We start from the raw sequence: 142,944 nt of genomic DNA on the forward strand, positions 1-142,944 counted from the left end.
TAAAGATTTCTGGCCTTTGCTCTTTAAATCCGGGTCTCCTGACTCAGGTTTTAGTGCTCTCACCCCCATCGCTCGGGAGGCGTCCAGTGGTGCTCACTGGTGTGTGTCCTTGTGGCCAGCATGAGTTATCCCCGCACCCAGTGGCTGTCAGACCCCCCCCCCCCAACCTGCACAGGAGGCAGGAGAGCCCTCAGGAGAGGTCACCAGGAAGCAGAGCCTTTAACCCCAATTCTGGCTGCAATGATGCACTAATCAATTGGCAAAAACCAAATTTAAAATGTTATCCCATCTGAACCCACTCAGAACTGGGCCAGGCATCGTCACAGTTCAGGAGAGCTGACCTTGATTTATAAATCCCGGAACGGGAAACCTTTCCATTCCCCGTTCCCCTAGAAGCTGGGTTTCCATGACCCCACCCACCGCTGGGACAGGCAACTGTTCCAGAATCTGCCCTCCTTCTGAGTCCGCAGCCCAGGCCAGGATGATTTCTAACACCCTTTCGCCAAGCAATAAAAAGTTTAGAGTAAGACTTAAATTTAATAAGTTCCCCGGTGGCCTCGTCCAGTTTGCATGTTGCCTCTCTAACCTGGCCCAGATTTCTCTTCCAAGGCAATTCTTGGAAAACCGGACGCCAGCGATAATTGAACTGGTCCTAAATGACGAGCAAGCCGACGGCAAGGGGAGAGGAGCCACACCTCGGGGCAGCAAACACGGCTGAAGTTTACACACTGCTTGGATGATAAAGGATCGTCAAGGGATCTTCAGAGCCATGGCATATCCTGTTCTTGTCAGCCTCATCACGATCGAGGCCAGCTCTGAGAGCAAGGAGGGACAAGAGCTGCAGTGGAGGGACAAGAGGCCCCGGGGGTTGAAGGCATAAATTCCATCTTAAGGATGCTGACCAGAAGGAAGGCCTCACAATGATGTCATGCATTCTACGGGTTCCTGTCTCAGACAGACGGATGCCCTTTCCCAGATAAATCACACAAGCTACCATCCACTGCCACAGTCTGTCCGCGCATAAGTCTGGGGAGGGCTTTTCCAGCGAATTCGTTCCCCGCTACTGAAAGGGACCACAGGGCCGCATGCTTCTCACCCCTCGGTGGCCATACAAGGCCTGTGGCTGTTGCTGGTTTTTGGATTGCCAGTGAGCTCCGCGGGCGGGGGGGGGGGGGGGGGGAGAGTTAGTATTAGCTACACAGGCATCATGAGAGCAGATGTCTGAGCAGAAACACGTTGTGATGAGGAATGTAAGCATGAAGACCTTCCATGGTGTTCATCAGAACATCACATCCGGGACAGAAGTGGCTCCTGCAGGGACGTGAGCCGGCAGGCCAGCCCCAGGCTCACCGAGATCAACCTCACGTAACCTCCGCCTGTCTGGGCCACAGGTAACCCTGTCTAAAACCCTGAATAGGGAATGCATAAATGCCCTAAGAGCCAAGTCTCTCGAACATCTGAGGCTCCTTCTTCCGTCCTGTCCTGTGTGTCAATTTCCTGTCACCCCCATCCTTCTCCCGCCTCCAACAGGCAACCCTTACAATGCACATCTGTACGTTCTGCAGATGCTGTATTGTGTCTTTTGCACATTATTTTTAGCGTCTGTAAATGATACTGTCGTGTCTATTTCTTACTTTTCTCACTCAGCTTTTCTTGAGGCACGTGTTGTATGCTGTCTGTGCCTTGAGACTGCCCTGTAGTACTCTGTAGTCGGTGTCATCCAGACTTTTCCCTCAACATCCTCCTGCCGATGGACGTGACTCATCCCCTCCCAACTACTACGGTCCCTCCTACCACACTCCCATTGGGTTAAGCGGCCTCCCGCGTGCCTCCTTATGCCCCAGGTGATCATTTTGTTGGGAACGTTTACCCAGACGTGGAATTTCTGGACTGTGGGGCACGGTGCCCTCTAGCATGGCCACACCAACATTCCACTGGGGTCCCCACATCTCTGCCAACGCTTGGCATTACCCACCTTTGCACTTTTTACTAATCCGACAGGTGCAAAGAGCTAATAGTTGCTTTGGTTTAGATGACTGAAACATCTCTCCATAGGCGGGGTAGACTTTAGGGTCTGTTTTTCTCAACTGTTCGTTCCCCTTGCCCATGCTATTTTTCTGTTTTTTCTATTGTCTTTTGATGGTTGATTTGTAGGAGTTCCTTGTCTATTCTTGGCAGTGAATCCTTTGCCCATTTCAACCACTTCAAACCTCTTCGCTCAGCTCCCACACCTACCAGTTAGGCCTGTCGCCAACCATGAAAACAAATGAAGCTAAGATATAGCAGAAGGTGGGTAATGGAGGGGAAATGAAGTGGAAAGTAAATTGTACAGGGGAGTTTAAAAAATAGTAATATTAAGGGGCGCTCGGGTGGCTCAGTTGGTTGAGCGTCCGACTCTTGGTTTCAGCTCAGGTCATGATTGTGAGTTTCCGTCCGTGAGTTTGAGCCCAGCGTGAGGCTCTGTGCTGAGCATGGCACCTGCTTGGAATTTTCTCTCTCTCTCTCTCTCTCTCTCTCTCTGCTGCTCCCCTGCTTGTGCTCTATCTCTCTCTCTCAAAATAAACATTAAAAATAACTAGTAACAGGGGCGCCTGGGTGGCTCCGTCGGTTAAGGGTCTCAGGTCATGATCTCGCAGTTCGTGGGCTCCAGCCCCATTTGAATATTTAAATGAGTGTTTAAAAAAATAACTGGTAATATTAAAATGAAAATAATGTTAGGAAATATTTACAGAACAAAAACAAAAACCTAACTAAATGAGATTTCTTTTTGTGCCTAAAGGTACAAAATAAAAGTTAGAAACAAATAAATAAAGTATAAAAACAAGATCAAGAAGTTAGGGACGCCTGCGTGGCTCAGGTGGTTGAGAATCTGACTTCAGTTCATGCTCTCAAAAATAAACATTAAAAACTTTTTTAAAAAGTTAGAATATAGGCTAAGGTAAAAATACTTTTTTTCTTCTTCTTTTTTTTAAATGTTTATTCATTTTTTGAGAGACACAGACAGAGTACGAGCGGGGAAGGGGCAAAGGGGGAGACACAGAATCCAAAGGAGGCTCCAGGCTCTGAGCTGTCAGCACAGAGCCCGACGTGGGGCTCGAGTTCACAAACCGCGAGATCATGACCTGAGCCGAAGTCGGACGCTTAACCGACTGAGCCACCCAGGCGCCCCAAGGTAAAAATACTTCTTAAAAAAAGTAGACAAATGAAGCAAATCCCACACATCCATATTCACTTTCAAGTTTCATGGTAAAAAGGGAAACAATGCAGAAGTCAGAGAGGTAAAGACTAAAGGGACAAAGCATCTGCCCCAGTGGAAGTCAAGCAACAGGTGCTAAGAGTAAACACGGTAACAACAGAACAGAACAGAAAGCAAGCAGGACGGAAAGAAAAGGCTAAAATAAACCAGTTGAGGGCAGACAGGTAAGCCCTTATCAGCCAATCCTGCCCTCAGGGCTCCTGGGGTCCAGGGGTGAGGGCAGGAGGCAGGGAGCCTGCGCTCCTTTTGGATCATGTGTTTGTCCCGAGTCCGGGGGCAGTGAAAAGCCCAGCCTGGACCTCTGGATTCAGGGCCATGGTTAACAGACAAGTCTTGGGCACCACCACACGGGCTCCCTTGCGAACCTCCCGGCCTCCTTGGCTGGCTCACTGCCTTCAGCAGAACCCAGGCGGAGGCTGAGGCCGCGTATGCCCCAGGGCCGGGGGCAGGTGCCACACTGGGATCTCTGCTGTGAGCGGGGAGACGGCCTGGCCTGTTGGAACAAGCTCAATACCACCCAAGAGCACAAGGTAGCACCTCCGTGATCCGTCAGAGACAGTGGAACATCATCTTGGCTTGCCAGAGGGAGCAATGACCTTGAGGACCGTCTTTAGGAGCCCTGCCGTGCAGGCTCCAGCTACTTACCCGAAGTGGCCAGCGGTGTGGAAAATGATTTGATTGGCTATTTCCAGTTTCGATGACACAAGGATTAAACTGAAATGCAGAGTTCCACCATCCTGTTTCAGCACGAGTTAGAAGCCTGAGGAAGATTCCAGGTGAGTCATGAGAGTGGAAAATATCTGATCTTATCTAAAGATGAGGTAAGGGATGTGGGGGCCGCGTCCCGCTAATTCGAATCCTTCCAATTACATCAAGACAAGGGAACCTCCCAGCGGCTCCCAAGGTTCACCGGAGAGTCAGCTGCTGGCCAGGAAGGTCGCTCTCCCAGGGCTGTGCTGCCCAGTGCTGATGTCGCAAGCAGGCCCCAAATCTGCTTGGCCCACAGTCCAAGGGGTCCCTGCCTTGCGGATTTCATCAGCCAATTTTCGTGTTTGTTTTGAATTCATTTTGAACGGGGAGGCTGATGTAAGGCTGTTGGGATTTTACTTTTCCAAGGAACAGAGTTTCAAACTACCACGTAATTGTCACCATCATTTTCTAAAAGGAACGTGTAGCACCAAAAAAGAAAAAAAGACTAAAAGGTCTCTAACAGACTCACTTCAGCTTTTCAGAATGCTCATTACTCCATGCCCCTCATTCTGGAAGGGCAGCTGGTAAAAGCGTGGGGCCGGCACCACGTGACCCCCCGAAGGACCAGCCAGCCCATCGGCACCGGGGCCCGCAAAGCGCAGCTGAGAACAGGGCAGAAGGCCCGAGGGGGGCCCCGACTGAATGGCAGCACCCGGGCCACCGAGAGCAAGCAGCGCCGGTCACAGGCTGCCCCGATGTCGGACACAGTAGACGAGCGCGGAGCTGGGGCCCTGCATCCGCCAAGTTCACAGTCGAAGTGAAACGTTCAGCTGGGACAGCACAGACAGGGCGGGACAGGAGCACGATCTACGTTCACAAGGAAAGGGTCTTGTCGTGGGGAAGCCTCTTCTGGGTGCTGCCCTGGCCTCTAAGTGCCACCTTGGCCTCTGCGGTCCCTCCCACGGGGTAGCTCTCGCCCGCCCACCAGCCCAGTCGCTTGTCGACAGCACACAGCCCGCGTGCCCAGGTTGTGCTGATGGACTGGGTGAGCAGCGCTGGGCCAGGGCCCCTGTGACGGCACCCTCGGGGAGACCGGCGACAGGAAAAGAGCCACCAGCCAAGAAAACTCCATCTCGGGGGTACAGGACACCACCGCCTCTATGATGCTTCCAGCACAAACTCCCCTCCACCGTCTCACCTGAGCACCTGCCTTCAAAGAAAGACACTCAGTGCCGTAGAAACGTCACTAAAAACACCTGAAAACCTCTGATGAGCCCCAGGGAACTGGCTGTCGTGAAATTACACGGGGACAGTCTTGGGGTGCCAGGCAATGTGGCCACGATGGCCACGGTCCCCACTTTCTCCTCCAGGCCGGGACGTGGCTGACAGGCTACATTCTTGTTCATACACAGGAAGGGGGCTTTCAGCCAGGTCGGGTCTTTGTGGCTGTGCCCCAGACAGTGACGATCCCTCTCCGCCTGTAACAGCCGCCCTGCTGAGGGCTGCCCTGAGGCGGAGGTACAGGGGCAGATGTGTCCAGAGCCAGTGACACCCAGGGAGAGGTGGCCAGTGACGCCGTGCTCCAACCAGTCTGTGCACTGCCCCACCCCCACCACCTATTCACTCTCCCATTCTGGATCCCCAGCCTCACCCCAGAGGGTTCGGATCTTGTGCATTTTCTTCCTCCCGCCTCCCACAGCGGTTTATTGCGATCAGCCCTGGTCCTAAATTCAGACCTTACTGACCTTTCTACGGAATGATCCCAATCAGAAACTAGCAAAAATTAGCACCTCTTTCGCACTTTATTTAAACAACATCTCATGGTTTGCTCTAATGAGCTCCTGAGGGCACATGGCTGCATCGACCTCGTTTTATGAGGCTTCCCGTGTCCACGGGGCCTCAAAGGCTACTGTGCACCAGATCATCAGGTGTCTTAGCGAATGTCAGCCCCTCTCTCAGAATTCACTGGACCACGTTGAAATACAGACCACGAGGACCATGGGCGGGAGGGAACATGTTTACTTTAGGTAGAAAGGTTTACTGTTATTAACAAGTTATCACTATTATTTACATGTTTACAAAATGGAAATAAAAATGACATACATATTTGGTGCCAAAAGTGGCACATCCAAACTAAGATCAGTACAAAAATAAATTTTCAAGCTACATGTTTTTAAAATAAAGGTCATTGAAACAGTAAGGGGAAAAACACCTGCATCGGCATGTGCTGAAACACAAACGTCATCACGGCAAAGAAGCCCCGGGGCAGCACCGAGACCAGGGCCTGCTGGAGGGACTGCCCCGGTGTTCTCACAGAACCCAAGCAAACAAAAACCAAATATACAAGTTGTATTCCTGAGCTACAGAAGCTTAGAGCCTCTAAACGGTTGTGAATTTCTGCGACAGAGGGTTCCCGACGGGGTTTGAGCTGACGAGCTCACCGGTGCTCAGCTGATGGCATCAGGACGTGGTGTCGTACGCAGACAGAAAGCTAAGCCCACTTGTGAGAGAGAGAAATCTTCTCTGCTAACAAAGGACAGTGCGCACGAGTCCCGCCTACAGATCACCAAGCCTTGCGCATCTCCTGCCGCATACAGACAGGGACACGGCACAGAGGGAGAACAGAAGCTGCTCACCTGGGGAGCCCCTGTGCCTGCCAGACACGCGCCTCAGTGACTCCAGCAGAAACTGCAGTGCGGTCTCCTCCCTTCGTAGACGCATGCTTGTCTGGCAGCGGACTTCGTTGGTTAGCACAGCCGTGGCCCCGCCAGGGAAAGCGAAGCCAGCCCAGCAACCCTCATCCACCCTGCGTAGCACTTCTGCCTGCGGTGGCTAGCTTTCCTCCTGGTTCCCCAGGAAGCTGGGCCAGAACTCTGTGCCTGCTGGAAGTGGCATGCTGGGTCAGCGAGGGTGCTGAGTGAGCAGAGAGCACGGCCCTCCCACCCCCACTCGGCCTGGGTGCGGCACAGCAGGATGCCTGCTCATGCACAGACTCCCCCGGGATCCCAGCAAGGAACGCAAACGTGGAGGGCAGCGGGAAGGAAGGGGCTAACGGACGGGCTGCGGCCCACTGCAGGACAGCGGAAGATTCCATGTGAGCCGGGGCCTGCTCACTACCCAGGGCTGGGGGGCCACAGTGTGGAGGAGAGGGCACCGAGGCCCCTGCGGCTGAGCTCTGCTCACTGGTCCTGGACCTTGGCCCTTTTCGCTTTGAGGGACAGGTGCTGCAAGAGAAAAGAAACACCAGAGTTAGGGGTGCTAAGAGACCGGACTTCACAACGCCCACATATACAATCAAAGCCACCCTCTGGCTCACACCTTCTCAGCAGATGCCATGCCCCTCGGGCAACAGTCTGGAGGGAAAAAGCCCAAGTGACGGACAAAGGCGATGGACTGGCTTTGGGAAGGCACAGCAGCCCGAGGCCCAGCCCGCCATGGCCGAGCCTGCTCACCGAGGGCTCTGCAGGAAGGTGTCGATGGAACACGCTCTCCCTCTGCCCCAGCCCCTGGGACAGCACTGCAGCCACACCTTCCGTGCTCAGGGGACTGGGCTCAGGCTGCAGGTCACTTCACGTTTCCAGGAATTTCTTGCAAATGGTCAAGGAACCAGGAAATGGAGGAACCATTCCTCCTCCCCTCAGGAACAAGGAGATCCATCATTTCACCAAGCATCTCCTCGTGCAAGTGCGTGTGCTTAGGGCACAGACCCCCGTGCACCCCCTTGCAAGTGTGCGTGCAGGGAAGGCACACAGGAAAAGGACACCTTTTTTTCCTTTCAGAAACGTTGCTCCCCACCAGTACAACGTACGATGTACAACATCATCATGGGCATCGGATGATAGATTTAGGGTTTCCATCAGACTTAATGTTCTAAGGTAAAGTCAGAAGTGCTGGAAACTGTGAAATATGCATTTAAGGCAGAGTATGTAAACATACGCTTTTGATAAAGGACCTCTGTTTACCATCTGAGGTATCCCTGGTACCCCCTCGACAGTCACAAACAAGCAGCCAAGGGACCTTCACACGAGCAACTCCCAATCGGACCACCAGTCCCCAGCACGCTCACGCCCAGCACCCGACGGCCGCACACCCACGTGGGCGGAGGCGGCCGCGCCACTGCTGAAGGGGAGTTGCAGGCCCTGGAAGAGCGCGGGGTGCAAAAGACGCCACACACCACCGAGCACGATGCACCAGTTGACGGAGTGGGACACGAGTCTAAGGGAGTCACAAGAAGTCTCCTTCTAACCGCGTAAGCTGGAGAAAGGACCCATACGGGCTCTTGCAAAGGCCCTGGTTAGGGTTCTTCCTAGATCCCAAGGGCATCTCTGAGAATCAGGACATACAATTTAAAGACAAGAAGGCGAATCTCTGAACGGGTCACCCTGCTGCCTCCAGCTGGGAGTCATTTCTCTCCTCCCCGCACTTTACCCGGTGTGACCCCTCCAACTAACGTGAGACGCTCACAGCCCTTAGCTTGGGGGTGAGGATGACGTCATCACGCCTGTGGGACCGTTTTTGGTGCTCGTTTCCGACAAGAATGCTGAGTATGAACACCGCCGACTCTGGACCATTTCAGGCCCCTACACAGGGTGACAGTGACACTCTGAAGACAACAGCGATGGAAAGTCACCACAGGTGCCAGGAACAGAGCCGGGGATCACAGGGGGGGGGGGGGGGCGCGGGGCGCTGTGTTCCACAAAGGAGCATCCACCACACATGGGCAGCCACTGGGACCTGCGGGGCTCCTGGAGAAGTCCGTTCATTCCGGGCAAGTTCATACAGAAGGACCTCTGAACCATCTGGGAAGAAGGGACCGAGGTTCTTGGGGGGTTTCAGGGCCTTCGCCTGTACAGTGAAGGTGTGGCACCGGATGACCTGTAGAGGCCCGGGCATCTCTAAAGATACTCCGATCGCAGGCAGTGATCTGAACGGACTGATGAGTGGACCACAGGCATCTGAAGAGAAGAGGCCAGTGCAGAAACCTGCAATTGTCATTTTCTTCAAACTCCTGGGGGCTCTCTGCCCTTTAACTTGCTGGGCTCCAACTGTGGTTCTGAGCTGAGAGGGGAAAAGGACCCAGCCTCTAGGTCAATCCTGCTCCCCAAAGAACGAGTCCAAGACAGCTCCGGGTTCACCCCTCGAGCCCCCGCACGCTACGACCTGAACCAGCCCTTCCCTAGCGTGTCGCTCTCAGCTCCCAGCCGGCGGCTCTGCCCATGTCTCCTGGACCTCGGAACTCTGCTGTTTCCCACCCGAAAGGTTCTCAGGGGCAGACGCTCCCTCACTCCAGGTGTGTTCTTGCCAGCCGGACCCAGCACGGGCGACACACTCTGAATTCTGATCAGTGCCTACGGCTGATCTCGTTCCCAGCTGAAGTATCCGTATGAGGACATGTGGAGAACTATACAGGCTTGAGATAGTTTTCCTTTGACTGGATAAGATTTAAATAGTGTAAGAAAGTTCTGGAAGAACAATGTCCCCTGACATTGCTGGAGGGGAAGAGATGAGAAGAGCTTTCCATTTATGGGGCCACAACTCAAATGTGTCCCAGAGTTGAGCAAGTGAATTAATACACAAGTGAAGCCGGACTGTGGCCCTGGGACAGTGACAGTCACAGCGCGCAGCCACTCCTCACCCCTGCTGATTGCTGCCGACGGGTCATGCGGGCCCAGTGCCGGCAGACTTAACGTTCCGAGAGAAACTTGAAATCCATATTCATTGTGAAATCTCCCCATTTTTAGATGCGCCCGTCAATCCAAGTTTTAGGTTGAGGACACTGCAGTCTGGTTACAACCCTGATGACGTAACAGGTTTTGGACTTTCCTTTCTGGGGCACATAGTGGTAAAACTGAAAAAGTATCTGAAGCAACTGTCTTTGGGCACTGGGCAACAGACAGCAAGGCAGGAAAAAAGAAAAAACGAAAAACAAAACCAAACTAATTCAGACGACAGAAAACCACCAGCAAGATGGCGGACTTCACTCTAACCATTCCAATAACTGCACGATGTGTGATTACGCTGAACCATCCAGTGAAATACAGGACGCAGACCAAACAGCATGAGTCAATGGAAGTTTGTGGACGCTGGTTTACCTGTTTTCACGCCAGCCTTCCAGATAGAACCACCACTCAATTAAAGATCTTATTAGAAGAATGTATGGCCTTCCCCCCTCGCCCGATGAACAGACCATTTTTTGGTGAAAATAAAGAAAACAGGACCACGGGTCTCCTCTGCAAGGCTCACCACCCTGCGGGCCCTGCGCGTGGGCCTGGCAGGGAAGAAGGACAGACGTTCACGGTAATGCCAGCGCTCAGCATCACCCACCACTGTGTGAACCACGCCGGGTTTAAGCTCGCACACCTGGTTGTGTTCTTTGTGAGGCAATCTTCACCAGAGAATATTTGTGCCACTCCTTGTGAACATGGTCCAAAGTGTGATATAATTTCTCTCAAAGAAAAAAAGCAGAGGGGGAGAGGAAGAGCTGAAGATACATTCTCTTTGTTGTCTTTTAGGTTGGAGGGATTATTTCTAAAGAAATACCTCTAAGTGCACTTCACGATGAGCAAATGGTACAGTGCTTTTACCCAGAATGGGGCAGAGATATGGTAGTGACCTTTTCACCCCATGCACTTTTGAGGGGGAACAAACTTAGGGCACTAAACGGGCGCGGAGCACCGATCTGTACTTCAACATACGGAGAGGCAGCTAACGGGTGGTTTTGAGGGACGGTCTCTATTCACCCCTACCGTTCCTTGTTGATAGAAGTGCGGAGCCAGCTCCAACAGCCAAGCAGACTCAATGGCGGTCACGTCCCTCATGTAGTACTTAGAGGTCTGTATGACTTCATTGTAGATGACCCTGCAACCAGGAGAAAACATGGATTTCCTGTGTCTTACAATGAAAATCAAGCACCACAGCAATCAGAGATGGCGGGTTCCCTCCCATTTACCAGGGACCCATCGCGTGCACCGGAGACCACACACAGACGCGTCCGCGCTGCTCGCTCGCGCCTCATGACCTGAGGGGTGGGTAAGTGTGTCCACTTTACAGGCGAGACTCAGTCTGACATGACTGTTGTCTGACACGTCAAGTCTGTTCAGACTCATGTCTGAGCATCTGTTATCAGCACAGGACCTTTCCGGATTCCAGGTCTGCATTTACAGAACTCTCAACAGAACACCTGACTCTATTAGAAGATGTAGAAATAGAAGCGAAGACCTACCTGATTCTGAAGGGGATGGAAATTAACTGTAAAGAGACACAGGGAGGTTCTTAGAGATGAAAACATTCTCCATCCTATTTGGAGTGTGGCTTACATGGGTGTGCACAGGTGCCAATGAGCTCACTGTACATAAATTACACCTCTACGTAAGAGAAAAAAGGAGGTGGGGGGGGGGGGTTGGCCTGAAGCTGAGGTAAAAGACACCAAGAGCCACGAAGATCACTTCAAATCCCCAGATTTTAGAATGCATTTTTAGATAAGATACCGTTTCTGAGCGCCCGAACTGCTGATTCAGGGCTCCCCTAACAACTATAATCACCCAGCCACACTGCCACCGTGCGCCCTTTGAAGACGGCAAATAATCGGCTGTTGAAGGGCGGATCCAGTGAAGGGGGGCTGTCTGCAGAAGCAGGAGGGGAAGGGTGCTTCCTCGGCCACCCTAAGGTTACGGGGCTGCCTCAGGACGGGCCCTATTCAGCCACGCTCCCTTTGCCCTTCAGGGCTCCTTGGGAATGAAGCAGGAAAAAGAAGTCTCCCAAATTAAGCAACTCCCAAATTAGTCATCCCGAAGTCAGCAGACCCTTGGGGAAGGATCTAGAACGGAGATTCGCTTCCCTCTTCAACTCATTCTGCACGCTAATGGACAGAGTATTTTAATCCATTAAAAAAAAATTTTTTTTTAATGTTTGTTTATTTTTGAGAGAGCGAGCGAGCAAGAGAGAGACAAAGAGAAGATCTGAAGTAGGCCCTATGCTGACAGCAGACAACCCGATGTGGGGCTTGAACCCATGAACTGCAAGATCATGACCTGAGACCAAGTCAGATGCCCAATCATCTGAGCCACCCTGGCGCCTCGACATCGGGTAACATCTCTAAACCCCGAACTGACTGACCAAGCCCTGCGCTGGCTCAGCAGCTTTTGGACCTGCACTGGTTACAGGACAGAGTCTGATTCCTTGGTCTTGGGGACAGGATCTCAAACTTGACCCCTCATCAGATCACCTGGAGGGCTTGTTGAAACCGGCTGCTGGACCACCCCCGCCCCAGCTTCTGATTCAGAAAGGCTGGGCAAGGCCTGAAAACCTTCCTTTCTAACAGGCTTCCAGGTGAATCGGATGCTTACCTGGAGATGACACTTTGGAAACCACTACTCTGGGGTGCCAAGTACCTTACAATGGGCCTTCTTGCCCTCTACTTTCTCCTGCTGTGATCCCCTCTCCCCTCTCCACACATGGCACACTCTTGCCTAGGCTTCTCCACCTAGCTGTGGTGAAGAACCAGCTGTTATTGTAAAATTTTCCCATCCGTTGGGAAAGAAATATTTTTGTAAAACACAATACAAATGAATTACTAGAAAAATGAGATTTGAAAGACATACAAAAGGTAGGCTCCAGTTCTCCATTATTAAATTGGGCAGACAAAAACTTAACCTAAACGTGAAGCGCCTGGATGGCTCAGTCGGTTAAGCATCCGACTTCGGCTCAGGTCACGATCTCACGGTTCGTGGGTTTGAGCCCCGCATCGGGCTCTGCGCTGCCAGCTCGGAGCCTGGAGCCTGCTTCGGATCCTGTGTCTCCCTCTCTCTCTGCCCCTCCTCTGCTCACACGCTGCCTCTCTCTCAAAAATAAATACATGTTAAAAAAAAAAAAAAAAGCCTAACTGCCTCCTTTTAACTCGAGCGTATGTCTCTTCCTCCAGACACGTCGCAGACTCACACCGCCTCCCAGACCACTTTGGGGCAGGCCGCCCCAATGACTCCCCACTTCTCAGAAAGGGGGTTCTTTCACGTTGCCATGACTTTGCTTCCTCAGTCTGTATTCCCTTCTCATCCTTTTCTGCCCAACAACTCCTATCTGCAGGCCCCAGAGCAAATGTCGATTCCTCCACGAAACCAGCCGTCACTCTCCCTGGCACATGAGGTGCCAACCTCCGTGTTTTCTACCCCTCCCCCGGGCCCTTGTCCCGAGGTGCTGGATGCTCAGGCCTGTGGCCCAGAACCCAAATTCGCCTCCACACTGCTGTGCCCAGTGCAGGGTTTGGCATCTAGTCTGTGGGTGAAAATGAACATTTGCTGAGTCCACAAATGAGCAGAGGAACATCACCATTTGCATAAGGAAATCTGTGACAGGGCAGAATCCTGTGGACGACTCAGCATAACAAAGTCAACAAATGTGTACTCCTGGCACAGTGCCAGGCCCGGGGGCCCAGGGATGAACGGGAACCAGGCCTGGCCTTCTGAGCCATTACTAGGCTAAGGAGTAGGGGGGTGCTCACCAGCGAGGCGGCTTCTCTGCGTAGAGGACCGAGGCAGGGTGGATATGTAATTCATGGTCATCACGGATAGTCCTTGCGAACAGAAGAATTTAATCGGAAGTCAGTTTGAAATACTTACAGCAGGACTCTCCCACAGATGGTTCATATTATCAACAAATGTATGCAGATCATACTTGACTCAGCCGATTGTTCTCTGTATCTTCTCTAGAGCCCTGACTGACCCCTTGCCCACTGCCCCCCGGAAGTCAGGAACAAATCACGCAAAAAAGGGAAGAGGAGAAAAAAACAGCAGGTGGCCATTCGGGGAAAAACATGAGAATCATACTGCTCTGCCCACGTTTATGTTTATCTTACACACGTTCTTTTTCACAACAACCTCCTTAGGGAGAGAAATAACATACATGGTTACCTCTATAAACTTTTCTATTCCACAAAGTAGTAAAGATAAAGGCCATGGGGGACATAAAAATAGGGGAAGAAGAAGGTTAAGTATGGGACCATCCATTTCTCTGAGACAGTATTTCAAATTCCAACTCGGAGTTGATTCAATTTAACTAAAAAAATAACTACAGAAACACAACAGTAAGATCCGATCACAAGAGAGCATGAACATGTTAGAATGCTGCCACCCAAACCCTAATTATGGAGTGTTTCTGTGGGTGCCGGGGAAGCAGTTCGAGCACCATGGGTGAGCTCCTCTCCAGCTCTGTAATAAACCAACATGCTGGGGTCCTGGCTGTGCCACCAGGTGGCCTGAGCTCACTGACACTGAACTTTTGTCTCAGAGGAACTGACTGACCACTAAACCCTGTTATGAAGCCCTTAGTTGAGGACTCCAGTGAAAGAATTTTTTCAATACTGGTAGAAATTGCTTATTAATACCCTTGAGGCAGGTGGGACAATCAAAATGACAAGAAAATGACAGGCCTCACTGGAGAAGCTCACAGGCCTCCCCAGAGTTGCCTCCGACATGGACAACTCAGTGCCGGGAGGGGGAGCTCATCGTGACGGGCAACAGAATCAGGACACTGATCACGGGCTAGAAAACTTGGCCATACTAGTATGGAACTGGTATAGAACATACCAGAGGTAAATGTCAAGGGCAGGGGCTCAGTCAGCTACTAGGATAGCAGATGTAAGAGACCTGGCTGCCAGAGCTCAGTGCAACTCTGGGCTCGCTCACAAAGCCTGGTGCCTGGGAGGGAACATTGTGGCTGACCTCCCCCCAGGGAATGGGAACAGAGTATTTTCTGAGGGAAGAAGGATAATGACAAAATAGTATGAGGAGGAAATGCAAAGAAAAGTCAGAGAGAAAGCCTTTGGATTGCTCCCGTTTGAAAGAACAGATGCACTTTGAACAGGTTCTGGTGAAGTTCTGGAGCAGAACGGCCGAGGTTCTGAGGTTATTAGGAGGGTGTCGGTGACCAGTGATTTTCTGCCCAGAAAGTGGAACTGCAAGAAACGGGATGTGGTCTGCGGCAACAGGCAGATCCAGCGCCGGAAGAAACACCTGCCAACACCCACAAACCAAAGTTACGGCGCATCAGGGCAGGCCAGGGTCTCGGTCCCCCGGATCGCTAGAGACCAAGTACCGACGGCCAAGGGAGCTTCTCCTGGAAAGACAGTCTCTAATAGTCCCTTCTGGTTCTATTATTCTGTTATCAGAATGGAAACATTTCCAGCCTCCAGGCTTGTAATTATCATCCTTCTACAACATATGGATGGGCTAAATATTTGGGAATCATTTCCGTGAAGTTGAGATATTATGCTTAAAGCTATGTAGTTAATCTCAACTGACCTCTGGAAGCAGGCAGATAAAGACAACTTATTTAACTTAATTTCTGTACTTTCCCGGCACATCAGCTTTCTAAGGGGGCTGGGTCATTTTTAAGATTTCTCCTTTAACAAATGACTTTGCAAGGTACTAGTTACCTATAAGCTCCGGTGGAATGAAACCTTGCTGCATTGGCAAAGAATCCCGAAACAAGGCACCTCAGGACGGGATCCGGATCACCTGTACAAGGTGGCAAACAGAGCGATGTGTGAGCCCCCGGCCTGCCCTACACTCTGCGCGCTCAGGCCTGTGCTGTGAGGCCCCACCCAAGGCTGTTTCGAGCCTCCTTGAAACCCCGTCCTGAACCAGCCCCAGCCCCGTGCCTCCCGGTGCTGGATGCCTGCCCTGGCAGTATCCATGGAGGCCCCACCCGCCCACAACTGGCTGTTGAGGGAAGCACGCTGAACTGTCCCTTTAACTTGGGATGCCCCAACCTTCCTAGGCCACAGGATGACCCAACCAAGGCTGGGCACCAGAACCCAAGAGAGCACACCACAGGCTGGCCAGTGACCAAAAACTCCTTTTTAGGAGACAATCTTGTGCGAATAACGTTTCTTCCGTAAGACACAACGTTATTTCTGTGGTTATGAGCTACTGCACGTAATTCTTTGCAAGTTTTCAAATGTTCCATTTTGATTGGTATCTGTATTGCTACAGTGATCATCTTCCAAGGATACAGCCTGACCATTTATGAGATGATGTCCACAGGACGCATTCCAAATTATTGTGCAAAGCATAAGGTCACCGAGGTGGCTTATGACATATGGTATTTCATTCATTCTAAGGTTCACTCTTTTTTTCCCCTTTAACTCACTGAAATCAGGACAGCATTTTGTAATTCTAAGTGACAGTACTTTTTTCTTTCTTAGTGGTACATAAAATAACAGCATGCCTTACAAATGACGGCATCTTAGAGCCAATGAAATACAGTATGTCCGTAAATAAGTTCCCAAAAGGTGGTATAATTTACAGAGCTATCAACAGTGCAGAACAATGTCAGTTTCACTGCACTCTTACTGGCAATGTTTTGGCAAAAAGACACCCCTTCTTTTATTGTATGTTTATCAATTACTATCCGTAGTTCTTCTTTTGTGAGTTTTCTGTTCCTGTGCCCATTTATCAACTTGGAAACTAGTGTTTTTTTGGAGCATGTTAAAGGAACTCATTCTATGATAAGCTTTTTAATTTTTTATCTCTTAGATCTGCTGAAAATATTTTCATTATTTGCATTTTCTTTAACATCTAGAAGTTTCAAATGTGTAATTTACTGTGTTTCCATGATTTTCTCTATTGTTTCTCAGCACAGAACTGATAAATCTCAAATCTACATTTCTAACCACAATCTGATCCAAGATTCAGTCTCTTCTCTCCAACTGCTGCCCAAAAGAAATTTCTATGTAGACCATACATTCTTACCATTATTAGGGTGACGTCACTTCCAAAGGGATGAAAATGGGCTCTTGGGGGCAGGAAAGGGGAAAAATCTTAGATATTACAATGGCTATGGCCCACCAAGGCTCAACCCTACCTTACAGAATCTTATTCTCCTTCGTATTTAACTTCTCTCGTTAGGAAGAATTTTATTTTATTTAAAAAAAAAAATTTTTTTTTTTAAGTTTGTTTATTTTTGACAGAGACAGAGTGTGAGCAGGAACTGGGGAGGGGCAGAGAGAGAGGGAGACACAGAACCTGAAGCAGGCTCCAGGCTCCAAGCTGTCAGCACAGAGCCCGATGTGGGGCTCGAACTCACGAACTGTGAGATCATGACCTGGGCCGAAGTCGGACACCCAACCGACTGAGCCGCCCAGGCGCCACCAGGAAGAATTTTAATTTAATGTAACTTTTCTCCTGACCGAGGGGTTGATAATGAAAAACAGGTTAGGAAACACAGATGTAGAAGTAAGGCTGTCATCTGTCTGCTAAGTGACAGGCACTAGATCAACTAACTTCAGGCGGCTCTTGGTTTCAGCTCAGGTAATGATTTCACGGTTTGTGGGTTCAAGCCCTGTGTGTGACAAGTGCGGAGCCTGCTTGGGATTCTCTCTCTTTCCCTCTCCCTCTGCCCCTCTCCCGTTCATGTTCTCTCCCTCTCTCTCTCTCTCTCTCAAAACAAATAAACTTAAAAAAAAAAAAAGAATAACCCTCAGAAATAAAAATGGACCTTCTTAGAAAAAACAGGCTACTTTTACACGCTCAGCTTTTCACCGACACATGCCTGTGAGCCCAGTGCTGCACATCAACACCACACCGGCATGTCCAGGGGTGTGACTGAGCAGCAGAGAAGGGGGCGTCCCCGGGCGAGGTGGCCTGCTCTTACCTTCGCTAGATTTCTTGGGCACTTGAAACTTGACAAGAAGCTTCTTCAACTGCTCACGCACTGTCGCAGCTCTGACAAGACCCTTGTAATTCAGGAAATGCTCCTGGCACCACTGAGAGTTTTTATTGTGCTGCAGGGCGACCGAGACAGAGGGTGAGTAAGAGACACACAGATAGTTCTCGACCATGGCTAAGCTGCGAGGCACACCGCTTCCTCATGGGGACAAGAGCTTCCGGTGCCGATGGGCCCCTTTCGACCGCACCTCCCTAAACGGGCGCTGACCACCGTGCACCGTGTGACTGCTCTTCCAGCTCAGTCCCTGTGCTTAAGGGCAAAGGAGAACGTGCTGACAAGCAGTTGTTTCCTATCTGAAATACCCACCCGGGTGGCGAATTATCAGAAAGAACCACTTCCCTGTGGGTCTTTGTCAACTAACTTTGTAAGTCAACTTTCTCCGAGTTTATCAATCTGCGAGACTGCAGGTGAGCAGCACTTGCCAATCTAGAAATAATGTGCAAGTTATTATTATTTATCCCCAAAGTATGATTTTTCTATCAACAGTGCTTAATTTTATTCTACATTCCTAAGCGTGATCATTATGTCTTACACTGAGTTACTGCCGTGGGAATGTTATGTCTGAAATTATGCCGTAAGCCAGAAAGGACGATGTTTCACGTAAGAAGATGTAATTCACAGACTTTCGGAGGCAACTCCGCACAACGGTGGTGTAGACCTGTGCCCGCCCTCCCCCGGTGGAGGGAGCCTCAGACTGCAGACGGCACGCTGTGCCGGTACAAACGAATTCTAACTGAAGTAACTCATAATTCGTGATCTCCGTTAAGAGATGGGGCTTTTCTGAAGACTGTTCATTAACTGAATAATCTCCCTTAGATCCCTGGCAAAACAAAAATTCAGTACTTCTCCTCTTCTAAGAAAGTATTTAAGAAAATGATACAAGATACTGAAAACCTGAAGCATCTAATTTCCCCCTCCCACCCATTCCTATATATAAGAGGTTTCTTATGGTTTTCATCAGCTTTAGAGCGGTCAGGACAGCTTTTCAGCGGTTTTTAGTGACAATTTCAAGCTGCATTATTTGCTGAGTTTTACAAAATGTTAAGAATATTCCAGAAAAACACAATAAAAATGAACAGTACCTACGGCTAAATATGGGTACGGCGTGTGAACAGACACGGGTCCTCACCACACGCCCCTCCCACGGCCTGTCACGCCATCTCACACGCCCAGAGACAGCTCTGGAGATGCCACTCAGGGCCTCGCTTATTTGGCAGAAAATAGAACAGGGCTTGGTATTCAGATGCCGGCTAGTGCGAACCAGCATCACCGGCGGGTGTGAGGCAGTAGGGAGAGCGCGGGCCCTGGAGGGGCACGGCCAGCCGGCCACGTCTCCAGGCAGGGGAAAGCCAGGGCGACTCGTGCGTTCTTCCAGGCAAAAGCGCACCACGGACTCTGGCAGGGGCCCCGCCCGTGGATCAGAAGTCCTGGCAATAATCTAATAGGAAGATAGGAGGTCTCTCGGTCATTCCTTTATAAACTGAACCTCTGGACTCCCCACTCCTAGCTCACCTCGAGTGGGGTGGAGGGGCCTTTCGGGTGGGAGCTGTGCTTACTTTGATAAACGCTTCATACACGTTGAGCATAGTGAGATGATCACCCTCCTCCACAGCAAATTTTCGGTGCACTCGCATCTGGAAAGAACAAAGTTGACTCCTGTGAGCCTCCTGTACCGGGAGCTAACATCACGCGGTGAGCAGCTCATGGCCTGCGTAGTCAGAAAGACCTGGTCTGCACCGACGCTAGCTCTGCCTTCCCTGAAAACCTGACTAGTGACGTAACCTTTCTCTTCCTCAACTTCCTCATCTGTCAAATCAGGGTATCAAACCCATCGAGACTGTTGTAGGATTAAGGTGATTCACTGTAACACCGGCCACAGACGTCAGACAGATGTCAGCGTTCTCGTCTCTCTCCTCCTCTGTGCAGTCAACACCACCTCTTCCAGAAGAACCCCTCCAGCCCCCAGTAGAATATAAATTCTAGGGGGCTGGGTGGGGGCAGCTGTCTGGCGCGTGGTAGACACTGTATTCGTGGGCTATCACCAGCTGCACGATCCTTTCAGACCCCATCATTCAATTTTCCTTTCTGTTACCTCCTGGGCAACACCACCCTGCTCCCCGGAGAGTTCAAGCAGCACGTACGATACAGATTTGAGCTCGCAAATACACTTACCTGCACAATTTTCTCCTTGCCTCAAATGCCACATAATTAACCGACCTACCTACCCGCCTCCCTGCCTTCCATCCATTCCTTCATTAACTGGTATTTCCTGAGCACGACCAGAGGCCAGGCGCTGTTCTAAGCACTTGGAATGTAACAGTGAACAAAACAGGGGTGGGAGCAAAAACCCAACAGGTTAACGAGCCAAACATATAGTAGAGCAGGTTGTAAGAAGCGTTGGAGGAGAGCAGGGCAGCGGAGGGGGTGCACGGCCACGGGGACGTGCTGCCATTTCAGACATATGGCGGTCAGGACCTCAGGTTCCTCACCTTGGAAATGAGTCTGCCTGTTCTGAAGGAGGAGCGTTAGATTAACAGAAAAGCAAACAGGGGAGCCTGGCTGGCTCAGTCGGTTAAGCGTCCGACTTCAGCTCAGGTCACGATCTCGTGGTCTGTGGGTTTGAGCCCCGCATCGGGCTCTATCCTGACAGCTCAGAGCCTGGAACCTGCTTGGGATTCTGTGTCTCCCTCTCTCTGCCCCTCCCCTGCTCACGCTCTGTCTCTCTGTCCTTTGAAATTAACATTAAAAAAGTAAATAAAAAGAAAAAAAGGAAAAAAAAGGTAATAGAAAAGCAAACAAACAAAAAAACAATGGAGAAAATGGACACAACCACCAGGCACAGGGACAGGCAAACTTTGCAACATATGACACGACTGTCAGGGAAGGGGACACCAGCCCATAAGAAAGTCTCTCCTCCCCGGCACACACCCAAGCTGACTTCCCGTGTGTGCAGGGCAGCCGCTTCTCGGCCTCTTCCCGCAGGAACCATCCCAACCTCACCTGGCCCGCCTCACCGCCAGGGCCTGACTTCTCCAGTCCCCCCAGCACCCACTCCTGCAGTGCTGTCTGGTGCCGGGGCCTCAGGCGGGGGGCCCTGCCGTCTCCTGGGCTCGGAGCGCCCCTCCACCAAAAGCAGCCTGCTGTGCCTAGGCACGACTCATTACGTCACTAGTGTGTGCCACCCGGCTTGTCCCGGAGCAGCCTGAAGGCCCGTCTCCCTTATGGGGAAGTCAGCGGGACACAGGTTAAGACCGGGGTCTCTGGACTGTGAAAGGCAACGGCCCCATGGCTGTGCAATCACAGACGAGTTACCTAACCTTTCTGGGCCTCCACCTCTAAAAATGGTGAGGACGGTGTCTACCCTTCCAGGTTTACGAAGATATGACGGAATGAGGCACAATGTCAGGCAAACACTGAGGATGCACACAGACTCCATCTGCACAGCCCTGTCATCGGTGGCTCCCAGGTCCTTTCAACAAGGAAAGCCCAGAATAAAGACTTAGGTAGGAATGGCTTGGGGAAAAGGCTGAACTTACTGCCTGAGACTTCTGGTTTGAGGGGACCACAAAGATATTCTGGATTTGCATCATGGCTGCAATGCTTAGAATTTCCTGAGAACAGCCAAAATTTCCTATAAAACAAAAAAAGCACGTTTGATTTCAAACACATATTGTGTCGCTGAGAAGTGAAAGACATCTTGTTATTTTCCTTACACCACAGTGTCACCAAAGTCATACATTTATAAATCGTCTGATTACCACATGAACTTTCCCCTGCTGAACGTAGCGTCCCATATGTGGCCCCGGTGAACGCAGGCCTGGGAGGATTCTGAGAAAGCACAGCCTCCGGGCTCGGCAGCTGACGGGGGCGGGAGGGCAGGGGGCCGCGTCACTCGGGGCAGGTCCGCTCCACACCGGTTCCCTACTCCTATGTGGACAGAGGATCCTGGCCAAAACCCAAGAGGGAACAGAGGGGCAGCACGGAGTGTGTGGGCTGTGTCCCCTCTGTGATTTCTCTCCTCCCGTACCCTCCTCTGGGGTGGCCTCCCTCTCGCTAGGGCCCACCCCACCTGGCAAGCTCAAGGCACACGTAGACCAGGGCAGCACCCTGCCCTGGAAACTGGGTCTGTGGCAATCAATGCCTCAGGGCACTGGACAGTGAGAGCAAACTGCACTGCCCGGCCCCCTTCCCACAGCTCCCTGCCTCACGACTGATATGCCCCCCCCCCCCCCAAACTTAAGAGTCCCGCTTCTCAGTGTAAGCCTGAGGTCATCCGGGCACTCCTAAACACAAGTATAGCTAACTCCCACCATGCTTAGTCTGGCTTAGTCTGAAATACAGCTTTGCAAATTCCTAGAGAGTGCACAAGCTAGCCAAAGGCAAGAAAAAATTCTTACTTCCTTTCCCACCAGGGGTGGTGGCTGGGGGGAGAAACACATAAACTATAGTCTCCAGATGATTCTGACGTACAATGAGAAGATCTCTGACTTATGAACTCAACTCATAATCTCACAAAAATCTGAAGGCGTCAGAGAAGTTGGGACCCTCGTGTGCTGGGAGAGGGAATACAAAACAGTGGAGCCTCTGGGGAAAACGGTATGGTGCCTCCTCAAAAAAATTACAGAGTTACTGGATGGCCCAGCAATTCCACTGTAAAGTATATACCCCAAAAAAGTGAAAGCAGGGACTCAAACAGATGCTCGCGTGCCCGTGTTCAGAGCAGCACTATTCACGACAGCCAAAAGGTGGAAGCCATCTAAGTGTCCCTCTGCAGATGAATGGTACATACACACAATGGAATATTATTCAGCCTTGAAGAAGGACATTCTGACAGATGCTACAACATGAATGAACCTTGGAAGACAGTACATCAAGTGAACTAAATCAGTCACAGAAGGACAGACGCTGTAGGGTTCCACGGAAGTGAGGTTCCCAGAATAGTCAAATTCATAGAGACAGAGAGGAGAAAGGTGGTTGCAGGGGCTGGAGGGGAGGGAACAGGGAGTTGGTATTTAAGGGGTACAGAGTTTCAGTCTGAAAAGATGAAAAAGTTCTTCTGGTAGGTCTGGAAGCGGATAGTGATAGGGGCTGAGCAACAATGTGAATGTACTCAATGCCTCAAAACTGCACACTTAAAAATGGTTAAAATGGTAAATTTTATGTATTTTTTACCATAATGAAAAAAAAAAGAAAAAAACTTCCCTGTTTTTGTTTGTTTGTTTTTTTTTTTTTTAAACAGGTCAGGCGTTAGGTCTAGGCCCCCAGAAAAGAAACAAAAGTTTTTGCTGAATTAATGATGATGGACACTGAATCCCAAGTTAACAACATGCCCCACATCAGACAGCATTATGGGAAAGCTCCTTCGCTCCTCAGAAGATCCCGTGCCCTCTTCCCCAGGGTGCACAAAAGTCGAAGAAGTTGGTGACAAAATCAGTGAGAACTGTCCGTCTCCACCTACCTGATTCAAGCAGCATTTTTGCAAACATGGGATTCAAAGGAAACTCTGCTATTCTCATGCCGAGCGGTTCAGTGAGGCGACAGTCTTTGTCCAGACCTTCCAGAAGAACAACGAGGAAAATCAGAAGGCACGTTACCACTGTGTTGGAAGATGTAGTTATCGAGAGAATAAAAGACGATCTATGCTAAGAAAGATACCCAAAGGATGAATCATGCTACCACACTGCATCTGACACCAGAGGGCTGTTACAGTAAAAGAAGAAAAGATCCCCTCTGGGCTCCTGAATACCCAATTTTGAAAAACGGAGACTTCTAACAGCTTCTATTCAAGGATGAATTACAAGGAAAGGGCCCTGCAGCCTCCCCTCCTTCCCGCTCCCCTCACCCACCCCCAGAGCCTGCTCTTTTCAAGTGCAGATGTCCCAGAATGGCATCCTGCACCCTCTGTTCCTCCCGGGGTGAGAGAGCCAGCACAAGGCCAGCGACTCTGAAGCCGAACACTTGCCCACATCTCTCTTGGATGCCAGCGCCGGAAGTGTTTATCCAACTGCCTCCTGGGCAGTCTACTGAATTGGGCGGATCCCAGTTCCCCACATCCCCCCTTGCCTCTTCACCACTAGCCAATATACAGGGACTGGATTCCTGAGACGGTGACTTTTATTTTACTACTGTTTAGACTGTTCCCGAGGTGTGCCGGCCCAGAGAGAGTGTGAGCTGCAGAGCTCAGAGTAAGACAGAAAAGGCAATTTCTCTTCTGTTCCCATGTAATCATCTCTTGAAAGGTGGTAATTCGGCTGGTAACTGTTAATTAAGTCAGGTGGTTCCCCCTGCCTTCTCCAGCTTATTCAGGGAGGTGAAGAAAGAGAAAATAATTTTAACTTCCATTCTGTTGGACTGGAGGAAAATCAAGCCAAATGAAAAACTATGTAGTCAGTGTTCCCTCATACTCATTACAGACCATCCCAGGAAAGCCGACTCTCGGGTTCCTACTACACGCCTGAGAACAAGGGATGGAAACCCGCTCCAGCTCACACTCTCCCTGGCTGACGTGATGAAGACCCACCTAAAGGTCTTTTAAATCACCGACGATCTTTTAAATCAGTCATTGGCTATTCCTTCCCAGAGAAGTATCATAAAGGTAATGGATACAGATGGACCCCATACAAAAAAATTAACCCATAAACGGATCACAGGGTCACCGCGGTGGCTCAGTCGGTTGAGCGTCCAACTTCTGCTCAGGTCATGATCTCGCAGTTGGTGAATTCGAGCCCCGCATCGGGCTCTCTGCTGTCAGCACGGAGCCGACTTCAGATCCTCTATCCTCCCCTCTCTCTGCCCCTCCCCAGCTTGCGCTATCTCTCTCAAAAAAATAAACATTAAAAAAAAGGGGGGGGGTGTCACAGATGTACTAAATGTAAGAGCTAGAAACTATAAAAACCTTTCAAAGAAAACCTAAGAGATACCCATGCCCATGGGTCGGGCAATGGTTTCTTAGGTTAACACACCAAAAGCACAAGCAACAGAATTAGAAATATGTATACTGAACTGCGTGAAAACTTAAAGCTTTTGTATTACCAATGATACCATCAAGAAAAGTGAAAAGCCAACCCACTGAGTGGGACAAGTATTTACAAATCACAGATCTGATAAGAAATGTATACCCAGAATACATAAAGAACTCCTCCAACTCAATAATAAAAAGACAATAACCCCAGGGAAAATGGGCAAAGGATTTGAATGGACATTTCTCCAAAGTTCTACGAATGGCCACTAAGCACAGGAAAAAGTGCTTAACGTCATTAGTCATTAGGGAAATGCAAATCAAAACCACAAGATACCACTTCATATCCACGAGGATGACTATAACACAAAACACAGGTAACAGGTGTTGGCAACTTGCTCGAATGTTATTATGTGAAGCAAGTGGAATCTTCATACACGGCTGGTAGGAATGTCCACCAAAAACTAGCACACAAATGTTTACAGCAGCATTATTTGTATTAGCCAAAAAGGGGAAACAACCCAAATCAACTGCTCAGTGGATAAGGATACTATCTGGTATATCCAACCCACACGATGCTATGTTATTCAGCCATAAAAGGGAATGAATTATCAACACACACTACAACATACATGAACCGTGAAAACATCGTGCTGAATGAAAGAAGCCAACCGCAAAAGACCACATGTATGTGACTCCACTTCTGTGAAATGTCCAGAACAGGCAAATCTACAGAGACAGAGATTCGATTAGCAGTTGCCTAGGACAGTCGCGGGGAGGAGGGGACAGGGAGTGGGAGTGAGCACCAGTGGGTACAGGGTTTCTTTCTTAGGTGATAAAACTGTTCCAAATGTTCTAAACGTGGGGTGATGGCTGCACAACCCTGGGAATACACTAAAACCACAGAACTGCACATTTTAAATGGGTAAATTCCACAGTATGTGAATTATACTTCAATAAAGATGTTAAAAACAAAACAATCTCAAAGGTCAAAACCTCTACTGAAACTCACTACCATACCAGACATTATGCTCACTTGGGGCAACATTCATAGAAAAGATAGGTACTTCCTGAACAGATGAATTCAGGCTACAGTTTTCTCTATCTTAAGATAAACACTACATTTTTATTTATTTATTTTTCATTAATTTTTTTCAAAGCAGGCTTCCCATCCAGCGCAGAGCCCAACATAGGGCTTGAACTCACGACCCTGAGATCAAGACCTGAGCCGAGACGAAGAGCTTAACCAACCGAGCCATTCGGGCTCCAACACTACATTTTTAAACGAAGAGAATAGAGGTTTCTCGATAACCTGGTGTTTCCTTGCCCCCAAAGAATTCCACAGGCTGGTCATCAACCCAATTCTCCACAGGGAACTCCAAGAATGGAATGATGGGGAAGAGGGAGACAACAGTGAGCCTGAGATTTCAGGATGCAGTGGAGGGACTGAGAAAAAGGTCTGGAGAGGTAACACCTGAAATACTGGTAGGCAATCTTCTAGATGTCTTTCAGGAGTGTGGCTCCAATGATGGTTATTAATAGCTTCTGATGTACTGACATGCTTTAGGTATTCATTGTCATAAGTGGACTTCATCTATTAATTATGATCCCACCTTTTTTATTTCAATAAAGCTTAAGGGTTATTAAAAGGATTGTATATGTGGGGAGAACCAATCCCACTCCTAAAGACACCAAGAGCCCTAGTGTGAATACAACCTACCTAATACCATCTATTAGTAAACAGATTAGAGAACACGGATGAGACAGGCATACCTCCCAGAGCATAGAGTAACTCCAATGCTTGAACCATCGACTGTGCTGGAGGGGGCTGTAAAAACATAAAAATCCTCCTAAGTTAATTTTTTCGGGTACCAGACACAAAATGTGACTATTTCCTGCTCAAAGCCGCTCTTCCCTCTTACGTGCCCCATACATCCCGGCCTCCGGGCCTCTATTCATGTCAGCGCCCCCTGAGGTGTCCTTTCTCTCCTCAGCATCCTTAGTGCTAATAGGTCTTCAACCTCAGCCTGATTAAACATTGCCCCTTGAAGCGCTCCCCACGCTCCCCTCCATCAGGAGTGATGGCTCCCTATCTTGAACAACCTCCCTGTTTTTCTCCACTCCCATCGGACATTTCTGATTTTTTTACTTCATAGTCTCCACCTTCCATTCCAGCAGCCCCGGTGGCCAACCCTGGACCACCCAGAGCCCAGCTCCAGGCGTTGCCTACAGAGGGCAAATGACAGAGGCGGGATCTGAATTGCTGAAAACAACAGAGAATGCGAGGCAATCTGAAGTTAAGCAAAGCTGCTATTGTGACCTTCAGTCTGATTCTCTGAATCCAAATCACATTCCCTAGTATTTTCACCTAACCACACACACCTAGTATTTCTCTCTGGCCTCATCTGATTTGGGACCGTATGTGAACACTATGTTTTAAGATAGCTGGAAGGACTGCTTATGTATAATTTTAGTTCCTTTTTCTCACTGTATGATTTTGTGTTTTTTCACCCATAGAAACTTCACCGTGATTATTTGGATGGCTGCATAATATTCCAACCAGGTCATACTCTGTAAAGTAAGCAATTGTTTTAGTCCTGCGCAACTGACTTGTTTCCAGTTCTTTGCTACATAATTAACACTGCTAAATATACAAAGTTACATGTACCCTGTGATTTCAATTGTTAAAAAAAAAAGAACAAAACAGTTTCAGGAGAAAACAACCAGAGGGAAATCAACAAAGATGAATTTATACGTATTTTCCTCATTCTTCAACTGTCCACAAGTTTATGATTTTCATTATTCTACTTAAAAATTTGATACACAATGATACTATAAACATGATCATACACCGAAGTGTTTTTTCTTCTGAATTATTTTTTCAGGAGACATTTCCCTGAGAAGAAATACCAGGCATTTCTACGGCTCCTTAGATAATGTCGGAGAGCCCTCAGGGACTCAAACGGGAGAATATAACTGCTGTCCCAAACCGTGCCAGCTTTGGATTCTACCATTTTGCTTCATGGGATCATTTAACTAACGTAAAGCGGTGCCTTATAGCTCTTTCAGTCCGCACATATCTGTCTCCCACAGAAGCATGGGTAAGCTTCCACTGTCCACGCACTCTGCTGCCTCCTTTCCTTCGGCTCCTTCCCCAGCAGGTAGCTCACAAGTTCCAAAGGACGCCTGAAAACTCTTTGCACTTTCTCAAGTGCTGCTACGTCATTTCTGCCATAATACATATTTCCTTTCATCCTAGATGTGAGGTTCTTCTTAAGCTTCTAATTTGCATGTACTGTTATCTTTTCTTTATAACTTCTTGCACACACCAGTAATCAAAGCGTGCGTTTTTTCCATATTTATGGTGAACACACAATTGTCTTCTTTGGGACACAGGCTGACGTTTTCTATTCCTTCATTCACCTAGTTCATCATGACATGCATATGCCATCAGGGACTTTATCATCCGGGAACCCAGGCTTGTCACACAACAATGCAGTCGGGGCAGAACAGAGTTAAAATTCAAGTCTTCAAATCATAAAAATTCAGGAAGAAAACATGACTGAATGTTTATTAACTGACCTAGATACGGGGAAGTGTGTCATAAGCAAGGGAACAACAAAACAAATCATAGAGACAAAGACTCGACTGTGGAAATATTTATAATGTCTGCGCATTTAAAAAACAAATTAAAAAAAGAGTAAAATACCTGGAAAAACCATTTCCAAGAAATACAACAAAGGTTACTGTCTTTATTAAAGGACTCCTAAAAATCACCACAGACACTTATTCTAACAGAGAAACGGCTTAACGATTCGGAAGAAATATAAAGCGGATAATAAATTTTTTTTTAACTGTCTTTTAAGAAATCAAATATTAAGGTACAGCTATTTTTCCCTCCTCCCTCCCTGCCACCAAGGCAATCAGCAAAGCTCTACCAGAAAACAAAACGGCATGATGAAGGCACCACGAGTGGGCATCGTGCAATACTGGACTTCAGGCATAAAAGCAATCTGGCCACATGTCAAGGATGTACAAAATGGCTGCGGCCGTTGGACCCAATAATTTCACTCCTGGAAACCTGTCTCAGGAAATAATCCGGAATGAGATCGGCCACAAGGACGTCCCTGCAGCTCTCCCCCAGCTGCCAAGCTCCCTCACGTAGGCCCACACACGCTGGCTGTCCTGGCTCTCCCGCCCCTCCCACGTGCTGAGATCCTTCTTGCTTTCAGGTCTCACTTCACACACGACTAACCAGGGCGGGGGCCTTCCTTGGTCTCTCAGAGCACCGGGCCCACGCACTGCAATCAGTTACTTGTCTCCCCCCCCCCGGCAGACAAGTACAGGACGTTGCGTCTGCCGTCTGCCTCCACTCCCCCATACCCTGCGAGGGCCTGGTGCAAAGTGGCACACGACGCATGAGCTAAGTGGAAATAAAAAAGAAGAGTGACGTGCTCTGCTCTATCTGATGTCCTGACATTCACCAGTGGGCGTGCAGACAGAGAGCAGGACTTACCGACATGAAGTGGAACCTGAGGACGTTGTCGATCCCTAGTGCTTTCAGCTGGAGGATGACAGGTGCCAAGTTGCTACGCTGCATCTCAGGGACAGTGCATTGAGGCAGCTTGTCAAAGGCTTCCTCTGAGGATAGGAAATCAGAACTGTTTGGGGTCAAATGCCACAGTCAAATGCAATCGTTGTGCCCAAGGCACAGGTTTTCGTCTCTGACAAGAGGCTTTAAGATTCTAGGATCAGATGCCTAGGATGTCACACAACAAAGTTGTTTCGTATTTAGAAAAGACCACTCTATATAAAAATACCTTAGCTGTTTATATCTTTATAAACAATATACCTTTTATTGAAAGAGAGAGAAAGGGGGAGAGGGAGAAAGGGAGAAAGAGAGAGAGAGAGAGAGAGAGAGAGAGAGAGAGAGAGAATGTGTGAACACGAGTTGGGGAGGGGCAGAGGGAGAGAGAGGGACAGAGGATCCGAAGCAGGCTCTGTGCTGACAGCAGAGTCCGATGCGGGGCTCAAACTCACAAACCGTGAGATCATGACCTGTGCCAAAGTTGGACATTTAACTGACTGAGCCACCCAGGAGACCCCCTCCCTCTTTTTTATTTTAGAGAGAGAGAGAGTATCTTTATAAAAGTCTGTCCTTTTACTTTAAGAGCCTTTTTTAATGTGCTTTTTGCCAGTAAAACATTAATCAAAGCAACAAGTACTTGCTGAATCCCTACTGGTGCCCAGGCACCATTACCCTCTGCCTGGGCTGCATCAAGTCTAGAAAGCAAGAACTGTACATATCAGCCAAGAACAATCTCAACGCAAATCACCAAAACGGTAACCACAATGGAGCAAATGACCAAATCTTACAAAGGGCAAAAATCGTCCAAATCTATCTTTTAAAACCAACGGGCCAGGCGTGCGTCACTCTCAGAATCTGATGCTGCCCCAAACAGATCAAGGAATGCTGACATGCCCCATCAGGGACAAAAGGTGACCGACAGGAAAAAGCACCACAAGGTGATGCCAAGATGGGAGGCCACAGGAGAGGGGTAGGGAGGAAGAGGCTTTGGGAGGCCTTTTAATAAAAGCCTGACAAACAGGGTGGAGGAAAAAGAGGGAGGAAGGGATTAAATCACTTCTGTATATATTCAGTAAGCTTCTGGATTATACACAGCATGCTCCACCCACAAATCCCTCTAATCAGTCAACATTTTAACTACGCACACCCTCTTTAACACAAGGCTCCCCCAACCTCCATGCAGATCATAAGGTTTTGGTTAACTAAGGAAAGAAAACAACAAAAGGTATCATGAAGAAACAGCACTATCCCTGAAGAACTTCAAAAATGTTTTCAGAAACAACCAATATTCTGAGGACTGATGGATGCAGATTGCCAAATGCACAGGTCTAGCTGGAAGGTTCAGAATAACAGGCGACAACAGGAAGTTCCAAATGGGATCCTCCCTCTGGGTTTCAAGAGTATTTGGGGACAGCTTTTGGTAGGATAACCACTTTTCCAAGCACACTGCTGGCCAAGGGAGAGCAAAGTTATCAGATACGAGACAACCCTGCTGAGATACCGCTCTCAGGAAGCAGTGCTTCCCAAGAGTTCAAGGACACTCAATTAAATTCCACTGAGGACTCGACTACACAAGGCCCTGGGCCAGGAGCTGCGGGAGCAGCTGTGAGACGCTTCAGTGATATGAAAGGGCTGGCACCGAGACCGGAAACAGTAAACTCCAAGGCTGGGTTCCAGTGAATGGCCCTCCTGAAGGAAAATGGAGGCTCAGGGAAGGAGGAAGCACAGTCATTAGAGGAAGCATCTGAGGTCACTTCATGAGGAAGCTGCCATTTGAGAAAGGATCTAATGGATAAGGGGGATCTGCCGGGCAGAGGAAACAACCCAAGGAAAGGTATCAAAAGTATGAGAAATGGGTGTGGACAAACAGAAGGTATGTCCGGGAAGAGCACGGTTCAGCTTGGATGCAGGGCAGAGCAGGTGTACGTGGGTCGTGGCAGAACATAAGTGAGGGCAAGTTCTGGAGGGCTCTGGGAAACGGTGAAGGGTCTGAGCAGAGAGCACTCTGCTCAGGACTACATTCTGTGAAAGCGCATCTGGAAGCCAGTTAGCCAAAAAAGCCTAGAGGCTGGATGCTAACGCACCCCATTTCTGTCGGGTGAACCCTACCCAACCCCACTCCACTGAAACTGTTCCTGCTAAGGAAGTCAGTGACCTTTCAACCAAATCTACCTGCCTATCTTCAGTCCGCATTCTACGATTTCACTTCTTTGGAGCACAAGATAATGTGGGCCATTTCTTCTTTAAAAATAACAAGAGTTCCTCAAAAAGTTCAACATAGAATTATCATATGACCCCACAATTCCACTCCCAGGTTTATGTCCAAAAGCATTAAAAACAGGTACTCAAAACACACATTTTCATAGCAGCAACTATTCACAAAAGCCAAAAGGCAGAAATAATCAACTGATGAATGGAAAAACAAACTGTGGTATATCCATCCAATGGAATATTATTCAGCCATCAAAAAAGAAGGAAGTGCTGGGGTGCCTGGGTGGCTCAGTCAGTTAAGGGTCCAACTTCAGCTCAGGTCATGATCTCACGGTTTGTAAGTTCAAGCCCCACACTGAGCTGTCAGCTCAGAGCCTGGAGCCTGCTTTGGATTCTTTGTCTCCCTCTCTCTCTGCCCCTCTCCCACTTATGCGCGTGCGCTCTCTCTCCCTCTCTCTCTCTCTCTCTCTCAAAAATAAATAAAAATTAAAAAAAAAGAAGAAGAATGTAGTATGAATACAACAGAGATGAACCCAGAAAACATTTAGCACTCATTATGCTAAATTGAAAGAAGCCAGACACAAAAGGTCAATATCGTATGATCCCTTTTATATGAAATATCCCGCACAGAAAAATCCACTGAGACAGAACAGACTGGTGGTTGCCAGCGGGCAGGGAGGAATGAGAAGAAAGTGCTTGATGGGTATGGAGCGATGGACATATTCGGACATCAGACAGAGTCAGCGGGGCACACTATAAATGTAACAAATCCCACTGAACCGTTCGATTTAAAATGCTTAATTTTGGGGCGCCTGGGTGGCGCAGTAGGTTAAGCGTCCGACTTCAGCCAGGTCGCGATCTCGCGGTCCGTGAGTTCGAGCCCCGCGTCCGGCTCTGGGCTGATGGCTCAGAGCCTGGAGCCTGTTTCCGATTCTGTGTCTCCCTCTCTCTCTGCCCCTCCCCCGTTCATGCTCTGTCTCTCTCTGTCCCAAAAATAAATAAACGTTGAAAAAATAAATAAATAAATAAAATAAAATGCTTAATTTTATGTAACATGAATTCCACCTCAATACATTTATTTTCAAGTATCTTGGAACTTTCTCTTCTCCTAACTTTCCAGATCCTTTCAGGCTCAGTGCTCTCCTCTCCAACCTTTCCTTCGTGCCTTCAGTGGTGGAAGACCCCTCCACTCTGGCCTCAGGCTCCGCCTCCCCACGTCCCATGAACACTCCTTACTCGCTTCCTCCACACCAAGTACCTGCACCTTCCATTCCCTCTGCCTGGTGCTTATCCCTTCACCTGGATAACCACTGGGCAGCCAGTGAGATCAGGTGCAAATACTCAGTCGTGAAGCCCTCCCCAGCGGGATGACTCCCTGCTCTCTGCTTCCAAGGCTCATCCCGTTACGGCAGCCCTATCACACCGCGACGTGCCAATCTGTGTCGGGGGCTGCCTCTGCCCCCTGGCTGTCCGCCACGTGCCCGCAGCCCACGCCTCGCCTAGGCCTGGATCTCCAAACCCTGGCACGATGGCTGGCATACAGCAGGCCCCCCGTAAACATTCGCTACAAGAAAGCATAACGTCAAGGACTGAACACGGGGGATGGTTACCAGAAGGAAAGAAGAGACAAACGACAAAAGCCCTGATCTGGGAAATGAGTGCAGATGGATACTGGACACAGGAGAGAATCGAAAATGGTGTGAAAATTAGGTCTGGACAACTGGGAGAAACCTTGGTGTCATCGCCCACAAAAAGGCAGCACAGAGAGAGAAAGCAGCCGTAGAGATATCACCGCCGAAGGCAAGGCTGTCTTCAAGCTGGAGAGCAAGTTCCGTGAGGGCTGCGACAGTCTTTATCCTAATTTTATTTTGCTCCCTCAGAGTCTAGCCTGGTGACTGGAGTGGAACAACTACCCGTTTCCATCAGTGGTCTCAGGACAGAGCTTGCCGTTTTTGCTCTGCAAAGACGCTCTGAACCAGAGGTAAAGATGGAACCCAGTGTGAGGCCTCACAGGAATCAGGGATGCCGGAACAAGAAAGCAGCACATTAAGCTGAGGGAAAAGGTAAGAAAGACAGGACCCGAGACATGAGGCCCAGGCCGCAAGGTCACACGGCCACAGGCAGGCCTACACCCAGACGTGAGGGTGGAACGGGGACAGCAAATAACTGCTGACTCATGGGCTCACTCTGGCCGATGGGAGCAGTAGCAAAAATGTGCTAAGTTTAGAGTCAAGCAAGCAGCAGGGGCCGAGGGCAGAGGGCCTTGTGAGGGGGGTCTGGATTTTATGCGAAGTTCTGCCCATTAGGGAAAACGCGTGATCTTCTCCAGTGCTCAGGCTTCACTATGAGAAAGTCAAAAACCCTTAAGGAAAGCCACACTAACCTGTATAAAGGCGGTAACATTTTCCCGAACGGCTGCGGCCGCCACGTCCTGCGCGCTGGTTGGCTGATGCCTGGGACACTGGGACCACCACCAAGCACTCGATGGCTGTCCTGGGATTGTAGGCTCGGAGTTTCACGAAGCCACAGTCGATCACATACACAATCCCGCTGATTGTAATGGAGGTTTCAGCCACATTGGTGGCTACGATCACCTGGGTCCCCACAGGAAGAAGAGTAAAAAAGAGCTGCTTAGATCTTTTCACTGTTAAGAAACTACTCAAAATCCTACAAGATTTGCTAAAGATATTTCCAACAGTGTAGAATCTGTATGAGGCAGTTTAATAGACTGGAAAGGACATGAGTTTTAGGGTCAGCCCTGTATAAAGCCCTGGGCTTGAAATCTGCCTAAGGTGTGACTTTGGACAAGTTACTTAACCTCCTGCACAGCCCCTCACCTCTGTAATATCCACCCCTCCTGGGCTGTGGAGGGGAACAAGTGTGAACTATATACATAAAGTACTTACAGCCTGGCGCTCGGCCCATAACAAACACTCAACGAATGTTAGTTTTTGCCTTTTGCACAACTGAAGGAAATGACCACCTCGTACATCCCTATTCATTTATTTGCTCGCATTCGAACCATTTCTGAGAATCTGTCTGTGCTTTGCAGGTACTGCTCAAGGTGCCAGGGATGTACGGGGAACAAGAAAGTCAGGGCCCCTGTTCTCCCAGAGTCTGCATCCTCGTGTGAGAGTCTGGGTGAAGAAGCAGTGAGCATGAACAAGCAGACAACCTCAGAGAGTGACAAATACTATGAAGAAAATGCAACAGAGTAATAACACAACATTACCGGGTGCAGTGCTCATTATGTGTTAAATAAGAATGATGTGGTACGCTACCGTGGATGGCCAAGGAAAGTCTCTCTAGAAGATTTTGGGCTGAGGCCTGAGTAACGAGAAACAGTCAACCTGCTAGAGACGCAGACAGAAGAAACAGTTCGAAGCGGAAACAGGGAGGCCAGAATCCAGGGGAAGTACAAGAGGAGGCTGAGGACAGCCAGGACCAGATCGCGTACAGTCTCTGGGCCACCAGGAGGGCTGGCATTTTATTCTAAGTGCACCAGGCACTGCCCCTGGAAGATGTGAAGCAGCAAGGAGCATGCAAAACAGCACTCAGAACCTTTCAAAGGCACTTCTCCATCTATCATTTTGTAAAAATACACATTTACTAGCTTATACTAGAGACCCACCTATCCAAACTTGTTATTTATGCTTCGCAGCTGAGAAAACTGGGCCTTGAGGTTGAGAAACCCATCCAGGCTCCGAGTAGCTCAGGCACAGAGTCCAGGTCTCCTGACTGGTTGGCCACAGTCCACGGACTCGCAGGCTTGAGGTGCTCCACCCCAACGACCAGGAGGCTGGGCAACTTCTCCCAAGTGATCAGAATCGGGAGTGGATCCTCATACCGGCCCTCACCCACCGTGTTCTCTACCATCCGCTTGCTGATAAACAGCTACAACAAGCCAGCTTCAGGCCAGGTCTGGGCCTTCCTCGTCCTCTGGGAAGGAAAGCTGAGCCAGGTGCAGGGGACAACGAGCGGGACACAGGCTGGCCGCCTGCTCATTCCTTCCAACTCATGTTTCTCACCACACCCTTCCCCACCCCAATTTCCAGGCTAAATATTTTTAAAACCACACTTTGAATTAACTGATCCAAACTTGGCTCCATAGGCTAACTGCTGATGCCTAAAACAAACGGTTTAGAAACCATTTGTAGTAACTCATCTACACAATTCACTAAGACACTCACGTCAGGCAAGCCAGTTTCGTGCCATAGGGAACAATATTAAGCAGACAGAAAAGAGGCAGAGAGGAGTCACTTGTTCTGATCATTGCTGTCACAGTGATCCTTCTGTGGGGCAGCTTTAGAGATTTCTGAACACCGTATTCATTGTGATTTATTGTGTGCGTTTAGATCTACTGCACAGAAACCCGGACCTAAAAGTCTTACCAAGTTTCACTTCCATTAAAAAACAAGCAAACAAACCAACAAAAAACCTTCCCAGCCATCACAGATGGCTGCCAAGGCCCTGGTCAGCGGGTTAGTCTCACCTTTCTGACGCTGCGTGACACCCTTTCAAACACTTTCATTTGCTCAAAGGAAGGCAGTCCTGCGTACATGGGCAGGACCCGGAGGTGTCTCTTCATCCCAGTTCGCCCTAGAGCCCGAGCCTGCTCGATTAGCATAGACACGACCGTTTCCACCTCTTCCTAAAAACATCGAACCAGGAACCAAAGAACCCGAGATCAGTTTGAAGCATGTCATTTTTGAAAGAAAATGTTAATTCAGGACCAGAATTGTAACTGTGGTAGGATTCACGATTCCCAGGGCGAGCACACTCTGCTCTGGGGCGGTTTTTAATCAAATGCTACTGAACAGTGGTGCCTATGGGGTGAAAATTTGCAACTGTCAGGTTCATTACTGACATCTATGCTATCTGCAGTGAATACAAGAGCTCCCAATCAACAAAAACAATGACTATTTTACTCGGCTTTCACGTACTGTGGTAAACAAAGCACGTCCTACATGTGGACAAGCTGTGACACATAAAATCACTACAGGCTTTCTCCAGAAAGGACTACCGTACTGTGGAAAGTGTTCGACAGTGGAAAAGACGACGGCTGGAGGGTGGTTCTGAACAGTGCTCCAACCCTGAGTGAGCAGTGGGGCTTGTTCAGGTGATTTTCCAGGGATGTGTCCGCTCACCACCCCAGGAGGGGTGGTGTCGCCGGGAAAGAGGCATACAGCAGCCAACGCACTTGCACAAAGGGTCCCTAACACAGCATTTCACCACGGTTAGCACAACAGCCCGCTGACTGCCTCGTTTACTTTGGAACCAAGTAATAAATTTAAAATACGCTGAACCCTCTGCAGATAGAACAGGCGGGAGCTAATGATTCCCTGACAATCCAGTCGGTAGATGAATGACATCAATCCAAACAATTTTATATGCAATTAATTAATCACAAGATACAATAAAATCTGAAATGAATAGTTAAGTAAAGGAACACGCCCCTGTGTTAATTTTGGTGTTGCCTTAACATGTCTGTTTGTCAGAGAAAATTCCAGTGGAATTACCTGGCCAGTAAGAAATGCTAGTATGTCTCCATCTCCCTCTGTCTGGTGAATTTTCATCACAGTCTCTACAGTTGATTTGATATAATCTGGAACAGGACTGAAAAGACGTAGGAGATGAATTCATCACTAGGACATGCTCATCAGTTATAGATTAATTAGCCTCATAATCCAGCAGCAAAGCCTCATGAAAGTTAGTTTGGGCCTGCCTGGCAGGTGAACAGTATGTGAATAAATAAAATAGTCATTCACTTTTTTCCTTTTTTTTTTTTTTAAAGGCAGCATTCAAAAGTAATCCATAGGGGCGCCTGGGTGGCTCGTCAGGTAAAGCGTCCAACTCTCATTATTTCAGCTCAGGTCATGATCTCACGGTTCCTAAAATCCAGCCCCGTGTCGGCTCTGTGCTGACAGTGTGGTGCCTGCTTGGGATTCTCTCTCCCTCCCTCCCTCCCTCCCTCCCTCTCTCTCTCTCTCTCTCCGCCCCCCGCCCCACACACGCATGCTTTCACTCTCTCAAAATAAACATTAAAAAAAAGTAACCCATAATTACATGTATACCATGATTCTTAGCTTTACCTACAAAGATATAAAAACTCATGCAAATAAATGTGCTATCTTTAGCATGCAAAGATGGCTGGTCAGTGAAAACTGAGGGCTATGGTTCCAGTGCTAAATTCCACACTCTTTCTATTTTCCCTCCTGATCACTGGCAGCAAGTCTGAGTGGGGTACTCGAAGCTAATGGATGCGCTGTCCGGCGAGAACAACTCAGAAGTCAGACTCCCAGCTCTGGCCTTATCAACCACTGCGCCAGGCTCCTGGTGTTCGTCTGTGCAGTGACTAGGTGTAGGAATTAGGATAGACCCTTCCCATCCAAGGGGGCTCCTCCCAACCATGTCAGCCAGGCCTTCTTGCAAAGATGAAGAGAGCGAAGAAGCAAATGATTCAAATCATTACTGCTGCTCTCGCAGACAGGCAGCCTGGGAAACCCCCGTTCTGAAGACCACCAGGCCTCCTCCCTGTAATCTCGTTACCCCTTGGCTCTTTCCCACTGAGACCGCGACCACAGACGCCCAGAAATCTGCCCACCGGTGTCAAGAGTTCAAACGCATCGAGCAGTGACACCGAGCAGGGCTCCAGAACATCCTGCCAGTGATAGGAGACACGAAACATGCCCCTCTCCCCAGCCTGGCATACTGCCCTTGGGGCTGGGAGCGGATGCAATTGCTTCTCGTTCCACAACACAGGCCAGGTCTGCTGACGACCATCATTAAAAAGGCAAGGGTCATCAAACCTTTGTAGATAAAAGATGTCCACTGGAAATGTTCGCCCTTCTACTGTAAGGATCACGCACGTATCCCTCGTTGGGTCGCTGGTCTCATTTTGATTAAAGAAATCCCGGAATTTCTATTAAAACAACAAAACAAAACAAAACAAAACAAAACTTAATTTCTCTAAAAAAAATAATAATTCACAGTAACTCACAGAAAGAAAGAAAATAATATAAAACTGGAAGAGCAGGGGCTGGGTAGAAGAGACTGGATATATATTACATGGCCTATGGGTTATAAAATAACTACTAAAAATTGTGTTTTTATTACTGCAATTTTGAGGAATGACATTTCAATGACGGACTGACTCTACTAAGGTTTGATAAAAAATAATGGAGATTTCAAAACTATTCACTAATGGATCTGGGTCAACATGTAGCTATATTACTTATCTTATTTTTACCCTGTGTATTTTATTTAACAGAAAACTGGGTCAAAAGGTGTGATGCAAATTAAACACAGATTAAGTCAGGCCAATCTGGAAAGCACATATGTGATCACACAGGTTATCAATTAATAGAGGAAACTTACACTTCCATGAACACCAGGTATGGTCCTGGCACCATGGTTACGGATACCTATTTACGATAACCTTCTTAGACTTTAAGCAGGGACGGTGTCTCCTCCGTCTTTCCATGCCCTGTGGGAGCGGGCACAACACTGTGTATGGGGGTCATGCGCTACACACCTGAGCCCTCCCACAGCACCCAGCGGACAGAAGTAGCTCCTGGCAGTTTCTCCGGGAAAGGCGGCTATGTCCTCTTTGGGGGCACTTGACCACTAGACTGGCAGTCTATAGGGAGGCCTGGCCCGAGAGCTCTGGCCAAAGATGCAGCAGGGAGGCACCACTGAAGATCCCCTCTCGGAGAACACGACCCAAGATACACAGAGAAGCTGGCAGGGGAGCGAGTGCCAGACAGGAAGTGGCTGTGCCGACGGCAGAGGAACACGGAAGCCCTGCTGGGTGGAGTGTGTCATCTGATTCCCGCCGGTGATATCCCAGTCCCCCCGAGGCCTGGCTGGGCATCCCTTTCTATTATCCTGGGAGGTCTGCCTACGTGATCACAGGTCCTGCCTCCTTTACTTCCCCGCCTATCTTTGCCAACCATGCCGCGGCCCGCTCCTGGTGCCCGGGAGCCGGGGGCGCAAGGAGGACGGCATCGAGTACTGAGTGAATGGACGTGGAGGAATACTTCTTCTACAGTCGACCGGATTGAACTACAGAAAATGGGATGCTATACGCTGACCTCAAAGTTGTGTCTGAGAAGAGTCGGCACAGACATACAAGTGCCTCATGCCAGCAAAGGACCATGCTTTGCTATGAAGAACCACAGGGCACCATTCTTTGCTTCCCTTTTGGATAAATTCCCTTCAAGGGACTTCAGCCCTCCTGTGTCCGTTGATGTGCATGTAGCACAGGCAGGCTGCAAGCGACGCCCAAACAACCGAGCAGGGACGGCTCCTCCACACTAGAAAGACTGAATACTCCAGGGGACGGGCGCGCAGAGAACCAGTCACAACACAAAGCGAGGCAGAGTGACTACGTGACCAGAACAAAGCTGCCAGTGACTGGGAGAGGACGAAAGGTCAACGCTGAGTGGCTTTCAGGGAAGGCTTCAGAGAGGCAGCAGCACCCCTGGCTGAGCCTGAACGGATGAGGAAGATGATCACTGGCTGCGAAGGAGATCAGACGCCCCCCCGCCCCCAGGATGAGAGCAGAGTGCAGACTAAGACATAAAGCGGCCCCCGACAGAGGAGAGGGCCCGAAGTCTAGGGCAGGCCAGCCCTGTTCGGAACTAGTCCTCTTGTCTACAAAAGAGACAAACTGCTATCTCCCCTGCAAGGCCACCACACAGGCCACATAAAGCGTACGTGACTACAGTCCACAGGTCTGGCCTAAAGTATGCATCATCAGTAAGCGATCGTATTACCGCTCTGAAAGGGCCAACGTCAGGCCGCACGGGCACTTCACCTGACGCACAAGGCGAGAGCGGTGAGGACAGGCGTGACGTCGTCAGACCTGCCTTCTGGATGCCTGGCTCCGGTGGCCATTGTGAAGGCGGGCAGGGGCAAGAAGAGGTTGGAGGCCAGCCGACTAATTCAGGAAGCTATCGGAAGAGCTCAGAGGAGAGAATGAGGTGTACGCTGGGCAGGGGCCGGGTGAAAGCGAAGCATATGCCAGAGGTAAGACTGACGGGGCCCGGCAGCCGGGGAGTGGAGAGAACGGAATTACTTCTTGGTCAGGGATAACACTCCCTGAAGCAATGCAAGTCTTGAGCCTGAACAACTACGATGAGAGAGGACCACAGAGAAGCCAACAGTCACGGGGCTGTGAGTTCAGGTGGCCGGTGACCAGCCAGCCGCGAACAACTCAGCGGGAGCACAGGAACGTGGTCGAGACGGCCACAAGCACAAAGCGTAGGCTGAACCAGAGGCCGCGGAGGCGGGCAGCCCTGAGGAGGAACAGCAGCCGGCAAAGAAGTCTGAGGGGAAGCCGCAGGGAGGCAGGAGAGAGGGGAGGCGGCAGGGATCCGGAAGTAGCAGACTGAGAAGGAAGATTTTAAGAAGGGCTTGGTGGGGGCGCCTGGGTGGTTCAGTGGGTCAAGCGGCTGACTCCTGACTTCGGCTCGGGTCAAGGCCTCACGGTTTGGGAGTTCAAGCCCCACGTCGGGCTCTGAGCTGATGGCTCTGCGCAGACAGTGAGGTGCCTGTTTGGGATTCTCTCTCTCCCACTCTCTCGGCCCCTCCCCTGCTCGTGCTCTCTCTCAAAATAAATCAATAAACATTAGGAAAAAAAAGGGGGGGGGGGGGCCTGGTGAAGAGAACCGAATGTTACCGAAAAGGCAAGCAGAACAAGGAGGATGGCTACACCTCATTCCGAACATGTGGTGCCGAAGAGAACGGACAGGGACTTGCTCTTTCAGGAAGTGAAACTCAGCGTTACTGAGGAGGCACAAGATTTTTAGCCTCAGGATAATTACCTTTCATCTTCATCTGGAAACGTAAAACACATACTACATAGAGTTACGGGCTAGAGAGCAAATAAATACAGCGTGAGGCCGAATGAAGGAGCGGCGAGAGCGAGGAGGTGAGGAAGGAGCTCCAGGAAAAGGAGCGTGTGAGTCAGGTCTTAAAGAGGTGGGCTTGGACCAACACAGACACATGGCCCAGAACATCAAATGACAAAAAGAGGACGGTCTCTGGAACAGAGTGTAAATGACGAGGACATCTGCTGGGCTGTCTTCCCAGCTCACCACTTTCCCCTCCCCGACAGCTGCCCAGACCTGACCCACAGAAGTGGGCTCCCAGCGGCCATGTCTACACCACACGCCCACAGCCCTTGGTCAGTGCAGATTGGTCCCGAGGGGGTACCTGACCCCAGCTGACCCTCAGTTCCTTCTCTAGGAATCTGGAAAGACAAATCAGTCTTCTGCAAGCAGCTGGACCAGTGACAAAAAACCTCGGCATTGTCAGCAACCAGATTTCCTGCCATGTGGATGGAAGCACGTAAAAGAAAAACAATAGCCTGTGATACGATGGTCAATTAATACTTCCTAATTATACCTGGTCATGTTCTGGAATTGCTCGCACAATTAAGCTTCCATTAACAAAGCAGCTAACCCAATCAAGGCCACGATCCGATGGGCCCTGCCTCTGCCCCCCCAGGCCGCGGTCACCGGCGTCTTCACTGCCAGGCTAGGTGTCCCCAGGCCCTGAAACCAGAGCAGATGGCATCTACCCCTCCAGACAGCGGGGCCTGGAATTAGTCCGTCGCCCACAGAGCCAGGAGCTGAGAAGCCAGGGGCGAGGGTCTGGCACGCCTGGGCCTCCAGGGCAAATGCTGCTGTAGCCACATCCTGCCACCTCGACCCTCACTCTCCCCACTCCCTCACTCCAGTACACTGATTTCCCTCACCCTCTTCCTCTCACGTAGGGACTCCCACCCCGCGCCCCACACGCACCCACTCCCACCCTCCGACGCCCTCAGTCACACAGGACTGACTCCTGCCCACGAGATCCCTGCTCACACACACACAGGCTCCTCCCCCTGGCAGGGGAGAAGCTGAGCAAGGGTGGGTGAAGGAGCGAAGGCCCAGCATGCCTTGCATCATAAAGCACCCCCAGGCCGCGCCAAGCTTCCTACACTCCACTCTCCCACTTAAAAAACCTACTTCCAGAAAGTCCACCTATATCAACTACTATATAGGCAGAATGGAAAGAAGCCGTTTTTTTTTTTTAAGTCTCTGGGCCACACCAAAAGACAAGGAAGGGATACTGGAAGCAATAAATTTCCACAACAATTCTAAGAAAACACTGGGACGTCATCATTTTCAAACACAATAAAAAGTGTTGGCAATCATTCTTAAAAGAGACGGGGAGACGAAGGTAAGAGGTCAAACAGAAGCAGATGCTCTGTGCAACGTGGGCACGGAGACAATGACGGGAGGCGAGGTGGGGCAGAGCCCTCTAACCCGTGTGCTGGCAGGTGCCATAGGCCATGGGGTGAGAAGTAATTCAAGAGGGCAACAAAGAGCTTTGACCCAAAGGTTATCAAGAGCCAACTAAAGACAAGAGACGGCCTTGAGAAGGTCCGAGAAATCAGCCAGGCTACACACGCAGACACCCCTCTTAGACACACTGAGTTTTTTCTCTCTCCAAGTTTCTCTGAATCCCTGAAGCCACAGGGAGGCCAGGAGCCAGGGGCCAGGCCCTTTTCACATCTCAGCCGGATGGAAGAACTGGCCTGCTGACTGGTATCTCTCTCCACATCTACTCCTGCCTCTTCTACAGGGCACCCAGAGTGATCTTTCTAGAACTTAAATGTGATCAAGGCACTGCCCCTCCTCACACTATCCCAGGGCTCCCAACCAGGTGTGGGGTGGATCCTTCCTCCTCTGCTTGGCCTATAAGACCTTCCATCATCTGACCCCTCCCAACCTCTCCATTTTAATTCCCAGGGCTTCCCATTCTGTCAAAATTCCCTAAACCTAAAAGCATCTACTCTGTGCCAGACACTGTTTCAGGTGAAAGGGATAAAATACTAAGACATTCCAAGTCCCAATCTTCGCGGAACTTTTATTTCACTGACGGGAGACACGCAATAAACGAACACTTGGCTACGCATACAATGCTGGGTACTAACAAATGCTAAACGGAAGAACTGAGCAGAGTACGATAATGGAGAGCAGCAAGGCGCGGTTTCAGTCAGGGCAGTGAGAAAAGGCCTCTCAGAGAGACTAATACACGGTCAAACCCGGGATGAAGTGAGGGAGCCACGAGAACGTGTGGGAGCACCGTCTAGAGAGAGGGTCCCGCCAGAGTAAAAGCATACTTGGGTTTTTCTGAGGAACAGCAAGATGAGGCCGGGTGTGAGGTGCACAGGAGAGACTGTGGACGGAGAGGAAGTCAAAGAGGTGACAAGAGAGGGGACTGGGGGCAGATCGTACCCCATAGGCCCTGGAGGCAAGGGAAGACTCCCACCTCCACTTGCCTCACAGCCCCCTGGACACATGGCATCATGCGCCCATGGTTCTATGCTTGCTTAGAAAGTCCTTCCCCACCCCTGCCCATCTGGCAAACTTCTGCGCATCTTTTGAACCCAAATGGGATGTCTGACTTCTGTGAAAGCTTCTGGACGTCCTCCAGCCAGCTAGACTTAAGCAGCCCTCGCTTTAGCCGTCTCAGCACCTTGACATACTGATCTGTAAACATCTATTTATGTGTCAGCTTCCCAAGAAGTTCAGGGAGGGTATCGATCACCCGTAGTCAGCACTGTGCTTAGCACAGTATATTAGTATATACTTATACTTACTTTATTAGTATATATTTATACTTATATTTATTTACATATTTACATACAGGAAGTGATCAAAATTATCTAAGTTGAACTGCTGTTAGAACTAAAATATTACTTGGTAAGAGAGAAAAATAATGTAAGCTGAGCTGTCAAAGCAATAACATGGAAATTATTATACATACAGGGAAAACTTCAACTGCACGTGCAAAAAAAATCTAAACGTAAGTGCCGCAGTCATAAATAAATCCAAGAAATATAACCTCATACCGAGAAAAGTAACAAAGAAACTGCCTGCGTGGGGAGAAACACAGTATGTAGAGAAACAAGACAAGTAGGTAATTATGAACTCACTTGATTACAGGCTAATTTCCACCCACAAGCTAAAAAGGAGTATCCTCTGATCAAACGGAATCTAGGACATCGGATGGCCCCACAGGGAAGGTAGGCCATTCCACCAGAGATCAGCTCTCGTTATAGGTAACTTCCCATGGACACGTCCAACAATCCCAGGGCTTACAGGGGACAGCGGGGGCTGGGGGAAATGCTTGTACCTCTGCATCCAGAGTGGCTGAAGCCACAATCAATCGAAGATCCCCTCGCTTTCTCTGAATCTAAAAAAGAAGGCATTAAGAAACAATGACACAGTGCAATACTCTGGTCCCTGAAATTTACTTCAGAATAATTCAGTGCGTCTATTTTTGGGGGGCCTGGGGCGAGCTTACAGTTATAAGCTGGTGTTAGAGTGACAGGTAAAAAGGTGGCTCAACATACTATGCTAACTGTGTAAGTAGTAAAATTTTCCAAAATAAAAAGCTAAAAAAAAAGTCTATAGAAAGCATAAAGGAGCTTTAAGAACTGAATTTGAATTTACCAAAGGTAAAACCATTTTTTCCTGATACTTGGGTCTCTGGATAGCCAGACAGTATACACAGTTAAAGCATAAAAAAGTTCATTAAAAGCAAACAAATAAACATTAACACCAAGACAGAAATATGGACAAAAGATCTTAAGGTATTCAGAGAAAGAAACGGTCAACAGGCAGAGAAGTAACGATCATATAAACTGCAGCAAAAATATACAGTAACAATGACATTTCTTTCATCTACCACATTGGCAAAAATCTATTTATAAAGGCTAATTACTCAGGATTGGCAAAGATGCAGTGACATAAGCCTCTTATTATACTGTTCCCAAGAGGATACAAGCAGGTGGGATAATCCCTCCTAAGTATCAGAAGTATAAATCTCTGGCCAAAGAATAAAAATAACAAAAATAACAGGAACAATGGCAACTAACAGAACTAACGTAAACTAAGTCACGCGCTATTCCAGGGTCCCTGCGTACAGCCGTGTGGCCTATGTGCTGCACAAAGATGCCTGGCTGAGGCGGCTAGGGGCATCTGAAGTCCAGACCACCCTCCCCTCACCTAACTGTGGACAGACTCTTAGTGTGGGCATCTTTTTCTAATTTGCACAAAGGTGGGACCTCACAGTCTATTTGTGACTCCGTGCCGGGTACCGTCCTACGAATTGTACACGATCTTACTTGAGCCTCACAATAAATTATGATACAGAGCAGCTCTGTCCCAGAGAGCTCTCTCCAGTGACAGAGAGGTTCCGTCCAGTGCAGTAGCCCCTGGCCACGCATGCTTATAGAGCTCTTGAAATTTAGTCAATGTGACAGAGGAACTGCGTTTAAATTTTTAATTCTACCTTCACTAATTTAAATCCGACTAGCCACGGGTGGCTAGTGGCCATATGGGAAAGTGTACTAGCACAGATGGAGACTTCTACTATCCCTATTTGAGAGATACGTAAACCCAGCAGAGTCAGAATCTGAACCCAGGCGGTCTGACCCAGAGTCCATGCTTTTAATCACCCTGTTCTATCACCTACCTCTCTCTAGACTCCTGCGATTAGGACTGCGTCCAAAGAAAACAATCAGAAAGTACGGGGAAGGGAGGCGAGGTAAAACTGAAACAAGACTGGCAATGAGTTGTAATAGGTGAATCCGGATGATGGGCACAGAGGGGTCATTAAGCCCCTCTCTTTACTCCGTGGTATACCTGAAACCTGCTACAATAAAAAGTTAAAAAAAGAAAAGAAACAAATGCAACAGATTTCATTACAAAGGTGCTCACTGCAGTATTATTGAAAAGACTTCAAATCTGGAAGCCATTCAAATGCCTAACAGTAAGGCAAGAGAGAGACATGTGATTATATAGCCATTATTAAAAATAATGTCTTCGGGGACTATTTAATGACACAGAGAAACGATCTCGATATAATATTAAGAGAGATGTGCGAGATACAAGTTAGCACATACAATCCAATGCCTCTTATTGCCAACACAGATTCAGGTACACACACAGATACACACAAGAATAGAAAGAACCGTATCAACATTCTACCAGTAATTTTCTCTGAGTGAGCAGAAGTATGGATCATTTGAATGTCTTTCCTTCATATTTTACTGGATTTCCCAAATTGCTACAATTACTTTCCTAACCAAGCAATAAAACAAAACAGAAACAGGAAAACAAAAGTCTGGCGGCGAAATCACACCTTTTTCAGCAAGCCAATGGCAATGTCTGTGTACAAGGTCCTCTCGTGGGCTTCATCCAGCATGATGGCACTAAGGATCAAAGGGAAGACCTCAGTGAGCATCAAACAAACCACCTGCATAATCCCACCCAGACCATCAAAGGGACTTCTGGGTATCTAGTCCCCATGCAATCACCTTGTATCGAAAGGAGAGCTAAGTAACTCGTCTTTGTCAAGGAGCCGACTATTCAGCTAACAAGAATGGTGACACTGACATATCTTGGTGAAGAACGGTGCATATTTTTTTTGCTATCTTTAAAGAGTGGTATAACCCACACTGGATTCTCATAGGACCTAATACCTGACTTTTAAATCACAATATAACACATAACCCCACAAAGCACATAGAATTAAGAGCAAGGCCCCACGACCCGAAGACTGTTAGGCTGCAGATAACAGCACAGACATGTGAGCACAGATGGGTCACATGTATACACGGGTGTCAAATGCGACATCCTTTCCCAACATACCCCAGAGCCTGTGTAGGACAACGTTGGTACGTTAATGAGTAATGGACAAAGACACACAGAGTGTAAGTAATTATTTGGACTCTGCATATAATATCCAACCAACATCGCCCATTTCTGTGCTGGCATCCACAGTCACCATCAAGCCGGGGATATAACAGTGGCCAAGATAAGTATGACGAGTCAACAGATTATTCAAATAATGACAGGGCTTTTAAAGTGCCCATTTTTTACTGTCAGTAAACTCTGAGAAAGCGTCAAAGGTCAAAACAGCCCAGGTAAGGAGGGAAAGCTTTGGGCCAACTGAAGGCAGTTGCAAATCCCAGCTATTGACACAACTGCTTCTCAATCTCCTTGTGTGCCTTTCAAACTTCAGGGAAGTTATCATAGGAAAAAACACATTTACCTATATTTTGTTAACAACGGATCAACCATCATTTCCCTGACCAACATTCCATCAGTCAGAAACTAAAAAACAGAGACACAAAGTTTTAGAAATAATTCATTTACGCTGTACGTTCATGATTTTTTTTCAAAGCTCAAGTGTAACCAAATGCATACAGCCTCTTTGCCAGTATGCGTACAAGGTAATTCCCACAGAGGACTGAGGAAATGCCCCGACATTTTTGTTATCAAGCCATGGAACTGTTCACAAACAAGACTTCAATCACGGGGTCCGCGGCTGGGGCCTGCAAATCTTCCAGCAGAATCCCACCCGCATTTACTATCTGACATCGGCTCAACCCCGCTTCCTCCGGGCCTGCACTCCCGGTACTGTGGATGAATGGCCGTGAAGACAAACCCTGTATGCGCAAAGAAAGGCCATGAATCTGAGGCCGTTGTTCTTAAGATGTTCCAGGGGCCCCTGGGTGGCTCAGTCGGTGAGCGTCCGACTTCGGCTCAGGTCATGATCTCACGGTTCCTGAGTTTAAGCCCCACGTCGGGCTCTGTGCGGACAGCTCGGAGCCCGGAGCCGGCTTCGGACTCTGTGTCTCCCTCTCTCTCTCTGTCCCTCCCCAGCTTGCACTCTGTCTCTCCCTCTCTCAAAAATAAATAAACATTAAAAAATTTTTTTAAAAAATGTTCCAACTCAGACTTGCAGCTCTGAGGTTGCTAACTTGGGCTTCGCCTGCTATTATCTGAGGGAGGCTGGATAGGGCGGTGGTTAAGAAAGGCTGTGGTGTCCGTGGGCTGGGAGCCCGGATCCTCTTTCCGCCTCTCACGAGCTGTGTGAACCTTGGGCAAGTCACCTACCCTCTCTGAGCCTGATTCCTCATTTGTAAAACGGAGATAATAAAGGGATGTACCTCGGAGGGTTACTGTGGTATAACTAAGAGAGACAGTACACGTAAAGTGTTCAGCACGGGACCTGGCACACAGTGTTCAAGAATATCAGCTATTATTATTTAGGATTAACGAATGTTTATAAAATGCTTCAAAAACATGCAGTAGTAACTACGTTATTAATGTCGTCTAAAACAGCTCAGTACTTTAACCAGGCTAACCATCTCCCTCGCATGCTGTAGCTCAGTGTTTCTACTTTTTGTTTCGTGTTTAAGAACAGGATGCGCTTCCATCCTGAGCCTGGTACCAGCTGCCACACACCCGCAGAGCAGTGAGAAGGAGGACCCACCACCGATGACAGGCACCAGGTAGGAGCAGAGCACCTTAAAAATGATGGCCAAATGGAATACAGAAGCTTCTCGTGAAAGACTCAGAAACGACCATTTGTTTTAACAGTTTGCTAAATTACCTACTTTAAATATATTTGATGGTACAGAAGAATGTTCCCTTGACCTGGCAAAATCTCAAAGGTAACAAAATACAGAAATCTAGAGAATAAGATCCCTATTTTTATAAATCACCACCTTGTTTGGTTCATCTGATCATTTTCAACTTTCCTCTGCTGCAAATTGAGAGGTAATGGAGATTCTTATAACCAATTTCCATTTCATCAGGGCATTTTCATTGTTCTGCAGCACTGTCTGATGAGAACGACTCCAGCACTGCCCTGAGGAGCAGACGCCCCGGTGACTGTATACTGATTACCACGGATGCTGATTGTTTCAACAGTAGCAACTAGTCAAAGAACACACAAGTAAAATCTGTCATCCTGTAAAAATGGCCAAGTTCTAACTCTGGGAATTCCATGCTTATCAACTGATACTGCCTTGTCCCTGTTGTTAAGTCTTTCGCAGGCAAGTTTCTTTGTTTTGACAGCTGTGTGAATTGGTGGAAAAACAATAAAACACACGGAAGAAAGGACAGCCTCGAGTCCTGGTTCCATCACCAACGGGCACAGACCTCAGACAAGCCATTCAACCTCCCGGGCCCTCAACCTCTTCATCTGTCGAACCAAGGGCTTAACCTTCCTTCCAAGGTCCCTTCTGGGCTGTGATTCAAGGACTCTCTGGGAGAGCGCCGCACCTCCCGCGGACTCATCTCCCTGAGGGCAGGGGGAGTTCATACACTTTCTGCCATGGCATCAAGGTCCCCGTCAGCAGTGAGGCTGCACGTTCGTAATTTCCCCCCAATAATCTTCTTGGTTCACAGCACGGAAAGCAGTGTGAGCACTTCACCTTAATTCTCGTGGCCAGTGGGTCGGTGCAGTCATCAAAGCGGATGCAGTAGCCCACCTCGTGGCCCAGCAGCGCACCCCTTTCCTCAGCTACTCTCCCTGCAACCTTTGGGAAGAAAGATCATGCTGAAAACAGAGACGCAGAAATTACTGCACAGAGCACATCCTGTGGAAAATCTAAAGGTCCCTTATTTTTTGAATAGTACGTGAACACCATGGAGAATGAGAAGAAAAGGGGCAGGTCATTAGAGAGCAAGCATGTGATTTATTCTACACCCAACTTGAGGCAGCTTATAGTTAACTACCATGTAACAATAAGCCGCACAATGGAATCACATAAAGATGTTACGGACCAAAGAAATGGCAGATAAAATTCAAAAGACCAAAGCCAATGAGAGAATTTTAAAACATGGATGTGCCAAAATGATTTCAGTTGAGCCACAAATTCGGCTCGGCATTTCCTGGCGGCCGAAGCAAAAAGTTGAAGAAGTGACGAGATTACACCCTAGTAAAGCTTTCTTTAGCACACGGACTAAGGACAAATTTTCACGTCTTCACGCCTCGAAATAAAGTACCTTCCACTGGACCGTGAAGGCAGGAGAACAGGAATGATCCCATTCAACACTGGGCCAAGTTCATTTTCCCTTTGGAGGCAAAGCAATGACGTTTCCGGAGGCAGATAACCTAAAACAATTTGCAACAGTGCCCCAGCTACCAAAAAAGCAGTAAAAGGGGAAACAAAAAAGAAGAACGTAGGTTAAAAGATGAAAAAAAGGAACAGGGTGGATAAGCAGGTGAGAAGGTTAATGAAGGATCCAAGTTACCTTACTAAAGTAAGAGTAGAAAACAAGACACATAACAATATATCAGAAAGACCACAATCCATAGATTTCTTCTTCACTTACCAACATATGACAAATGAGAGGTGAACACAGGAAAGAGAAGACAAAACCCAACGGCAAGAACTCCCACCACCCCTCGAAGGCAAAGGCTGTCAACTCCTTAATGGAGAATATTTGAAATAATAGATAAATATCAAAGTGGGAGAGCAATAAAAAGAAAATAAAGAGTTTAATGTTCACCGTATAAACTACCTAACTGAAAAGAACCACAGGCAAACGGTAGCAGAGAGGCTTCCCGGGGACCTGGCCCACCGCCCCCCACGCGAGGCAGGCAGCCGGGCACCCACTCCCACAGGTGAGGCGACCTCTCCACGGAGTCTCCGAGTCCTGGGTCGGGGACGTGGGCCGGCACAGGAGGTGTCTGCAGGCAGGGCTTCTTGCCAGTGCCGCTGGGCTGCGGTGGCCCCAGGGGCAGGAGCCCGGAGCCTCCCTGCACTCAGCCCTCGGGCCAAGCCTTATTACTTCATGATTCGGACGCATCTGCTATCCAAGATATTTTATTTTCAAACTTTTTATTTTAGTCTTTCATGTATGATCACATCACTGGACACTGAAAAGGCTTTCTGACAGATTTTTACCTCTACTATTTAAGTTTCACTCCCAATGACTCCATCAACCGGACTGGGTAAATACTATGTTTTTGACACAGGCAAACAAACACAGGGAAAAGGAAACAAAAAGGAGAACCCAGTCACTGAGCACTAACCACCGGCCCGTGCTGTGCTCCAAGTTTCCAAAAACTGTATCTCACTAAATACGTGCACGGCCCACGAGGTGGGCGAGGTACCCTTGTTTTCCAAGAGGAAGAAACCAAAGTAAGACAGGGTTAGGGCTTGTCCTGAATCACAGGTCAAGGCAGGGCCTGGTCTTGAAGGCGAACCCAGACCCTAGCAGTCCAACAGATATCCTCATTAGGCGGACCGCCTCTCACGGAGATCGAGCAAAGGCTTGCGCGATCTGTTCTCAGGCTCTGAGATGGTTTTCAGAGTTTAGTCTGCACACAAAGTACTTTTTGAGATGTAGCATTCCCAACTTCACAGCTCTATTAACACTACCCCGTTGATTTATACACTCTCTGCCCTTTCAAGAGAAGGCATGGGGCTTCGTGGAAATTATCCATAGCTACAAATTTGGAGCAAAACGCGGAGTGATTAAGAGCTGGGAGTCCGAACTACATACAGGAAAAATTGCTCTAATTCCTAAGTAACTGAGTCATCTTTCAGTGACATAGAAGGTTACTAAGTCTAGTGGTTTCCCAGCTGTTATCTCTTGTTTTTACTTACACAGGCTCAGAAAACATGTTTATCGATAATTTCTGCCTCGAAGACAATCAGAAAATGGACTTTGGGGAAAAAAAAGATGACACAATAATTAAAACTCAGTACAGAGCACAAGTAACTCAAGGCAACAGGATTAGTTTCTTGTCCAGGTAAAGATGGCAAAATAGAGGCATTCCTCTGAAGAGCTAATTTAAAACAATAAAAGAAATAAAACATATTATCAGCCACAACCTGTATCTCCGATGAAAGGAGGAAAGAGCCACAAGGCCAGACAACAAACTGGGAAGCACAGCTGCCAGATGCCCTGAGGCCTGACTCTAGAGAGGCTCCAAGGTCAACCATGGCCGACTACGGCTTAATGTGGCGCCACGGCCCCAACAGTCAGGACGGGCAATCCTTATTTTAGGAAGACAAGAAACAGCAGCGTGTTCGGGTCCAGAAGACCTAGGACATGTCTCAGTGGAAATCCATTTTGATAGCAGACAATCACAAGGGGGAGAGGACTGAAGGAGAGGCATGCAGTCAGGCAGCAAGTATCGAATCCTAAGCCAGAGAGCCCAAAGAATTTTGTCATGAGCCTTGACAGACCTCTGCAATCACTACGGCGTGCGTCTCGAGCTCCGCAACCCCACCTTGGCCCAGCAAAGGAGGAGAAGAGATGCGGGGGGGAGGCCGTGCGTTATCCAGCCCAGCGGAGCCTCAACATTCTGCAGCCGTCGGTGGCCCACTGCAAGGATGAGCAATTATCATCAAAGTACTAACGCCAGCCCGCCGCAGCGAAGCCGACCAGGAAGGAAAGAAAGGCAGGAACACAAGCAAAAAAGCAATTAAAAAGAAATTTTAAAAGTCTTTTCCACAGTTTAATCCTAGGTTCCGGCACACACGAAAAAGGGATTTTCCCAAGAAACAAGCAGGATTAAGGTCTTAAGTGGGCAGGTCACAAGTCAGTCTGTGGAGGTCCCCAAATCTCACAGCTTCCATAGGACAGACCCCTGAGAGGCTTTTCTCAAATTTGAGAACAATTCCCCAAATGTATACAATGCTACAAACAACCACTTACAAAATTAAAGAAACTTTTCCTCAGTGGCAATAATAAAAAGCAAATGTGAATCGACCGTTCCAGGGAAACACGAAAATGTTGCTCTACTCCCTCTGTAAAAAAAAGAATAGGAAATCACTATCGTGTGAAGAGGCGATCCATGGCAAGGCAGTCAACAACTGCCGGCCAAAAGGATTTACAGAAATGTGTCAGGCAGTTAATAATAGCACTGTGTTATTTTTCTGGATTTTTTAAAAAAAATTTGTAATATTATCACCTTTAAAATTTGTAATGTATTGTAATATCTCCTCCCATTTTAGACATTTATTTTGAGGGAGAGAGAGAGAGAGAGAGAGAGACAGTGTGTGTGCACATGCAGGGGAGGGGAGAGAGAGAATCCCAATGCAGGGCTCAAACTCGTGAACCATGAGATCACCACCTGAGCTGAAACCAAGAGTCAGACAACTGGGCTACCCAGGCGCCCCTCACTTCTCTTTTAAAGCAAAACAAATAACAAAACAAAACAAAACGAAAAAAACCTTCAAAGCAGTGATTATGAGACCCAAGTAGAGATATAAAGGAACCCAAACAGAATACATTTGACTAAAAACAATCACAAACATGGCGGACAGGCTTGGAGAAATCTTACAAAAGAAACCACAAAAGAGCAGATGACTCCAGAGACGGTGATAAACACTAAAAGCAAACAAAGGAGATCTAATATCACTGAATTGATGCCCTTACACAAAAGAAAACATATATGGAACGGAAGTTTGCCAACATCTAACAGAAGAAAACCTGAGATTTGAACCTGAAGGCGGAAAGTTCTTCCATATTTAAGAAAAAATGAGACAGAACAATCAGCATCGAGATGTATCCTGGCACAAAAACAAGCTTACAAGCAGGGAAAGTGGGCCAGGAGGGCAGCGGAGAGAACCCACTGGAACTCAGGCATCTACACAGTGATCCTCCAGGCCAAGGGCAGTGCAAAGTGTCTGCACAGTTCCTAGGGAAAGAGAGTGTGAACCAAGAATTTTGTAACAAAGACCACAATCAAACGTTCTCAGGCACAGAAAATTCAGCCAATGAAGAAATAAGGCAAAATGAACCATTCAAGGTTAGCAAAACCATGGAAGAGAACTGGCGATGAACACTGGCTGTATTTAAACTAGAATTAAAGTTCATCAGCCGTGGGAGCGATTGGTGATTACAGGAAAAGAACATGTATTTATAACCCTTGAAATTAAAAATCCTAGCGCTGCATCTATAACAAACGGAGGGAGAAAATATACAGAGAGTAAGTGTGCATTTGTTCGTCTGTCACAGGAAACTACCGAACGTGGTTTCAAAAACGAGTAACATCGTCAAGCTCTTTGGAATCTTTTTTCTTAGTTTTTAAGCTCTCATACATTTTCCTGTGGCGAACACGCATCTCTCCCGCGTTCAGCACCGACTCCTGCTTCACTCCAGTTTCCCCTTTTGTTAAATCCAACAAAGGCAAATGCACAGCCGGGACCCCATGTTTGCAGAACTACTCCCGTCCATCCAACCGATTCATCTTTACGTGAACATAAAAGCAGAGCTTGGAACGGTGTTCACAAATGTTCAAAAGGTTTTCACTGGGCGATGAGATTTTCGTTTTTTCATTATTTTTTGTTTGCTGTGATTTCCTCTGTACTTTATTACTACTTAAAAAATTCGTCAAGCTCATACAAGCACCAACTTTGCAAAAGTAAGCAGGTCACAGCTCTTTTTAAACTGAGGAATTAAAATACTTAAGGAGCCACTTCATATTCACTTGCAGCTCTCAGGAAACAAGAAAACAAAATAAGCCACTGAAAACAGAAGATGCAGATGGAGTTTTTGCAACACGGAAAAGAGACTCACTGTGACAGCTGCCACTCTTCGGGGCTGGGTCACTCCCACGACTCTTCCTTCGGCCGTCCAGCCAGCTTCTGCAAGGTACTGCAGAAAAAAGCACACCTAAGTTTGCACGCAACACCACTTCTCCAGAACCCACTTCCCCCAAGGTAACCTCGTCTTGTGTCAAAATCGCCGACAAAGTTAGTGACAGAGGGTTCTGATCCCAGCAGACATTTTGGAAATTATTTCGCAAATGAGGGATCTGAGGCTTGGAAATGTTAGGTAATTTGCCTGCGTTCACATCAGAGCTAATAATCAGAAGAACCAAGGCACATGGTCAACATTCTGACGCTCCGGTCTTACTAATTTCCAGGTGCCAGTGCTGCCTGGAGGAATAAACAGCTATCCGTGGGTCACACAGAACACTGCTGAATCCACAGAACAAAGAATTTTAAAGTACACGCCGAGCCAACTCAATGTAAATATCAACCGTACAAAACATCTTAGTCAGATTAAATAAAAATAACTGGGTTTTGTCCGTGTACATACGCCATTACATCAGTACACAAAAAATTTGATTATGTGTATTTATCTGATTTATTTACATATTTATTTGCTTTATGTATTCATTTGTTGTATATTTATTTTATCGTTTACATTTTTAAAGCCTAAAGTGGATTAACAGTGGTTATCAGTTATATATTTTTATAACGTCTACATTGTTTCACCAGGAGTACGTATTCTACAGTAGGAAAAAAAGAACAAAAATGCCACTACATAAAAACGTACCTGCTCACTTGTTCAAAAGAAATAAGGGAAGGAACTAGAGAGAATGCCGGTCTACGAAGGATTGGCAGGAAAAAGGGAGAAATAGAAACAGGGCAGCAGGGGACGAAGAGGGAGTGACAATGTTCTGAGTAGATGATTTTGTGGAGCTCTGACTCTTAGAGCCAGTCATGTTTCACGTGGTCTTCAAGTACCCAAAAAATAAACAAACTGACCGAGATGTAAGTGAAGAGAAATCAGAAGGAAATACAAACGCTGACACATGGCCCTTTCTGTAGTACAAATGAATAACGTGATCACAACGAAGCCAGTGGAAAAGACCTGACCTAAGTAACTGGAGAACAATGTCTGGACTGGATGCTGTAAAGCCAAAGACAAAGAGAACTGTGATCCAGTTAGTAAATGTTAGTAAATAAGCAAATGGGCATATGGGTTAGCAATTCTAAAAGTGCTTTATGTTTATACTAGAATCTAACACATAAGTTAACATACTGTAAACAATGAGGTCTGAGTTTCTCCCTGTTGGAGAAAAGTTACAAATCAAGAAAGGCTAAAATGAGCCCTGTGGTGTGGGACTGGAATCAGAAGTATCGGCATAAGTTCAAGGTTTTTAATACATATACAGATTGACATAGATATACAGATGCTCTTATATGTGGGGATTGGTAGTCACATAAAGATTTCCTAAATCTACCCACTGAAGACTCACAGCAATGTCACCTCAGTAGCAATGGGCACCCTAGTACCCAAATCTTGATTTCTAAACACCATTCTCCAATAAAGGAACCAGGGCTCCTTGCAGAGTGTTGGATTCCAGGTCTAGTGCAGGGAAAACCTTAGACAAGCCTGGAACATCCTATGGTACTAGAAGGTAAGGAAAGGTTCAAAAAAAAAAGGACGGAGGCTTTTAGAAAGAACACAGGGCCTAAGTAAAGGAGCTCCTAATGATCAAACTAACAAACTAAAAAGGATAGCACTGGATTTTAACCCACAGAACAAAATATAGAGCCATGAATCCACATTGATGTACATAAATAATTGAATAAATAAATACATGAGCGAGAAAAGACAGTTTTTCCTTACAGAAGATTCCATTTAATGAAGGAAAAAAAAGAGAAAAGAGAAAAGTATTAAGCAAACACCTGAGTAACTGCTGCAGACAAGATCCACTGAGGGAGGGGCATCTGGGCGGCCCAGTCAGTTAAATGTTTGATTTCAGTTCAGGTCACACATGGTCCTGCAGTTCGTGAGTTCGAGCCCTGCATCGGGCTCCTCGCACTGACAGTGTGGAGCTGGCTTGGGATTCTCTCTCTCTCTCCCTCTCTCTCTGCCCCTCTCCTGCTTGTGCGCGCTCTCTCTCTCTCTCTCTCTCTCTCTCAAAGTAAATTAATTAATTAAAAGAAAAAAACAAAAGATCCACTGAGGGATGCTAACGTTAGGAGGCAAATCCTGAAGGGAAGGGGAGTATCTGCACTCTAAAAATATCTCCCCCCAAGGATATTTACCAACTACAAAGGGAAAGACAGTAACTTTATACGCAAACCCTGGCACCTTAACCAAGATGAACCTCGCCAGTGATCAGACATTAGCATCTCAAACCAATTCTGTGGTATTCTTTCCCAAAATGCATCAATGCATCAGCCCATTCTAATCATGGGAAAACATCATGCAAATCCAAACTGACAGGGATTCCAGAAAATAAATGCTCAGTACTCTTCAAAAATGTCAAGGTCACGAAAGATGAGAAAGAGACTCCAGGCTAGGACACTGTGCCAGCCTAGAGAAGACTAGGCAGAAATAACAACTAACTGCAACATGGGGTCCTGGATCTTGGAACTGGAAAAGGACACTGGAGAGAAAACTGAAGAGACTGGGTACGATCTCCAGCCCAGCTGTTGCACCATACCAGCAGTGATGTCCCGCTTTTGATTACTGTACTAGGGGAGGTGGGGTGAGAGGTTTAAGGGAATTCTGCATCGTTTTTGCAACTGTTCCATTCGTCCAGAATTATCTGGAAATAACAGTTTAAAAAAAAAAAATGACTGGGGCACCTGGGTGGCGCAGTCAGTTAAGCGTCCGACTTCAGCCAGGTCACGATCTCGCGGTCCGTGAGTTCGAGCCCCACGTCGGGCTCTGGGCTGATGGCTCAGAGCCTGGACCCTGTTTCTGATTCTGTGTCTCCCTCTCTCTCTGCCCCTCCCCCGTTCATGCTCTGTCTCTCTCTGTCCCCCAAAAATAAATAAACGTTAAAAAAAAAATTAAAAAAAAAAAAATGACTAAGGAACAACATGTTTTAGATAATGTAGGTTTTTTGCTATAAAAACTGTCAAGTTTCTCTCTCTTGTATTAAACATTAAATACATACACAAGACACTACCAACCACACCAAACAACACAAACGCAAAACCAGAGCCACGAGAAACAATAGTTACAGGGCGCCTGGGTGGCTGGAGCATCTGACTCTTGATTTTGGCTCAGGTCACGATCCCAGAGTCATGGGATCAAGTCCTGCGTCGGGCTTCTCACTGGGTGTGAAGCCTGCTCGAGATTTTCCCTCCCTCCCTGCCCCCCCATCTCGCTCTCTCTCTCTCCCCCTCTGCCACTCTCCCCTGCATGCTCTAAAATAAAGAAAAAAAAAAAAAAAACTTAAGAAAAAAAATGAAATAATAGCCAAGATTCAAGGACCACATTATTAAGTGCCAGAACCATGCTGAGCACCTTGCACACACAAGCCCATTTAATCCTTGCAACAAATCTTAGAAGGAAGGTTAACAGCATCATCGACAATTTAGAGATAAGCAAACAAAGAGATCACATAACTTGTCCTGGGACAGATTAAAAATCTAAGCCCTGGAATTTAAGCTCTGCAAACCACAGCCCTGTCACAAAACTGGGACACAATTCTCCCATCCAAAATAAAACATACATAACTGTAGTCAATCTCTTAATAACAGTGGTAAGCGAAAGAAAAAGAATTTCCGTAATAACAAACAACCTGTCCACGAAGCCAGTCTCCTCAATACACCTGTGATTCAGACTTCTGCATGCTAATGACCACTGACAGATGGAAATGAAAAGCTGCTGCGAAAGCAGGTATAGTGTTGCTATCAAAAGGCAGTGTCGGGGCGCCTGGGTGGCGCAGTCGGTTAAGCGTCCGACTTCAGCCAGGTCACGATCTCGCGGTCCCTGAGTTCGAGCCCCGCGTCGGGCTCTGGGCTGATGGCTCAGAGCCTGGAGCCTGTTTCTGATTCTGTGTCTCCCTCTCTCTCTGCCCCTCCCCCATTCATGCTCTGTCTCTCTCTGTCCCCAAAAAATAAATAAACGTTAAAAAAAAAAAAAAAAGGCAGTGTTATGTCACGCTGAATTCCATCTCCGCTCTTTTTAAGGGTCACCAAATCCGGTCCTCTTGTTAAGGAGTGGGATTAGGAAGCACTCCATCAAAAACAGCACTAATAAAAATTGTAGTAAGGAAGCTTGTTTGCATAATCCATTGTTTTGACAGAGCTCTGGGAAAAAATATCATCTGGGTTCTACATATAGTTTGTGAAATTTCAAAACTGGTGTTTGGTGCTTCAGCATGCAGTACTTTTCCAAGGAAAGATATTATATAAATCCAGCAAGACGGTTTGTTAAGAAAACCTGCTCCATATTCTTGCCATGACCTTCAGCTCCTCACTCAGCCTGTCCAATTTTCCTAGGCCATAATAAGAAGTCGTGGTAATCTCGGAGAAGAGAAACTCCGTGGTGAGGAAAGGGAGATGATCCGTCCACACGAGGGGTAGCAGATATTCGGACCAATAATATAATCATCTATCACAATGACCTAGCCAATTTCACCAGCAAAGCTTAGGAGACTCACGCTTTACCATTTATTCTTTTGTGCTTTTTTCAACCGTGTGCCAGAAGAATGCATTAAAAAAACACAGTGCCTGTAAGAAAATACAGTTCCTTAAAAGTAATTAAATTCAAATGTACGTGCCCTTGGATCCATTACCTCCATAACTCCTCTATTTATTCTGTAAGTATACCCATATGCGTACAAAATGATACATATGAAAATTGACTCACTTCATCACTGCGATAATACAAAACTGGAAACAACCTAAATGCCTCTCAACTGGGAACTGGTAAAATAAATTATGGAGAATCTATGCAACTGAAAAATGACACATCAAGTGGAAAAAAGGACCAGGTATATTAAAGCATGGATACGTGCCACCATTTGTGCTTGAAAAAGAGGTACACGCACACTTTTCTGTAAACGCAATAAGAAAATCTCTATCTGCGAAACTACTAACATCCGTTGTATCTGTATAAAGGAAATGAGTATCAGAAGATAGGGCAAAAGAGAAATCCTTTCTTTTGATGTTCTTCCATGCCTTTGAATTTTAAACGATGTGAACCTATTAAATATTCCTCCAAAATTAAGAAGATGAAAATAAAGTAAACGTTAAAATAAACCTTAAAATTTAAAACAAACTACCTTCATTCGCTGCCACACTGCCCAGGCTGGATCCTCAGACCCCGCTCTCTGGCCTCCAGGCCACTCTTTCCCTGGACTCGCCGCTCAGCAGGCCCTCTCTGTTACCTGGCAGCTAAGCCTTGCTGGGGGAAATGACCAGATCATTGTGCTGTACTGTACTATGGATCCAAATATCTGCCACCCACCTGATAGGAGGATTACATATACTGCCACCCTACTGCTATCGGGCCTGGCCGTGAAACTTGCTTTCTCCAAAGCAACGTGAGGAGTGCCACAACCAGTCATGAGTCCTGAAACCTGAGCCATCTCACAATTCCGCCATCTACCGTGAAGACTCCCAAGGCCCAGACAAGAACTGGGCCAGCATCCTAGGTCCCACTGACCATGTGGAGCAGCCATCTTGGGTCATCGACCCAAGACCACACGGCGTAAAGAAGAAATACACCTTTGTGTTCTTAAGCCACCGAGATTTTCAGGTTCTTTGTTAACATAACACAGTTAGGTTGAGATGACTAAATAAGCATACAGACTGACTCCAAAACAAACGGAGACCACCTCAACTCACGTGGCCCATCTTTCACCCTTGCTCCCTCCTCCACATCACTGCTAATGCCTCATCTGTAACATGAAGGTAATAATAACAGTACCTGCCTGGCAGGGTCACTGGGAATTAAACAGAGTAACGTGTGCAAAGTGACCACTTTATGTAGCACTTGTTTACTACTCATTACTTGTTTCATGACGATGATGGCTGGGATTATCATGACTCTCTGGTAGTCTCTTGGTAACTTGGCGTGGCCCTTCTCCCGTGGCTCTCTGCAGGAAGCAAGTAATTTGCTAAGGGCTTGATACCACGTGTACCTGTCTTCCTTGCAGCTCGCCACGTGCCCTGCCGTCCTTCCTCTACTGCTGTCCGTTCCCTTCCGCCTGTCTTTCCCGGGCTACACATTAATCACCGGGGGACCTTTTAAGAAATACCTATGTCTGGGTCACATCCTAAACCCATTATTGGGTCGGGTAAAGGAAGTTGTATTATCTCTTTATACAAGTTCAAAAATAGGCAGAGCAGGGGCGCCTGGGTGGCTCAGTCGGTTAAGCGGCCGACTTTGGCTCAGGGCATGATCTCGCAGCTTGTGAGTTTGTGCCCCACGTCGGACTCTGTCCTGACAGCTCGGAGCCTGGAGACTGCTTCAGATTCTGTGTCTCCTCCCCTCCCCCACTTGTGCTCTGCCTCTCTCTATCACAAATACATAATTTTTTTTTAAATTTAAAAAAAAAAAAAAATAGGCAGAACAAATCTGTGGTATGAGAAGCCAGAATAAGAAATACCCTTGTGTTGCAGGAACAGGAGGAGAGGCCAGGAGACCAGAAGGGGACACAAGGGGACTTCTGGGGCTCTGGTAACAGTGTTCTGCTTCTTGAGCTGGGTGCTGGTAACACAGGTGTATTCACTTGTGAAAATTTATCAAGCTGTACAATTATGACATTAGAACTTCTCAACATGCGTTTTATACTTCAATAAAAATCTACATTAAAAAAGAAAGACCTGCAACGACCCCCATCCCTGACCACTTACTTACACATCACTCTTCACCCTCATAAGACATACTTTGATCCCACCCTAACTGTGAACTCTTGCTGAGTCCCAAACACTTCTCACACCCCAGCAGCCCTGAGCACAATATTCCCTGGAGGAGAACGTCTTCCCACCAGCTGCCATGGGTGTTCAATGTCTACTCTAAATGTCATTTCTCTTACAAGGCCTTTCCCGATCCTTCCGTCAACTTGTGTCCACGCTAGATAGGGCTTTGCCCTGCACGGGGGGTTCCTTCCACTCCCACAGCGGCTATTTCTTTAGTCGTCCATTTTTATTTACAACTATAGCAGTATTCCTTTTACTTTCCTCTTCACCTGTAACTATTCGAAGGCCAAAACTACACATTACACCTCTTTGAAGGAGCCCCCACCGTTCCTTTCAGAGTATGGCTATTCAATCGTTACTGTGGAATTATATTAAATCCACGACGAGTGTTACTTTGACGCTAATCAAAGAAACCACAAGAGCCAGAAGTTGAATAAAAAACATCCAGTTGGGTTGATATTTTCTCTCTGATGGCAGATCTTAAAAACGCAAATTATAGTAAAGAGAGTTCTCAAGTTACAAAACCCTTCCAGTCAAATATAAGTGCGAAGACACATCGAAGCGTATACTCACTTGTGGGATCTGTGTGCTCTTTCCACATCCCGTCTCTCCGACAATCACCACTGTCTGATAGTTTTCGACCAAGTATAATATATGATTCCGAAGCTGAAAAATACAACCCTACGTTGTAAAAAGCCATACATTTCCTCAAAAGAACGAAACAAAGACTTTTAAACATTATGAAATGAGCTGTCGGCCAAAGGCAAGTCAATTTTAAAAAGAACTATCCAAATGTATTTCCAACTCGCAGACATACTGTTGGTGTCTATATAAGCTGAACCAAGTGCAATTGAGAGCAATAACTCACCAAAATATACAATGTACCTAACCTTTAATTCAACACGGTCACTTCCAAAGAGTTTAATTGCAGACGTACTAATACATGTGAACAAAGAAGTGCACATACAGCACACTCACTGAAGGGTTGTTTATAACAGCCAAAACTTCAAACAGTCTAAATGTTCACTAACAGGGTTAAGTCAGTTATGATACACTCCAATAACGGAATACACATGGTTGTTAAAAAGAATGAATGTCTATTTGCACTGATAACCAATGGTCAACAAGGTATGTTAAGAGAGGAAAGCAAGACACAGAACCGTGTAAATAATACACTACCATTTATGCTTTTAAAGAAAGGGTAAATACATATATGCTTATGTACAAGCTCTCTTTGGGAGAAACAAAACAAAACAAAACAAGAAACTGGTCATTGTACTGTCTCCAGGAGTGGAAGAGGGTGGCCAGGGAGGGGCAAGGATGTGAAGGAGACCTTTACACTTTGTACAATTATGTATTATCTAATTACAAATTCTTCCATTTATTAACTGGGGGGAAAAAAGAAAGAAAGAAAAAAGAATACGCTTTCACCTCTACCTCTATATCTGAGTTCATACTAGAGCACCTGTAGGTTGCATCTAGATTTCAAGTGAGCCTTCCTTTACCCATTTAGTGTGAGCAGAAATACTGGTTTGGCCCCTGAAAACTCAGATCATTTCCACATCCTATCTACTTAGCTTCAGGATATATTTTTGTACCCGCATTTGTTTACAGATGCACCTGGTATTCCGGAGAGTCATGAAAGTATTCCCTAACTACCTGGTTTGGAATGAAGTAAGCCCTGCCAAGTTCCCGCACTCTGACCACCGCTCAACCCATCTGATTCTGCACCAATAATGTGGTGAGGACTGGGAGAGCAGAAAGGCTGCCTAACTGACCCAGTAAGGTACTGGCTGTTTGGGGTTAGGATATTTGTTAAAAAATGAAGATTCCTAAGGCGCCTGGGTGGCTCAGTCGGTTAAGCATCCGACTCTTGATTTCAGCCCAGGTCACCATCTCACGGTTCGTGAGTTTGAGCCCTGTGTCGGGCTCTGCGGTGTTGGCATAGAGCTTGCCTGAGATTCTCTCTCTCCCTCTCTCTCTGCCCCTCCCTCTCTCTCTCTCTCTCTCTCTCTCTCTCTCTCTCTCAAAATAAGTAACACTTAAACAAAGTAAAAATGAAGATTCCCAGCCCTACCCTCAGGGTTTGATTCAGCAGGTTTAGGACAGAGCCCAGGAATCGGCATAGCTCAAGCCCCCAAAGGAGAGCCTGCTGCAGGTGACCTATACTGACTAGCCTACACGCTGGACTTTGTGCTTTCTTTTGTTTTGGGTAAGGGAAGGTGAGAGGTTTGGGATCTTTGCAGGTACTTTGTAAATGGAAAATCCATCCAGTCGATGGGTGAATGGATAAATGGACGGATGGTCAAGGAAAACTTGAAAGACAATCTGAATACAGACAGAAACAGACAAGGCATTCCAGGAAAGGGAAATAACATAAGCAAAAGAAAGAAAACAGAAACAAGCAAACAGTACCAACTCTATTCAAGGGGCACCAACAAAAGCCCACGAAAAGCTCCGGGAATGGCTTGGAAATGATTACAAGAAGGGTGGTCCGGGCTTCCCTGTGAAAGGCCGTGCATGCAGAGCGAGAGTCTGGACTTTCCCGGGGGGCGCTGGATGGGCTGTCAGTGCTGTGAGAAAACCAGGCAGCACCACACGAGACTGGGCACAAAAAAACAGAAGGCAATTAATTCATACGTCACATCCTAAATACGACGGACTGCGAATGGAGAAGTCCAGTGGGTGACAACAGAGACAGAAATGACAAAATTTCCAATTTGGAGACAGAGAATGACACTACCACCCAGAGGCCCAAGCAGGGAAATCCAAGAGCTGGTGAGGAGGGGGGGACTGAGCTTCAAGAGGCGGCTGTTGAGGGAGTAAGAGGAAACCTCTCATAGCGGCGTCAGGGCCCTAATGGGAACACCAGCCGACAGGAGGCAGTCGAGGAGCAGGCAGCCTTGTAACGTCATCAGGGGAAAGGGAGTGACTTTAAATTTATTGCCCCTTTCGTTTCAGTTTGTTTTAAAATCTACTTTTAGTTAATGGCGCAGGGGTTGGTGAATGAGTTAACTTTTACCCTTTTTGTCTACATTTATCTTTAACTAATCTCAAGAGATCCAAAATGTGCTTAAATTTAAATTGTTTTGCTTATCAATAACTTATATCCCTCTTCTTACCATTTTAATTTCCGTCAACGTATGTTAAATCTTGATGGCTTTTTCCCACTGTTTCATTTATCATATCTTGTAAGTTCAGTTGGAGAATGAAGAACAGTCCAGAAAAGGCCAAAATTCAATACTTGGTAAACAGTAATTATCTGTGTACTCGAACGTTTACTGTATGTCAGGTACCCAGCTAAAGGCTCGATGTGGATTAGCTCGTCTGGGCCCCCTATGGCTCCTCTGAGGTAGGTGACATCAGTCCCATGTCACAGATAACAAAACAGAAGCTCAGATGGTCAAGCAAGATCGCACAGCACACAAGCGATGAAGCTTGGGTTTGAACTCTGAAGTCGAGCTCCAGAGTCTCGGTACTTCACCGCAGTTCAGGCTGTCCCTTACCACTGAGGCAGCAACAGTGAACCTATAAGCTTATCTCCTGAGGGGCAAACCTGTTTACATTCACACGTACTGGATGAGGCTAATCACCTGAGGGAGAAATCCAGAAACATCAGTACACGAGTGACTAAAATGTTTGGGGCCACATAAAGCTCTAACCAAGGTGACTTGGCTAAAGAAGGATTCTGCTTCAAATCCACTTGGAGAAAGCACGAATTAATAGAAGAGGAATCATTAGCACAGTCTATACAGAGGGACTCCCTTAGCAGAAGAACTTGGCAGCCTTCCCCCAGCACTGTCCAAGCGAAAGAGAGACAATCACGACAATCACGGGTGCTGGTGGCCACACCTGCTTGGGTCATTCCAGAGGCACCTCGTGAGGCAGGGAGAGCTCGTCACCCTTGATGGGGGGCTATATGAAAGAAACATTCTTCAGCTATTTCTAAATGGCCTTTGGCCCTGCACTCACTTCGCGATTACAATTTGGCTTCCCATGTGGTCTTGGCAACAGGGAGAAAGTGTGTCCATGGACCGTGTCTGTCCATACTGAAGAACTATGGCTATAAATGAACATATTCTGAATTCTAGTTTATGCTCTGGCCTCTTGAGATAAATATGTCCACTTCATGAGACCAATAAAGTGTCTAGATGTGCACACAGCCCATAACAACCACCCACATCCCGTCACTGGGTCAGTTGGAGTTGACCTCTTCCACCGAAACAACCTCACATTCCCAACTAGTCTTGTTTAAAATTTGCCTTTAGGGGCGCCTGGGTGGCGCAGTCGGTTAAGCGTCCGACTTCAGCCAGGTCACGATCTCACGGTCCGTGAGTTCGAGCCCCGCGTCAGGCTCTGGGCTGATGGCTCAGAGCCTGGAGCCTGTTTCCGATTCTGTGTCTCCCTCTCTCTCTGCCCCTCCCCCGTTCATGCTCTGTCTCTCTCTGTCCCAAAAATAAATAAAACGTTGAAAAAAAAAAAAAAAGAAAATTAAAATTTGCCTTTAAAAATAAAGCTAAGGGGTGCCCGGGTGGCTCAGTTGGTTGAGCATCCGACTGGCTGAGGTTATGATCTCGCGGTTCGTGAGTTTGAGCCCCACGTCGAGCTCTGTGCTGACAGCTCGGAGCCTGGAGTCTCCTTCGGATTCTGTGTCTCCCTCCCTCTCTACCTCTAACCCACTTGCATTCTGTCTATGTCTCTCTCAACAATAAATAAACATTAAAAAAAAAATGTTTTAATGAAGCTAAAACTGGCCATACGTTGGTTAATTTGTTGAAGCTGGAGGCATAGAAGTTCGTTGTCTATTTTCTCTACTCTTCTTTATATTTTAATTTGTCCACAACTGAAAGCAAAGTTTTTCAATACATAAGATTTAACTAAAAAAACCCTTAAGGACTTTCAAGATTGATATGGTTAACTAACACACACATATTTTGAAAAGCTAATCCTCTTACATAAGGGTAGCTCTGAGCTCACTGTGTTCTGAAGAATCTTTTTTAAAAATTTTTTTTTTAATGTTTACTCATTTTTGAGAGACAGAGCGCATGAGTGGGGAAGGGGCAGAGGGAGAAGGAGACACAGAATCCGAAGCAGGCTCCAGGCTCCAAGCTGTCAGCACAGAGCCCGATGTGGGGCTTGAACTCACGAACCGTGAGATTATGACCTGAGCCGAAGTCGGACGCTCAACTGACTGAGCCACCCAGGCGCCCCTCTAAAGAATCAGTAAGAGTCGCCCCTCTAAAGAATCATTAAGAGTCCACTTCAGTACCAAGTACGGAGCCACTGCATGCTGCTTTGGACCAACAGACTGCGCATTCTTATTCAGTGTACCTTGAACACCGGCAGCTTCTGCCTCTGCTGCTCTATGGAAAGGGCAGCGTAAGGATTGTAAACAACGGTTGTTGCAGAATTTTCGGCTAGACTCTGTCTCTCTTCAGAGATGCTGACGCCGGGTCCCTCTGTACCTGCAACAGAAATGCTTTTTTCAGATGCTCTGATGCAACCAATGAACAGAAAAATGTGCAGACGTTGCAAATTCAAAGACGAAGGTAAACAACACCAGCAATGCGCTTTATCTCAAACTACTAAAAGAGATCAACTTTAACTTGAGGAAAGCATCTAGGAAAGGACCTAGGAAAATACAACAATCTTCCCTAAAAGCGTCAAGAACAGAGATGAGAGTCCCACTGGGCTCCAAACTGGCCACACGTAACTGTATGTCACAGAGGACAATATGCTTTCAGGCCCGGCCTCCACATATTACTACTAATTACTGAAAGTGACAGAAACCCAATGGGAATTGGCAGAGGCGAAGGAGGGGCGGCACTACCGCAGGACTCCAGCAGCAAGGCCTGGGGACGCCAGGGACCGGGTACTCCAAAGCTGCGCTGGCTTTCTTTCTCTCATCTCAGAGCCTCTCAATCAGCTCCTTTCTGTCGCTAAGTTTGGCTTCTTGTAGCAGCTGGAATCAAGGCTGCTGACAGGGCCAGAGCTCAGGCTCACCCTCCCTCACCGATCACCCGTTCGCTCACCCGACAAGGACAGGAGGGCAAGAGATACCGCAGCGAACACTACACAGGCAGGCCCTCCCCTCTGCGGCTTGCTTGCTTCTTTTATTCTGCCTCCCAAGAGAATGTAACTTAGTGCATGAAGAGGTTCTAAGTGCTAAGGAGAAAATAAAAGACTAGATAAGGGGGATCAGGAGTCCCAGGTGTGTGTGGTCTGGAGGGTGGGGAGCCTCTCCTCCCAGGTCAGGTCCAAAGCCCAGCCTGATCCGGTCAACCACGGCCAGTGGAGCGGGATGCGCTAGACGGCAGCCCCCGTTGTGAATCACAGAACCGGGATGGCTGGGTGCAAAGCGCTGTTCCAAGAAACCACTGTGCTCAGCAGATTAAAAAACAGCTTCCCACGACAGCTGCTTGGTAAGAACAATGACAAACTGGTGCTCAGGATAGTGAAGAGTAGTAGGGAAGCCATATCCCACCATGAAACACTGTTCAAGGTACCGTGGATTTTAGCCTGAGAAGGAAAATGCCTTATAAGGAACATGGGTCCAATTTTTATGATCAGCTTCCGTAACTTTTCACGGGGATTCATTTGTGTAGCCCTCGAACAGAAACTGGAAGTGGTAAGTGACACATAACGCGACATAAGGAAGCAATTTTCAAAAGCTAGAGCTGGTCAGCACTGGGGTGCAATGTCTTTGGGAGTCATAAAAACCCTCCCTGGAAGTTCAACGACGTGCCCCACTGCCTTCTGTTGGGGGGGGGGGGGCGCTACAGAGATGCTTATCCAAAACTTATCATCCCCCAGGCCTTCTGAACTCATGGAGAAGATAATGCTATGTGGAAACACAGGGGCTTTGTGACAAGCACATTTAGCCACCGATTTATTTTTACATTTTTTGGAGGTCCCATATCCCTTCGACAATCTAGAAAAGACTATGGACTCTCTCTCCCGAAAAATACACCAGAATGTAATTGGTCAGGAGACGAAATGCTCGTGGTCCATAAACCCCCTAGAGCTAAGTTTAGAATCATTGCCACAGATCTTTAATCCCTTTTCCATTTATTTCGAGGAACACAGTTGTGTTCCAGAGGTCCAAGATTGCCAACAATCGGGTAAGTGGGGCACTGCTGTATTGTTTTTTTGCCAAAACGCTGACCTTCCTTCCAACAAGATAAAAGATAGAAAAGGACCTGGAACAAAGCCTGGGCTCAAAGAAGCAGGTTTCCTTTCCTTTTGTCTCTTATTACCGCTACCTCTTAATAACTTCTTGTAGACTTTACCCGCGAAAAATCTGCAAAGAATACCTTAGCCTCACCAGCTCTGTTTTTGTCGCAAATTCCCTCCTTTTCAGAACACATTTAAAACTTTTACAGCATGTCTAGAACATGCTAGCATTGCTCCCGCAAGGTCACTTCCTTCCCCCCCCACCAGGGTCCAATCCACCCAGGTATCTTCACTATCCCACCCCTCCCTGTCTCTAACGTACATCCAAGTATATTGTTAGGAGATGTTTTACAAGAGCTACTGCCAATCAATAAGGAACATGTCTCCTCCTGACAAAAGACTTCATTCAGGGGAGTCTGGGTGGCTCAGCTGGTTAAACACCTGGCTCTTGATTTTTGGCTCAGGTCATGATCTCAGAGTTTCGGGAGCCTGAGCTCGGCGTTGGGTTCTGCATACTGACCTCGTGGAGCCTGCCTGGGATTCTCCCTCTCTCTCTCTCTGCCCCTCCCTGGCTGGAGTTCTGTCGGAAGGAAGGAAGGAAGGAAGGGAGGGAGGGAGGGAGGGAGGGAGGGAGGAAGGAAGGAAGGAAGGAAGGAAGGAAGACTTCATTTGACCAAATCAGAACTGCTTCCTTCTATGTAAATTCCACCTCCCATTCTGACCGCCTATGGCTGCCTTTCCCTTGGGAGCATTCTCTTTACTTACAAGAGTACACGTCTGTAATCCTGCAAACCACAAATGCCTTCATTTCTCCATCTACAAAACAAGGATGACAACAGCACCCACACCCTCCCATCTGGCATTCCCTCTAAACCAGTTTTTTAATTTGAGTGGTGCCCAATTAGTGGATTATGGAAAGCATGTAGTGGGTCATGACCAGCATTTTTTTTTCTTAATTTTTTTTTTAATGTTTATTTATTTTTGAGAGAGAAAGAGACAGAATGTGCGTGGGTTAGGGGCAGAGAGGGAGGGAGACACAGAATCCAAAGCTCCGAGCTGTCAGCACAGAACCCGACACGGGGCTCGAACTCAAGAGTGTGAGATCATGACCTGAGCCGAAGTCAGTCATTCAACCGACCGAGCCACCCAGGTGTCCCAGCATTTTTTTCCAATAACGAACTAGAAATAGAATACCATCATCTCCTGCCTTGACCCAAAATATAACCTATCCTATCACAACATCATCTTGCTACTCAATTATCTTGGTTTTTAGGACATGCTTGAGGCACACATCTCACTTTGCCTTGTTCATGCTGCGCCCTTTGCCCAGCTCTGTACTCCTACCTCTCCATGAAATAAACCTTATTCGTGCTTCAATGTTCACCTCAAAAATGTCACTATCTTGGGGCGCCTGGGTGGCGCAGTCGGTTAAGCGTCCGACTTCAGCCAGGTCACGATCTCGCGCTCCGTGAGTTCGAGCCCCGCGTCGGGCTCTGGGCTGATGGCTCAGAGCCTGGAGCCTGTTTCCGATTCTGTGTCTCCCTCTCTCTCTGCCCCTCCCCCATTCATGCTCTGTCTCTCTCTGTCCCAAAAATAAAAAAAATAAAAACGTTGAAAAAAAAAAAATGTCACTATCTTTATGAAGTACTTCCTATCCACACAATCTTTCCCTCTCTTCTGTACTTTTATGTAATTATAATACTTAATGTGTATCTAGTGCTAAAAGCTTTACATGTATTCTCATTTAATCCTCAAAAGAATCCTTTGGCAGGTGTTATGCCCAATTTACAGATGAGGATCACTGAGACTCAGAGCACTTAAGTGACTCTGCCAAATCACCAGTTTAGTATATGGCAGTCAAGGATAGCTCTACAGACTGACTTGTGGAGACTATCTTCCTTACCATCACCTTTATCTGCCTCATTTTAATATCTCTCCTAGAGGCGCCTGGGTGGCTCAGCCGAATGAGCATCCGACTCTTGATTTCAGCTCAGGTCATAATCTCACAGTTAGTGAGTTCAAGCCCTGCATCGGGCTCTGCGCTGACAGCGTGGAGACTACTTGGGATTCTCTCTCTCCCTCTCTCTCTGCCCCTCCCCCCCCTCAAAAAATAAACAAACTAATAAAAAAAAAATTAAAGGATACCCAACTTCATATTCTAACTGAGAGAAAAAGAATAAATCTTGAGAGCAGAGCAGCAGCCTGGTCACCTGTCTCCTGACCACAAGGTTAGGTGTTCAATAAGTATACCCTCAACAAATGAGCTAAATAACAGAATAGAATACTTAGAATAACCACATGTTTTTTAGCCAAAATAGTATCCTGTTCTGATTTTCAACATTTCATTCAGGCCTTTATCATACTTGACACTTTGACCTGTTAATAAAGGCTTGAATAAATAAAATGCAGGCTATCTCATTACCTAATGAGATCTAATTTCTGGCTACAAATAAAATTCATGATGGATAACTGGCTGACGATTTTAAATACTGAATAAAACTGTCGCTAAGTGACAAACTACATATTTTTTAAAAAAGAATTAACACATCCCTTGCTTGGGCTTCTCTCCTACATCACTTATATGCAAGGTTAGAATTCCATCTAACTCTGTTCTCATTTCATTTTTTGCTGCAATCTAGTTTGCACACCCGGACGTGCAGAGGTGCAAGTGGTGGAAAAAAACAAACTGGTAATTGTTCAGAAACTTTTGCTTTTTACAAGAAATTGATGGAAGGGGAGGAACTAATGTATCTAGCAGGATCTGGCAAGTACACATTCTATAAAATCCTGATTAATGAAGAAATTAAACCAAATCAGGCCAAGCATTTTGTGACTAAGATTCGTGTTTGCCTGCAAGAGAGAAAGCGGTGGTAGCCAATACGAAGGAGGATGGTCACTTTCTGGTAGCCACTCGGGATGGGCAAGAATTACCCTAAAACAAAACAAGGCTTCTTTCCCTTTTTATGAGGACTTACTCTACGTCAGGCAAGGCGCTGTGCTCATTATTCAATCCCACAGGATAGTTATTATTGTACCCATTTTACAGGTGAAGAGGTCAAGGCGACTCAAAAAATTAAGTGACTTGCCCCAAGGAACTCTGCTACCACAGGGCAGAGCCGAGAAGTCTGACCCCGGCAGCGCGACTCCAAAGCTTGAGCTCCTAAGCCCTGAGCAGCACCGCCCGTCCCGCCCTAGCGTAGCCCCAGGACGGTAACAGGACACGCGTGGGCGCTTCAGCGCTTTTCCAGCGTTGGGCAAGACACGCATCAGGAGCGAGGAAAACGAGGCCCGGGGAAGCTGAGACTCGAACAAGGTGACACAGAGACTTTCCGCCCAGCCTGGGGGCGGACCCCCGAATCCGTCCGGACCACGGTGAGCGCCAGAGCCACAGAACCCACCAGCTCCGCGGCGGCGGTGGCCAGCCCACCGAGGTCAGGCCCGCGAGCAGGTCCGCAGGCCCCAGGACGCCGGCTGCGGGGCCAAGACCAAAGTCAGGCCGCCGCATCGGCCCAGCGTTCCTCCAAGGGCCTTACCGGGTCGCCAGAACTTCACCGGTCCCACGGGCGCAGCCATGCTGGGGTGAAAGGTCACGAGGGAGACTCCACCCCTCCGTTGCGCGTGAGCCCCCGGAGGGGCCGGGGGGCGTGGCCCGCGAGGAGCCTCGGCCCTGGAGGCGCCGGCGGAGTTACGGCCACGCCCCCGTGGTCACCACCCCCCCCGAGCCACGTGACCTACAGCGGTTCTCCAAGACCGCCCCGGCCCGCCCCCTGGCCCACGTGACCGGGCCCGCCATATTGAGGGAAAGGATGCCGTTCTCCGTGCTCTTTAGTGTGATATGTGAAGATTCTGGATGCCCTGCCCAGGAGCTTGGCGTGGACTGCGTGGCCGCCGTACACCTCCGGAAGGACGAGCTTTGGGAGAAAACCGCCGGCACGAGAGTCTTGCGGCTACCGGCGGCACGCGGTGGGCACGGAGATAATCCATCCCGAATTAGCTGTTACGTGATTATGTTACAAGCCGTCCCAGACCTACTGGGTTTTTTTAAGTTTCCTCCGTATTTTTAAATGAAGGTTCATAGTAACTACCTCGTGAGTTTGCCGGTCTAGTAAATAATTCTTGGGAGCCCACTGTACGCCCAGGTACTGCGGTTTCCGCCCCTTATTTGCAGTTTCTGTCCAAGGCGGTTGGGGAGGGTGAATAGTGAATGAAAAAAAATGTTCGATAAACAGTAGTACTTATTATCAGTGAATAAAGCCATCGGAAATGGTATGGAAATTTTCCGGAGCCTTAAGAGTAATGCTCTTCAGTAATGCTCGAAAAACAGTCGGGGGGAAATGGGTTGAAATGAGAGCCTTAGAAATGGGCAGATAAGTTAGGCTAGGGTACTAACCCAGTACTTCCTCCAATTTGACTGCTCATAGGATTCCAGCGCTGGTTAAAAATACAGATTGTAGGCGTGCCTGGGTGGCTCAGTCGGTTGAGCGTCCGACTTCGGCTCAGGTCATGATCTTCCGGTGTGTGAGTTCGAGCCCCCGCGTCGGGCTCTGTGCTGACAGCTCGGAGCCTGCTTTGGATTCTATGTCTCCCTCTCTCTCTCTCTGCCCCTCCCCTGCTCACACTGTCTCTATCTCAAAAATAAATAAAACATTAAGAAAAAAAATTTTAAATAAAAATACAGATTGTAGGCCCTGATCCAATCCTGAGTCAGAATCTCAGGGGTATGCCCTGGGAACCTGCATTTTAGGAAACCCCACAGATGATTCTTTCAGTCAACAAGCTTGAAAAGGATCCCGCTAGCCCAAAGAAGAGAAGAAATATTTTATGGGTTGGCAACTAATAGGAAGGGATAGGCCTCAGAATTTATGCATTTTTATAGCTGTGAAGAAAATTCTGCATTTATGAGAAATGGCAGAGTCATGGAAAGACCAAGAGCTTTGGAGATAGTAGATATGATTTGGAATCCTAATTTTGCCATTTGCTCCAGCCTAGCTGTAATATAATCTAATCACGTAAAATGAGTTATTTAAAGGTTCTGCTAAATGACATAACATGTAAAATACCTAACAGTGTAAGACATAAGCATTCAATGTTGGTTCTCATTAACTCAAATAGAGCAAATCCACCAGGGGGAAAAAATACATCAGAATTTACATACCTATATTCATTTTCCAAATATCCCCTTTGATTTATTTCCACAGTAATAAAAATAGGGTTCAATACATGATAATCTCTCTGCCAAGAACTCTTTATTCATCTTTAAAATATACGGGCACCTGGGTGGTTCAGTCGATTGAGCATCAGTCTCTTGGTTTGGATCTCATTGTTTCTGAGTTTGAGCCCTGCATCAGGCTCTGTGCTGACAGTGCAGAGCCCGCCTGGGGTTCTCTCTCTCTCCCTGCCCCTTCCGTCTCTCTCTCTCTCTCTCTAAATAAACAAACTTTTAAAAAATAAAATAAAAATATACAGGCCAGCTCTAAGAATAAATTCACTGGCTTAAGCCTTTCTCCTCTGGACTCAGAACCAGTGTGTTTACTATTGTGTTAACACTTATTTAGTTGAACTATAATTTGCCTCCACTATTAACATGGAGAGCTTGTCACATTCATACTCATAGCCCAGTAACAAAGCACCTGTTGAATCCTGTACAGGTGAACGCCGTGCTTTATAGTTTTAATTCTTCATGTCATTGATCCTTCCTTCTTTTATTTTCACTAAGGGCCAAAGTATAGAAGGAGGGGTTTATACATGAATACAAGGGAAAATGAAATAAAAGCCACTTTTTATTATTTCTATATTTTAGAAATCACTCTGACTTACATGAAGAAGTCTTCTTATTTACAAAGAGGCAGTAGATTGGCCATTCCCAAATTAATGGATCATCATCTTAAAGCTAGAGGAGACATCTAGCCTAAATTCTTTGTTTTATTGAAGAAAAAAAAACCTTGGCTCTTGGAGATTAAAAGGACTTGGTCAGACCCAATGAGCTAATTTTAGCATCAGAACTGAAACTAGAATTCAGGCTTTCTAATTCCCAAGCCAGTGGTTTTTCACCCACATGGGCCATTAAAACCATTAGAGCTTAGCTCTCCTAAATGAGAATTAGTTCATCGGCCTCAGAAAGTTCTCAAAGCCCGACTGTCCCTAATGGGTTGTTTTGCTTTCACAAACTTCTTTTAGAGGAAACACCTAAGTAAGAACCTAGATGCTGATGGTGTGGTTTTATTGTCACAAACTAGGAGTGTTTTAATAGACTATCTTATTCTTCTTAACTATTTTCAGAAAGATTGGCCTTAAAATAACTACTCTAAAATTAAAACTTGCTTCTTGAGGTGGCATCCAGAATTTAGTTCATTGCCAACAATTCCATGAAAGTTGATCATTTTGTTACATAGTATATTATGTAACTTGTGAATGATTGCTTTTCCAGAAAGATAATATTCTTCAAAACCACGTGTCATGGATATGTTAAGAAGTTTCTCTGTGCCAGGGCGCCTGGATGGCTCAACCCGTTAAGTATACGACTGTTGATTTTGGCTCAGGTCATGATTCCAGGTCCTAGAATCAATCCCCCAGTTGGGCTGCTCCATGCTTGGCATAGAGCCAGCTAACGATTCTGTTCCTTCCTTCCTCTGTCCCCTTTCCCCCTTCCTGCTTGCGCTCTCTCTCTCTCTCCCCCGCTCTCTCAAATAAAAAAATAGTATCTGACTGTGTTTCCATCCCTGAACCAATCACCAGGACCACGGAATATGATGTTCTGAGTGGCTTGAACCTCGGTCATTAGCTCCACCCCAAGTCAGCTGTGGCTGTGGTCAGCTTCACCAGAACCACATGGACTGAGAGTTGGAAGCAGAATGGTTCCTCAGAGGGAAATCTCAGGATGACATTATCAGAGGTGGATTGAAGGAAGCAAAAATAACAGATGTCCATTACACCATCCATGCATTCGTGTGTTAGAACTCTTGGCTTCTGAGAAAAAGTCCTAACTGCCCTGGGTCTCCTCCCCAAAGCCAGATCAGAAAGAGCTTTGCTCCAGCCCGAAAAGAGGTCGTTCTTTGCAGAACTGCATGATACTGGGATTTCCCCCTGGGTCTCAGTGCAGCCCTCTGCAATTTGTAACTTACGTAAATCTGTCTGGTTTGTTGGCTTGCACACAAATGAACGAGTTCACGCACGTATTAGCATAAGCAAAAGTGTTACTGAGCTCCGAGGATTTGGGTACAGAGGTGTGGAGATCCACTAGGAAAGAGATTCAGCTATCAGGGGAGTGACTGTCACATTGGCCTGAGGGACGATGCACATCTGTGCAGTTGGACGCGCTGGGGAAGGCCTCCTTAGACCTACCAGGTGCTTTCAAGGTAGGAAGACCGTATGCTTTATTGTACAAGCTGGGACACTTCTGGGACTGAAAGGGGGTGGGGATCTACAGACATAAACTGGAACTCTGCCAAGCAAACTGGGGCGTATTCTCATAGAGTGAATACATTCAATTCACTAAAGCTTTCGGCAACTGCCCTGGTGCGTTCAGTGTCTGGGCACACCTCAAAGTATCTGTCGTGGGGTTTATCATCAGGGCATTATTATCCAAATTCTTCACAGTATCATTTAGAAAAATTTTTTTTGTTTTTATTTTATTTTTGAGAAAGACAGAGTGTGAGTGGGGGAGGGGCAGAGAGAGCGGGAGACAGAATCCGAAGCAGGCTCCAGGCTGTGAGCTGTCAGCACAGAGCCTGACGCAGGGCTCGAACTCACGGACCGTGAGATCATGACCCGAGCTGAAGTCAGACGCTTAACTGACTTAGCCATCCAGGTGTCCCCACAGTATCATTTTTCTTAAGTTTACTTATTTATTTAAGTAATCTCTATATCCAACGTGGGGCTTGCACTCAGGACCCCAAGATCATGAGCCACACATTCTTCTGACAGGACCAGCCAGGTGCCTCCCCCAGTATCATCTTTATAGGAGGGTCCTTGTGAAAAATTCTTATCTTAGTCGCAAGAATTATTCCTGAACTCGAATTTAATCTTACGGACGCTGTGAATGGTGGATCTGACCAGGTTTCTCTCTCTGCCTCAGCTATCGAGAAGCTTAAAGGTAAACGTGGCCTGCCAAAGGGAGTGTGCTGGTCGTTATGGCACGTACATGTAACCTCATTCCAATCCACCCTTGGGCTTCTTCATGTAACTTTTCCTTTACATGATCTGTACCCTAGGTTTTCTTCTGAGTAACCTCAAGTTCCCTTAGTAAAAGATAAATACCCCCCAACCCAACTGCCTGCAGGGGTGGGGTGGCCAGCTCTCCAGTTGACTGCTTAAGTTTTTCAAAAGAATGTCGACCCTGCAATCCAATTGGGTTGACCTTAAAATTGTACGGATCTCTAATTTCAAACAAATCAGCAAGGAGAAGATAAGACAACTGAATTTCAACACCGTTTGATGATACCAGGAAATTTTTAAAGTTGTTCAGGTACGATCTTGGTGGTATTGTGGTTTTTAAAAGGGAGCTGTTTTTTGTTTTGATCTTTTAGACAGATATTCTGAAATATTTACAGCCAAATTTGCAATGGCTAAGTCTGCCATTAGATGAGGAAATAATAATTCTCTTGCAGAAGGGGCAACAAATATTTTGTACCAAAAGTCTCCCCCAGTCACCCTCCACTCCCCTGGGAACAGGGCCAATAATGGACATTGGAAACAAGGACCCAGCTCACTCTGATGCAGGTGGTCCTCAGACCTCACCCTGACACGCTCTGCCCTGGAATGATCTTTCCATGCTCAAGTGCCAGAAAAGCTTTACTCCAAGAAACCTGGCCATTTTCTTGGGATCCCATATTTCTCTTGTTCTAATTTCTAATCATTGGCAACACCTTCAGAGAATAATGGTTTGGGGTCCGACTCCACAGAAAGAGGACTCTGTGGGCAGATAAGTTTGTCATGGGCCACATACCTGCCCTCCTCTGAGAAAATCACTGGGATCATCACCTCTCTCAAAACTCTCGAGTCATCCCATGTAAATTTATTTGATCCATCAATTCCCAAACTCAGTTATCATCAATTATCCCGGTGCACAGCCTTTTTTATGAACGCCTATCAGCAGTTCCTTAGAACACACTGAGTTGAAATTTCAAATGTGCCTACATTTGTTACTCAGGTTAAATTTTAACTCTGAATTCATCAGGGTATTAACTGCATTTCCTAAGGTACACCCCGTAATGCCTCTACGCTCCCTGCAGACAGACAGTGGTACAACCGAGTACCAGACTCAGAATCTGAAAACCTGTGTTCATTGCCTTTATCAGCCTTGTGACCTAGAATACGCCACTTTACCTGAGCTTCAGTTTCTTTGCCTGTTTATTGGGAATAACAGCTGTCCAGCCACGACTTGGTTGCGAGGGTCAGAGACAGCATATAGGAAATTCTCTCAATCTGCAAATGGTTTCAACCAGCACTATGTCTGTGTGAGGCTTGGGCCTGAGTTGTTTACAATCAGACGGGAACCGGTTGTCTGGCTGGCTTCACGGCCCAGATTAAGGCACGAATCCAGCCAATAACCTGGTGAGCATAAGGGAGGCCTGGTGCATGCATGAAAACCTGCAGGCACGCCGCTCATGAGCGGCTGCATCGGCAACGTGCCGACGTGGCAGACAACGCCCTCCCTTATTACAGATCTCTGCTGCTTTGACCAAATCAGAAGGAGGAAGCCACCTCTGAATTCTCTTCCTCTGGTCCGTCCACACAAATGAGACTGGACAAAACAGGATTGCACAGCCATACCAATCCTGATTAGCAGGGTGTAGAAACCAGTTGCATCGCCTGCCACCGAACTAGGAATCTGGGATAATTGTCAGTGTCCTCTTCTGCCCCTACTCCAGGATATTAGATTGCTAAATCAATGTCAGTACACCCGTCTGATGAAATGGGGCCCATGGGGCCACTAGAGTTATTATCAGGGATGAATCCGGGAATGCACACTAAGGCCGCCTTTGGCAGAGAAGCAAAGAACCAAGGTCCTTGTCTAAAGGGCTCAAGCTTTTTCTTTCAAGAAAAGACAAGCAGAGCACATGAAAAGGCCTGCAGGTCCTGGCAAGTTCCCTCATTCAAACTATACGGCTAGTAACGCCAACATTCCTATCCCTAAGGAAGGCATGACCCTGAAACTTATTTTAGGTCTTCTAACTTTTAAGTGGGTATTTTCTCTTAACAATCTGGGTCATCTACTTCTTCCCCACCCCAACACTATTAAAAAATTCTTCAGAAATTGCTGTTATGTGCATTTACTTGTGACACACTCCTAGGGTTAAAAAGAAAAGTGTCAGCGGGGAAAAATAACACTCAAGCCATCACCAAACACAAGTTGGTTGTATTTATTTAATCCTAAGAACACAGATACCCTGAAGAAGAGACAGACAATAAGAAAGTTTTTTCTAAACAGGATTTTGATAAGACCTAGTGTTCAAATCTCTAAAACAGAAGAGCACACAAATCTAAAAAAACACAGCACCCATTTTATCTCTTACCTGAATGAACCTGAGAACCCCTAAACACTCTCTTCAAGAGATATCAATATTAAAGTCGTGCAAAGAAATTGTACCCATAGTGTTTCGACCATAAAACCAACACCTGGTTTATACATGACAAGAACAGGATAAAAGCACATAAAATAATGTGCAGTTTATAGAATTCAGAGACGAGCGGGGGACCAAAGATCAGGTGAACAAACTGTAAAGCAGGGTGCTCGGTGGATCAGCACCGCGCGCCTGATGGAACCAGGAGGCGCTGAACGCCGAGCGGTCACTGGTAGGAGGGATACAGCGCGGTGTCTCTCACAGCCAGGAGATTCACTGATGCTCTGGCAACGTTTCCGGAATGAAAACCGAGGTAGTTCTCAGCAAGGAATGTTCTCCTGGAGAGCATGGCCAGCATGTGGTTGAGCCGGGACCTGATACCAGCAAAGTGAAACTGGCGCTCTTGATTCAAGTTCCTAAAGGAGTCTCGCAAGCACAGATCCAAGTGGGGGGCGCCCCAGTACTTGGCGTGTCCAGCGGGGACAAAGTCAGGGGCTCTGCTGGACGTCTGGGAGCCCAGGGAGCTCGCCACAGAGCCCTGCGAAGACAGAGAGGAGGAAGACCTCAAACTGGGAGATCTGGACACAGACATCCTGGACACTGGTGACCCTTCTTTAGACTGGGTGCCCTGAGAAAAGAGAACATTCTCGTCCACGTCAGTCTGGGTGGTGGCCGACGTGGACCGAACCACAGCTTGGGAGCTCGCGACCCTGGTGGTGACCGCGGTCTGGGTCCCGGCACATGCCGTGGTGACGCTGGCTTGTGTCCCCGCGTCGCTCGTGCTCACTGCTGGAACCTCCTCTCCTGGCTCCGTCTGGGTGGCCGCATCGGTCGTCCTCCTCCCGCCCTGTGGTCTGTCCTGGCAGCTGATGACATCGTCCTCATCGCCGACGGTGGAGGACTCGCAGTTCTGGTGCCTGGCCTCTGCCCTGCCCTCAGCGGGGGCCTCACACCCCAGCTCAGCCTTCTTGGGGGTGCTCGAGAGCCGGGACAGCCGCAGGCGCAGCAGGCCGCCCAACGTGAGCTCCTTAGACAGGGGTTTACTGTCCACTAGATGGTCAAACTTGCCGCTGATCTGGAAGCCAGACAGCAGCTTGGAGCTGATGGGCTTCGACTGTGCATACAGGATTCGGAACTCCAGATCAAAGTGTTCAACCACTTGGCCAGACAGAATGACCAAGTTACTGCTATTTAATTTGCCATCTGTCCACGTAAAACTTAAGGATTAAAAACAAACAAACAAACAAACAAACAGAAGCTGGTAAGCATGAGCACTCTTAGTTTACTCACTGTCAAAACGAACAATAAAGCCTAGATATCCTGCTCCAGGAGTCACAACTCTGGTGACAGCATACCCACCATTCAGTGTAAATTCAACACCCCAACCCCATACATAACGTATGTATGCGGTAACAGAAAGAAAAAAGCCAACTGTTTAACCAACACACTGAGACTTAGACATCCACAGCCTCAGCGTTTCTACAAACTAGAAAGGGCTTCAAAAAGATTTAGGCAAGCACCCTGATTTTAGAAGTGACGAAACTAGCTAGTGATGTCCCAGCGGGAAGCTGGTCTAGACTGCAGACTAGACCCCAGGACGTAAGGACTGTTAGTGCAGTGCTCCTTACTACCTGCTCCCATGCTGCCATTTTCTTCCTTTCTTTTTTAAGATTTTCATTTATTTATTTTGAGAGAGAAAGTGCAAGCAGGGGAAGGACAGAGACAGAATGCGAAGCAGGGTCTGCACTGCCAGCACGGAGCCCAATGTGGGGCTTGAACTCATGAACCGTGAGATCGTGACCTGAGCTGAAGTTGAAAGCTCAACCAAATGAGCCACCCAGGTGCCCCTTCTTTTTCTTTTTCTTTTTTTTTTTTTAATGTTTATTTATTTTTGAGAGAGAAAGAGCAAACGGGGGAGGGGCAGAGAGAGAAGGAGGCAGAGGATTCGAAGTGGGTTCTGTGCTGACAGCAGCGAGCCTGACGCGAGGCTCAAACTCACAAACAGTGAGATCGTGACCTGAGCCAAAGTCAGACACTTAACCGAGCCACCCAGGTGCTGCCAGTGCTGCCATTTTCAATGGGGACAGTAGCACATTCAGGGCAGATTAGTGGCCATGTGCCTTGCCTGTCAGGCATCCTTCTTCCTCTAGTAATAGAACCCCATCCACCCCAGCCTTCTTAGGCACTTCCTGCAATCACAATGGGGTGGACATATGACCCACGCTGACCAGAGTATCCCACCCACTTGGGTCAGGGACCTACCCAGGATGGGCACGTGACCTAGCTAGGACCAAGTAATTCTTCAAGGACTGATGCCAGTGCAGGCAGAAAGAAAGTCTCTCTCTTTGGGAGAGATACTAAAGGCTATGTAAGTAAGCCTGGACCTTGCCTTCAAAGGGAGAGTGTGACTGAGAATAAAGATCAACTAGAAAAAAAGCAGGACCAGGGGACAATATTCTGATCAATGTATGCCCTCCAGGTCAAGATGAATTGAAAACCAACTGCACCTTTCTACACTCCCAAGTTATGGAACTCAATAAATTCTATTTTGCATAAAGTAGTTTGAGCTAGCTTTCTGCACTCCCGATCGCCCCACTGATAAAGAAGTTTGTATCAGGAATAGCATGTTTTATGGGCACCTGGGTGGCTCAGTGGGTTAAGCATCCGACTTTAGCCCGACTTCAGCTCAGGTCATGATCTCCCCGTCTGTGGGTTCAAGCCCCGTGTCAGGCTCTGTGCTGACAGCTCAGAGCCTGGAGCCTGCTTCGCATTCTGTAACTCCCTCTCTCTACCCCTCCCCCGCTTGCACTCCGTCTCCCTCTCTCTCAAAAATAAATAATAAACATTAAAAAAATTTTTTTAAAGGAATAGGATGTTTTAAATGAGAGATCATGAAACATAGTGTCAGATCTGTCTCTACCTTGAGAACTGCCTTCAAAGCCCCAGAAGAAAGATTCTGAAAACCTTCAATGAGATCATGCAAACAAGACACCTATCCAACACCAGGAGTATAAAATACCGTCAACAAATAGAAGCTATAATCCTCGGGGCATCTGGGTGACTCAGTTGGTTAACCAGCTCTTGGGTTCATCTCAAGTCACGGATCTCATGGTTTGTGAGTTCGAGCCCTGCATCAAGCTCCATGCGGACAATGCGGAGCCTGCTTGGGATTCTGTCTCCCTCTCTCTCTGCCCCTCCCCCCACTCAATCTCTCTCTCTCTCTCTCTCTCTCTCTCTCTCTGTCTCTCACTCACTCAAAATAAATAGACTTAAAAAAAAAAACCTATCATCATCATCCTCAATGGTAGCATGTCTCATTTGCAGAGGGTAATTTTTATATTTGATATTTCAGGATGGCCAAAAACCATTTGGGACTAAGTTTGTATACGCAGATAAAGCTTGCTTCGGGTGAAAATCTAGTCTCCTCCTGTTATTTATAAACGTCTTATGAAAGGAAGTCTCGAGGAAGTGTGAATTTTGTTCTGAGCAATGATGGTACTGTCTGAAAAGAAAGGCACCAAGAGTTTCTTGATCTGACCCCCTCAGCTTCCACAACCTTTTGCACATCTGCCAGGGCTGACACAATCATCACCCGGAATGCGCGTTTCTCCAAAAATGAGTTTTTCTTTTTTAAACTCAAGACGTGCCTCACACACACCGTCAGACGATCGAATGCACAGACACACTGCCATTGGAGCCACGTAAGTAAACACGGTGCATCTTAACTTCTGGAGATTCGTGAAAATCAATGATCCAATCATCTGCACCCTCTATTCGACGACACTCTACCGTAAGATACCACTGCCAAGTTAAGACTTCAAAGGTGGGGCCAGAAACCTGGATCAGTACTTTCTAGACTAAAGCACTAAGTTATAAGGCTTGACGGAAGGTGAAGGATTTAAGCATAAGGTAACAGCTTCGGCTCTGCCCTCCACACTGACGCTGAGGCCTGTGATGACCCTTACCTGCAAGTGAACAGGGACAAGGGGCGGGGGGGACCAAGGAACAGGAATTGAGACTGCTCCTGTCACCGGTAACCCCAGTTTGGCCACCGCAGGCCTGGCAGGGGCTCCAGGCAAGTTTCAACATCCACGCCTCAGTTTCGTGGCCCCCCAGGGCAGGGGAGGTGACCCGCACCCCAACCACCTCCTGCAAAAGGCCGCTCGGACTGACGTCCTCACACGCACAGATGAACACCTCCCAGAACGCCCGGCCACAGAGGCTCACGTTGAGAGGAAAAGCAGCTTTTCCTTTATCCAGCATGCACCCACTGCAAAGTTCAGAGTCACAAGCACGGGCAGGCTAGAGACTTACCTATAGGAGCCTGTAGCCACGCGAATGCCATCAATCAGTGTGAACTTCTCATGAACCTGCCCAACTATCTTAGTCCCCGACCTCGCATAGTAAGTGTTTCCGGTAATAGTCCGGACGGTCATCAGCTGTCGGCGGGGAACGGGGGAAAAAGAAACACACAGGCCAGTGAGCAAACGACAGAGGGCTTGGTCTACAGTTCCCGAAAAGACGCACTAGGTGGCAAAGGAGTGGTCCCCCGTCCCCTTTGGTAACGGCACACACGCACACTAGCCAGTGGTTCTCGGGACTCGACGAATGTCACTTCATTTGGTCCGTCTTCTCGTGTGCCCTGTTCTCACACGGACTTGTGAGACTCTTGGTTCACGGGTACATGTGCTCTCAAAGAAGAGCCACTCGTTCTTTGACACGACAGAATCCAAGAAATGACATTGAAACAGAATGTGGGGGATAAAATCAGCAAAGAAAACACACTAATAATAAATAGCATGTTAACGAAGGCTTAAGGAAGCTAAGCTGATATTTCTCCTACTTTCTTATTTGACTGCATCAGTAATGACTAACAGCCCACCCTCACTTACCCCCATGCCATCCTCAGTATGGGGAACAGGACGAGCCTTCTCTAACACAGGACCTCTGAGGCTGGCACACATCACATGTGGCTTCACCAACAATGTCACATCTACGAATTTATCAAAAAGGTACTCCGGTAATACGCTGGGGCCCCACAGTGCGTAATCATCCTTGTAAAATGACCCGCATAAATGTATATCCGATGGTATGTAAAACACTAAGACGATCTGCATTATTTGGAGCAAATCAGGACAGCGTCAGCTTTATGCCTTTAGAAACCTTACACAATTCAAATTAAATGCTTAAGATTTTTGTTTGATTCTCTCATTCATTCCATAAGCAAAGAAAGTCCCTACCGTGTGCTGAGCCTTGAGACAATAGGGGGATCAGGCATGTTCCTTATCTTTAGGGACTAAGGGAGAGAAAAGTAATGCGTGATTCAAAAAACAAGGTATGACATCATCCAGAGAAGTGAAAACCTACATCCACACAAAAACCTGTGCACAAATACAGCAACTTTATTCATCATAGTAAGAAACTGGAAACTATCCTAAAGTCCTTCAGCGGGTGAACAGTTCAACTGTGGCACAACCACACCACATGACACTCCTTAGCAGCAGAAAAGAACTAACAAGTGATACAATAATTTGGATGGATCTCAAGTGCCTTATGCAGAATGAAAAAAGCCAATCTCAATAGGTCATATACTATATGATTCCATTTATAGAACGTTCTCTAGATGACAAAATTATAGAGATGGGGAATAAATTACTGGTTTCCAGGGGTTAAAAACGAGGAGGAGGGCACAGAGAGGAGCGCAGATGGGACCATAATGGGAGCAAGGAGATGGTTGTGGTGATAGAATAGTCCTGTATCCCGACAGTGGTGGGACAGTTCTGGATCCTGATGGCAGGGGGGGTTCCATAGGTATACACATGTGATAAAAATGGCATAGAACTGTCAACACATGTTGTGCCAACCCCAGATTCCAGGCTGTGATTTTGTACTAGAAGTCACATAGGATGTAACCATTGGGAAAACCGGGTGAGGGACACATGGAAACCTCTATGTATGACCTTTGCAACTTCTGTGAATCTGTTGTTCCCTTTTTAGTTAAAAAAAAAAAAAAAGAATTGAGAGAGAGACGGAGCATGAGCGGGGAGGGGAGAGAGAGAAGGAGACACAGAATCCAAAGCAGCATCCAGGCTCTGAGCTGTCAGCAGAGCCCGACGCAAGGCTCGAACTCACAAACTGTGAGATCATGACCTGAGCCGAAGTCGGACACTCAACCGACTGAGCCACCCAGGCGCCCTGAACCTACTGTTCCTTTAAAATAAAAACATAAGACAAAACAAAAACACCATGGCATGATGTAACATCACTTCCGTGGTCTTACCAAAACACAATCTGAATTTAGCCACGAGGAAGCATCAGACAAACCCAAATCCTATGTTCTTCCAAAGCACCAAGACCCTAAAAGACAAAGACAGACAGAGGAGCAGCTCCAAATGAGAAGACGCTAAGGAGATAGGACAACTCAATGCAAGATTCGGTCCTGGGTTGGATCCTGAATAAGGAAAAGGGCATTCGTGGAATGATCAGTGAGACTTAGAAGGTCTGTAAATTATGGTATTATATCAAATTTATTTCTCAATTTTGAAATTTGCACAGAGGTTTATAAGACGTTAACATTTAGATAATTTGGGCAAAGAGTATCCAGGAACTCCTTATATTATATCGCTAATTCCTTTGAAGATCCCATTATTTCAAAATAAAATTAAAGAAACAAACAAAGAAACTAGGACCTTCCATAGAGGTGCACCCGGAGCAAGGTGGGGCAGGGGGTTCCTGGAGGAGATACCGATTCCTGACCCAGGTTTCAAAGGATCCACATATAATAGCAAGCATTCAAAAATGTCACTGTGGGCACATTTAGGTGCAGTTTTCTGCATCTTTTCCGTCGGTGCTTACCTAAATGTCGTACAGGCCTCTGTGACTGCAGTCAAAGCGCTTTTGAGGGCCTACGCACAAACATGTGACCAAGTGCCTACAGACAGGACACCCAGCATCCAGAACCAGCCACAGAGCGAGGGCATGGCAGATGTCAGCCCCCACTGGGGGAGGGTACAGACTCACCAACAGACACGTCCTGGTGAGAGAAGCCGCCAGGGAAGACGGTGCTGCTCTAGGAAGAAGTCAAGGCACTACAAAAATCGGGGCGCCTGGCTGGCTCCGTCAGTACAGCATGCGACTCTTCATCTCAGGGTTAGGAGTTCGAGCCCCGTGTTGGGTGCAGAGATTACTTAAAAAAAACTAAAATCTTGGGGCGCCTGGGTGGTGCAGTCGGTTAAGCGTCCGACTTCAGCCAGGTCACGATCTCGCGGTCCGTGAGTTCGAGCCCCGTGTCGGGCTCTGGGCTGATGGCTCAGAGCCTGGAGCCTGTTTCCGATTCTGTGTCTCCCTCTCTCTCTGCCCCTCCCCCGTTCATGCTCTGTCTCTCTCTGTCCCAAAAATAAATAAACGTTGAAAAAAAAAATTAAAAAAAACAAAAAACAAAAAACTAAAATCTTAAAAAAAAAAAAGACACTACAAGAACTGCTGAGGCCAAAGGTACAGACTTCCTTTCGACTCCTCCTCGAGGCAACCGTCAACACTGTGCAAGCGAGTCGGTAAATAATGCTGGATTGGATAACTGGATCGTCTCTAAGCCAATCTCACGATCAGAGCTGTGGCCAGAGCCACTCTGTGATTCTCCTGCTGCTGGCACACAGCCGTCGTTGCAGAGAGAGCCTCAGAGTCAAACAGCACATCTTCCATCGCTTCCCCTGGCTCTGTGTAAAAGCAGCCACAGGCTGAATGTCTGCGTGCTTTTCCACGCTGACATGCATTTGCCTTGGGTCCCCCTGACCTCGTACTTTAACCGAGTGCGGGTCACACGGCTGGCTCATTCCATCCTGGCTCCAAGCTCCGATTCTACCTCCGCCAGGAATTGGCTTTGTAGCGGCCGTGATAAGTTAGCAACAACCTGATCCTCGGTTTCCCCATTCGGGAAAACGACCACCAAGAACTCTGTGGGGGAAGTCGAATAGCCAAATTTTGTAAACCAAATTACTTGACAACGGGGGGCGGGATGGTGAGGGGGGGCGGTGCGCTGATGTCCACTCTGCAAGCAGCCTATAGTACCGAAGCCCAATGCGTTGCTCGCTTTGCTGACTGCTTTATTTCCAGCACCTGGAACAGTTAAGTGGCTCAGAGAAGGTGCTCACATAGGTGATGAGCCAAGTGGATGAATTAAGTCCCAAAGCTCCCAGCTCACATTAAGCTGCTTAATTGAAAAAGATGAATAACAAATACGACGATGCTGCTTGCCTCTTTCTGCTACAGAGAACAAGCTGGCTGAGTTATGTAACCGTACATTTAAAGACTTCAGTTTGCATTACTGTCATGCTCAGAGCAAAGGACACGAAAAGCCTAATTTTACAGCAGCAAGAACGGAGAGGCAGCATGTGACGGTGATCAGGAACACGGGGCTGGAGGCAGGCCCACCGCGAGGGAGGCACACCCCCGCTCCTTTCCAGCGGCAGACCCCGGGCTCTCTGTGCCACCACGTCTGCGCTGAAACAGGTACTTACCCGGCAGGGCTGCGGTGAGGACGGAGTTGCCTAACACTTGTCAGGAGCCCAGGACAGTGCCAAGGACAGAGCAGGGGCTCCGTCAACGGTGGCCGGGCCGGCGCTACTGTCAAAAGCAGCGCCTCCGAGGCGGCCCCGTGCGGCCAACAGCCGAGCTCCCGGCTGTTCAGGGGAGGCCAAGGTTTGAAACCTGGCTCTGTGGTTTCTTTTCTGTGAGATTTCAGACAAATGGCTTTGGCCACAGCCTCCGCTGCCTCTCGTGTCATGGGGATCCAACCCCCGCCCCAGCCTGCACCATCATGTAGATCATGTAGGTTACAGATGCTCAGTCTTACTGCTGATTAAGGAGAAACTGGAAACACGTAACACAAACCTTCTCCTTTTCAGGATGCACTTTCAGGTCCATGCACATATCCAAAAACTGCGAGAGCAGAGCCTGGTCCAGGAGGATGTAGACAGCGACTCCCTGTTTCCGACATATTTCCTGTAGGTCCCTGAAGATGTCGATGTCCGTGAAAACATCCATCACCACCGCAATCACCTATGGCGTGAGGCAGAGGGAAGAGCAAGCTGTCTGCTCACGGGAACACCAGTTTATGGTGCACCGTCCAGACTCTGGAGCCCATCTCCGAGCCAGGAAAGGATCCCCACCCTACGGGATCCTTCCTCCCTTCTCCTTCTGCACTATCGGTTTGCCCCCAGCCGCAGACACCTCCTTCTCCAAAGACACTCAGGCCACATCTGGATTTGGCCCAGCTGACCCTCCCGATCGCCTCCTAGCCACTGTCCTCCACGCTTCCTCGGACCAGTCCTTTTTCCTCCCCGGCAGCACTCCATTCATGCCTGCTGCTCAATCTTCCACACTCGGCATCAGACTACAGTTCCGAGATGCCTCAGCCATGTGGCCCTAAGCAAATTACAGTTGTTCCCAAGGTCTGGTCCTGCGTCTGCAAAATAGGCATGTGGTCAGAACTGAATGACTACGTTACATGAAGCACAAGGTCCAAAAATCCCTCAAGTGTCTGTTCGCGAGTTCCCTTCACCAGTCCAGACAGCTCACCACAGGGAGGCATCGCTCCAGCCGCCAAACCTCTCATGACACCCTTTGCAGGTTTAAGAGTGGGGCCCTCAGCGAAATCCCTCCAAGGCTGTGGGGTGTCAGAATGTGCAGGCTCAGTACAAGTCTCTGCACACCAAGCCAGAGCTGGGGCCCCGAGCTAAGGCCACGGCTCCCTGGGCCACGGTTTGCAGCAGCCTGGGCCGGAAGGGGGTCTCCCTCCTCCTCACTTCAACAGTGAAAACTAGTGTCTCTTAGGACCACATTAACTCCTTTTCGAACGTTAAGGTAATTTATTTATGGGTCTCACTTCCTCTATGGGGACGGAGGCCCTGGAATGGGATCGACTCATCTCTGTGACCCTAGAGGACTCAAGACAGTACCCGACAGTCATGACCCCTCAAGGACGTGGGTGTTCAAGAAGCAAAGGGAGACAAACGAGATCCCGTGCTCTGTCTCCAACACCCCAAATCTCGCCTACCAGGACGAGGGACCTTGAAAGGCCAGCTCCCGGGAAGTCACTGCTATGAGGAGTCTGGGAAGATCCATTTCTCTCTGGCTACTTCTCCCCGCCCCTCCCCAGTGTTGACGAAGCCCCAGCTGTCGAGCTATTCCCCGGGAAAGGGTTTGCCTCAACCCCCCGGACACGTGATTTTTCTGAACTGGTGGCACCTCGAGAAGTTCACGGCCCCCCACGTGCTTTTATGCATCTTATTTGGAGTTGTATCCACCCCCAGGTCACACAGCATCGTAGGCAAAAGGCAGAGAGGCCTGGTCACAGATGTCAGCTCTGCAGCTCACCACCGTGTGACCCGAGGCATGCTGCGGAGCCTCAGTTTCCTTCTCTGGAAGAGATGGACAGTAACAGCATCTATGTAAGGGGCTGCTGTCAGGATCGCAGGGGACAAAGACAGAAAGGGCTTAGCTCGGGCATGAAACGAGCGTTCCATTTTGCGGCCGGCGCCTCTTCAGAGTCTATGGTGGGCCGAAGCCTGGGTCAGGCAGAAAAGACGGCTCTACAGAATGTGACAGACACCGGACTTGTCCTCAAAAGGAAGACACGCACGCAGGGGGGCCGAATGATACACACCGGACGAGGCGATCACATCACGGGAACTTGGAGGTAGGGAGGAGACGGTCAAGCTGCGGTAGACACGCTCCAGGCACTCAAATGTTTACAAGAGCAGAGAAGGATTCCTGGCGGGGAGGGCCTTTGAGCTGAGTCACGAAGAAGGGCGCAGTCTTGACAGGGGAGAAGTGAAGGGGGGGGTCTTGAAGCCACATGGAGTCGGAAGAGGCAGGGAATGATGGGGCAGGGGCCAGTGTGGCCGGAACGGAGAGTGTGCGTGATGGGGAGCAGCGGGACAGGACTGAGAGACAGACGGGTGAGCCAGGCGGTAAAACCAGGCGGTGACACCTCCACAGAGGTTTTGAACACACTCGTGTAGGAATGAGCGCAGCGCTCACGAGAGAAAGCTGGAGGAAGACACATCCAGGGTCCGTCCCTGTCCTCAAGAAACCCAGGCCAATGGGGGACAGAGGCAGCGCATGGACGTGCACCCAAACTCCCCGTGGGAGGGACAGAAAACCCTGCCCAGCTGGCTGGCTTAGAGAGGGCTGGAGGGTTGCTGGAGGCAGGGACCCAGGGAGCAGGGCCTGCCAAACTGGGCTTTGATTCACCACTGAAACAACACAAACGCCACCTTTGTCAGGTGGTGAGTAAGTCTCTAATTTGTTATTGGTTTCACTATTTGGTGTTAAAGCCCCAGCCTTTCCTGTGGGTGTTGAAAATAACTGGATCTGAACGCGAGGTGTTAAGAAGGTGGGTGCAAGGGCTTCCCTCCCTAACTTCCCCCTGTACCCAACATCCCCTCCCTCTCTTACTAGAGCGGGACTCTTGAAAGGTTTGCGACGGAGGCACAGCCCTGCGCAGGAAAGCAATGAGCACAAGACCTTCCCTCCTTCAAGACCCCACCCCGCTTTCCTGTACTCTCCCCACTCCAGCCCCGTGCAACCAAGTCCTGCAGACTCAACGAGACCTGGGGCTTCTCAAATCTCTCAAGGGACAGTCTCCTCACTGAGCTCAGCAATGGCCTGGACTCATTCGCTGGCCAGCCAAGTGTCTGCTTTCCGAGGCCGGCCCCGTCTCCCAGGTGCTGGGGCTCCTGCTACAGGCCTCCGGGCCCTGCAAGGATGCCCAGACTCGGAACCGGTCCCTGTTGTCACTCCCTGAGATATCATGCGGGATGGACAAAGGAGAGACGCATCTGGAAAGCGGGCATCCTGTGCCCATCAAGCCCCCACACGGCCACTGTGGGCACTGCCTACCCCAGCCTGTGCTGCAAAGAGCCTGCCCGATCTCTTAGGGCTAGAAAGCTCTGCAAGAGGTGACTTTTGAGAGTCTATTCCAGGTCAACCCCCATCTGCAACTCTGTGCAAATCAGTCACTACAGGAGGAAACATCTGGCCACCAGAAGCCTGGCTGGCTGGTCTGCCGCCCGGTACCCCATAGTTCCTGCACACCTCCAGCCACATCTAGAGCAGCCGTGACTGTGTCAAGCCCCACACCATCCTCACAGGTGCCCCCCACCACCGCCACAGTCACTGCAACTACTCCTTGATGATGTAAACCAAGGGACCGAATGACACGCACAGTTACACAGTAGCAACCACTGCGCTATTGTGTATTGGGGCCAAGCAGAGACTCTACTCACATTCATTTTTTACGTGACCTGGGAGCTTTTCCATTTGCTTTCTTGCACAAAAGCTCTAAAGAGAGATCTAGAGATTTCAAAACACCAGTAATTGTTATCTCTGATTTACGGATGAGGAAAATAAAGCTTGGAGGGGCTAGGTGACTCGTTCGTAGGGATATTCTTAAACGAATGCAGGAGCTGGTGTCTCAACCCCGACCTGAGCGACTCTAGAGCCACCTATTAGAATAGGGTTAAATATTATTCCAAACAAGCCTGAGGTTCAGTGTTCAAGGGACAGAGCTTGGAATACATCCTGCAGGGACCAGTGGAATATTTTGCAAAGGACATGGGATGGAGCCCGTCGGAGGATGATTACTAATAACACGAAACAGCTCACAGAACGAACGTTCAGGAAGTGTGGAGTGCCGTAGCACGTGGGCACCTTCTCTCTGCAGGCGGTCCCGCCGAATAACCCAGAACGGACTAGATCGGGAAACCTTGGGAGCACAGGCCATAGAGGTGGACCTGACGCGGAAGCCAGCTCCTCCGCTTTCGAGCACCCCATGCCCGCTGGCGCGGTACCTAAGTGTCGCTGCCTCCTGTCGCCTGCAACTACTACTTGCCAATCCGGTAGCGGCTGCAGTGGGTTCAGTCCAGAGGGCACCTGACGGCTCCTGGCACACAGGAAGCCCTCACACGGCAGCCTGTGCATCTTAGCCCCAAGTCCGCCACGGTCTCCCTCCCTTCCCACCCACAGCCACAAAGCAAGGGCACGTGTGCAACACGCTTGGAATTCTGCCAGAGGTCTGCGCACATTCAATGATGCGTCAACCTGCCGGGGGGGGGGCGGCGGGGGGGGGGCCAACGCCAGCCCGGCAACTGGATTCTTCGAGCGGACCACATGGCTCTCAAACCCATTTCCTCCAGGTCCCCCGTGCTCTCCTACCTACTCTTCTGGAGATGGTCTCGCTCAAAAACAAGAGACCTCTTTTCTCCCCATTCATTACAGGTTTTAAATAGAACAGAAATGATCTCCTTGAAATGTCTTAAAAAATTTTTAAGTTAACTTGGCATTATCTTCCGGATTTAGAAACAAAGCAAATGTCCACAGTCGACCCTAGCCTTGCCCGTGCGGGTTGGTCTCTCTCGGTTTCATGGGCTGTCAGTGTACGATTAACCATTTAAGTGCCGGACTAAGGTGCTGGCGTGGCCTCCGTCTGCAGCCTGGCACAGCAGCTCTCCCGGGAGGCGGGAAGGTGTGCCAACTGCTCGCGGGCCACGGTGGCAGTCACGTGGCTGCTGTCGTGTTCCAGGGTGAAGTACGCATGCCCGCTGGGCCTTCAGAAAGAAAAAGAAAAGCAGCCAGAGGGGCTTGGGGGACTTAGGGGGCTATCATTCGTGAGTTACTGATAATTACGTAAAACATTTACCTGGCTCCGACGTCCGACTTACAAAACAGGGTGCTTTCAGAGACACCTAGCTTCCGTCCTTGTCCCTTCCCTTTTTCTCCTTTCCCTTCCTCCTTCTGCATTACAATCATTTCAATCCATTTTTGGTTCCTCTTCCATGTTCTTGAATATAAAGAAGTCTGCCTTAGGCCCATGTATGTACATACTTGTTTGCTATAAACAAGAATGTGTATTATGTACGTGTGTGTGTGTGTGTGTGTGTGTGTGTGCGCACATCCCCCTGTAGATTACAAGGCAGAATGTGATGCACGCTGTTCTAGAGCAGTGCTCATCAATGCAAGCTTCTGAGAGGAAGGAAACGTGCTAGGTCTGTGCCATCCACACAGCAGCCGCTAGCCACCAGTGGAGACTGAACACCTGAAATATAGCTCGTGAGGCTTTTTCACATTTCATTTGAATGCATATAAATTGAAATTGCCACTGGTGGCGAACGGTGACTTCACTGGTCGGTGCGGCCCTAGACACTTAGTCACTGCTTTCTCAGAGCCGCAGGGGACTTCACTCTGGGGACGCATCCGTTCTACTGAAGGACATCTCAGCTCCCCCAGCCTCTCGCTATTGTAAATAGTGCCGCAAACAGCCTGCTACACGCGTCTATGCGTGTTTTTGCCAGTGTTATCTTTGGGACAGACACACACACGTGGAGTCGCTAGGCTGATGCGTAAATACAACTGAAGTGTTGCCCCATATGGTCAAATTCCCCTCCAGAGGCTATATCGTTTGCATCAGTGTCTTTAGAAAGCCCGCATACCCAGTACTTTTTTGGCGAGCGAACAGATCCTGTATCTGTAAAGGAATCCGGATAATCCTGTATCTGTAAAGGAATCCAGACGATCCTGTGGCTTCCCTGCTGCCTGATGGACGCCAGCTGGAAACAGTGAAGGAAGGAACAGGCCGACAAAGAAGGTGGCTACAGGACCGAGAGCAGGAGGGAGTGGGAGTGGCTGTTCCCCGGGGGGCAGAGCTTCAGTCAAGGAACACGAAACCATTCTGCGGACAGATGGTGGAGACAGATACACGATGTGAATGTGCTCAAGGCCAGTTAATGGTTAAAATGGCAAATCGACTTGCGTGTATTTTACTGTAATTAAAAAAAAAAAAAAAAAGAGGGGCACCTGGGCGACTCAGTCAGTTAAGTGTCTGACTCTTGATCTCAACTCAGGTCTTGATCTCAGGGTCACGAGTTCAAGCCCCACACTGGGCTCCACACTGGGCGTGGAGCCTACTTGAAAAAATATAAAATAAAAAATAGGGGCACCCGGGCAGCCTAATGGGTTAAGCTTCTGACTCTTGATTTCCGCTCAGGTCGTGATCTCACAGTTCGTGAGTTTGAGCCCCACATTGGGCTGTGCACTGACAGTGCAGAGCCTGCTTGGGAATCTCTCTCTCCCTCTCTCTCTCTTCCTCCTCCTCCTCCTCCCCTGCTCATGCTCTCTCTCTCTCTCTCTCAAAATAAGTAAACTTAAAAAAAATAAAAAATAAATAAAAAGAAAGAAACGAAGTGGCTAACAATTCCAAACTCCTTCACCTGACTCATCAAACCAAAAGGAAGAGATAAAAAGCAGCCACCCTGTCTGGTGAGGCACAGCCTAAAGTTGTGCATCAGACAGGCTTTCTAGGCCAGCGCTTCTCAATTTTCTTCCCCAGGGGACATCTGGCAATTTCTTTGAATTGTGGTAAAATAGATAATAAACCTGCCATCTTCATCATTTTCAAGTGTATTTTCAGCGGCATGAATTACGTTCACCGCGTTGTGCGATCATCACCACTATCTGTTTCCAAGAGGTTTTCATCACCCCAAACAGAAACTCTATAACCTTTAAGCGATAGCTCCCTATCCTCCCCAACCCCCCTCGGGAGACTTTTTTGAACATCATGACTCTTGGCCGGGGATGGTGCTTCTGGCGTCTGGTGGGCGGGGCCCGGGGAGGCTGCTGGGCACCCAAGGCACAGGACAGCCCTCCAAGACAGAGCGTGATCTGGTCCAAAACATCCACGGCAGAGTGATGCTGAGAAAGCCCGCCCCGGGCTGACTGGGGCATCCGGAGCAGGAACTGATCACTGCACAGATTCTACTGAAACCCAGAGGAGCGTGAAACAAGATCAGGAGCACCTTAGTTCTCTGATACATCCACACGCACATCAGGGGCCTCGGCCAGATTTCTCAGCAGCCACTCCTGGCAGGACTCTTCGTCAACACAGTGACGCTTCTCCCAATGCTCAGGTTATCAAATGGATGCCCCAGGGCGCGTCATAGCGCAGGTGTCTCTCTGGAACACGGGCAGCTGGTAAGAAGGATGCCTGAGGAGTGTGGAACCTCCAGAATGGGCTCTGCCCATGAACTCCCATTCAAAACGCAGAGATACCCCAAGGGCCAGCACAGAAACCCATCACCAGTGAGGGCACGCAGCACGTCCAGGGAAGGTCTCCACTCCCACCTGACCCCTGGGGAGGCGGGGCCCAGCCACACGCTCATTCACAGGGCAGCAGAGGCAAAGAAAAAAATGACTCCTCGACAAATTCAGTAATGTAGGGAAAGACTCCAGAGTAGGTGTGTCAGGGAAAAATCCTGTTCGGTTCAAAATTATTCTAGAATTCCCTCGGGAAGCCAACATCTTGGCTCTCGGGTCCAAAGCAGTATTTCCTCCAGCTCAGCTTTGGTGGAGCTCGACCAGGTCAGCAGTCAACCTGCATTCAGAAGCCAGGCCGCACATACGTCATGTGTGTTTTCAACGCCGTCCCTCACTCACGAGGCAGGATGCCCACGCTTTGAAAGGCGCTCAGAAACTGAGCCAGCGGAGGGCCTGGCAGACTCCTAGCCCCAGTCACACCTACTCTGGGGCAAGAACTCGCTGGAAAGGCGGGGGGAATCACTCAGACCATTTTGTCACTTCTGCCCCGCCTCTCCTCTCCCGGCCAACCGCACCAGACACCCTGCATGCGGCCCAGGTCCCAGGTGAGGATGAAACCTGTCCGAAAACCCTCCATCCAGGCTGCAAAGCTAGGATTAGACACCTCCGTTTCCCAGGTGACCCCGGTTTCTTGGGCCTGTATCCTGACCACTCCAGTCTTCTTCCCGAAACGGACAGGAAGTATTCGTCCTGTCCTAGTCGTTTTCCTGTTTATAGGATATGCAAGGAGGAAATAAAAAGTCCCAATCTTCAGAAACTGTTGAAAACCTTCAGCCTGTCGCTGAAAACTGCCAAGGTGCCAATCCTCTCTCATGCCAGGGAATCCACGGGGAGCAGAGATTGCGAGCATGGGCTTGGGAGCTAGGCAGACGGGCTACCTCTGTGATCTTGGGCAAGTTACTTAACCTCTCTGGTCCTGGTCTCTTCTTACCTGTGGCCTCCTCCTAACAGTGGGAGGGTTCAATGGGAGACTCCAGGTAAAGGGTGCAGCACAGAAATTGACCCACTGCAGGGGCTCAAGCATACCATCAGGACACAGATGCGTAACAGCTTTTCATCTCATCCTGAGACAGCCCGGGACCGGCATCGTCAGCGTCCTTGCTGTCACCGGGACTGAACTTCAAAGGACGCAGCCGGAGTGACGCAGCCACTCCTGTGCACACAAGGCGCAACTCTACCCCGAGCCGCAGCTCTGGTGGGGCCACCCGGTGAGCTCCCTATGATATCACCCCCATAAGGCCCTGTCCACCTGAGGACGGAGACAGCGCCTTATCCTTGCACGGCACGAGGCGGAGCGCTGGGGCTGTCGGGGGCCGAGGGCCGCCATACTTCAGTTGGGAGTCCTGGCTCTGTCTTTCCCCAGCTATGTGACCTCGGGGCAACTTAACTTCTCCGTGCCTCAGCTCCATCACCTGCAGAGTGGCGATAACTGCACCTACCTCGGGACTACCTGCTTCGCAGAGCATTATCGTATTCTTTAAAGTAAAGGGGATGAGGCCTCAAGGTTAGCATGTCTCAAATCCAACCCGTCTCCGGGTCCCCAGTCTCGGCCTTGTTCTTCCTCCTAATTTGGTAGCTTCACTGCCCACCAAGCTAAAAAAAAAAAACCTCTGTCCTCCCCAACCCTGCCTCTCCCGTGTTCTCCTTGGCCTTGCTCACTCTCCTGTTCCCTCCCAGGCCAACGAATGACCGAGTCCTGTCATTAAAACTTCCCCTGCCCAACTCCCCAGCACTGCCTTAGCACACACCCTCTTCTGGTCGCTAGATCCCTATGGCATCCTCCTTACAGGCACCCCACACACCAGCCTCGGCCCTCTCTAACCCGGGCTCCCTTGTGCTCCCACCAGAATGACTGCTCAGGAATGCCAATTTGATCATGCTCCTCCTTCAAAACCTTCAATGGCTCCCCAGTGCTCTTTAGCGGGCAAAGCACGGCTCCAGCCTCCCCTTCAGCCTCCCCTTCTACCACTAACCCTGCCTACTCGTTGTTCAAGCTGTGAGGAACTTGGCTGCCTCCAAACATGCCAGGTCCTTTCACACTTCTGGGCCAGTCTCTACCCTCTGGCCTGGCAAGTCCCACACATCCTCCTGGACCCAGATCCAAGGTCACCACCTCTCCTGAGGCTTGCTTTCTTTCTTCCTCCAATGTCTCTATCTGTAGCAACCTCCCCACCCATTCCACCAGCAGACTGTCAACTCTCAAGTGTCCGGCAAGCATCATGCCCTTCACCTGTGGCCCCTAGCCCCTGGCACAGCATCCAATACGTGGTAGGTGCCAAATGAGCGAGCAGTTTGGCATCCGGCAGAGACACTGAAAATACTAATCTGATCTAAAGGTAATGTACCACCTTTCACCATTAAAATCGCCCAGGTTCCAAATACAGCATCTCAAAGATGTGAGCGTGTGGCTGGACTGGGGCACAGAACAGGGCAGGACATTCTACCCTGGAATGCCAGTATTACAGAATGCCCCCAGGACAAAAGGGTGGCTGAGGGCCAGCCTCGAGCCCCTTCTAAGGCCAGCACATGAGTCGACAGGCAGCTTTCCCTCTGGCCTTAGCTCCAGAATCCCTTCACTACCACTAAGAAGTGGAGCTGGGCAAGAGGTGAGGGCAATTCTCCTCTCTTTCACGGAGACCTATTCATTGCTTTTCTCAAGTTGCAAGTGCCCAAATTCCCTCCTGGAGGCAAGCCTGGAAATGCACCCCACCATCAGGCCTTTTTCCATCCTCTTACTCTTCTCGAGTGTCTGCTCCACCAAAAGGACCGTCAGCACACCCAAAGCACTGCACGGCTGATACAGCAAAGCTGGAGACTGCACCTACTCCCCCAAAAGCAAAGCCCTAGCCCACACTACCCTCTACCCACTGCAACCCCACCAGCAGGAAGGGAACAGGCAGCATCAAGAACACTGGTGAGAATCCGGGCTTGTTCCTGGGCTTGACTGTCTCCGCCAGAATGATGCAGATATCATAAGCCACAGACACACTCAGGTATCAGCCCTCCTGAGTCTAACCATGGCCTGGGGCTTCACCTGCCATGTTCCTGGCACAGGTGGCCGCTAGGAAGATGGGCACTATGCCAGTCAGCAAGCAAGGTGGCAGCTAACTACGGCTCTAGACTAAGGCAGCTAACTACGGCTCTGACCCCACTCACCTGGTGCTACGTTCTCGCAGACCCCTAGGTACCCAGCACCCTGCGGCAGTCGAGATTTCCCACCCCACCCATTCTAAGAGTCAAGACAACAGCACCAAAACCCACTGGGAAGAGAGATGATCCAAAGCAGGGGTATCTGCCTGCCTCATTCACAGAAAGAGCAATTTCCTGGGGCGCCCTGGGTGCTCAGGAGGTTGGGTGTCTGACTTCCGCTCAGGTCCATGATCTCCCGGTTGGAGAGTTCCAGCCCCATCAGGCTCTGTGCCGGCAGCTCAGAGCCTGCGCAGCCTGCTTCGGATTCTGTTGTCTCCCTCTCTCTCTGCCCCTCCCCCACTCGCTGTCGCTGTTTCTCTCTCTCTCACACACACACACACACACAAACAAATAAGCATTAAAAAGAGAGAGAGAGAGCAATTTCTCTGGTCAATGGCAGGACGGAAAGAGGCAGGATTCTCAGTTTACCACTGGAATGTACTGGCTTTCTACAAGAGAAGACACGCGGCGGTGACTAGCAATGAACAGACTCCTAAGCCCCAAAGTTGTCTCTGGGTACAATCTTTCTGGAATTTTCCCCTAGGTAACGCACTCACTTCTTAGGAGATGGGATCCAGTGTTGGCTGGCAGCCAGGAAAATTAGCACTCTTTTGGTTTTAACTAAAATGTGGAACTAGAAGTATTTCTGGTCCCCTCCCCCAGGGGATGTGAATGTCAGGAGTTGGACCTCGGCCACAATGCTCCTCCTTGAGGACTGCGGCTTCCCCCCACGTCCCTGACACAACGAGCGGCCGAGTGATCAGTGATCCGAGCGAAGCCACGCAGAAGGGGCGAGTCGGGGGCCCCCGGGACCACCCGGCCCCGCGCTCCATTCTTCCGAGGGCCTCCCGTCCGCCCCGGGCCCCGAGCCGGGGCGCTCACCTCCCGCGCGGAGCGGAGCTGCTGGCGCAGCGCGTCCTTGCAGCCGTAGGGGCCGCCGGCGCCCGCGCCGCGGGGCTGGAAGTGCGCCTCGACGCGCGTGGCGCCGCGGTAGGCGCCCTGGTAGAAGGCGGGCCAGCCGAGCTCCAGCAGCGGCGGCTCCAGGTCCGACTGCTCGGGGAAGTAGGTGCCGGACGAGCAGTCGTGCGACGAGCCGAAGGAGTCCTCGGCCCCCGCCGCCGCGCCCTCCTGACCGGGCCTCTGGGCCGCCCGCAGGATGGCGCGCACCTCGTCCGGGTTCAGGAAGCGGCCCAGGCGCTCTCTTCGCAGGAAGGCCTCGAAGGCACAGGGGCCGCCCGCCACCAGCTCCTCGAGCGCCAGGCGCCGCGCCTCGCTGTACAGCTCGGCCGGGTTGGGCGGCCCGCACGGCGACAGGCAGGCGGCGAGCAGCTCGTCCGGACCCTCGAGGCGCAGAGCCATGGCGAAGTCCGGACAGAACAGGACCGCTGCAGAGTCGGCGGAGCGCGGGCGTGCCGGCAGCTTTATACGCACCTTTGAATCTAACCGGCCCGCGTCCCGGCCCTCTCATTGGCTGCCACCTCTAACGGCGGAATCCAGGCGCTGCGAACGCCACCACGGCCCCTCCCCCTGGTGTGCTATTGGCTGCTCCGCCGCCCGGCCCCGCCCCGCGCCTCCGCATTGGCTGCCGGCGGCGGCCGAGGCCAAACTCTGGGGTCGCTCCGTGGAGTTTCAACGTGGCGGCTCCACGGCTGCGCTGATGAGTTGCTCCTGCTCCGGGCCTGCGGGTAGCCGAGCTCTTAAGGGTCAGCTAGAGAGAGGGAGTAACGAGCCCCAGTGACCCGGCCGCGGCGCAGGCAGCGGATCCCGAACTGAAGCCTGAGAGTCCGGCCCCCTCCATCCTAGCGCGCCCCCTGCTGGCCGCGCTGCTCCCGGGCTCTCACGCCGGGCTTGGGCGTGACTGACCAGTCCTGTCTCCGTAATCCCCTGCATTTAAATCATTCGTAAATCCGTTCAAAAAATACTGGCTTTGATTACACCTTCAGGTAGCTTTTCCTTTTCTCGGCCCATCAAGTTATTGTCCTGGCAAAATCCCAAACCTGGTTAAACCCCACTCTTCACCTACTTTCCCCCGCACCTGGGCAGCCCCTACGGTCCTGGGGGAAAGACTACGCAACCAAGCTGTCTGTGCCTCAAATTCACAGTCTCAAGTGGATCCTTAAGATTGACTGCTAGCCTACATTTCCCTCAGTCACCCTACCTTTTCCTTTCGTTCTTACTCTTAGCGTTTGCTTCGTATTTCACTGAGAAAATAGAAGCAACCAGAGAGAACTTCTTCCACATGCTGCCACCACATCTACCTACCCATCTACATCTCCGCCCACTTACTGGGCCTTCTGTTACTACCAATGAACTGTCCCTGAGCCTAACACCAATCCTTCCATTGGGGCATTAGCTTCCAGCCCCTCTGCTACTAACCTATATCCCTACAGCAATGCTCTTTCCCGGATCATCAGTTTCCCTTCTTTTACTGCTTCATTCCTCTCAGCATACTGATATTGGAGTATTTTTCATCTTCAATCAACCTTCTCTTGACCTTCCTCTAGAGTTTCCTCTCCATTTCTCTGCTTATTTTTATAGCATAAAACCTGAAATCAGTTGTCTCTACTTGCTGTCTCCAGTCTTCCTCCCATTCTTTCTTGAACTAGTCGAAGGGGCTGTGCCTCCCCTGCTCAACCAAAACCTCTTGTCAAGGTCATGAGGAGCTCCACAGCACTAAATCCAATAGTCAGCTCTCAGGCCACATTTTCTTTGTGTAAATGAGAAAGTAAATACACAACTGTAAAGTGCTTCTTCATAAATGCGACCCAGGAGGATCCAAGAGAGCACGGTTCTCTACCCTCTTTCAAGACACCAACAAACTTCTGCTTATGACAAAGATAAGGACCACAGTCTGGGGCTGTGCAGCCACATAGCTTGTCAATGCCCCTATTGCTGGAAATAAAAAGTGAGAATAACCAGGGTCTCCCCTGCTGTCGTGTTGTAGTAATGTAAAGTAGTATAGAGTATTTTACCAGTAGAAGGACCAGGGTGGAGGGGGGAAAGACGGTAAGGCAGGTCGGCCGGTGCACTCCAAAACTAGAAGGGCAGCCCCGTTATTTATACATGTTACCAGATAAACCTTTGAAAGTAGGGGGGAAAAAAACCTCATATACTTATGAGTTATTACAGGGTTCCATGTTATTCCAAAGGGAACATTTGACAAAGTGAAGGTCATTCCCAACCACCCTTCTTTGGATTTCACCATCCCCCGATGCATTGGATTTCACCATCCCCCAATCTAGAAAGACATCTACTCCGTGTCTGAGCCCTCAGAGCTCCCTCTGCTTTAGGGACCTTCCAGGAGAGCCTTCTGTCATGGGGACGGGGACCAGGAGCCCTCCCCTGCCCTCCATCCCAGAGATCATCTCTTTGTGAATTCAACTCAGCATAATTCAAGTGAGCTCGCTGCAATGACCACAGCCACACTAGCAGGTGTTATTAAAAGGAATTTTAATAATCTTAATTAAAAACTCTCAACAGTGAATTCTGTCACAGGCCTTGGCAGCTGGAAGCAACCCCAGGGTCACGCCCCTTTGGGGTGTGGTCGAGCCACGGTCTTGGATCGAGGCCCACCACTGCCACGTGGCGAGGAGCTACCCGGAAGTTACTTCAATACAATATCAAAGATCCGCGAGGATTTTTTTTTTAAAAAAGTTTTAAATATATTAGACTCTCTTGATTGCCATTTTTTACACAAAGCTGCTGATACAGTATACAGAGTTTTAACGTTTTTTCACATAAAATACATTTTTCTTCAGTGTTCTCTGTACATCAGTGGCTTCTGGTCTGGTGAATTATTGCGGAGGGCTGGGTGTCTGCAGACTTTTCCTCGGTGCACAGAGCCAGGCCCCGCACTGTGGCACTTGCAATGTTCATGGGAAGCAGGCCCTCTGGCCAACTGGCCAACAAGAGACTCCTATCAAGGAGAGGTCTACAGCTTCTAGCAAAGGGGGTCACTTCTGGAGAGTCAACCACTGACCGCATGACCCTTCGCTCTTACATGCACTGGGATGGCGGAGGCTGTCCCCAGGCTACAATAGCAAGAGTTAAATGCAGTCCCTCTGAGCATCTTGTAAAAACTGCCCTTCTGGAAAGTGCCCCAGTAAAACCTACTCTGGGAAGGCAAGTGGGGGAGAGAGCTCAACACCAAAAGGTATCTGGTACCAATTGCCAAAAACGGTCTCGTTATTACAGAGCCAGCAAACCATGGCGGTGTAGAACAGGGTTACCCCCTTGTTTGCTTTCCTAAGCCCACTGACCCTGATCCAACAGTGTGGAGGAGTTCAATCGCAGCTGCATATTTGGTGGAGAATTACATCCTGAACCTGGGTCTAAGGTTTACTCCACTTCCCTGAGCTCCTGGCCAGGAACTATCTGGTGACAGCCACAGTCTTCAGTGGTCCGGGGGCACAGGGTGGGAGCAAAGGCCAGAGCTCACAGTGAGCCACGTGGCATGTGATTTGTGAGTAGCCTCCTGTAATCAGCCAGGAACTACCACCGGACCTGGGACTCCGGAGTGAGCTGAGCATCTGGTATACCTTGCTAGCGTTCTCCCCGCTCCTTGATCCACACCTGCCAGGAGGAGGCAGATGCATGAGGAAAGGCTTCAGTGTTAAAGGAGAAGTTCCTCACCTCCCATTATCCATTGGTGGGGCAGGGGGACTCCATAACAAAGGAGCACAAAGGAGCAAGAGACAGTGAGTTTCAGAACCCGAGGTGCAAGCAGCAGCAAATTCCAGACTCTCTGTTCTTCCACATACTGACCTCAAATCTGCCAGTCTACGATGCCCCAAAGATGCTGGCCTGAAGGCAGCTCTCCCTGAAAGTCCCAGACAGACTTGGAATGCTGTCTCCATGGAACTCAAGAGCCAGCATCTGCGTTTAGTGGCAAATGTTATCCGGGGATGGCCAGGACGGCAGTTTGGCTGCTGATGGGTTTCCCACTCTAGAGACTCCAGAGCTGGAAACCAAGGTGAAGCTATAGCAGGATGCTGTCCCTCTGTCTCAGGTGAACTTCAGAGGGGCTCCTGAGACCTCAAGGTATCAGATGCTGGTCGTCAAGGGAGAAAAACTGTAAAACGAAGTCTCCTCGCCTTGTCTTGCTCCTCCTTTACCCCCAGAGCCTAACCTAGTGCCTGGTATTGTCTCAGCTACTCAATAAACGACATGAGCGAATAAATGAATGACCCTGACCCCGCCTTGTCCCTCAACACCACGGAGACCCGTAGGTTGAGTTCCCAGGTACTCGAAGCCCTAGTAAGGAACGGCTTACCCGGACTGAAAACAAGAGCTAAAATGCCCATGAGGCTGCGCTTGGCTGCTGTCGGGGAATCAGCTGGGATTCCCGGCCTTCTTTCCAGCTGGGAGATGAGTGGCCCAGGAGGCAGGAAGTGAGGGGAAAGAGGGAGTGGCCAGAAGGGCTCGGAGTGGGCAACGAACGCCTTCAGTCTCTGGCCCCTGAGCCAGCAGATCCGAAAACCTGCACAGCCCTCTCCTGGGAGGGTGTGGCTTCCCTTGGCATTCTTCTGCTTGCAGCTTAAGTTGGCTCAAAAGGAGTTCAGGGTCAGTCTAATCTGAACACTGTTTTAGAGTCAAAGGTATGTGTGTTCTGATCATTCTTGCCCCGCTCCAGCCATGGGCTGACGTGACGGAGAGAGAGACTGCCGCAGAGGCCAGGGGCACAGGAGGCATCACACATCCCTGCCTGCAGTCTCCTGAGCTGCCCCTCCACCCTCCACTGGATCTGTCCTGGACTTGGGGTGGGGCTGGCCTGCTGCTGTGACCCTCCCTGCTCCCAGGAGCCACCAGGTGCACAGTGACTCCACTGAGCCCTCTGCTCTCTGGTCCAGCTGCCCTGCTCCTGGAAAAGCATCAGCCAGGCCCCTGGGATCCAGGGCTATGGGGCCATGGAGGCCACAGTGGGGACTGGGGCTGATAAACAGCAGACCCCCTTACTGGAATTGTGGCACAGGGGGGCTCCTCCAGCCCCAGCTCCCTGGCCCAGGGGCCCCTCAGGGAGAATTTCTCACAGGCTCAGAAAGAAGTTTAAAGGGAACCCAGATTTGTCCCCCAAATCCCAGAATTTGGACCTAGGGAGCCCCTTCAGAGCTCTAAGGAGGTAGTTGTAGGATAAATAAAAGGCGCACAGAGCAGGGAACAAACCTGCGGCTTATGAAGTACACCAGTAGGTTTTGGCTGAGCCTGTGAACAGTACCCAACTCGTGGGCAGCAATTTCAAAGGGGCTCTTGAGAAAATGCAGTCGAGAGACGGTGGGCAGCTTGGTTTTCCCTCCCCAGCATCAGGGAGATCAGGGCTTTGAGACTGTTGGGCTGCAGTGAGGCCCCTCTCTAGCCCCATCACCGCTGTCCTGAATGCAATGCAGGGTGTTGGCCATGGGCGCCTTGGATTTGCAGCCCTGGGGTGTCACCACTCCCACGAGAGCAGGCTGGGAGACCCTGGGCCAAGCAGGACCTCACAAGGGCCAACTGGAAAACTTGTCTCAACGAGCATTTCAGAAAAGGCAAATCTGGGCGGGGGGTCCTGGGCATTTACCCCGGGAGGGGTGGGGGCTCCCAGCAGTTTCTCACTGTTCACTCCGATGGCTCACTCAGCCTGAGGGAGTCTGGCTGACAGAGGCTGGACCGAAATCACCTGGATATTCACAAAGACTGGCCAGGGCACTGGGCTCCCTCAGGTCACCAGAGAGGGTTGTAGAAATTAACAACACAAACTCACTCCTCGCCCTGGAAAGCCCTTGCAACCGAAGCTCCTCACTTAGCTTCATTCTTCCAACACCAGTCAGTAAAACCCAGTGAGCATGATGCTATCCACGAAAGAAAGCAAGAAAGCAAATTCAGTTCTCTCCCACCTATAGTTTTACAGCCTAAAAGAATCCTTTTATCCAACGCACTTTCGGAAACACTAACCTTATTCCCCCTCGCCTCCAATTTTTGACACTTCCGTCCAAAAGTAAAATAGGATTTGGATTATCCCAGGCATGGAATATCCCAGGCATTAGCCTGGTTTTCTACCTCGGCCTCTGGGTGGTCACACAGCTGGCCTCCGGCATGCGCAAGGCTGTGGGGAGAAGGCCATTGCCCGTCTCATTGACCCCACATGGGTTCAGAGCTTCCTCTGAACAAAGAGTGTCCCTCCTCTCCTGCTAGATGTGGATGGTAGCCCAGCCGCCGCCCCCCCCCCCGCCACGTGACCCTGGGCAGGACCATGGGTCTCAGCTTCGCAGCCCCCCTCCCCTACTAAAGCCACGTTGGCAGTGGTGATGAAACGGGAGTCTTAGCCTCAATCCTCTTGGGAAGAACCCACAAATTCTCAGTCCCACCTGCTTCCCATGAGCCCAGCTGTGTCATTCCTACACAGGGTTGAGCGTGTGTGTGTGTGTGTGTGTGTGTGTGTGTGTGCGCGCGCGCGTGCACGTGCGCACCGATATGGGATATGCGAGTCCCGGTCCAGAGAAGCCTTAACCGACAACAGAACTGGAATGGAATCCCAGCGCCCCCCCCAAAATCTGACAGCGGGGTGAGTCAGGAAGCCACGATGGGGCCTTGTTTCTGACGGCAGACAATGCAGCGGAAGCAGAGCCGTGGGAAGTGGTGATGCTATGGGCCGCTGGGTGAGAGGTGGGCTCAGCTCTGGAAAGCAAAGCCCACCTCCCCGCAAGCTGCCCTCTGATGTCTCCCCAGCCAGGGCTGCCGGGTGAGTGGATTCCAGAGACCCCTCCCCGAAGCATCTCTCTCCTCCGTCACACAGAGACTAGGAGATGCGGCAGCAGCCGTGGACCTTCTCCTCCATCTCCTCCATGGGGGCCTTGAACTTCAAGAGCGGGGGATCTCCGCTGGTGACCGTGTAATATACCGAGGTTCCATTGCTGCTGTAGGGTGAAGTTCTGCCTCCGATCAAGGGGGCCTTGCCTTCGCTGCTCCTCTCGCCCGTCCTGCCCATGCTGCTGCCCAGGTGAGTGCTCAGGAAGGGGTGGCTGAGCAGCTTGGCCGCGGCCCGCTGCCGCTTCAGCTCCAGAAGCGTCTGGGGACTCTGTTCCTTGTAGCCACTCCAGGGCGAGGAGGCATCGGCCACGCCGGGGCTGCCATAGGCCATGTTGTAGTCAGGCACCTCGTGCACTTTCCAGACATCCCCGTTGGACAGTGCATACTGGTAGGTGCTGACTGGAGCCCGGAGGCCATTCTCAACAGGCCCGTCCATTTCACTTCGTGGGATCTTGGTAGAAAACTCGGAGAGCAGCACGGGCTTCTCCAGCCGGGGGTTCTGAGGGGGAGAAGGACAACGTTACCAGCCGGGTAGAGGATCCAAACCCACTCCCTGCTTGCACCTCTGCTGAGGGCCTTATTGCCTGGACCTGTCCTCGCTCCATGCTCCCAACCGAGCTCACAGGACCTCCGTTCTGCTTCAGGGGACTCGCCGATCTATGCGTTTTGACAGAGCTGGACAATCCCCATCCTTGCCGTGAGGACTGGACCATGACCCCAGGCATGGCCAGTCGGCAGACTCACTGCAGGAATTGGTTCTTGGCTGAAACTGGTTGCACAAAACTCATCCCTGGGATCTGTGCCAGAACAAGTGGGAAACAGAAGTTCTGTTTATGCAGAACTCGAGGGTGGCCACAGTGATGGAAGCTGGGGGCCTGGGGGAGACGGCATGTCAAAGGGTCCACTCGACAGTGCCGCTGACATAAAGGGAGGCTGAAGGGGTGCACCTTGAGCCCCAGTGTCCAGTCGGCCCCAGACTTTGCGGTGACACGAGCCGATAAATTCTTGTTTTGTGTAAGCCATTTCTAGCTGAGTTTTTGGCCACTTGTCATCTTCCTTCTGTATTCCCAGCAAATATCCACTCCAAACAGCAGAAATGCTAACCCAGAAACCCCCGGACAACGAGAGCTTTGAAAGAAGCTGCTGCCTATAAACTAGAAACTAAAAGGTGGCTGTATTTGGTGACAAAAAAAGCAGAGCAAAACTCACCATAAATAAAGTCAAAAGGCACATAAAAATATTTGCAATGCATATGACAGAAAAGGGACTAATTTCCCAAATAAATAAGAGCTCTTAAAAGTCCATTTTAAAAAGCCCAACTACCCAGGGGCACCTGGGTGGCTCCGCCGGTTAAGCGTCCGACTCTTGATTCCGGCTCAGGTCATGATCTCATAGTTTGTGAGTTCAAGCCTTGCATCTGCTGTCAGGGCAGAGCCTGCTTGGGATTCTGCCTCCTCTCTCTCTCTCTCTCTCTCAATGACCCTCCCCACTTGCTGTCTATCTCTCTCTCAAAATAAATAAAAACTTTTAAAAACTTTAAAAATTGAAAAAAAAAATATATAAGGCCAATTACCCAACAGAAAAACAACAACAAAGGACACTAATGTGCAGCTCCCAACAATAATAATAATAATATTCATAGCATATAAACACAGGAGACAATATTCAGTCTCACTAACAACTAATGACATAAAAATAAAAGCAACAGAATATTTTTACCTATCACATTAACAAATATTTTTTTTTAATTTTTTTTAACGTTTATTTATTTTTGAGACAGAGAGAGACAGAGCATGAATGGGGGAGGGGCAGAGAGAGAGGGAGACACAGAATCGGAAGCAGGCTCCAGGCTCGGAGCCATCAGCCCAGAGCCTGACGCGGGACTCGAACTCACAGACCGCGAGATCGTGACCTGAGCTGAAGTCGGATGCTTAACCGACTGAGCCACCCAGGCGCCCCAACAAATATTTTAAAACTCTGTTGTGCCTCAGGGTCGGCAAGAGTGTGGGAAAACTGGCAGGTATATAAACTCTGCCACCACACCTCTTTGGGGGATAATATCACATCACCCCCCCACACATGCACCCCACCAAAAAAAATTGGTTTTTAAGGAAAAATGCATACTCTACACCAACAAGCTCATTTCTAGGACTTCATTTCACAGATGTATGCTCCCTTAGGGGAGAAAAGCCTGGAAGTCACCATTAGGCAGTGGGGAAATTATGGCAAGTAGTTGTGCTGGAACGTTCCGCATCTGATAAAAAGAATGAAGGCAATCTTCATGCGCTGACTTGTGATTCCAAGAATTTCCATTTCTTGGAAAGACCTCCAAGAAATATACAATTGGGTTAAATCATGGTAAGGGGAGGGGCCCTTTCTATAGTCAGCTTCCATGTATGTGTGTATATTCTTTTTGTTTTTAACGGCTCCTTCCGAGCTACACAGGCAGACTGAAGCCACATTTGAGACTTTTTTTTTTTTTTTTTTTTGGCAGCTTGAATTTTGGATCTATTTTCTTTGCTTCCGGAATGGTCCTGGAAAAAGACCATTCTTCATTGTCTAAATAAGTGCTTCTCTAACTTCATGTGCATATGAGTCACCTGGGGCTCTTGTTAAAATGCACATGCTGAGTCACCAGATCCGGGTTGGGACTTGAATTTCAGCATTTTTCTAAGAAAATTCCAGACTGACGCTTTGAGTAGCAGGGATCTAAAACCCAGATGCACAATGGCATCACCTGAGGAGTTAAAAACACATATCCATGCCAACCTGAAAAGGCTACATAGTGTGATTCCAACTTGATGACATTCTGGAAAAGGCAAAACCACGGAGATGGTAAAAAGATCAGTGGTCGCCAGGGGGTTGGGGAGGGATGAACAGGTACACCAGGGATTTTTAGGGCAGTGAAAGTATTCTGTATAAAAGTTTAACGATGGATATGTGACATTACACATTTGTCAAAATCCACAGAATGTACAACATCCAGAGTAAACCCTAACATAAGCAATAGACTTCAGCTAATCATCATATATCCATATTGGCTCATCAATGATAACGTAACTACCACACTAATATAAGATGTTAATACCAGTGGATATCGGGGGACATGATGAGGGGTGTGTGTGGAAACTTTATGTACTTTCTACATATGTTTTCTATAAGCTACAACTGCTCCAAAAAATCAAGTCTATTAGTTTCTTTTTAAATACATCAGTACAGGGGCGCCAGGGTGGCTCAGTCAGTTGAGCGTCCGACTTCAGCTCAGTTCAGGATCTCGCAGTTTGTGAGGTCGAGCCCCACGTGGGGTTCTGTGCTGACAGCTCAGAGCCTGGAGCCTACTTCAGATTCTGTGTCTTCTCCTGTCTCTGCCCCTCCCATGCCCATGCTCTGTCCCTCTCTGGGTCTCTCAATAATAAATAAACATTAAAAAAATTTTTAAATACATCAATACAATGCCCGGACACCAGTCCCAAATATTCAGATTTCATTTGTCTGGGTTGCAACCTAGACATCAGAATTTTTTGAAAACAAACCCAAAAACACCGCCCCAGGTGATTTTCTCGTACAGTTAAGTTTGTGAACTACTGGTTAAGAGACGGGATTGTCCCATCACTCCTGAGTTCCAGGGATTCAGCTCTGCCAAAAGCGTGTGCCAAAGCCAGCCCTGGGGGTTAACCGGATAGAGTCTTGGCAGAAACCTGACTTGCGGGTCAAGCTGAGCAAATACTCCCCCCCAGATGCATGGTCCTCAAACTCTAGTGTGCCCCAGAATCCCCTGGACGCCTGGTGAAAACACACATTGCTAGTTAAACCCAGAGCCCAGTGTTTATGATTCAGTACCTCTGGGGCGAGGCCAGAGAATTTGCATTTCTAAATTTTTTTTTAATGTTTATTTATTTTTTGAGAGAGATACAAACAGAACACGAGCTGAGGAGGTGCAGAGAGAGAGGGAGACACAGAATGTGAAGCAGGCTCCAGGCTCTGAGCTGTCAGCACAGAGCCCGACGTGGGGCTCGAGTTCACAGACTGCAAGATGGTGACCTGAGCCGAAGTCAGATGCTTAACTGACTGAACCACCCAGGCGCCCCTGGGAATCTGTATTTCCAACAAGTTCCCAGGTGATGCCGCTGCTGCTGGTCCAGGGGCCACACTTGGAGAATGTCTGTCTTAGAGACCATCGCAGCCCTGTCAGTACCTACAGCCTTGAAAGGGGGAGGTAAGAAAAAGGAAGGGGCTGTGGGCTTTGTAGCTGTGCCCTGCGATCTCCTTGGTTTACCCCGGGGGCTGGGACTGATACCTGGGGCCCTGGACCCTGACAGCTGCCCTTTGACGCTGGATGGCTGGGCAACTGGCGGGAAGACAGCCATCTTCAGAATGGTCTCTTTCCAGGACCATTCTGGAAGTAAAGAAAACAAATACAAAAATTCAAGCTGCCATCTCTCCCCAGGCCTGAAACCCCAGCCCCAGAGGCAAAATGGCCCATTCTTTTTGCCTTCAACAAACCCCTAAATAAACTGCAGTCTGACGAGGACGCCGTAGAAATTATCAACAGACTCGGGCCACCCCCCTCCCACCCTAATTCCCTGCAGGGCTAATGATTTACACGGCTCCACGCCAACTGAGCACTTGTGGCAGAGTCCCTGGCCTGGGAGAGCTGAACAAACACAGTAGGTGTGAAGGAGGAGCTGCTTCCATGAGGATTTAAGAATCTTGGTCTCTCTCCCACCCATCAATAAGGAAAAGATAAGCAGCCCAACAAAAAGGGGCAGAAGAACAGACGTGGCACAAAAAAAAGATAACCAGACGGCCAAGAAGCACATGAAAATGTGTTCACCACCAACCACCATCAGGCAAATACCAATTTAAAATGCAAGGGACGCCTGGGTGGCTCAGTCGGTCAAGTGTCCAACCCTTGATTTCGGCCCAGGTCATGATCCCCTGGTTCGTGAGTTCAAGCCCCACATCAGGCCCTGCACTGACAGAGTGGAGACTGTTTGGGATTCTCTCTCTGTCTCCCTCTGTCCCTCCCCCACTCTCTGTCTCTCTCTCTCTCTCTCTCTCAAAATAAACATTTAAAAATGAAATGAAATGAAATAACTAAAATAGAAAATAATAAAATGAAATGAAATGAAATAAAATAAATGAAATAAAATAAAATAAAATAAAATAAAATAAAATAAAATAAAATAAAATGCGAGCTACCACAGTAACCCCACCAGGATGGCTCGGATGGAAAGGAATGAGTACACCAAGGATTGGCAAGAAGCTCTCACGTTTCTTGAGCACTGTTGGGAGAGTAGATGGGTATTATCACTCTGGCAAAGTGCTTGGCGGTATCTTGCGTAGCCTCCCCATGACTCATCCTGCATTTCTGGGTATAGAGCCTACAGAAAATAGTGCTGATGCCCACCAAAAGACATGGATGAGAATGTTTTGAGCAGCTTTATTCAAAATAGCCCCACACTTGAAACAACCCAAAGCAGGAACAACCTGATCCTCCACCAGCAGGAGAATGGACACGTGCGTCGTAGCCTAGCTAAACGACAGAACTTTCCAGAGCAATGAAAACGAATGAACTCTGCTGCTACGTGCCTGTACATGGACGAGTCTCATAGTCAAGAATGAAGTCAGATACAAAAGACCACCTACTGGGGCGCCTGGGTGGCGCAGTCGGTTAAGCGTCCGACTTCAGCCAGGTCACGATCTCGCGGTCCGGGAGTTTGAGCCCCGCATCAGGCTCTGGGCTCATGGCTCGGAGCCTGGAGCCTGTTTCCGATTCTGTGTCTCCCTCTCTCTCTACCCCTCCCCCGTTCATGCTCTGTCTCTCTCTGTCCCAAAAATAAACGTTGAAAAAAAAAAAGGAAAAAAAAAAAAAAAAGACCACCTACTACCTGGATCCATTCGTATGCAGATGTGGACACAAAACTAACCTCTACTGTTCCAAGTTAAGTAGTGTCTCTCTTTGGGGAGGTGGGGAGGAAGGACCACTGGAAGAGAACATGGAAACTTCCTGGGGGTGATCGAAATGTTCTATGCATTCGCCTGAGGGTACACATTTATAAAAGTCCATTGAAAAATCCATTTAAGATTTGTGTACTGCGGCATCTGGGTGGCTCAGTCGGTTGAGTGTCCGACTTTGGCTCAGGTCATGATCTCGCGGTCCGTGAGTTCGAGCCCCGCGTCGGGTTCTGTGCTGACAGCTCAGAGCCTGGAGCCTGCTTCTGATTCTGTGTCTCCCTCTCTCTCTGACCCTCCCCCGTTCATGCTCTGTCTCTCTCTGTCTCAACAATAAATAAATGTTAACAAAAAATTTAAAAAAAAAAAGATTTGTGTACTTTACCGTACATAAATCCAACTCACGAAGGAAAAGTAAATAATGTGTAGTGGAAGACATCTGAAATGTGATTTGATTTCAGTCTAGAGCTGTTTTCTCCCCAACCCCCAAGCTTAGGGACCAGGCAGAACAAAGCCTCCGAGGTGCCCTCTCTGTCCCCAGCCAAGGCTCCAGTGGATTCCCTTCAGTGGGCACCTTCCCCTGCGGGTGAGACAAGGCTGCACGTGACCTCTCTGCTCCAGCTGGGAAGCAGGGTCCCACTGTGACAGGTGGGCACTCTGGGCAGCTAATCATTTCGCATCCCACCAAAGCCACACTGTCTAGAGATGTGTTCAGCTGCTCATGGTCGGTAGAAGAACCAAAAAAGGCAGACCACTGCTGGGATGGTCAGCCCCTCCCTTTTTTGTCCCCAGCAATTCTGCTCTGGCCCCAAACTTGCTGGCCCCACGAAGCGAGACAGCAGCCATGCATGGAACCTGAGTCCAGTAGTGTCCTCCCAAAAGTCATGGCCAACCCACACCTCCGAATGTGACCTTAGTTGGAGGTAGGGTCTTTGCAGATGCAATACATTAAAATAAGGTGAAGTCACACTGAGTTAGGCTGGGCCCTAATCCAACAACTGCCGTCTTTCTACGAAGAGAAAACAGAAACACAGACACACACAAGGAAGAAGGCCATGTGAAGACAGAAGCAGAGACTGGAGTCATGGAATGCCCGAGCCACCGGAAGCTAGGAGAGAGGCGTGGAAAGATACCCTTTCAGAACCCCCAGAAGAAACCAACCCCGTGGACACTTTGATAGTAGACTTCTGGCCTCCAGAACCACAAGAGAATAAATCTCTACTGCTCTGAGCCACCAAGTTGACGGTAACGTGATACATACAGCAATCCTTGGAAACCAACACAGCATCATTCCCTTAAGAAAGTTGAACGCCCATGGGGCACCTGGGTGGCTCAGTCAGTTAGGCGTCCAGCTTCGGCTTAGGTCACGATCTCACGGTTCGTGAGTTTGAGTCCCGCATTGGGATCTCTGCTGTCAGCATAGAGGCCACTTCAGATCCTCTGTCTCCCTCTCTCTCTGCTCCTCCCCTGCTCACTCTCTAAATAAATAGATAGATAGATAGATAGATAGATAGATAGATAGATAGATACTAAAAAAAAGAAAGAAAGTTTAATGCCCAGACCCCTGGCTACTCCTCAAGCAGGCTTCTTGGAGGTCCTCTCACTACCCTCCTCAGTTTTTCAAAAAATGTCTTCCAACCGACGTGTTCTGCAAACACAATGGTCAGCATCTTGTTATTCCCCCCCCCGCCCCAGCCAAAAAGTTTTAGTGCCTTTAGCTCCCAGGGTGGCTGCTGCACTGAACCTCCCTTCTGGGAAGCCCAGAACTAGGTTTGCGGGAGCACAAGTAGGCGCATGGCAGTTACCTCCTGTCTGTTATGAGACCCTACTGTGTGCCGAAGTTCCTGGCTCTGACTCTCACAACCCCAGGATTGCCTCATTAACCACAGGAGCCACCAGCATCAGATGGGGTCCTGCTGGTTGAAGGGCACTGCCCGGCCACCCTCCCTTGGAAGGCCCCGAGAAGAAGAGGCAAGACCGGGCTGGGGTCCTGGCCACCTCCCAAGTCGGGGCTGACACCGAGGCAGGGGCATGAAGCCACTCACTGGGTCCTTATTCTCTTGGTCTGTTCTGGTCTCCCTGATGTCCCCGTTGTAGGCGGAAGTCCGCTGATCCTCGGCCGCACTCCGCTGCTGCCACAGGATGGCCTCTCCCTCATACTCCTTCCGGTACAGGTTGGTCCTGTCCGACAGGCTGGCTCGCCGCACCACCTTCCTGAGGGGAGAGAGGAGGTGCTAGAGGGCTGTGCCCAGGTGCCACGGGCAGAAGCATCCCCAGGGGCCAAGGCTGGCCGGCCCTGGCTCACCCACGGCTCCCGGCGCTGGATGTCCTCCGGCTCAAGGACGATTTGTGTCTCAGCTGTGACTTCATGATCACGTCATGCTTGTGTTTTAGCTCCAGCAGCAGGACTTTGAACTCCTCCTCCTCACACAGGTCTGAAGAAGCAAAGGAGACTGTTGTGGGGAGCAGTGCAGGGGCCGGTGGCCCCTGAGGGCCCTCCAGGCCACGGCAGCTGCCATCCCAACACCCTGAGAACTCCCAGCATCTTTTGGGGCATCATCCAGGGAGGAAAGAAAACAATGCCAGCCTTACTTCCTGGGCTACACCCCAATCCTTAGAGGATAAGAACAGGAACCCCAGGATCTGTACAGTCACAGCTCCTAAGGTTCCCAGCTATGGGAAGAGCCATCCCCCTTTGGTAGTTTCCAACAGGAGTCATCAACTCTCCAGCGATATAAGACACATCAAGAGAAACAAGCAAGTACTCTACGTAGTCCAAGCCCCAAATTACATGTATATCAAATCATATATACCTACCCATTCAATCCACCTAATCATTTCATTCACCTGTCTTCTTGTTCACTGACCCAGCCATCCATCCACAGATTCATCCCCTACCCTCCCATCCACTTATTCATCCATCTATCCAACCATCCAGCCATCTAGCTGTCCATCCATCCATCCGGCCAGCCAGCCAACCATCTAGCCATCCGTCCATCCATCCATCCATCCATCTATCCACCCATCCATCCAGCTGTCCATCCACCCATCCTCACATCCATCCATCCATCCATCCATCCATCCATCCATCCATCCAACCACACATCCATCCATCCATCCACCCATCCGTCTATCCATCCAACCTTCCATCCATACATTCATCCACTTACCCATACACGTATCTATCCACCTATCCAGCTGTGCATCTGCACATTAAACTACCCTTCATTAATTTATTCATTCATCCTATCCATCCACACACGAATCCACCATCTAGCCAACTATATATTTATCCAATTATTCCACTATCCATCAAATAATTAATGAGTACCTATGTGTATATTAGTTTTTACGCTGGACTCACCTATTGGCATCTCATCCATGGATGTCCTAGCACTGAGACTGGCCCCATGGGACACCAATAGCTCTGCCATCTGCATCTGAAACACAGGAAGAAGCCCACGTTCCCCTTCGGCTCAAAAAGCCTGGGAGGCAGTAAGAGTGCCCAATGTCTCTCAGGATATGACATAAAGAATGATGGGGCAGAGCGGGTTCCCAGGGAAGGCTCTGCACCCTGGAGCCAGGGATCCTGTCCACACAATGGGCTTGACACCTCCTCCAGCGTGCCTGGGCCATGCCAAGGGACAGAAGAAGAAGGAGTCAGCTGTCAATCTAGAGCTGTCAGGAATCCAAGGAGGGGCGGCAACAGCTGTAATCAGAGTTTTGTATCTGGGAAACAAAAGGGGAAACTACTCAAATCAAAAATGTGAGGAATTTTCTAATTTGGCAAATGTGATCATCATCTTCTTAGGACACAACCCGTCAAATGGTTTTGCAAACTCTCAAGGTCCTTTCCTATCCCACAAACTAGCTGTGGTCAACCCCTTCGGTGGGTCTTGTGAACCCTCTGCCGGCCCAAAGGACAGCGGGCTGGTCCTGCGTGCCCTCCCTCCCAGCCCGACGGCGGAGAGTTACCTGTCCCCAGAAGGCGGCCGCGTGCAGGGGCTCCCAGCCATCCCAGTCCTTCACGTCCACACGCACTCCATGGTCCAGGAGGAGCTCGGCTGCCCGCAGGTACCCGTTGGCTCCAGCTATGTGCAGCTGAAGGACAGAAGGAAAGTGAGCATTCCCTACGGGCACCAGTCCCACTTCTTCCCAAATCCCAGCTCATTCCGGGGGGCAGTGAACGGAAGAGAATGAGTCGGAAATCCAGCCACATTACAAAGCATTCTTAAGGCCACTCTCCATCCTGTGGTGGGTCTGAGAGCCCCTGTGGTTAAGGCAACAGCACTTACTGAGTCCCTACCACGTGCTGAGCTCTGAGGAAGGGGTTTCAGAGGCCCAAAATGGTGGTTTTAAAATGTCTACCAATTCTCTGACATACCTCCCTTGAGAGATGAAGTTTCATTCCTCTCCCCTTGAATGTGGGCCAGAACAAGTGACCCGCTTCTAACAAACAAGACATTGTGAGGTGGTGGTGTGTGATTTGAGGTGAGGTCATACGAGGCATTGCTGGTTCTACCTTAGGCTCTCTTGGGTCAATCACTCTAGGAATCAGCCATCGTGTAGTGCAGACCCTTAAGCAGCCACAAGGAGAGGTTGTAAGGAGGTGAAAAACTGAGGCCTCCGGCCAACAGCCAGCACTAACTTCTTAGCCATGTGAGTGCGCCATCTTGGAAGTGGATCTTCCAGCCCCAGTCAAGCCTTCAGATGGCCACAACCTCGTGAGAGGCCCCAACCAGAGCTACCCAGCTAAGCTGTTCCCAATTCCCTACCCACAGAAACCATGTGAGATAACAAATATTTACTGTTGTTCTAAGATGCTAAGTGTTGGGGTCACTTGTCACACAACGATAGGTAACCAACACATCCAACAAGGGAAAGCTTCATGTTGAGGCCACAACTCTTCTACCCAGCACCATTCAAGGCCTCTGGGGATGGATGCCGCCTTGCAGACCACAAATATCCCATCTGCTTGACCTCCAGAAAATATATAAAGTGCTTAGCGCATGACAAACAATAAGTGATTGTCTCGGAGGGCCGCGAGTGATGGTAAGGTGCACCCTGGGAAGAAAGGAAGGAGTAAGGAGATGAGGCAAAGAGAAACCAACTGCCCAGCCAAGGTGGGAGATAGAGCTGAGATCCCAAGGACGCCAGAGCTCTGGCGGGGCTGAGCTCTGCAGCCACAGAGCTCCGGTCAGTGGGACAGAGAAGGCATGACCCCAGGAAGTGGCCCTTCAGAACACAGCCCTGATGGTCAGACGCTGCCCCATCCCGGGGTAAGGTTGCTATGAGGTTCTGGCAAATAGAGGTTTTCCTTTATTTTTTTAATTTTCAGAATAAACCCGGGGTGGGATCTGGTACAGGCACACATGAAAATTAGAACAATCATCTGATTTACAAACGCGTGGTGTGCCAGTTGTGGAAAAGGACACCGAGCAGGCCAGCCAGACATCACAAACCGTGGGGCCCCATACTTGGCTGGGAAGAAAATGGCACGACCGGGAGAGTGATATTGCTAGAATCACCATAACACTGGGGCGCCTGGGCGGCTCGGCTGGTTAGGTGTCTGACTCTTGCTCTCAGCTCAGGTCATGATCTCACAGTTCGTGGGTTCGAGCCCCACATCAGGCTCCATGCTGACAGCGTGGGCCTGCTTTGGATTCTCTCCCCCTCTCTCCCCCTGTCCCCTGAGCTCGCTCACTCTCTCTCTCTCTCTGTCACAGACACACACGTGCGCGCACACACACACGTAAATAAACTTAAAAAGATGTTAATCACTAACATCCACTGCGAGTTTACAGACTCTGTGCTAAGCACCTATATGCAGAATCTCACTTACTCCTCCCAACAACCTGGCGAGGAAGGTGCTATTCGTATCCCCGCTTTACTGGGACGACCTGAGACCCAGTAGGGGCCTGGCCCATGTGGTCTGGGCCACCCTGAGGCCAGCCCTCAGCCCAAGAGAAGACCCGTGTGTCTAAAGGGCCCAGCCACACACCCAAAGGAGCTCCAGCCAGGGTGGGCCATGCCCTGGGACAGCTTAGCTTTGATTTCATACTGCCGTGTTCGGTCTCACTACCTAACTCTATCTTTTAGCGCTGGGCTGAGCAGGGACCCAGTGAATGGGAAAAGGCATAAAGCAGAGGGTGGGGCTCAGGAACCGGGTGGGGGAAGCCCAGTAACCACACCTGGGCCACCAGGTCGGGCCTGAGGGGCACTGAGGGGTCTTGCTGGTGAACCGCAGCTGGTCAGCTCAAGATGCTGAGACTCCTGAGTGCTTATGACCAGCACGGACCCCAAGCCCAGGCCAGGGCCCAGCCATCAGCAAGGGTTGCGGGGGGAGGGGGGGGCATCCGGGCTTCCAAGGCCCTGCTCTTGTTTTCAGTTTAGAGCCTCAGAAGCAGGCCCTCCCCAGTACTAGGCTGCATCGTCCTATGAAAGCCTATGGAGAGAGGTCAAGGTTTCTAATCGCTGACACTGGAGCCAAAAGGATGAATGGAGCCAATCAGGCAGATCTGAGAGAGCAGGTTCACTGTTCTAGCTCTCCAAAGTCCAGTAAAGCATGTGGCACGGAGGTCTGTGTCGACTGGATGGATGAATGATGGCACCAGCCACCCCTGGAGGAGGGGGAAATCATGAGCTCAGGATGGACACCTGGAGCTCAAAGTAGAGGAGGAACTTGGACACAGAACGGGCGGACAGCAGGGCTCCTGACTCCCAGCCCCAGCTGCAAGTGGCCAGATTCTCAAAGGGGGTGAGCCCCCCGCTCTGCTGACGCTCCATATTCCAGAGCCAACTCTGGCCCCAAAGCCATCTGGAGGAGGTTCAAGGCCCCAACTGTATAAGCTTAACCTCCACCAGGTGCTGGCCCACTTCGGCCACAGCTGGTCTTGGTTCCGGTGCTGACGCCCCCCGCCCCAGCCCAAACCCGCCGGGCCCATCTGCTCACCAGTGTGGCACCCTGGGCATCTATCCAGTCAAGGTCCTGGCCCGCTGCGATCATACAGTGGATGTCCGCAATCATCTGCTGCTCAGGGGCTGCCCGCATCTCGTTGATTTTCTCTTGGGTGATGCCTGCATGGGGGGCGGGGGGGGGGCACTGAGTCAGCACCTCGGGCCTAGGCCCCGAGCGGGGAGGGGTGGCGGGGTAGAAGGGCGAGGCACGGCTCCTGCTCCCCGAGGTCTGGCGGGCAAGGGAGAAGACAGACATGCCCATGGGTCACCGTCTCCCAGGCCCAGTGAACACGCACACCGTGCACTGGCCCAAAGATCAAGGGCCATGCCTGCCTGGAGCCCAGGAGACACTTAAATAGGATTGGTTACTGCAACATATTCCGTCTCTCTACACCAGAAATCCCTACATCCACCTGCCTGCCTGCAACCACTCAGTCGGCTGGCCCTGTCTTATCCTGCGGGTCTGGCCGGGATCACCTCCCTTGCTGACGCCCCCCTCTGCCTCGACCACCTGTCTGACCAGGGTCTCTCTGTTAGTTCCCTTCATCTCTCCCATGGCTGTGTCTGTAGCACGAGGGCTCAATGCTTAATGAATTTCTGTTACGGGCATGGATGAATTAGCGACCATGTAACTTCTGAATGGCGAGTTGCATAAACTGGAGTGGAAGGACCCGGACAAACATTCGACAGCCTGAATCTCCGACTAAAAGTCTAAGCGTTGCTGACAGTTACTTCATGGTGTTTAAAAAGGCCAAAGTGACGTGTCCTACAGAAATGTCCCTCAAATCAAACATTCTTGGGCAGAACTGAGGGAAGGTCTATAAACTCGAAAGGAGGGGAGAAAAAATTACACGTTTATTATCACCAACCATGAAATGAAATACAGTTATTTCCTTCCACCGGGGACGTGGGGAAAATCCACAGAATTAGCAGGTGCCCGTGACCGTCACCAACAGAAAACTGCAGGTATTTTCTTACTGTTTCGTGAATTAACGAAGTTTCTACGTAACACATTTAAAAATGTTTTGGTAGCCATGTTTTAACATGACTGATCTCCGCTATGATGCTGGGAATTTGAGAACCGCATTTAAAACCACTATTCCTGACGAGGTGCCCCTGGATTCACCAGACTAGTACAAAAGTGAAGGACCCCTGCAGCAGAGGAATAGGGAGACCCCGGGCCAGCGACCACATCGGTGGCTACTGCCCCAACCCGGAAGGAGACTCAACAGCAGGGTCCCGGCCGTACCTCAGACTGCAGTCAAGGGTCTGGATTTGAGACTTCTTTGCAAGGAGGCCTTCAGAAATATGCGTGCGGGGTGGTGGGGGCGGGCAGGTCTCTGATTGCCACATTTGTTTCCTCTCTGCGGCTCATTTGTGAGCTGAGAACAGCCCACATCTTGTTTATCCCGGCCCCTGGCAGCCAGCGTGGTGCCTGGCACAGAGCGGGCACCCGCGAATGTTCTTGACTCTCGATTATGTTTCCAAAGGGGAATATGTCTTTATTGTGAGTGTTTATTGAATTGAATTGTCACAGCTGACGAAGAGGAGACGAGGCCAGCTGAGGCCGCCCGCGCGTGTGGGTGACGTGATGAGAACAGTGCCTCCCTCCTGCACAGCACGTTTTCCAGGGGCCTTTTGTGGCCTCGTCCTGTTAGTCACCCGGATAACAACCACGACAAGGACCCATCCTACTTCCTGAGTGGGGAGCACGAGGCAGGCCTGCAGCCCGCTAACGCGTTCACCTGTGCCCATCCCTGGTACTCCGCCCTTACCCTGGTACGCCATGCACGTCTCGATGACATCCAGGGTGGGCTCATCCTCACAGAGGTCGTAGGGCATGTTTCCATCCGAGTTGACGGCGAGCAAGTCGGCCCCACTGCAGAAAAAGAGAGAGCGTGAGGGCCCGGGAGGGGTGGCTAGGGTTGGTCTGGCTGCCTCGCCCCTGCCGCCCCCAGCCTCTCCCCCGCAACCCCACTGGGCACCCCAGCACCCACTACCCCTCCGCCTCGCTGGGGCACCCCAGCCAGGACGGCACTTCAGGATCCCCGGGGGCCTCTGACGGGAGCTCCCAGGAAAGCCGTCCCAAGCAGACCACCCCCAGCTTGCTGCTCTGTTGGGCCAGCAGACAGGCGCTTGAGGACGGATGTCAAAGTCTTCCTTGGTGATGATAATACAAATAACACTAACGGCACAAATTATCACACATCTGCTTAGAGCCAGGCTTGATCTAAGCCCTATACACACATCGTCTGAGTGAATCTTCGTGCTAGTCCTTTTGAGTTGTTATTGCGGACCCATCTCACTCAAGGGGAAACAGTCACTTGTCCAAGGTCACCCAGCAAGCATGCGGGAGGGTCAAGGTTCAAACCCCGGCTCTATTTCAGTCCTTGTCCACTGGCTCCCCCTGACCTTCTCCCAAGTCCTGGCCCGAAAGGCTGACAGGACAGGGGCAGGACAGAGCCCTGGGGCTCTCTGGCAGAATCTGGTTTTTGGCCCAGTGGTTCCCACACGCGACCTTGAGATGCCCTGCAGAATTACCCGGGGAATCACCGAAATACATTGCAGCTTCCTGGGCTCCGCTCCAGACCTCCTGAAACACGGTCTCTGGGGGTGCGGCTTTGGATTATGTATTCTGAACCCACGCCCCACATGATTCTGGTACAGATCAGCGCTGGGGACCCACTGTACTCGGCTGGCACTCCCTTTTCCTCTGGGCACCATCACTGATCAGGCTGTGGCCACTCGATGTTCCCCGCGGCTTAGTCAGGTGTGTGATCATTTGAAATTGAATGCTGTCTTTTCTGTGTGTCTACAGAACCTGAGCAGACTGGAAAGCCTTCCAGGGCAGGAAAGGACCCTCAGAACAGCATATAGAGAAATGGCCATATTCCTAGGAAAAACACGGCCACGTGGTGCCCCTCAAAGCAGGTTGTGTCCTGAAGAAAAACATGTAAATAACATTTGAGAGGCAGGGCCAAGGAAGCAATTTTGCTTTTTTTTTTTTTTTTTTTTTTTAATAGCAAAAGAAACCAAAAATGGCAACGAAACCCAAAGAGAGTAGAGGAGATGAATGTAAACTCATGGACCCACAGAGACAGAAAAAAAAGAGATTTATAAAAAGCGAATGCTACCCTGATACAAAGCCAGACCAAGACCCTCCAGGAAATGGAAACTACAGACCCATATCCCTTGTGAACACGGATGCAAAAATCCTCAACAAATTACTAGCAACGCCCACTCAGCAGCCTATTAAAAGGATTCACACCGGGGCGCCTGGGTGGCGCAGTCGGTTAAGCGTCCGACTTCAGCCAGGTCACGATCTCGCGGTCCGTGAGTTCGAGCCCCGCGTCGGGCTCTGGGCTGATGGCTCGGAGCCTGGAGCCTGTTTCCGATTCTGTGTCTCCCTCTCTCTCTGCCCCTCCCCCGTTCATGCTCTGTCTCTCTCTGTCCCAAAATTAAATAAACGTGGGAAAAAAAATTTTTTTTAAAGGATTCACACCAAGACTGATCGGGATTATTCCTGCAATGCAAGAAAGGTGAGTTTTTATGTCGTGTGCTAATATTTTGGGGGGAAACCGCAGGGAGAGACAGATTGAAAAGAGAGAAGAGCCGGTGGGGGAGAGGGGAAAGTGGGTGACGGGCAGGGAGGAGGGCACTTGTTGGGATGAGCACTGGGTGTTGCATGGAAACCCATTTGACAAATTATACTAAAAAGAGAGAGAGAGAGACAAGAGTGGGAAAGGAACACAGCGGTGGAGGGAGGAAGGGAACTGGGGGCCAGAGGAAGAGAGAGAGAAACAGAGACAGAGGTGAAGGGAGGGCATGGGGAGAAAGAGAGACACACGAGGCACCACAAGAGACAGAGAAAATGGCACCGCAGGAGGAAAAGGAGAGATGGAGTGGGGAGGCGGGTGGGGAGGGGTGGAAGGCAGAAACAAAACAAATAGGAAACCACCAAAGGCAGAGGGGAGGCTGTCCCTGGGGAAGAGAGGGTCACGTACTACTGAACGAGGATCTTCACCAGGTTGATGTGACCGCAGGTGGCCGCGGCATGCAGGGGCGTCCACAGCTCGTTGTCCTTGGCATTCACGTTGGCACCATGGGAAAGGAGCAGCTTGACAATTTCCTCAAAGTTGTCGATGCAGCACTGCGGGGGGTGAGGGGGGACACAGGGTCAGCTTCAGCGGGGCCCCGGCCCTTGCGGGGTTCCCCTCGAGAGGCCACAAGAAGGACAGTGCAGCCAAACTGTCTGCATTTGAATCAAGTTGCATTACCCACACACTGTGTGACGTTGGGCAAGCCACATAGCCTCTCTGAGCCTCGGTTTCCCCACGAGAAAGTTAATACCATTCGAGATAAAAATATAAGTGAAATATAAAAAATCCAAGGGGCAGCGAGAAAATATCTTGTGAGTGGTGGAAACGAAACAAAATTTTGAATGAGCCTTCAAAATCTTGTTCTTTTTTAAGCCCCAAGTAACCAAGCCCTCCCCCCCCCACCCCCGCAAAGAACCCTCCTCCACATCAGGGCTCTGGGGACCCTGACAGAGTCCCTGAAAGGACACAGCCGGGTTTATGCTCTGGCCTGTCCACATTTAGGTCAGCCCTGGGGACAGAGAAGGCTCAGGAACCCGTAGCCCCCCAGGGAGACAAAGACCTCTGACAGCCACTGGAGCCCCCAAACTCCAGGGACAGAGAGTGAACGATTCCAAGGGGACAGGGGGGCCTCAAGCCAGGGCCCTGAGAGGACAGAGGCGAGGATAGAGGAGGAAGAAGACAGGGAGTCACTCTATAGACCGGGATGGAGAAGCCAGCAGGGGACAAAGCAGGCATCTGTGCTCAGTGCTGCCCCATCCAGGGAAGGGCTTGGTCCCCGTGCAATGGGAGACGTGGCAGAGTTGTACTCAGAGGAGCGACATAATCAGACTTGTTTTAAAAAAAAAAAAAGAAACCCTTCCTCTGGGTGCATGTGGAGAACAGACTGCATGTGAGCACTTTTTGAGGAGGAGAGAGACGGGGAGAAGCTATGGCAAAATCATCCAGTTAAGAGACGATGGTGGCTGGGCCGACAGGACTATCTGTGGACATGGGGAGAAGTGACTGGATGCCAGCAGAAGGATCAGGGGCACTTTTGGGAGCCCATGGCCCTACGTGGCGATGGGGCTGGGGATAGGGTGACACCATGGCCCCCCACCCCATCCCCGGCAGAGCCAGGGTTCAGTGCCAGAAGGACGTGCGGGAAAAGAGCAACCGTTTGTGCAGATAATGCCAGAGATCTCTTTCCAGCCTGTCTAGAGCTGACTGGGTCTGAGGGCATCTCTCCTGACAAGTGGGGCAGAGGTGTGACCCCAGAGGGGTGTGCCTCAGGTGGTGGAGAGAACCATGCAGTGGCAGAGCACGGCCAGCAGAGGGAGCCAAAGGCACTGGAGGGAGGCAGTGGGGACCTACAAGGGGCCCCTGTCACTGGGAGCTGGGTCTGGGGAGTTCCTGTCCACAGCAGGAGCAGGTCAGCCCCTGGTGTCAGGGGACAGCCGGGCCAGAGAACCCGCCCTTAGGGCTACAGAAAACGTGAGGACGGGGTAGCGGAGGAGCTCAGGTTGAAAGGGGAGGGGACTGCGCACCCAGAATTGCAGCCTTACGAGAGGGATGCCCAGGGACTGGACCGGCCTGCACCTCCGAGGCTCGGCCAGACGAAGGGCTGGGTTTGGGGTGCACGCTGGGGCGGTAGGTGGTGGGGTGGGCAGGCCTCCTCCCCTACATTCCCCAAGGTGGGAAATGGCACCTGCGGTTGGATGACTCCTCCCGCCCCCTCACTGCCCACATCCAATCTCTCATGGGGTGTGGATGCCGCCTTCTAAATCACTGCCCCCAGCCCCACTGCCCTGATGCGGATTCATCATCTCTCCCTGCCTCCCCGTCGCCCCCCTTCCCACACCCTCAACCCACAGAGCTCCTCCTCGTCAATCCATGAGTCCCAGTTTACAAGCCCCGAAGGTTCCCTGTTGCCAAGGGGAGGAGAGCCACACGCCTTTACCAGGCGTGCGAAGGCGCTTCCAGCCTGTGTCGGATGCAGCCGCAGTGACACAGCAATGACAGCCGGGCAGTGGCAATAACAGCCTGTCACGTTATCAAATAACCCTGGCTGGTGCTTTCTGAGGTGCCGCTAGGGCCACCTCGCTAACTTTTGGCCACAGACGACCTCATTCAATCCTCAGAGCAATATTCCGAGTGCCGCACAGCCCCGCGAGGCTAGCGTCCTGCACAGTGCAGATGCACAGGACATCCCATCACCCTAGAAAATTCTACTAGACAGTGCCGGCCCTGAGCCTCGGTTTCCTGGGCTATAAAATGGGAACCATAATATTTCAAAGGGCTGTTGAGAGGATCAACTACACTTCACATTAAGTGGCTCTGCACAGAAGCCAACGAGGTGACAAATTTCAGTAACGATAATGCCGTCTAATATTTATGCAGCGTCAGGAGACGCTTGAAGGGCTGTCATGCGTATTCGTTTAATCCTCGCCACGGCCCAGTGAGGTGGGTACTTACTATTTTACGGATGAGGAAAGTGAGGCACAGAGAGCTTACGTAACTTGCCCAAGATCACACAGCTAGAATTAGTGGGTGAATGAAGCCCTGCGGAGAGGAAGAGAAGCCAAAAGGACAGATAGGAAGCCACTGGGCTGATGGCTGGGGGTGGGGCTTGCCCCTGGGGCTCACGGGTAGGGCAGCGGCCAGTCTCCGTCCATCCCTTCCTGCCCTCGTGAGCTCATGGAGACGCTCTCGGGGAGAGAGCTTGGGGTTCAGGCAGCCTGGGCTCCCACCTGCCAGACTGCGTGCAAGTCCACCTGCTCAGAAACTTGGGCCAGGGCACCGGGAGACTTCCGTGTGTTCAAGTCAGCACGCACATATCGAGCACTGACTGTATACCAGCACGGGGAAAGATGGTAGGACGTACCAATGGGCAGGAGACATGGGCTCTGTCTGGATAGAGGGAGGCCAGCATCGAATGGCTAAAATGGCTACCGGAGCAGGTGCTCAGAAGAAAAGGACACTATATGATAGCACAGCTCTCAGGCTCTTGCTGCACACGGGGGCTAACTAGGGCACACCCCCACACGCCATGGGAAACGTGGTGGGAGGAGCCAGTGTGTGGAAGGAACAGAAAAGCCATGCGGCTGGAGCCCGGAGAGGCAGGGAGCATGGAGCACTGGTCAGGGGCCAGGCCTCGAGGCACCATGTGGGAGGACACCAAGAGTGCTTTGGGTAACATCAGACTTTTGGCCCGAGCGTCCCTGAGGCCACCGCGGGAAGAACGAAACACGGCAGGGCAACTGAATGCCGGGGCCCAGCTAGGAGGCTCTGGCAGCACCCAGCTGAGTGATGACAGCGAGAACAGCCCCTCTCGGGCCAAGGCGGGGCTGGCCCATCGCACCGCCCCGGAAAGGATGTGGGCCACGAGGGCACCTGGTTCACGGCCACGGACCACGGCTGTGCGACCCCAGGCGGCTCACGTGGCCTCCCTGTCAATCACCCTTCCCACCAGGGTGGACGGAGGCCTCGGTGGGTGCGAACAAACATGCTTCGTAAACCTCGAGCTCAGAACAAACTTGCTTTGTCTGTCGAGCCCTTCGCTGGGCAGAGAGGACGCGGTGACAAAGGCTCCCTGTGCCGGGAGGCTGTGCGTGTGCCGCACGCACGTGTGCCCAGGGGCTCCGTGGGCGTGTCGGTGACAGACACGCGCATCTCCCAAGTAGACAAGAGCCTTTCAGACGAGACAGCTGAGGCTGCCCTTCCTCCCCTCCGCCCTGGGGGTTCTGGGCAGGAAAAGGCCGGGAGATGGCGTGACCGTTCCGCTGGGGCGCACGGATCCAGGGACCCCAGGTCCTTACCTGGTGCAGGGCTGTGAGACCATCCTCATTGCACAGATCAGGGCTGACCTTGTTCTTCAGGAAATAGCGCACTGCAACGGAGGGCAGAGGAGTGAGCAGGTGTGCGGGGGGCCCAGGTAAGACCCACCGCGCCCAGGTCCTGATGCGAACGTCCTGGGCACAGGAGGCAAGTGTGAACAGCTCTCCACCATACAGATGAGGAGCTGCTGTAGGGGAACTAGGGGGGATCTGGGAAGGGCAGGGACACGGCCGCTGCTTCTGCAGGACGGATACCGGCTCGGCACCCCCGGGGGGTGGGAGCAGGGGAAGAGACGAGGTCTCAGGCGCAGAGGGGATGGACGCGGCCCCTCAGCTCTACCCTCACCAGGCCCAGTTCCTAGAACCACAGGCCTGTGGCCTCCCTGGCCCGAGGGTGAACTGAGGTCCACATGAGGGGGGAGTCTGAGGCCTCCGCCCAGCCTTCTGGCAAGCGGCGACGTCTCTAGCAGGGCAGGAGTCTGGGGGGGGATATGGTCTCAGTCTCTGGAGCAGCCTGTCCACTATGGAGCCAGCAGCCGCATCTGGCTATTACAGCCTTTTAAACTTACACTCATAAGGATTCAAAAGTCACGTCCTTGGTCACTCTGGCCACATTTCAAGTGCTCAAAAGCCACACGTGGCTACCGTATTAGAAAGTGCCGAAATAGAACGTTTCCATCCTCACAGAAAGTTCTACTGGACAGCGCCGCTTTGGGGCACTATAAATGGAAATGAGCCCCATCGCCAACTGTCAAAAGCCTTCCGTAGCTCCCCAGTGCTCTGGGAACAAAGTCCAAAACCCCTCCTAAGACATACGGTGTTCGCATGATGGGCTCCCTCCCGCAGGCCTCCATCTTGCACAGCCCGGGGGGGCACCGTTCATACCGCCATCTATAAGACCGGCACCCCCTGGAGCAGTGCGCAACTTGCTCAGCGGTACATGGTGCTCCTACCTACCTACCTCTCCAGTCCCATTCCTTAAACTCCAAACACCTTCCACAATGGTCTCTCATCAGTTACAGGGTCACCTTGCATCCTCTGGTCTCTGAGCTTTTGCATAGCCTGTTCCCACTGCCTGGAAGACTCACTCATCCACCCACTCGTCCCTTCATTCATCCACCCATCCGCTATCCGTCCATCCAGCTTCATTCATACATCTGCCCCTAACACACACCCCCCCACACACACACACACATCTGCCTCACTCCTCAACCTTCAGGTCTCAGCTCAAACTCCCCAGACGAGGCACTCCCCTGTTAACATACACCCACATTCCTCTGAATCTAGTTTGTAGCCTTTCACAACCAAAATTACATAACTATCTGGGTCATTAGGGGCTTTGGGTCTGTCTGCCGTAGGACACTAAGCCCCAAAAGGGCAGGACGGTGACCTGGCACTTACTGTTCCTTCCCCGAGGCCTGGCACATGGTAAGTCCTCAGCCACTCTTCCTGGACCGTGGCCTAATCGGCAGCCCCCTAGCTCAGCCCAAGGACACAGCCTCTCCGGCTCTGAGCAAATCAGACCACCCTGCAGTGGTGACCCCCACAGCCTCGGGGCAGGTAAGAGTTAAGGCAAGATCACTGATCACCGAGGCCCAGCCTGCCGATCCAGGGGCCAGTGGAGAGCCCGTGGGGCTGGCTGGTGGCCTTTGGGAGAGCAGAAGTGGCCATGGTGCCCCTGTACAGGACGGATTCTGGGAAGGTTCTGCTTATACGAGGCAAGCCATCAAATCCCGCGGGGAGCGCCGGGGTGGGGGTGGGGGGGACCAGGCTCCCTGTCCAGAAGACACTCTTGGAGACAGAAATGAAACACCAGCTGCCAAAAACAGCGTCCGTGTGCAGGAATTATTGGGAACCCAAGATGAGGAATCACTCCCATGGCGGGCAGTTATTTTCAGCCCAAGAGGTACGAAGCATCACCCCCATCTCCACGGAGCCCTTCGCATGTATGAGCCACAGTGTCCTTGGAAGTGTGCTCTGCCCCAGCTGGGAGCCTGGATCCGGGCACAGCTCACTGGAGCAAAGAGCCCACGGCACGCGCCCAGGGCACGACCGGGCTTTCCTGCCTCCGGTTCAGCAAGAAAAAGGATTCTTACATCCACAGTGCCTCCTTACTGAGCTCCTCCTGTGCCCCCAGGTCCGTGCAGAACCACCTTCCTTCATGGGGCTCCTGTCTGTAACGATTCCCCTCGTGGAGAAGAAGAGACAAAGGGTCATAGTCACAGGAGACCAAGCAGAGGAAAGCAGGTCCTCCGACTCCGAGGCCCTGACTGTTGACCACGGGGCTGCTCCCCTCTGCCCCTGAGGCCAGTGGGAACCAGCACTAACAGAGTGATCCACACACAGGACGGAAGAAACACTGCAGGTCCTGGGGGCACAGTCAGGTCTTTCAGAACCGTGTTAACTGCGAACTTGCACCTCTCACTTCCTGTTTAAACCCTCTCATGGCTCCCCACGGCTCTTAGAATGAAGTTCAAAATCCTTTCGTGGCCTTCACCGGGGTGGGCACACGGGCCAAATCTGGCAGGCAGCCTGTTTCTGTAGATCAGGTTGTTTATTGGAACAAGAAACATTTATCTACATATCGCCAATGACTGCTTTCATCCTGAAACAGCACAGTTGAGTCGCAGAGCGGAGAATGTATGGACCACACAGTCTAAAATATTTACTCTCTGGCCCTTTGCAGAAAATGTTTGCTGGGCTTCAAGGTCCTGCATGGTGGGGTCCCACCTCCAGGGCTACCACCTTGCACAATTCCCAGGCTGCATTCCTCTCATCACGGTCTAAGGGAATGGCTTCCTCTGGAGTTGTGCAGTGTGCAGCTTGCTCAGCTGTACCCAGCAGTCCTGTCTCCCTACCCCTCCAGGCTCATCTCCCGAAAGCTACCACCACCATTTTTTTAAATTTTTTTAATGTTTATTTATTTTTGAGAGAGAGAGAGAGACAGAGGGTGAGCAGGGGAGGTGCAGAGAGAGAAGGAGACATAGAATCTGAAGCAGGCTCCAGGCTCCGAGCTGTCAGCACAGAGCCCAACGCGGGGCTCGAACTCACGGGACGTGAGATCATGACCTGAGCCCAAGTCGGACGCTCAACTGACTGAGCCACCCAGGCGCCCCTTATTTTTAAAACACAAATAAAAAACAACCACTAAGCTCCCGCCTGGTCCCGCCAGGCGCCGGGCGCTGGGGATGAAACCGTCAACATCTCGCATTTCTCAAAAGCTCCTGGCCTGGCTGTAAAAGACAGAAGCATCGCTCTCGAGGGAGCTCCAAGCCTCTGCTGGCTCAAGGACCGCAATGAGGTGGTCCCCACCGCCCCCCCATGCAAGCAAGGTCCCCCTGAGATGGCAAGGAGGTGGCTCCCACCCTCCTCTCCTGTATTCCTGCTCCTGGCACCCACCCTGTCGCTCCGCCCGCACCTCCCTGGCAATCTGGCTGGAATCTGGGCCAAGCAGGGCCGTCTGCTCCCCTCCATCTCCAGCTGTAGCGAGTGAGGCTGAAGGGACCCATCTCGGCAGGAAGCTGGTGGCGGCTGCCTTTGCCGGGAGAAATCACTGCTGATGAGCTGGTGGTTGTACTGCCACCTGACCCACTCTACCCCACAGAGCAGACGGCCTGACCTCGAGCTGGTCTGTGTGGCACCTGCTCCCGGCCCTGGACGGAAGGACAGAGGTGTCTGTCCACCGAGGCGGCCCTTGGGCAATCCACACTTGCGGGGGGCGCTCTGGGGCTGAGCAGCTGCCGCCCGGCCATGTGACTTGCACAGTCATGTCCGTGGGGCACCCACTCACCGGCCCTCCTCCCCCCTCCCCGCCCCCTCTCACCTCCTTTTCCACCCAGCGCCCAGCAACGAGGCCACATCCTTCCACTGCCTCCGAGGCACCGCGTGATGCAGTCTCTGCCCCTCCCCGAATCCCTCAGTGACCGACTCAGTGGCCGCTGGCTTCTTTCATTTACCAAATCAAAATGAAAGAAAACAAAATCAGAGCTCCTCCAGGCTTTTACACGTGCAGGTTCCTGTGGCTGGAGCCCTCCTTCTTCTCACTCTTGGGCCAGCGAACTCTTCTTCAAACCTCAGATTCCGCTGAAACGTCACCTCCTCTGAGAGGCCTTCCCTGATCACCCCAGTCTCGGGCAAGTTGCCTGAGTTACCCACTCCCATAGTACCTTGCATTTCTGCGTTTCAGCTCCACAGCAGTGCCTCTCCCGGTTTGTGAATACAGGCTGATTAGTCTACAATGATTATACAACTCTTTCTTTAGTTTTTTGGGCTCCGCGAGGGAGCCCGGCTCCTAGCAGGGGCTCCAGAAATTATTGTAGCAAAAGCACCAGAAATCTGCTCCCTCAGCAAATTTCTAGTTTTCGATTATTATTTTTTAAATGTTTATTTATTTACTTATTTATTTTTAATTTTTTTTTCAACGTTTATTTATTTTTGGGACAGAGAGAGACAGAGCATGAACGGGGGAGGGGCAGAGAGAGAGGGAGACACAGAATCGGAAACAGGCTCCAGGCTCTGAGCCATCAGCCCAGAGCCCAACGCGGGGCTCGAACTCACGGACCGCAAGAGCGTGACCTGGCTGAAGTCGGACGCTTAACCGACTGCGCCACCCAGGCGCCCCTAAATGTTTATTTATTTATTTTGAGAGAGAGAGAGAGAGAGCAGGCGGGGGGGGGGGGGGCGGAGAGAGAGGGGGAGACAGAGAGAATCCCAAGCAGGCTCCATGCTGTCAGCACAGAGCCCGACGCAGGGCTCGATTTCAGGAACCATGAGATCATGACCTGAGCTGAAATCAAGAGTCGGACACTCAACCAACTCAGCCACCCAGGCGCCCCAATAAAGCATTCACTATAGTCGCTATGCTGTGCATTAGATTCCATATAACGAACTGAAACTTTGTGCCCTTTGGCCAATATCTAAAAAAAAAAAAAAAGGTAACTATATAGGGAGATGGGTATGTGAATTAGCTTCACTCTATTAATCATTTCTCTCTCTAGATCAACATCCTGTTGTATATCTTACATATATTCAATTTTTATTTAAAAATAAAAATTTTAAAAAGCAAGTCTATTGTGTGAATGGACGAAGGAAGGAAGCGAGGGAGGAAGGGAAGATTGCTCGGGGGGAGGGGGGGAGGGGAGGGCCCCCCGAGAGCTGCTTGCCCCTGGGACCAGGAAACCCTGGGGACATGCGTACAGCCCTGCACACACCACAGGGCGTGTGACTCAGGAACTGAAAAGCCACAATACGGATTTGGTACAGAAATGAAGCAGCAAATATCCTTCCCTGAGCCTCCACTGGCAATGCAGCCGGAGTCCTTCAGGCCACTCCCAGGCCGGGCACGGACACCCATCAGTCCCCTCCTGCCCAGGGTCCCAGACCTCACGCCCTCTGCCTGACACCTTCCGTTGCTCTTTGTGCAGCCAGCCCTAACCGTGCCGGGCACGGCGTTAAGCACTTTGTCTTTCAATCCGTTAGTCCTCCTGATCCAGTATGAGGATTAACGACCGGCTAGTATCACCTGCCTGCTATTATTGCCCCCAATTCACAGATGGGAAAACTGAGGCTCAGTCTTGAGCAAGGGAAAGGACTTGTCCAAGGGCACGTGTCTGGGAACGGCAGAGCTCGGACTTCTGACCTCGGCTGGCTGCCTCCAAAAGCTGAACGCTTCACCGCTTGGCTAACATCGTGGCCACACAAGGGCCCGGGCAGGAACGTGGACGGCAGAGAGAGGAGCAGGGTGAATGCAGCAGAGAGCCACAGACAGGATGAAAAGCCAGAAAGGCCGGGACCATCGCCGATCATTCAGTGTTCAGTACTGGTTAATGAAGACAGTGATCCGTGATAGTCATCACAGCGACTCTCTTAGTGCAGCCTGCAGACGGGGACGCGGTGGCACAGAGGTTAACACTTAGCCTGAGGTCCCGTGACAGGTGAGTAGCAGCTCTGGGGTAGACACAGAAGCCTGAGCTCCAATGCATCCTCTGTCCATCTCCCTGTGCACCTCCGTTCTAGGCAGACCTCCCCACCCGATGCCAGGCACGCGGGAGGCACACGGCCAGCTGCGACGCCAACCCACTGGGCTGCTCCCCCTCCACAGAGTCTCCCGGGTCCAGCACGTGCAGCCTGGTCCAACCAGCAACTCCACCTGCCCTCCCGCTCTCCCCCTTCCCAGGGTGCTGTCGGGGTGGCCGGGCGCCCAGCCTGCTGCTCAGACACTGCCGGGAGGACCAGCGCTCTCAGAAAGGTTGTCCTGGGCCCTCGATGCGCCATGCCTCCAAACTCACTCGACTGCAACCTCTCCACCCACCACTGCCCCCCCTCCCTGGAGCAGAAACAGCCAGAGATAGCTGCTTCCAGGGAAGCCCAGCCGCCCCAAGGCTGGGGGTGGAGATTCAGTCAAGTTTAATGGTGGCTTCTGCAGGGGCTGGTGCAGCCCGTCCCACTGCCGGCCGGTTCACCCCAAGATGCCGGACGGTGACTCAGCCGCAGTGGAGGGTGGGCAAGGCAGACCCGGGCTTCCCTCAAAGCCACATTCCCAAGTGCAGGCCCCAGGAGCCAGGCCTTGTTCTTCCCCAGGGAGCCCCTCTCCAGGACCCATCTGGGAAGAAAAAAAGGCAGACGATAACAGGGTTGGCAAGGAGGAAGGGACTCCGGAACCCTTGTGTGTTGCTGGTGGGAATGTGAAATGGGGCGGCCGCCGAGGAGAAGTCTGGCAGTGGCTCAGAAAGTAAATATAGAGTCACCAAGTGATCCAGTGATTCCAATCCTGGGTATAGACCCAGGAGGAATAAACACAAGTTTCCCCACAAAAACTTGCCCACAAACGTTTATTAGGAGCAGTATTTATAATTGCCCGAAAGTGAAAACACGCAGATGTCCAGCAAGGGATAAAGAAATAAGTAAAATGGGGTTTGTTCATAGTGGAATATCATGCGGCTATGAAAAAGAATGAAATGCGGACACATGCCACAGCATGGACGAATCCTGAGAACATCACACCAAGGGAAGGAAGCCAAACGCAAAAGGCCACGTGTTGTATGATTCCATTTGTATGAAATTTTCAGAGTAGGCAAACCCATAACGATAGAAAATAGATCAGTGGCTGCCAAGGGCTGAGGGCAAGGGGCCCCGGGATGTGACCGGCTAATGGTACAGGGTTTCATTTGGGGTGATAACAATTTTCTGGAATTAACAATTTTCTGCAACAGTGGTAATGGTTGCGCAACCTTATGAATATACTAAAGACCACAGATTGCACACTTTAACGTTTATTTATTTATTTTGAATTGGGCGGGGGGGGGGGAGCGTGAGCAGGGGAGGGGAAGAGACAGAGGGAGAGAGACAGAATCCCAAGTTACCACCACAGAGCCCGACGCGGGGCTCGATCTCACAAACCACAGATCATGACCCAAGCCAAAATCAAGAGTCAGACGTTTAGCCGACTGAGCCGCCCAGGCATCCTTTGCACACTTTAAACAGGTAAATTTTGTGGTATGTGAGTGATATTTCAATTAAAAAAAAAAATAGGGAGAGGGGGCGCCTGGGTGGCTCAGTCGGTTAAGCGCCCGACTTCAGCCCAGGTCATGATCTCATGGTTCCTGAGTTCGAGCCCCACGTCAGGCTCTCTGCTAACGGCTCAGAGCCCGGAGCCTGTTTCAGATTCTGTGTCTCCCTCTCTCTCTCTGCCCTCCCCTGCTCGTGTTCTCTCTCTCTCTCTCTCTCTCTCAAAAATAAATAAACATTAAAAAAAAAAAAGAGGAAGGGGCTCTAAGGTGGCCTTGAGCACCCTGCTGAGAGCTCGTTCCCCTGCCAGCCTGGGGGTTCCACGAGGTGAGGACAGTATCTGTCTCATTCATTACTGTACCCACGGTGCCTAGGATAATACCTGGTAAACAATAGGTGTTTGATTCTTACTTAAAACAGGGAAAGAAAGAAGGAGGCCACTGGCCACTGGATCCCTCCAGGGCCCTGCATGATCTGGGCTCTGCCCACCTCTGCTGGCACCTTCCCTCCTAACCACCCGGACCCTTCCAGGACCACCATGTACCACCCTCTCTCTTGACTCTCGTGCCCTTCTCATGGGCTATCCCTCTGCCTGACTTTCTCAGCCTTCACTTCATGGTTAATTCTTAACCGGGTTTCAGGTTAAATGTCTCAGCTTAAATGTCACTTCCTCTGTGAAGCTGCCACCGAGGCTGGGGGAGGCACCCTTCTCATGCGCTTCCTGTTCCCTCCCCCAAACACTTAACACTATGATGTATTTGTGCATGCATTTGTCTGTGTTTTTACTAGACCAGGAGGTCTAGTGAAAGGGCTGGAGGGGTAGGAGAGTAGGAACCGTAAACTTTTTAGCTACTATGAGATGGTTTGGGATCCCAGTCAATATCTGATGACTGCGGTGGTAAAGAGAGCCTGCTCGGTCTCTACCCAAGCCTCAGAACTGGCCAGAGCATCCTCTCCTGGGCTGGTCTATACTTCGTGCTCTGAACAAAAATGCTCCCAGGCCAGGCCATAGACATTTTAATCTCAGAGAGAATCTTCATTCCTTGACTTATACAAAGAGGCTGGTTTCTCTCTTAGCATCTCCGATACCTTCAAAACTAGGAAGGCAAGATGGCCAAGGGCATGTCAGTCATGTAGCTATAATATTTTCTTTTCTAGAACCTCCATGTCCAAGACACATGGTCATGCTGGACAGAAGTTGTTGACAGGGACTCGCATCAGCTACCCAGAAGCCTCTGCACATGTGTCACTTATATCTAGTATTAGATGTGCGCAGGAAAAGGTATTGCAGACCCTTTAGAATGCCAACTCTGTGCAGGCAAATCCTGTCTGTCTTCTTATCTGGAATATCCAGCACCTAGAGTAAGAGCTCAACAAATAGTTGTTGAGAGAATTAACAAATAAAAAAATTCTCCTGAGAAAATAAAACTAAAGATACCAGGAAAATCTAAGAAAAATATGTATATGATCCATATGAGCAAAACTACAAAACTCAAATGAATGAAATCAAAGAAAAATAAATGGAGAAATAGTCTATGTTCACGGACAGGAAGATTCGATATTGTCAAAATGTTAGTTCTTTCCAACTTGATCTATAGATTCAATGCCAACCAAAATCTCAGTCAGTGATTTTATTAATACTGACACATCGATTCTAAGATTTATAGAAAAAGACAAAAGCCCCGACACTATGTTGAAGAAGAAGAACAAAGTTGGGGTACTGGCACCAGTTGACCTCAAGACTTACCCCTAAAGCTACCGTAATCAAGAAAGTGTGGTATTGGTGGAAGAAGAGACAAACAGATCAACGGAACAGAACAGAGGGCCCAGAAATAGACCCACATGAATATAGTCAACGTTCATCCATTGCTGGTGGGAATGCAAAACGGTACAGCAACTTTTGACGGTTTCTTACAAAACTAAACATACCCTTACCGCATAATCCAGTAGTCACACTCCCTAGTATCTACTCTAAGAAGTTGAAAACTATATCCACAAAAGCCTGCACACAAAAATTTATAACTGCTTTAGTCATAATCACCAACACTTGGAAGTAACCCAGAGGTCCTTCAGCAGGTAAGCGGGCAAACCATGGTACAACCAGACAACGGAATATTTATCCAGTGCTAAAAAGAAATGAGCTGTCCGGTCATGACAAGACATGGGAGAACCTTAAATGCATATCGCTAAGTGAAAGAAGCCAATGTGAAAAGGCTGCATACTGTATGATTCCAACTATATGATGTTCTAGAAAAGACAGAACTATGGAGACAGTTAAAAAAAAAAATCAGTGGTTGCTAGGAGTTGGGGAGGGGGGAGGGATGAATAGGCAAAACACAGGGGATTTTTAGGACACTGAAAACAGTCTGTATGCTACCATAATGATGGATACACATCATTATACATTATACATTTGTCCAAACCCACAGAATGACAACACCAAGAGTGAACCCTAATGTAAACCGGGGTCTTTGTAGGCTAATGATAGGTCAATGTAGGCTCATCAATGGCAACCAAAGTAGCACACTGGTGGGGGTTGTTGATGATGGAGGAGACTACGCATGTGTAGTTCCAAGGGGTATATGGAAAATCTCTGTACCTACCCTCATTTTTGCTGTGCGCCTACAACTGTTCTCGGAAAATTCAGTCTAAATAAATAAATAAATAAACAGAAGGAAACCAGGGAAACCTTGAGGCAAAATAAGCTACAGTCAATGCTCGTGACAAATGCAGAGTCTTTCTGAAACGTGGGAGTGGGAGAAGAGTAACTTCCTAATGTAGCAGCGGATATTTTACTAGATTTCCTCAAAGGGAGAAAGAACTGAATTTAACTCATCTCATAAGAGAAGACGTGGGTCTGTAAGGTTTCTCCACCAAAGCTACAAAGGCTGTGCCTATTTACTGTTTTCTTTTCAATGTTTATTTATTTTTTATTTATTTTGAGAGAGAGAGAGAGAGAGAGAGAGAGAGAGAGAGCATGTGGCGATGGGGCAGAGAGAAAAGATGGGGACAGAATCCTAAGCAGGCTCCGCAGCTTAAAGCGCAGAGCCCGATGTAGGGCTCGAACTCACAAAGCCGTGAGATCATGACCTGAGCTGAAATCAAGAGTTGGACGGTTAACCAACTGAGCCACCCAGGTGCACCTGTGCCTGTTAACACCTCAGACTCAAAGTGAGGGTACCGCCAGTCCGGAAACGTGACCCTGGAACTTCCCCCATTCCATTCATGAACATCCTGGACCCCAACTGTGCCAGGTCCCTGTTCTTCACTAATTTTCCCGGTACCTCTCCCTGCAGCTTCTCTGGGGGATCTGGGAACCTGATCTCCCTTCTGCCCTCCAGAGCCTTGGCCTCCTGGGAACTCTCCAAGGTACCTGTTCTTTTTTTTTTTCCCCAACCGCCCTCTCTCCCCAAACTCCCTGCACTCCTCTTCGGGACTTCCCCCCCCTGCTGCTGCCCCAATCCCATCGCTCTATCACCTCTCTTCTCTGTCTACTTATTGTTCCTCATTTTTTAAAGTAATTATTTCAGGGGCGCCTGGGTGGCTCAGTCGGTTAAGCGTCCGACTTTGGCTCAGGTCATGATCTCACTGTCCGTGGGTTTGAGCCCTGCGTCGGGCTCTGTGCTGACAGCTCAGAGCCTGGAGCCTGGTTCTGATTCTGTGTCTCCCTCTCTCTCTCTGACCCTCCCCCATTCATGCTCTGTCTCTCCCTGTGTCAAAAATAAATAAACGTTAAAAAATTAAAAAAAAAATAATTATTTCATCTCTCCATGCAAGTAACAGATAAAAATATTCCCAGCTCTACACGCAGGAGCTGCATATACATAAAAACGAAAATGGCTTCACAGCCATCATAATAATATCTAACGTTTACTGAATATTTTCCAAGCGTGAAGAATACCCAGAAGAATACCCAGAAGAATGCCCAGATGCTACATGTCTCATCCCAGTTAACTACGACAACAATCCTATGACTTAGGTGCTATCGTCAGCTCGTTCAACAGGGAACGTCCATGATTTGCTCAAACTCACTTAGCTCATAAGTGTTGAGAAGCAATATTAGTGTGGTTGATTCCAGGTACAGCTGGTGTTTCAGGCATAACTAGTGACAGGAGAGACTCACCCATATATAACTAAGAATAAAACCCATTCCTATCGATATTTAGTAAGAGGAAACAAGTTGCCTATGAAGGGGGATATTCCTCCAGCTCCCACCCGTCCACTTGGAACCTTCTGTCTGTTTTCCCTGGTTCCACTCTCCTGTCCCATAACCACATCCTTCCCACCCCCCGTCTGTCTGCCTGGCTCTCAATTTTCTCCTAAAGACGATGCATCTTGCTTCTGTCTCTCAGTGCTGTGTCACACAGAACACCAGCAAATCCCATTCTGGGCTTCCACCTGTCTAGCTGAGGAAATTAAACAAGACTTTTGAAATTGTAAAGGGAACCACCGGAGAAACTAAAACTGGGATTTTGTCTTCTATACCAACGGGAAAGATAAAAGAAAACATAGTATTCATTAAAGTCACAGAATGAAAGAACATAGAAACATAAATGTCACAAGGCCTAAGGCAAGATGACCAAAAACCAACTATCTACTACAATAAATGAAATCATCTACCCTCCCCTATAAAGCAGTGAAGATTTGGTTGTCAAAAAGAGAAAAAAAAAGCCATTCATCTGTGTGTTGTTTACAAGAGATACATCCCAACAAAATAACAGAGAGCGTAAAAATAAAGGAAGGCTCAAAAATAAACCACCAAATGCGAAAACAAAGAAAGTGGGGGTGGCAACATTACTCTGGTGCAGAATGGATTTAAAATTTTTTTTTCAGTTTATTTATTTATTTATTTATTTTTGAGAGAGAGAGAGAGAGAGAGAGAGAGAGAGCAGGGGAGGGGCGGAGAGACAGCGAGAGAGAAAATCCCAAGCAGGCTCTGCGGTGTCAGTGCAGAGCTGGATGTGGGACTTGAACTCACGAGCCGTGAGATCATGGACCTGAGTTGGTCCATAAAACCAAGAGTCGGTCGCTTGACTGACAGAGCCACCCAGGCGCCCCTTAGGGTGGTTTTTTAAAAAGATATTTCAAAATGAAATCATAAACAGAAAGCAGATTAGTGGCTGCCTGGGTCAGCGGTGGGGTGGGGAGAACGAAGCAATTATCAGTGAAGAAAGCCTGTGAATCGCATAATACACCAAGCAAAATCCAGTAAAACAAAAATCGTCCATAGATAAGTCAAAACTATGTGTTTTTTTGCGAGGAATCTCCAGCACATACACATGCTAAAGATAAGAGGAGGGGTGGCGGAAAAAGATTTATGGACAAGGACGTTCACAGCAGCACTGTTTATATACATTGTTTATAATAAAGAATTACCGGAAGCAACCCAACATCTAAACAATTAGAGACTGATTAGGTAAATTATGGAACATTCATATGATGGAATATTCTGCAGCTCGTATCTTTGAGGAATTTTTAAGGATGTGGGAAATTGCTTGATATATAGTGTAGAATGGAAAATGAGAGACCGAAACTGTACATTCAATGCAATCTCAATTAGAAAGGAAAAATGCCTTCCACACAGGCACACGCTGCTTATTGGAAAAACAATTAAGATACGAACGGTGGTTATCAGTGACTTTTATTTTATGGTGGCCAGAATTGTCCAAGCATTTAAAAATACATATGCACTACTTTCGTAACCAGAATTTTCTTTTCTTTTTTTTAAAATTTTTTTTTCAAGATTTATTTATTTTTGGGACAGAGAGAGACAGAGCATGAACGGGGGAGGGGCAGAGAGAGAGGGAGACACAGAATCGGAAACAGGCTCCAGGCTCCGAGCCATCAGCCCAGAGCCCGACGCGGGGCTCGAACTCCCGGACCACGAGATCGTGACCTGGCTGAAGTCGGACGCTTAACCGACTGCGCCACCCAGGCGCCCCCAGAATTTTCTTTTCAAAAAAAAAAATGTGTTTGAGACAGAGCGTGAGTGGGGAGGAGCAGAGAGAGAGGGGGACACAGAATCCAAAGCAGGCTCCAGGCTCTGAGCTGTCAGCCCAGAGCCTGACGCGAGGCTCAAACCCACAAACCGTGAGACCGTGACCCGAGCCAAAGTCAGACTCAACCAAGTGAGCCACCCAGGCGCCCCAGTAACCAGAATGTTCCAATTTCACTAAAACACAAAATGATACATTCCACACACCATGAGAGCCAAGCGGTAAGAACTACATTTCTGTGAAATTTCTAGGGCAGAAATGAGGTCTCACGCTGGCTGACCCCTTGAAGCAAATGCTGAAGCTGAAATTCCTGTGTTGGGTAGGATGTTAAATAGAAACAATAATAATAATAACCCCTTTGTTTGCATTGTGCAGGGGTCGGCAAACTATGGTCCAATGGCTAACATCGTGCAATTTTGAACTGCTTACAACTTACGAATGATTCTCTCTCTATATATATTTTTGGCAGTTGGGGGAATAAAATCAAAGAAGCATCATATTTTGTGACACGGGAAAATTACATGAAAGCCAAAAATCAGTGCCCGTAAATGAAGTTTAACTGGAACACAGGCTCGTTTGTTTAGGTATTGCCTTTGGCTGCTTCCTCTGTCAGAACAGAGACTGGGTGGCCCACGCGGCCGACGGTGTTTCTTATCCGGCCCTTTACAGAAAAAGTTTGCTGATCCCTGGTGCAGGGCTTTTTAGCTCACAAAGCATGTCGAAAACCACAGTCATTTCCCTCCCACAATAAAAGCCTCGTGGTGCCAGGTAGGAGAGGAAGAAATCAACACACATCGAAGGTAGGCCATTGCATCGTGGCCAGGCGGGCCATGGGCAGATCGGGTTCAATGTCTGCACCTGCTGAGAAACACGGGGGCACAAAGCCCCGAGAGCCTGCTGTCGCCTCTCTCCCCACCAGCTCAGCCCCCGGAGCCCCAACTCAGCCACGCAGCGCAGCCGAGTTTCCTGTTAAGAGCGTGACCTTCTGAAACCGGTGTGGTGGAGGCTGCAGCTGCAGGAAGGAGGGTATTTTTATCCGGGCCCTGCTTCCTGTTTGACGGCTGGGGGGTTTCGTGTGCTGGCGTTCGGTTTTGTCATTTCTGGTACAGACTCAGCACCCTTGCCACAGCGGAACAGAGGCGTCTCCTAACAGGATAGCTGCCTGCCACCCAGGCCCACCGCCCAAGGCCCCTGTCCTTTGTCCCCCATCCACGCCCCCTGGCTGCTGTAGGACCACCTGTGAAACGTGTAGAAACGAGAGAGCCTGGCTGGGCAGGGGAGACAGACGCGTTTCTGCTACAGGATGGAAAAACCCGCTCTTTTATCAGAGAGGAGCAGTCTGGGCCAGGAGGGGAGCAAGTGTGCAGGTCTTCCAGAGCTTCTGGAACCCACTGCTCTTAGCAAGGCCTGGCTTGGGGAGGGCCGGCCTGCTGCTGGAGCCGAGTTAAATACAGAACTTGGGAATGTCCTCAGCCCTGGGACCTGGGGATCATTTGCTGATGCTCCCAGCAGCAGACGAAAATGGACTGTCCCCAACGGTCCTGTCCCCAGGACTCAGCCAGATGCGGGAACAGAGAGCAAACACATCGGCATCTAACAAGCCAGCGATAGCAAGAACACACATGTGCCGGGCACTGCCTTGTGTGCCTGGCACAGAGTAGGAATTAGCTCACCGGATCCCCACCACGGCCCCGGGCTGGAAGGGGGCAGCCTCTCTGATCACTCCTATTTTACAGCTAGGGATACTGAGTCACAGCGCATCTAATCAACTTGCTAATCAAGCCACTCAGGTGGTAAGAGACTCCAGTAGCCCCACACTTGAACTCCATGCTTGCTCTGCCATAACAATTTCAACACAGGTCTTAGAGCTCAGCTGGACCCCAGGTCTCCAGAGCCAGGGGATCTGCAGCCCGGAACCTTCCCGTTTCCTGTTCTGCCCAGCACGTCCGGCACCAGGCTCTGAGAGGCATGAAAGGGCCAGTCTGACCTTTGCTACGGTCATTCGCACCCTGGAGAGGGGACACCAGAATGCACCGTCGGGGGCACAGGCAA

At 49.5% G+C, this 142,944-nt stretch overlaps 3 protein-coding genes across 7 annotated transcripts in view; all 3 read right to left on the reverse strand.

The window, feature by feature from the left end:
- Positions 1–5,729: 5,729 nt before the first annotated feature.
- DHX35 (DEAH-box helicase 35) lies at positions 5,730–72,546 on the reverse strand. 4 transcript variants are annotated; one of them, XM_040447060.1, is made up of 22 exons: positions 72,418–72,457; positions 67,043–67,176; positions 62,285–62,377; positions 54,825–54,902; positions 49,718–49,822; positions 47,545–47,606; positions 46,633–46,702; positions 44,620–44,679; positions 38,235–38,347; positions 36,945–37,041; positions 35,918–36,076; positions 33,809–34,019; positions 29,143–29,267; positions 26,400–26,454; positions 23,127–23,222; positions 21,205–21,299; positions 19,225–19,302; positions 17,594–17,723; positions 15,375–15,456; positions 13,443–13,514; positions 10,693–10,804; positions 5,730–7,170 (listed from the first exon to the last, which is right to left on the reverse strand). In XM_040447060.1, the coding sequence occupies exons 1-22, from the start codon at positions 72,455–72,457 to the stop codon at positions 7,126–7,128; spliced, it is 2,112 nt and encodes a 703-aa protein (XP_040302994.1). In that variant the 3' UTR covers positions 5,730–7,125. The 4 variants fall into 4 exon arrangements, with proteins under 4 accessions (XP_040302994.1, XP_040302996.1, XP_040302995.1 ...); XM_040447062.1 differs by lacking the exons at positions 62,285–62,377; positions 67,043–67,176; positions 72,418–72,457 and adding an exon at positions 60,070–60,090; XM_040447061.1 differs by lacking the exons at positions 46,633–46,702; positions 47,545–47,606; positions 49,718–49,822 and having other exon boundaries at positions 72,418–72,546.
- Positions 72,547–79,221: 6,675 nt separating this feature from the next.
- On the reverse strand, positions 79,222–100,185 carry FAM83D (family with sequence similarity 83 member D). The gene is made up of 4 exons (XM_040447064.1): positions 99,667–100,185; positions 88,336–88,503; positions 83,761–83,885; positions 79,222–80,663 (listed from the first exon to the last, which is right to left on the reverse strand). Exons 1-4 carry the CDS (start codon positions 100,141–100,143, stop codon positions 79,673–79,675), a joined length of 1,761 nt encoding a protein of 586 aa, XP_040302998.1. The 5' UTR covers positions 100,144–100,185; the 3' UTR covers positions 79,222–79,672.
- A 2,032-nt stretch (positions 100,186–102,217) lies between these two features.
- PPP1R16B (protein phosphatase 1 regulatory subunit 16B) overlaps positions 102,218–142,944 on the reverse strand; it is a 101,131-nt gene continuing 60,404 nt past the window's right edge. For both annotated transcript variants that reach the window (XM_040447066.1, XM_040447067.1), the window contains 9 exons: positions 127,373–127,443; positions 123,483–123,628; positions 121,254–121,357; positions 119,474–119,598; positions 116,497–116,622; positions 115,886–115,961; positions 114,827–114,956; positions 114,567–114,735; positions 102,218–107,065 (listed from right to left, as the gene is read on the reverse strand). In XM_040447066.1, the coding sequence (XP_040303000.1) occupies positions 106,556–107,065; positions 114,567–114,735; positions 114,827–114,956; positions 115,886–115,961; positions 116,497–116,622; positions 119,474–119,598; positions 121,254–121,357; positions 123,483–123,628; positions 127,373–127,443 (1,457 nt within the window). In that variant the 3' untranslated portion in view covers positions 102,218–106,555. The remainder of the gene's footprint in view (positions 107,066–114,566; positions 114,736–114,826; positions 114,957–115,885; positions 115,962–116,496; positions 116,623–119,473; positions 119,599–121,253; positions 121,358–123,482; positions 123,629–127,372; positions 127,444–142,944) is intronic.

This window comes from Herpailurus yagouaroundi, unplaced genomic scaffold (genome assembly GCF_014898765.1).
Source record: "Herpailurus yagouaroundi ecotype Mexico unplaced genomic scaffold, PumYag 196, whole genome shotgun sequence".
Lineage (NCBI taxonomy): Eukaryota > Metazoa > Chordata > Mammalia > Carnivora > Felidae > Herpailurus > Herpailurus yagouaroundi.

What these genes read in the sequence shown, in the direction of transcription:
- DHX35 (XM_040447060.1), bottom strand. Translation starts at nt 72,457, where the DNA reads ATGGCTGCGCCCGTGGGACCGGTGAAGTTCTGGCGACCCG. An exon ending in CAGCCACTCTGGATGCAGAG is followed by an intron (nt 38,348 to 44,619) that starts GTACAAGCATTT and finishes TTGTTTTAATAG; the next exon opens with AAATTCCGGGATTTCTTTAA. An exon ending in GCCCAAGAAATCTAGCGAAG is followed by an intron (nt 15,457 to 17,593) that starts GTAAGAGCAGGC and finishes CACCTTGTACAG; the next exon opens with GTGATCCGGATCCCGTCCTG.
- FAM83D (XM_040447064.1), bottom strand. Translation starts at nt 100,143, where the DNA reads ATGGCTCTGCGCCTCGAGGGTCCGGACGAGCTGCTCGCCGCCTGCCTG. An exon ending in TGCATCCTGAAAAGGAGAAG is followed by an intron (nt 83,886 to 88,335) that starts GTTTGTGTTACG and finishes CCCCGCCGACAG; the next exon opens with CTGATGACCGTCCGGACTAT. An exon ending in GTGGCTACAGGCTCCTATAG is followed by an intron (nt 80,664 to 83,760) that starts GTAAGTCTCTAG and finishes TTAATCCTTAAG; the next exon opens with TTTTACGTGGACAGATGGCA.